The following is a 144,179-nucleotide window of genomic DNA, read 5'->3' as shown; positions in this document are numbered from 1 at the left end:
GTTTATTTTAGTCTTCACAGTCCGGACTTGTTTGTTTCCATCCTTCTTGAGAAGGCTTTCTGGATATTGGAAAGAACTTGGGTGTTGTGATATAAGCTATATCTGCTTTAGAGGAAACCCCAAGCCCAGTAACACTGATTCTTTCAGACTCTTGAGGTGCCACCTTGATGGTCTTGGACCAGATGCAGGTGAGTTCTATGGATTACCAAGCAGAGAGTCTTGTTTTCTTCCCTTACTTTCTCCCAAGCAAATGGAGTTTCTGTCTTTGTTCTGAGCCACCTGAAGCTGGGTGTGGAGTAATATAAGTAATATAACCACTTCCTAGCTATTGCCTATGTTTACTCAAGGCCCTGGGGCTCTATAATCATCAGATGGCAAAGCCAACCAGGCCTGTGTCCTTCCCTTCAGAGTGATGAGCTCCCCAGGCCCTGGGGCATGTCTAGAGGTACCATCCAGGAGCCAGAGATTAAGAGTACAATACTTTAGATGTTTACCTGGTGTTCTACTGTACTGCAGCTAAGCTGGCACTCAAGCCACAAGATGCAGTCCTTCACATTCTTTCCTCCCTTTTCTAAAGGCAGAGAAGCCTCATCTGTGGCCCCCACCACCACAGGTCCATGTGCAGTACTGCCAGCCTGCCAACAATATTCCTTTAAGGCCCAGGGGCTCCTCAGTCAGCTTGTGGTGAATGCTGTCTGGCCTGGGACTCACATGCTTGAGAGCACTGGGCTCCTCTCTGGCCCAGGGCAGATCCAGAAATGCCATCCAAGAACTAAGTCCTAGAATCAAGGACCCCAAGGGCCCACTTGGTGCTCTATTTGAGTGGACCCCAGCATTTTTGGCACTAGGGCGTTTCATGGAACACATTTGTTTCTTCACATACTCGTGGGGTTAGATTCTCATAATGAGTACATAACTCATTAGAGTCTCATAATGAGTACATAACCTGGATCCCGTTCACAACGGGTTCACACTCCTATGAAAACCTAATTCCACCATTAATATGACAGGAGGTGGAGCTCAGGCAGTAATGCTTACTCACCAGCTGCTCACCTCCTGTCGTATGGCCTGGTTCCAGTATGGGTCCTTGGCCCAAGAACTGGGGACCCCGGCTATATCCCACTGTGACTGAGCTGGTGTTATGGTGCAAAACAAAGTCCCCTTTATTTTTCCCTTTGTTTTTCTCAAGCAGTACGAGTTTTGCCCCATAGCAACCACAGCTGGAAATGTGCTGATCTCACCTGAAGTCAGTAAGCGCGAGTCTTGCTTGAGCCCTCAATGTAGTACCTTAGTATTGCTGCTGGTTATTCAGGGCCAAAGGGCTCTTTAGCTAGGAGATGATTAATGCTACTAGACTGGTTTCTTCTCTTCAAGGCAGCGGATCCCCTTCTGGCCAAGGATTGTGTCTAGGAACATCATCCAGTAGCTAGGGCCTGAAAGAGGAGCCCCATGGCTCTTACCGGTGCCCTATCTTACTGTGGCTGATCTGGTATCCAGAATGCAAGACAAAGTCCTCTTCACTCTTCCCTCTTCTGTCAAGAGGCAGGAAGGTGTCTCTTTTGGAGCTGTGAGCTGTATAGCCTGGGATTAGGGGAGGGGGTGATGCCAGCACTCCCTTAGCCACTCTGGCTGGTATCTCAGTAGATCATGTGCCTCCCCCAGTCCTGTGACTCTAGACCCAGGTTAGCACAAGAACTCGCCTAAGTGTTGCGGTCCTTGTGGCCTAGATTGCCTTTCAGGTTTATTTAGAGCCCCAGAGCACCTTTAGCCCATGGTGATGAGGCTTGTAGGAATTCAAGTTCCAGCTGCTGCGATTGGCAATTCCCCTATGGCTAGACCTAGTTTAAATGCTCCTTCCATGAGTATAAGTCAGCCAAGTTTGATCTGGCTTTCGTTTCCACTGTAACAGGACTGCACTGCTCGCAAATACTGCCATCTTCCTCCCCCAGCACACAGGAATGCTCCCCACACCACACCACAACTGCAGGGGGATGGGGGAGAGGTGGCATTGGCAATTCAAGACTGTTTTTTTCTACCTCTTCAGTGTCTCTTTCAGTGATATGAAGCTAATGCCATGCACTGTGAGTGCTCATCTGACTTTTGGTTCTTATAGAGGTGTTTTTTGTGTATAGATAGTTGTTAAATTGGTGTCCTTGCAGGGGGAATAATTGGTGGAGCCTTCTGTTCTGCCATCTTGCTCCACCCAGAAAAAGAGAGAGAATACTTAACTGATTCTATGAAGCCAAGATAGAAAAAGACATTACAAGAATACTATTAACCTATATTTCTCAGGAATATCAATTTTAAAATCCTCAACAAAATATTAGTTATTGAGTTCAACAATGTACAGAATGAATTATATAACACAATCAAGTGAGAATTATGCCAGATATGCAAAGGTGATTTGACATTTGAAAAACTAAGTAATGTAATTCATTACATCAACAGGTTAGAAAACAAACAAACAAAAACACAGGAATCTATCAACAGATGCAGAAAAGGTAGCAAAATCCAATACTCATTTGTGATTTTAAAAATTCTCAGTAAATGCTTAATACAGGGAAATGTATAACTCAACTTGACTTAAAAATACGTACAAAATACCTACAGCTAACATCATACTTAATAATGAGAAACTCACATCTTTCTCACTAAGATTAGGAACAAGGTCGTCTCACCATTGTCTTTCAACATCATACTGGAAGTCCTAGCTAATGCAGTAAGAGAAGAAAAAAGAGTAAAATGTATTCAGATTAGAAAGGAAGAAATAAAACTCTTTGTTCACAGCTGACATAATTATCTATATATAAAATTAAAGAGTCAACAAATTCTTCTGAAACTGGTAAGTGATTATAGCATGATCGCCAGATACAAGATTAGTATACAAAAGTCAATCACCTTCCCCTCTACCAGCAATAAACAAGTGGAATTTGAAATTAAAATCCAATATTACTTACATTAGCACTCAAATAAGATACTTAAGTACAAATCTAACAAAAAATGTACAAGATCTATATGATGAAAACTATAAAACTGATGAAATAAATCAAAGAACTAAATAAATGGTGAGATGTTTCGTTTTTATGAACAAAAGACTCAATATTGTCAAGATGTCAGTTCTTCCAAACTTGGTCCATAGATTCAATTTAATTCCAGTCAAAATTCCAGCAAGTTATTTTTGTAGATATCACCAGACTGACTCTAAAGTTCATACGGAGAAATAAATGACTCAGATAGCCAATACAATATGTAAGAACAAAGTTACTGCCTGACTTTAAGATTTACTATAAAGCTACAGTAATCAGAAAAATATAGATCAACAAAAGAGAACATAGATCCCAGAAATAGACCCATATAGTCAATTGATTTTTGACAAAGGAGCAAACTAATGCAATTGAAAGGAGAATATTTTCAATAAATGGCATTTGGAACAACTGGACACCCACGTGCAAAAAAAAAAAAAAAAAAAAAAGAAGGTAACACAGACCTTGCATTCTTCATAAAAAATAACTCAAAATGGATCAGAGACCTAAATGTAAAACAAAAAACTGTCAAACTTTTAAGAGATAACATAGATGTCCTTGGACTTATCAATGACTTTTTAGATACAACACCAAAAACACAATCCATGAAAGAAAGAATTGATAAATTGGACTTCATTAAAACTACAAGCTTTTGTTCTGCAAAAGACACTATGAAGAGAATCAAAAAGCCACAGACTTGGAGACAATATTTGGAAAAGACAATCTATTAAAGCACTGTTATCCAAAATACACAAAGAACTCTTAAAATTCAAAAATAAGATAACATCCAATTAAAAAGGGGGCCAAATATCTTAATAGGCACCACACGAAAGAAGATGTACACGTGTAAAATAAGCACCTGAAAAGATGCTCCACATATGTCTTCAGGGAAATGCAAATTAAACAATAAGATACCACTATACTCCTTTTAGGATGGTCAAAATCCAGAATGAAAACACCACTAACAGAAACAACAGGAACTCTGATTCAGTGCTGGTAAGAATGCAAAATAGTAAAGATACTTTGGAAGACAGTACACTGGTTTCTTTCAAAACTAAACATACTCTTAGCAGATGATTCACCTATTGTGCCACTCTCTCTCTATTTTTTTCTCCTTGAGACAGAGTCTCACTCTGTCACCCAGGCTGGAGTGCAAGGGTGCAATCTGGGCTCACTGCAACCTCCACCTCCCAGGTTCAAGAGATTCTCCCGCCTCAGCCTCCAAAGTAGCTGGGATTACAGGTGCACACCACCACATCTGACTAATTTTTTGTATTTTTAGTAGAGACGGGCATTCACCATGTTGGCCAGGCTGGTCTTGAACTCCTGACCTTGTGATCTCCCCACTTCGGCCTCCCAAAGTGCTGGGATTACAGGCACTATGTGCTCCTCTTTTAGCTAGTGAAGCTAAAAATTTATATTCATACAAAAAAATGCATACAGATGTTTATAGGAGCTTAATTCATAATTTCCAAAATTTCGAAGCAACTAAGATATCATTTAGTTGGCAAATGGGCAAACTGTGGTACACCCAGACAATGGAATATTATTCGGGACTAAAAACCAATGAGCTGAACTGTCAAGCCATGAAAAGTCACAGAGGACCATTAAATGCATATTACTAAGGGAAAGAGACCAATTTCAAAAGGCTACATACTGTATAATTCCAACTATATGACATTCTAGGAAAGGTAAAACTATAGAGACTGAAAAAGATCAGTGATTGCCAGGGATAGAGGGAAAGAGGAAAAAACAGGCAGAGTAGGGATGAGTTTGAGGGCCGTGAAAATACTCTGTATGATACTATAGTGGTGGGTACATGTCATTATGCCTTTGTCAAAATCCACAGGATGGTACAACACCAAAAATGTAGCCTGATGTAAACTATGGACTCTGGGTGATAATGATGTGTCATTGTGGGTTCATCAATTATAACATGTATCACTCTGGTGGGGATGTTGATAATGAGAAGGGCTGTGCATGTGTAGATGGAAGGGATATATGAGATATCTCTGTACTTCCCTCTCCATTTTGCTCTGAACCTAAAACTGCTCAAAAATAGTCTTTTAAAAATTTGATGTAGCTTATGTTTTTGGACTATAAAAACTTAGGCAAGCAACTTAAAATTTTATGGTAAAGCTTTTCCATTAGGGAAAAAAAAAAAAAAAAAAACCTAATGGTATTTATCATCCACTACCATAGTGTTCCTGTGTAAATTAATTAGAAAAAATATTTGGAGCTCCTTCAGAAGAAGGACTAGGCTTTAAAACATCTGAAACATAGAACAGATATAAATTACAAGGATCCTTTATACGGTGTTTTCAGGTATACTTCCTAAACGTCACTGTCTTCCTTTAAAGTAAAATAATAACATTTTTTAAAAGCATAAAATGGGGTTAAAATTAAATCTGTCATGAACCAAAAGGAATTTTGGGAGCTATAAGGAATGTCATAAACGTTCACTAATAAAATGTGCAATTTAAAAGAAATTTGTATTTAATTATTATCTCCATGAGCTCATATTCATCAACAAAAAAACCTATTTATGATTTACATATCTCATGGTGTCTTCTGTTCATGTCCTTTTGTTTATGGAAAGGAAATTATTTGCATTTGATTATTATATTCTAATAATTTATGAAGATAATAATGTGCCACTAAAAGGGTTCTAAAATCACTTTGGGAATAATCAAAATAGAAGAGAAAATGTCTTTGAAATGAATTATAGGAGAAATGAAAAGCAGTAGGGTGGTCGATAGCAGGAAAATGTTAGGTGCCAATGCGCCAACCTCTCAGCATTTACTTTTATTTTTCGAGCATCAAGATAAAACCCATCCATGGGAACCTCTAATGAGTTCTCCTTTTCTGACCAGAAAATAAAGAAATAAAGAAATGAAGCATTCTTGAGGTCAGACTGAGTTCTGATTTCTTCAGATTGCATTTTTTGATAAATCTCTAGATTCTCAATGAAGCCAACAATTCATAAAGTTTTGAAAGCCCAAACTAATCTTAAAAAGATATCTGTGTTCTTTGGTCACCACAAAATTTTGAAGACTTATGAACCTCAAGTGATGCCCTGAGATCACAAAATTTAGCTGCTAACTTTCCCAACCAATTAGGATCTACACTAGCCTGAACTGCTTAGTGTTTGTATTATTTTTATGACCTCTGGAGAAACAGATGCAACAATTATCCATTCCTTAAGGTACCTTACTGCCTGAAATAAAAATTATATGTGTAAAGATCATTAAAATAAATAACTCCAATATGTTGTTAAATATTTTTAAATGAATAAATTTTTTTTCTAGTAAGACAGGGAGATGTCTGGCTCGTATCAACATCATCATATGTTTAATAGTTTAATTTAGCATCTGGTGCCTTTGCTGCCGGCCCTACAGGGAGAGAGATTAAAGATGGCCCACATCTGCAGTTAGTAATAGCCAATCAAAGCAGTCAGATTCTAAGAAAACAAAGATCTTCAGGCCACATTATATGCTGCTGGGTTGCTAGTCACAATCTGTGACAGGTCTAGAACACTCCAGGTATTCCGGATTTACCTAAGAAATAATACTAAACTTGAAGTGCTAAAACAAACCCAAACGAATAAAATGTAATAGGTTCCAATGGTGCCTTGTCACTCCATTTTTGTGACTCTTCTAACTTTAGCTTCTTACTGGGGGATTCTATTTATAATACAAAATAGGAGAAAAAGTAAGGTTGAGAATTTTTAATCACATGAAATATTTCCCATTGAAGCCTATTGCTGTATCTTTTGCAGCAAAACATGAGCTAGCAATAGAATGGCTTGATTTGTCAATTGACTGAAGGAGAAACTTTATCTGAATAAACCCTACATTTATAGATAACGTACAAGCAAAAAGCCCATGAGAGGGCAACAAAATCATAAAACAGTTAAAAAGAAAAAAAGGCAATGCTTCTGGCCAGCAGGTGGCGCTGCAATCCATCATTGTTAGCCAATTGGAAATCTAAGAATACTTGTACTATCCCGTTGACTGTAGTTTCCTATTTAGACTTTTCCCGATCCTTTTAGCTTGATGTGTTATGGCATGCTGTGCCCAGTTGTTTTCATTCAGCAAGAACTCAAAGAAAATTGTTAGACCTGCAGGATTTGATAGATTAACTCTGCTAACAATATCAACAATCAAAATTTGTAATAAACATGTTATCAACCCTGTGAGTTATTAAATCAAGCCATTTAAATGGAAAATATTGATTTTACTGTTCATCAACAGAATCCTGTTTGGATGTGTGAAATAGCAGCAATTTGTAGTAAAGTTAAGCTAAAGGGGTTTCTAAAAGTCCTAGGAGCCTTGGACACAATAGACTTACCCATTAACTTCTTAGTCTATGGCTTAGTAACAATTTAACATATATAGAATGACATGATTAGCAGATATTTAAAGAACATAGTAAGTAATTTGTTCCAAGGATGGAAATGATCTGGTTAGCATGTGTCTTATGCACCCTTTTGTGCCCAAAGCGGAAATCACTACCCAATTACAGTACTGTTTTGTGCTGAGTCAATGAAAGGCTCTTAGCCTTTTCAATACAGCTCTCACTTCATATGAAACCCATTTTCTATCTCTGGGACTGATAAGAAAAGGCTCAGAGAAGTTAATTATTGTTCTATGAACCCACTAAACATTTGTAGAACCAGATACCATATATTTAATTATCTAATAGAACTACAATAAGTATAGAACTAGTTATTCTAGTTCAATAACTTCTAGTTGTAGTTATTGAACTTGAATAACAATTTTATAATTTAAAAATAATAATCTTTCTCCAATACTAAGAACTTATACAAACCCTTTACTTTATAAATTTAGTAGTACCTAGAATACAAAGAGGTTTAAAATACACTTGCCTAAGCACATAAAGTCAGTAAGTAACAGGAATGATTCAAGCCTGTGTCTTCTGACTCTGTTTTCTTAATATATTTTGGAATTTCCACTTCAGAACCAGGATTTTTTTTTCTGTTTGTTTCTCCACTTATTCATTCTCATTTTTATAAAATCTTTATAGTTTCCATATGCACTTAAAAAACCATGTCAGTTATTAAGTATCCTGGATGAACAAATATACATGATCCTTCCCATCAAAGAGCATGCAGTACAGCACTAAACAAGTAGACAGATTGTGTGCGACTTTCATTATGATAAGGGCTACGAAGAAAGAACTATGAGAAAAACGATAGAAGAACATATTTGGATTGGTCAGATAGCATGTCTGAAGTCACTGGAAGAAAATTGAAAAAATAAGAACCTACCAAAGGAAGGGCCAAGGTGTGTGTATGGGACAGGAGTCTGGAGATGAGGGCAGTACATCCAGGAAGAAGAAAATGTGTGACTGTCCTGAGCCACCATGTTTTCTCAGCACCATAAAGAAGATACTCATATCTGGCATGAATCATTTTTTAAATCATGTTATGTCCTGCTCAGTGCATCATATCAAGTGTTTCATGATATTGATATGTCTTATTATTGGGGATGTTTACCTTGGTCACTTCGGTTGCTGTGTATTTGATTACTCTACTGCAAATGTACTATTTTCTTCTCTGTAGTTGATAAGCATCGTAGGGGAGATACTTTGAAACTATACCTATCCTCTTTCTCTTCAAACTTTTGCCCACTGATTTTAGCACACATTGGTGGATATTTATCTTCAATATTTAATACTACGGTGTCTGCCTAATGGTGATCCTCTATTTCCCTTTTCCTTCTACATTAATTGAAATTCTACTGTGAGGAAGAGCTCCCATTTACTTATTAAATTATTTATTTATAGTAGTAAGGACTCATGGAAATTTGCTTGATTCTATGGGTAAAATTCAATACTATCAATATTTTCTGACTTGAATTGTTACATTAGTTGGCCATTAGTTCCTTCAAGTTTGTCTCTTGTGTTTCTCTGATAAACCTCTCTCTTTTGAACATTTCTTTGCTTTCTGGCACCATAAAGGGTTCCAAACCTCATACTATATTTTCTTGTCCCAGCACTGAAGTCAATCACTTCTCCTAGAAGCTCTGGTTCCTTTTATCAAGTAAGAAAAGTAATTCTTAACTCAGAGCACATATTAGGTTCACCCCCTGAGCTTTTGAAAACGCTCAGGGTCTATTGAATCTGAATTCCTAAAGAAGCCACTGAATATTTTGAAAGCCATAGAGGTAAGCATACACAGGTTCATGGTTGAGACATACTGTTCTAAAAGGCAGGGACAGTATATGTACTATTTTTATGACATGATGAAAATCAAGGTGGGAATGTCCATAGACTAACCCACCTACTACCACTAGTCCCTTGCAATAGCAAGCCCCATAGATTTTCTTTCCCAGACTCTGAGCCGTTCACCTGGAACCAAAGTCTGATCAGAGAAGAGTGGCCATAGTGGGACACAGACACTAAGAACTCAGAGGAAAAAAATAGTTACTAATTAAAAAATAAAGAGTGGAGAAGGAGGTGGAAAGTAAGGAAAAACTAAACCCTACAAGAGAGTAAGTTATTTGTGGGGAGGAAAAGAGACCACTTGAATACTGTGTAAAGAGAACTGGAAAGGAGTAAAGGAAGTAAAAAAAGCATATCTGTGGGCCCTGAATCTGATCTTTTTTGATATCCTATAGATCTGAGTTTTAAAAATGGAATTCATGCTTAATTATTTCAATTGTTTAACAATTTGTCAAACAAAATGGGACTCAGCACGTGATGCTACTACAATTTCCTAGGGAGAATTTTCCCTTTCTCCCTGTATAAAACAGCCATTTCACATCCTCTGTCACTTCAAATATTCTCTATCCTCCCATCCTCCATCACATGCCCTTTTTCTCATATTTCACTAGGGAAACAGAAGAAACCAGACAGGAAATTCCCTCTCTTCCTACGACATAACTTGCAATCTCCTCAAAACTCTATTTCTACTTCTCTTTTTAACCTATTATTATAAATGACGTTTCTTTATTCCTATCAAAATCCAACACATCCTCTCCCATTCCTAGCTGTTGCAAAGTCTCCTGACTCCTAATTGGTCAGCTCCCTACCTTCAAACTCTCCACCTCCTTAATCAATCCTGCCAAATTAATCTTTCAGTAAGATCATTCGTCATTCATTCTACAGGTGTTTACTGAGGAACTTTGGCACTATCAGGTACTGAGAATTCATATTCCAAAAAGGTTATTAGCTGTATTAAACAGGTCAGGCCTACTTTTGAAGACATATCTATAAATAAATAATTAAAATACTGTGCAAGAAGTATAATAATGATTGATCAAAGTGGCATAGAATAATGAGAACTTTGCCCTCAACTATTCTAATCCAAGTCATATCATGTATTTGAATTAAATGCAACAGTTTCATAACTGGTCTTTGTCTTACAGTTGCCCCTATGGTTCTTATGTGCAATAGGCAGAGTGATTTCTCAAAACTAAATTTAAATATTCAGTTACTGTCACGGCCTTTTACCAGTATTACCACGTCTAACAGCGGCCATAGTGGAGCTGGCACTTAATCTATCCAGCCTCTTGACACTCTTCCAACATATATTCCAGCCAAAGAGAATCCTTTTAATTCCTCACATACTTTTTTTTTTCACCTTAGTGTCTTTCAACATATAACATTCTCTTAGCAGGGAACACCTGGATCCTTTTTTCCACCTAACGTTTAACCCATGAGAGGTTATTTAGTGCAGGAAGCCTTCCCTAGTTCCCCTAAGCTGCACTGGGTGCCACCACTAAGTGGTCCCATAGGATCATATACTTAATCATCTAGCTATTAAATTTATCATAACTGCATGTCAATCGCCAAGCTGGCTTTCTCAGTAGAAGGTTTAAGAAGGCATAGGCTATCTTGCTCACTGATGCTGTCTTAGTTTATTTCTCGGGATTTGGTACATGGTTGTTGCTTGACAAATATTCGTCTCCTGAATAAATGATCAAGATTGTTCAGTGCTTGCTGATGGTGGGAGAATGGGTAAACATTTTCTAGGAATTTTGTAGATAAAGCCCTTTCAGAGCAAAGGGACTTGCAAGTGCAAAGCACAGAAGCTTGAAATAACAGCATGTGTTCAATGAGCGGCAAAGGGCTCTTTGCTGCAGGAGCAGAGGGAGCTACGGCAGGGAGGTGGGGGCATCGGGCTGGGAAAAAGAGGGATCAGATCAGGGATGGTTTCTATGACCTGTCAAGTGATTTACACTTTAGGATGTATCTTAAAGAAAGTCACTGAAGGGTTTAAACCCCTCTAATATTGCCAATGGAGAAAAGACAGTGAACCAATTCGAGTTACAATATCCCTCCCCCAACATCCAAACCTGGAGATGGACCAGAAAAACAGAAAGGTTAATGGATCTTAGGGTGATTCTCAGCATCTTCCCAACAAAAACACTTAAAAACCCTTAGGGCTCTTGGGTGGGAAGCAATAAAATCTTCTGGATTTCCTGGAGAAGGACAGAGGAAACAGGATGGGGAGGAATGGGTGGGCAGAGGGAGAGCATTCTGTCTGTATGCTCTTGCCACATTGTCCTGTCCCAATTACTGACCAGGATGATTGACCACTAAAGCAGCATTCTCAGCACAACACCTGTTAGACACTGCAGGATGCAAGCAAGTATCCAAAAGCATGGAGGAAGCAGCCAATAGCATAAAGAACAAGCATCTGAGTGTCCCTTATCCCCACCCCTTGAAAAATCCATAGGCAATTGCAACAGGAATGGTAGCACCTGGATAATGAAAAGGAATGGAGCAAGAAATCCTGGTAAGTTCCTCTGGAGCAGGGAATGATGGAGAGTGAGGAGGAGAAGAGAGGGAAGATGTGAACCCAGACTGTAACCCTAGAAATGCCCATCCGTAAAAGATCCTCATCTCACATCCCTCAACTTTCCTAGAGGAGCAGAAATCAGAGCCTAGGCTTTTACTCTTCCCTCAAGGTTACCATTCTTGGCAAAAAGTGACTGATATGTTTGGCAAGACACTACAAAAGCAGAACTTTAACAAATGGAACAAAAAGAGTAAGAATATAAAATGACTAAATGCTTTCAGAGAGATGGGAAAGATACAAGCAAAATGAAGCAGGAAGATGAAGTATGAAAACAATCAATTAGCAACAGTGGGCTTGAAAAATATAGGCACCGAAATAAATAACCCAGTCGATGTGTTTAAAAAAATTGATAGACCATATAAATCATGCTGCTATAAAGACACATGCACACGTATGTTTATTGCGGCACTATTCACAACAGCAAAGACTTGGAATCAACCCAAATGTTCATCAGTGACAGACTGGATTAAGAAAATGTGGCACATATACACCATGGAATACTATGCAGCCATAAAAAAGGATGAGTTTGTGTCCTTTGTAGGGACATGGATGCAGCTGGAAATCATCATTCTCAGCAAACTATCACAAGAACAGAAAACCAAACACCGCATGTTCTCACTCATAGGTGGGAACTGAACAATGAGATCACTTGGACTCGGGAAGTGGATCATCGTACACGGGGGCCTATCATGGGGAGGGGGGAGGGATTGTATTGGGAGTTATACCTGATGTAAATGACGAGCTGATGGGTGCTGACGAGTTGATGGGTGCAGCACGCCAACATGGCACAAGTATACATATATAACAAAGTATGCATATGTAACAAACAAACACGTTATGCATATGTACCCTAGAACTTAAAGTATAATAAAAAAAAAATTGATAGACCTAAAGAATGATTTCAGAAGCTGGAATGTTACGGCAAGATACTCTTCAAATAGGAATGGGCAAGAACTAAAGAGAGGAAAGAATGGAGATAAGATATATGAGGATAAAAATAAAAGTGTTAAGAAAGACTAAACAAGATAATTTGAATAATACAAATGAATTCCCCAGAATTAGAGAAAAAAAATAAAAACCTTAGATTGGAAATAATGTAATGTTTTTAATATCCCCTAGAAAATAGAGCTCTAGAGAAACCTTACAGGTTAAAGATCTTTTGGAAACTGCAATTCTAGGGTGGCAAGAATGAGAGGAAAAGGAAAGGAAAGAAAGGAAGAAGGGAAAGCAAGTACAGGTGGTGCGTTTCCAAGTTCACTACAGCTTCAAACACACAGAAAACTGCAGCTGGAGGCTTAGTTATATTTATCATATTTCAGACAGGCAAGTGTCTTCAGGGTTAGGAAATGAGAAGGGTTTGTCTGCCAACGTCTGCTTTCCTGTGCCTCCTTGGTCAGTTTGCCTCTAGTTCAGCTACATCCCACTCCCCACACCCATGAACTTCCCCTGAGCTTGAGTGGTGAGAAGAGCCCTAGGGATGGGGATGGAAACAAGTATGAAAGTAAAGGAATAATGGAATTACTGAAGTGTTTTGTTCTCTAGATGAAAGATGACCAACGGAAAATAAACACAACTAAAACTTAGCACCCAAACTAACTGAGGAAGAGGGTAGGTGGTAGTGACCTGAAGGAAGTAAAAATTTGCTCAGATTATTTTCTTATGCAGGAGATACACGTAGATATTGATAAGCATTAGTGATTAATAAGAAAAAGAAAACAGCACAAGTTTGAGTCTGATAATTTGATTTGTTCGGGGGAATGAATAAGGGAAACAAAACAAATAGGACTTGTGAAAAATCAACTTCTCTAAATAAGATAGCAAAGTTAAGTTTCCAAAGCAGCAGTTTCAATAAATATGAATCTATAAAAGCAATTAAATAAGATTCAGAAGCACTCAAATGGGAAAGAGGAAAGGACGATGAATAAGTTGTCTATGAGAAATATATTTCACCTAGATTCACAAGAGAGTCTGAAAACAAACAAATAAAAAAAAACCTGGAAGTTAATTTATCCAATTATTTACTTCTATCATATGTACTCAACAGGTATTTATTTTACTCTATGGGTTAAAATTCAGTATTATGCTGGGGTCAAGCATCCAACAGATCATCCCCTTATTTACAATTTCTTTTCTCAGAATATTTTAGAGTTTTTTAAAAATTAGCAAATAACATGTGTTGAAAACAATTAATATTACAGGGAGCTGATGCTACAGAAACCTAATATATATAATGTGGGGACCAAATGTTCAAATGAAATTGGAATAAACGCAACTGGGCAGAAAACAGTTTTACTCATTCTTTGCCAGGTATCTGTTTTTCTGTCCCCTAAAGGCATATTAAAAATGAGTAATAATAATAATAACAACAACCTTTTTTACTCCTCAAAAGCAAATTAAAAATGACTAATCATCATCATTATGGCTAACATTTATTAACTGCATACTCTTAATATGTGCCAGGTGTTATCCTAAGTGTTTTAACACGTATTAACTCGTTTACTCTGCACAGTAACCCTAGGAGACAGATACTGCTATTCTCCCAATTTTATATATAAAGAAGACAAGGCACTCAAGCATTAATGTCACAAAGCTAGTAAGTAAAGGAAGTGTGACTGGAATATAAACAGTTAGGCTTCAGAGCTCACACTCTTAACTACCATGACATATTGCTGCTGTCAATGAATTTACAAATACTGCTTTCACTCTCATCTAGTGTAAAAAGTCTGTAGCCCTCACGCAGGAAGGCTGTTTTTTCTTCCACGGATATTGTTCATGGTGCCTATAAGTGGTGTAGGTGCTTTTCATGCCTCTCATTTTTGCTTCCAAACAATTGACCCTCTCTTCTCTAAAACCCCAGTTTTGAAGTCTACACCACCTGCCACATTGCTTTGTGGCAGTCAACTACAGACGCTAGGGGCATCCTCCCTTTCATTGAAGATCTGGGTCTGAATAACTGTCTTTCTCTTCAGTGCTTCCCCTGCCATGGGTTTTAGTGGTTTCAATATCCTCATAGGTAAGCCTTCCAATTCTATGACCTCCCAGTTCAGTTATCCCGGACTCCTCCATTGACCCTGACCCTAACATATCTCAGCCCCTCTCCCTATGGTTATATTGTAGGTCATACATAGGCAGATTACCAGTAACTGTGCCTTCTCCATAATCTTCCTTTCAAGAAATTTCCTCTTTGCCTACAGCCTCTTATCTTTCCAGGACAGTGGACTCCAGACTCCAGTTCCTCTTCAACCCCATTGGGATATAATTTATTTTAGCTGACCACCTATCCCTACCTCTCATTTCCTTTGTGTTTCAATTTTCTCTTACCAATGTGGGATTACATGGTTTATCAATATAAATACTTCTTTATACTCACCCAGAAAACTCCTGCTTCTGTCTTGTTTATTGTACTCACTTGGTAAAACTACAACCCTGGTAAAAATCAATCATCTTGTTATCCACTTCATTTATTCTGAACTTGTACCCAACACAGTTGACTGTGGCTAGTGAAAAATACAGAATCATGCTAACTAGCATAAACTCAATTTCATGACCACTAACCTCCTGTGGTCAAGATCCAATAACTTTCCCTTTTTCCTAGAGTGGTTATGTGCTTCCCTCAGATCTCTAACACGTTCCCCTGCCTGGCTTTCTATTTCATTGAGATAAAAGAAATACAAAAATAATCTGAAAAGGAGTTCCACATCTCTTGAAACCCTACCGAATCTGTACCCTGATGCTTGGCTTTCTCACCTGTGACCCATCCACAGGTAGCAGGCACCTGCCTGGATCACACCTAATCTATAGGAACCTGCTTGGATCACCCCTAATCTACAGCCAACCTCTGCCCCTTTATTTTGCAGTGGACCCAAACTCTTCCACCACATTCCAGGACATCTAGAAATTTCTTCTTTCTCCTATCTCAACAATTTCTTCCTTTTTGCTGAGTCATTCCCAGGACCATACAAACGTGCTTTAATAACTCCTATCAAAGGGCATGAATAGATTTTTTAAGAATCCTCCTCCTCCAGCTCCACATCCTCTCCCACCTTCCACCCCTTTCTCTGCTCCCAAATAAAGCAAATCCTCTGGACAGAGTTATTCTTATCTCTGCTTCTCTCGCTCTGTCTTGTAACTGCTAGGTCAGTCTTTCATCCTTACCTCTCCAGTGAATCTGCTCTCGTCCAACAGTGTCTGCTCCATTGCGAGATACCACAGAGTGGCCCATTCTCTCCTTCTGCTTGTATTTGCTGGGTAACTCCTTCCTTCCAGAAACATTTTCTTCAGTTGAAACCTACACCACAGCTCTCCTGTCTGCTTCCTACCTCAGCAACCACACTGTCTCTGTTCTTTTGCTGATACATCCTAATCCCTCCTACTTTTAGACCACAGCTTCTCAATTCTGGCTGCACATAAGAATCACCTGGCAAGTTTTTAAACTACAGTAGTGCCTGGGCCTCAACACATTAAATCAGAATCTCTGACTAATTAAAGCAGAATCGCTGAGGGTGAGTTGAAAGGCTTGGTCAATTTTGTTAATGATTCCCAGGTGATTCTAATGTGCCGCCAGGATGATAATTCCTGGCAACATTGGTGTGTCTGTATAAAATAGCACCTTCTGAGCCTACACTCCCTGTTACCTGTGTTGGCTTTATATACATGTTTGTTTCCAGTCTTTTCAGATAGAATACAAACTTCTTAAGGGCAGGGTCTTTGTCTAAGCCTGGAATGGCATGTCCTAGACACTCAGTAATCACATATTGAGTAAATGAGTCCAGCTCAAGATTCTGGCCGGAGCTTATGTGGCATTATTGTAGTAATACAATGTCAAAGGACCAGGCAAGTCTTTTGGAAACAATATGTACCCCCAGAAACCTTTACCCTTGTCCTTTTTGTTAGGAACATCTCTCGGATTTGGGTGGGGAGATGAAATTGGGACAGACTAAAAATGATATTGCAATATTGTGGCTTAAAATAAATCATTGTGAGATTTGCATTCTTTGAGTCATGCTTAGGCTGGAACATTTTCTGCCTGCATTTAGATACTCTGTTTCTTTCTTAAATTTCCTTACAGTTCCTGTAAGACAAGTCTTGGTATTGCTACCAAAATATTTCTCAAATAAGTGCAATCAAACAATATAGTGCAGTGTAAAAATGAGATAAAAATATACTTAGTAGTAAAAGCAAGTGTCACTGAAAATAAATTTAGGCCCTGTATCTAAAAATTTTTGATTATGAGATTTTCCATCATCAATTAATGAAGCTAGGCTTCTTGAAAAGATTTATAATCCCCTGAGGCAAACATAAAAGGCCTTCTGCTAGAGTCAGGTCTGAGTCCCTTAGGGGCCAAAACTTTGCACGGTCTAGCCCTGGGGGAGGAAGAAACTAGTCGTAATTAGTGAATATTATTCTCTAGCCTGGCTCAACCAAGATCAGGCACATACACAGAGAGTTAAATTTTGATTGCTAGAATTTGATACCTCCTATCTACATAGAAGCAATTAAATGACCATTTACAATAACACTTTTAACAATGAGTTTCAGTTAATTTATTTACAAAATTTCTTTAAACATTTCGTCTAGGGTTTTCTACATGGTCTCTATGCTTTTAAATATTCTAATTGTTTATTAAACAGTTTCCAGTTCTTGATATAAGAACTTAAATATAAGCAAAGGAATCACTGTTGATGGCAGTAGTGGCCCCGTCTGGAGCAGCTGCTGCAGGGACTCCAGCTGAAACCTACACCACAGGCCGCTCTCCTGTCTGCTTCCTACCTCGGCAACCACACTGTCTCTGTCTCTTTTGCTGATACATCCTAATCCCTCCTACTTTTAGACCACAGCTTCTTAATTCTGGCTGCACATAAGAATCACCTGGCAAGTTTTTAAACTGCAGTAGTGCCCGGGCCTCAACACATTAAATCAGAATCTCTGACTAATTAAAGCAGAATCGCTGAGGGTGAGTTGAAAAGCTTGGTCAATTTTGGTGGGATTTCTGGTGGGAACCAGAAACAGGTGGAAGCCCAGCCCTGTTTTGAGTTGGCAAAGCGGGCGCCTGAGCTCCCTGACGCAGCTGCAGCTGCCCAGCCATGGCTGCTGACTGAGGCATCCCTGCATTCTCAGGGACCCGGGATGCTCCATGTTTCCCCACAGGCTCAGAAGTACCTGCTCCCGTTGCCTGGTCTCTCCCCACACCCAGCGCCCGCTTTTTCCTTCTTTCCTCCTCTGTCCTCTTCCTGGATGGGTAATCACGTCTCTGTAACCACATGACACTTCCCTTGGATGCATCCCCCAAACTGGGAAGGGTTTAATTTCCCCAAACCTTAAACTGCCTGCCAATCTCTTGAGGAGGGACGATTTATTTGTCTGTTTTCCCTTCACAGGACTCCAGGGTGATAGGGCTAACGGTTCAGAGGAAGGGAACCCAGAAACTTGACATACCGGCAAAAGGGTTAAAGTTCTTAGAAGATTTATTGAGGGGAAGATGGCAGATGGGCGTCAGGACTACCGTGCAGCTCCCACTTGGGAGACAGAGCAGCACGTGGAGACTCACATCATGAGCTTTTGCTCCAAGAACTACCACAGCAACATACCAGGAAAGCTGAGAGAATCCATAAACCCTTTGAAGGAACTGGATCACTGCTGCAGGCTCCCTGAGATGCCAAAAAACTGTGGGTCAACTTGCTTTCTCAGTGGGGAGGCTGGTAGTTGGGGAAGTTCTCAGCCCTGGTCACCAGCTGCCTGGAGTAGACTTAGCGTTGTTGGGGGAGCACAGTGGGGATGAGACTAGCCTTTAGGACTGTGGGCTGCATGGGAGTAGGGTGTGATCTGTGACTGCTGGCTTTCCGCGACTTCCCTGGTGACCTGTATGACTTAGCAGAGGCAACCATACCCCACCTGGGAACACAACCCCATTGGCCTAGGAACCACACCACCATCCCCCACAGCAGCTGCAGCAAGCCCCATCCAAGAATAGTCTGAACTCAGACATGGCTATCCCTGCTCCCACCTGGTGGTCTTTTTCTACCTGCCCTGGTTGCCAAAGACAAAGGACATAATCTCTTGGGAGCTTCATGGCCCTGCCCACTGCCTGAGAAACATGAATACATAACCAGGTGACCCTAGGGCATGTTTGCTTCCTCCCTGTAGGAGCTGATGTGCTCTTGAGAGAGCTACCTTCTGGCTGAAGGCCAACCAACAGAAAATCAGTACACTAAACAAAAACACAACCAAGGACCCTCACAGAGTCCATTTCACTCCCCTGCTACCTCCACTGGAGAAGGTGCTGGTGTCCATGGCTGAAAGACCTGAAGGTGGATCACATCACTGGACCCTTGCAGACACTCCCCAGTACCAGCCCAGAACCTAGTAGCTTCTTCTGGGTGGCCAGACCCAGAAGAGCAAAAACAATTACCACTGTTTGGCTCTCTGAAAACCCCATCCTTAAGGGAATGGGGAGAACATCACATCAAGGGAACATCTTGTGGGACAAAAGAATCTAAACAGCAGCCCTTCAGTCCCATATCTTCCCTCTGACATAGTCTACCCAAATGAGAAGGAACTAGAATAACAATTCTGGTAATATGATAAAATGAGGTTCTTTAACACCCCCAAAGATCAAACCAGCTCACCAGCAATTAATCTAAACCAAGATGAAATCTCTGAATTGCCAGAAAAAGAATTCAGAAGGTCAGTTATTAAGCTAATCAAGGAGGCACCAGAGAAAAGTGAACTTCAACTTAAAGAAATAAAAAACACGGGCTAGGCATGATGACTTAAGCCTGTAATCTCAACACTTTGGGAGGCCGGGGCAAGTGGATCCCGAGATCAAGAGATAGCGACCATCCTGGCCAATATGGTGAGATCCCATCTCTACTAAAAATACAAAAATTATCTGGGCATGTTGGCATGGGCCTGTGGTCCTAGCTACTCGGGAGGCTGAGGCAAGAGAATCGCTTTAACTCGGGAGTGAGTTCACCTGCAGTGAACTGAGATAGCACACTGCACTCCAGCCTGGTGACGGAGTGAGTCTCTGTCTCAAAAAAAGAAAGAGAGAAAGGAAGGAAGGAAGGAAGGAAGGAAGGAAGGAAGGAAGGAAGGAAGGAAGGAAGGAAGGAGATACAGGATATGAAAGAAAAATTCTTCAGTAAAATAACAAAAAAATCACAACTTCTGGAAACCAAGAACACACTTAGAGAAATGCAAAATGCACTGGAAAGTCTCAGCAATAGAATCTAACAAGGAGAAGAAAGAACTTTAGAGCTTGAATACAAGGCTTTTGAATTAGCCCAATCCATCAAAGACAAAGAAAAAAGAATTTTAAAAAATGAACCAAGCCTCCAAGAAGTTTGGGACTATGTTAAGGATCTAAACGTAAGAATGATTGGTATTTCCAAGGAAGAAGAGAAATCTAAAAGTCTGGAAAACATATTTGAGGGAATAATAGAGGAAAACTTCCCCAGCTTTGCTGGTGATCTACACATCCAAATACAAGCAGCTTGAAGAACACCTAGGAAATTCATCACAAAAAGTTCATTACCTAGGCACATAGTCATCAGGTTACATAAAGTCAAGACAAAGGAAAGAATCTTAAGAGCTGTGAGGCAAAAGGATCAGGTAACCTATAAAGGAAAACCTATAAGATTAGCAGCAGATTTCTCAGCAGAAACCCTACAAGCTAGAAGGGATTGGGGTCCTATCTTTAGCCTCCTTAAACCAAACAATTATCAGTCAAGAATTTTGTATCCAGCAAAACTAAGCTTCATAAATGAAGGAAAGGTAACATCTTTTCCAGACAAACAAATGCTGAGAGAATTTGCCATTACTAAGCCAGCACTACAAGAACTGCTAAAAGAGCTCTAAATATTGAAACAAATCCTTGAAACACAGGAAAATAGAACCTTCTTAAAGAATAAATCTCACAGGACGTATAAAACAATAACACAATGAATAAAAAGGTATTCAGGCAATAAATAGCACGACAAATAGAATAGTACCTCACATCTCAATATTAACATTGAATGTAAATGGCCTCAATGCTCCACTTAAAAGATACAGAATGGCAGACTGGTTAAGAATTCACCAACTAAGTTTCTACTGTCTTCAGGAGACTCAGTTAACACATAAAGACTCACATAAACTTAAGGTAAAGGGGTGGAAAAAGATACTCCATACAAATGGACACCAAAAGCAAGCAGGAGTAGCTATTCATATATCAGATGAAACACACTGTAAAGCAGTAGGAATAAGAAAAGACAAAGAGGGACATTATATAATGATAAAAGGTCCAGTCTACAGGAAAATACACAATCCTAAATATATACGCACCTAACACTGGAGCTCCAAAATTTATAAAACAATTACAAGACATGAGAAATGAGATTGATGCCAACACAATAATAGTGGAGGACTTCAATACTCCACTGACAGGTCATCAAGACTGAAAGTAAACTGTGAGACAATGGACTTAAACTATACCCTAGAACAAATGGACTTAACAGATATTTACGGAACTTTTTACCCAACAACTATAGAATATAAATTCTATTCATTAGCACGGAACATTCTCCAAGATAGACTACGATAAGGCACAAAACAAGTCTCAGTAAATTTAAGAAAGTCAAAATGATATCAAGTACTGTCTCAGAGCACAGTGGAATAAAATTGGAAATTAACTCCAAACAAAACCCTCAAAACCATGCAAATACATGGAAATTAAATAACCTGCTCCTGAATGATCACTGGGTCAACAATGAAATGAAGTTTAAAAAATTCTTTGCACTGAGCAATAATAGTGACACAAACCATCAAAACCTCAGCAATAGTGGTGCTAACAGGAAAATGCATATCATTAAATGCCTATATCAGAAAGTTTGAAAGAGCAAACTAGGGTCACACCTCACAGAACTAGAGAAACAAGCACAGTCCAAACACAAACCTAAGGGAAGAAAAATAATAACAAACATCAGAGCAGAGAACTAAATGAAACTGAAACAACAACAATACAAAAGATAAATGTAACAAAAAGCTGGTTCTTTGAAAAGATAAATAAAATGATAGACCGTTAGTGAGATTAAACAAGAAAAGAAGATCCAAATAAGCTCAATTAGAAATGAAATTGGATATACTGATACCACAGAAATACAAAATATTATTCAAGGCTACTATGAACATCTTTATGGACATAAACTAGAAAACCTAGATGAGCTGGATAGATTCCTGGAAATATACAACCCTCCAAATTATACCAGGAAGATATAGAACTCTGAACAGACCAATAACCAGCAGCCAGATTGAAATGGGAACTAAAAAATTGCCAATAAAAAAGTTCAGGAGCAGATGAATTTACTGCTGAATTCTATCAAACATTCAAGGAAGAATTGGTACCTATCCTACTGACACTATTCGACAGGAGAAAGAGGGAATCCTTCCTAAACCATTCTGTGAAGCCAGTATTACCCTAACACCAAAACCAGGGAAGGACATAACAAGAAAAGAAAACTGCAGACCCAAATCCCTGATGAACATAGATGCAAAAATCCTCAACAAAATACTAGCTAACCAATTCAAACAGTATATCAAAAAGAATCCATCATTATCAAGTGGGTTTCATACCAGGGATGCTGGGATGGTTCAATATCTGCAAGTCAATAAATATGAAACACCACACAAACATAATTAAAAACAAAAATCATATGATCATCTCAATAGACACAGAAATAACATTTGACAAAATCCAGCATCCGTTTATGATTAGAACCCTCAGCAAAATCGGCATAGAAGGGACATACATTAAGGTAATAAAACCCATCTATGACAAACCCACAGCCATCATTATACTGAATGGGGAAAAGTTGAAAGCATTGCCTTTGAGAACTGGAACAAGATGAAAATGCTCACTTTCACCTCTTCTATTCAACGTAGTACTGGAAGTCCTAGTCAAAACAATCAGATAAGAGAAAGAAATCAAGGGCACCCAAATCAGTAAAGAGAAAGTCAAACTGTCACTGTTTATTGATTATATGATTGTATACCTAGAAAGCCCTAAAGACTCATCCAAAAAGCTCCTAGAACTGGTAGATGAATTCAGCAAAGTTTCAGGATACAATATTAATGCAGAGAAATCAGTAACTCTGCTGTACACCAACAGCAACCAAGCTGAGAATCAAATCAAGAACTCAACCCCTTTTACAACAGCAAAAAATAAAATACTTAGGAATATACCTAACCAAGGAGGTGAAAGATTTCTAAGAGGAAAACCACAAAACACTGCTGAAAGAAATCATAAACAACACAAACAAACAAATGGAAACACATCCCATGCTTGTAGATGGGTAGAATCAATATTGCGAAAATGACCATAATGCCAAAAACAATCTACAAATTCAATGCAATTCCCATCAATATACCCCATTATTCCTCACGTAACTAGAAAAAAAAATTCCTAGAATTCATATGGAACCAAAAAAGCCTACATAGCCAAAGCAAGACCAAGCAAAAAGAACAAACTTAGAGACATCACATTACCCAAATTCAAACTATACTGTAATGCCATAGTCACCAAAAGAGCATGGTACTTGTATAAAAATAAGCACATAGGCTGGGTGCAGTGGCTCACACCTGTAATCCTAGCACTTTGGGAGGCCGAGGTGGGTGGATCATTTGAGGCCAGGAGTTTGATACCAGCCTGGCCAATGGGGTGAAACCTTGTCTCTACTAAAAATACAAAAATTAGCTGGGTATGGTGGTGCACACCTGTAATCCCAGTTACTCAGGAGGTGGAGGCACAAGAAAAGTTTGAACCCAGGAGACGGAGGTTGCAGTGAGCTGAAATTGTGCCACTGCACTCCGACCTTGGCAACAGAGCAAGACATTGTCTCAAAATAAATAAATTAATTAATGTTTAAAAAATAGGCACATAGACCAAATAGAACAGAATAGAAAACCCGGAAATGAAGCCAACTGATCCTTGACAAACCAAACAAAAACATAAAGTGGGGAAAGGACACCCTATTCAACAAATGGTGTTGGGATAATTGGCAAGCCACATGTAGGAGAATGAAACTGGATCCTCATCTCTCGCATTATACAAAAATCAACTCAAGATGGATCAAATATTTCAATATAAGAACTGAAACCACAAAGACTCTAGAAGATGACATAGAGAAAATTATTTTAGATGCTGGGTTAGGCAAAGACTTCATGACCAAGAACCCCAAAGCAAATGCAATGAAAACAAAGCAAATGCAACGAAAACAAAGATAAATAGATGAGACGTAATTAAACTACAAAGCCTCACAGCAAAAGAAATAATCAGCAGAGTTAACAGACAACTCACAGAGTGGAAGAAGATCTTCACAATCTACACATCTGACAAAGGATTAATATTTGGAATCTACAAAGAATTCAAACAAATCAGCAAGAAATTTTTAAAAAATCACACCAGTGGGCTAAGGACAATAATATACAATTCTCAAAAGAAGACATACAAATGGCCAATGAACGTGAAAAAATGTCCAACATCACTAATTATGATGGAAATGCAAATGAAAACCACAATGTGATACTACCTTACTCCTGCAAGAATAGCCATATCAAAAAATCAAAAGATAGTAGATGCTGGTGTGGATGCAGTGAAAAGAGAACACTTTTACATTGTTGGTGGGAATGTAACCTAGCACAACCACTATGGAAAATAGTGTGGAGATTCCCTAATGAACTAAAAGTAAATCTAACATTTGATCCAGCAATCCCACTACTAGGTATCTACCCAGAGAACAAGAAGTCATTATACAAAAAACAGACTTGCACACGCATGTTTATAGCAGCACAATTTGCAATTGCGAAAATTTGGAACCAGCTCAAAAGCCCATCAATCAATGAATGGATAAAGAAAATGTGGTATATATATCATGGAATATTACTCAGCCATAAAAAGGAACAAAACAATGGCATTTGCAGCTAGCTGCATGGAATTAGAGATTGTTATTCTAAGTGAAGTAACTCAGGAATGGAAAACCAAACATTGCATGTTCTCACTTGTAAGTGGGAGCTGAGTAATAAGGATGCAAAGGCATAAGAATGACACAATGAACTTTGGAGCTTGGGGGGAGGGGTGGGTGTTGGGTGAGGGATAAAAGACTACACATTGAGTACAGTGTACACTACTTGGGTGATGGGTACACTAAAATCTTAGAAATCACCACTAAAGAATTTATTCATGTAACCAAACACCACCTGTTCCCCACAAAACCTATTAATATAAAAAATAAATTTAAATAAATAAAATGCCTCACAAAAAAATAAGTAATTATTTTTTAAAATTTTCTTACTAGTCAGACTTCTGGTTTCTCTCTGTGTGTGCAAACTGCTTGTAGGAATGGTAAAAATTACTGTATTCTCTGCCCCTCCATGAGTTCAAAAACCAGAAGTATTGGCCATTTGGCATGGCTAAGTTTGGGTAATAAGAGAATTAAAAAGACTTCTTTAAAAAGGAGTACCATGGTTAAAAGCCAGCTTAATTAAAAGTGGATAGCCAAGCTATAGTTATATTTCAAAAGCCTTTATGTCTTTTCTCTTTGTGGATCTTGTTTTTCTGAAAAAAAAAGTTTTTTCTTCTCAGTCAGCTGAATTATTTTTCTCCATTTTATCTTGGCTCTCTTAATGCACACATGAGAAGCCCTAAGATGACTTCTGATGACCAGGGACTCCTTGGGAAAAACAAAGGAGGTGGCCAGGTGCGGTGGCTCATGCCTGCAATCCCAGCACTTTGGGATGTTCGAGACAGGTGGATCACCTGAGGTCAGGAGTTTGAGACCAGCCTGGCTAACATGGCGAAACCCTGTCTCTACCAAAAATACAAAACTTAGCTGGGCATGGTGGTTCGCGCCTGTAATTCTGGCTCCTGGGAGGGCTGAGGTGGGAGAACCACTTGAACCTGGGAGGTGGAGGTTGCAGTGAGCTGAGATCGCGCCACTGAACTCCAGCCTGGGCGACAGAGAGCGACTTCATCTCAAAAAACAAAAATAAAAGCACAAACAAAACAAAACAAAAAGCAAACAACAACAACAAAAAAAAAAAAGGAGGTAAAACTAAACTAAACTACTGCAAGAAAACAGACTGATTGAAAAGCTAAGCCTTCCCTCTTAATGAATAAAGGCTTTGCCTTGTTTGAAAGTTTTTGAGTCATCATTTTGGCTAAATAAATGACTTACGGTAATCTGGAATTCTATTTCATAATATCAAGTGTTTTAAACCTTTAACATATTTGATAGCCTTCCCAAAATGAAATTTCAAGTTCAATTTTGTTTTTTTTTTTTAATACTGGTAACTTTGGGATGCTACAGACGGCCCCTGAAACATCCAGAAGACAGGTAAACAGGATTACGTGATGTGCTTAGTTACGTGGGACTATCAAAATAACAATAAGGCTTAATCTTTTTCAGTTATATTTTTGTGAATAATATTAATATATGTTCCAAAATTCTATGGGATTACTCAAATTTTAATGTCTGAGTATATGTTATCAATCATGACTAGGGTTATTATGTTATTATAAACCACAGAAATAACCAAATTTGTTTGTCAATCAAGTTTTTGACTGTGACTACCCTAAGACATTTTGCCATTCACAGACAATTGTTGTCTTGTTTTGATTCTCTTCTAAAGATAGTTTATAATCAGCTATAGGACTTTGACAGGTGCTCATTAGTTGTTTTTAAGTTTTTGTCTGCATTTTAGATTAATCCTGCTTATTCCTGTGACCAACCAGTGATCTCTGACTGCAGCTCAGAAGAAACAAAAGGGATACACAATGTAATAATCTGGACCAATATTCTAATTCTGGGCAATTATCCTGCAAACCCTGCCAGGTGATGGGGTTAAATGTGGTCCCCATAACCCGCAGGTTTCTTTTTTGAAAAAGTAAGACCAAGGGAGCTAACTGAAGCCGATCTCCATGCACCCAAGTCTTAGCAAGCACAACTATAGCTACCAGTTATCTGGGTGTGTCGGCAGCCTCAGGACTTTTGAGCTGTCCTTACCCTCTTGTTTCATTTTGATCCATGTCTTCTAATAACCTGGTTTTTCTCTTCTTGTCTTCAGGTCATCGAACTCCAAATGGTCATGCCAATGGAGCCTCAGATGATGGCTCCCTTTTACTGGGAACCCTTAGATAGGCCTCTGAGAGATCTGACTGCTGTTTTCCCCAAAACATGCCCCCTGTCATTATGAAGCAGTTAAGATGAGTCATCATCCCTATCCTAATGGCAGTTAGATGTACCTCTTCACAGGAGGGATTGATGGCAGCAGCAGCCCATCTGGAGCAGTCACTTGTGGGGATGCCAGCTGCAGTAGCGGAGGCATGGCTGGAGCTGTGTCCTCCAGGGAGCTGGTAGAAACGGGGAGCACATGGGAGACCTGCCCCCTTCCAAGTTGGCAGTTGTGGCCGCCCTGCACTCCTGGGTTCAGCTGCAGTTGCCCAGCCGCGGCTGTGCACCCAGGCGTCCCTGCACTCTCAGGGGCCTGGGAAGCCCCCTATCCCCAGAGGCTCAGAAGTGCCTGCTCCCACTGCCTGGCCTCTCCCAGCTCCTGGTGCATGCTCTGATTGAAGCATGCTCTGATTTCAGAGCAAAGTTGAAGCCAAGCCTGGGCCCTGTCACTACCCAGCTGGATATGCATGTGCCCAAGGCAATGCTGATATGCCAGCCCCCTGTCCCCTCAGTCCCCTTTGGAATTTGGGTGCTGATGAGCACAGGAGGGAGGCTGAGGTGAAGCCTAGGGTGGCTTGTCACAGGTCTGCGGGCATTCCTTGGCATGAAAAGCCTGGGCATCATGGACAACATGATTGATGGTGACAGGAGGCAGACAGGCTCCTGGGTGGAAAGGGGCAGGTCCCCCGTGAAATCCCACCTTCAAGCCATGGATGGCCTGAAGCATAGAGATTGGGCTGTCAGTTCCAGGTAAAGTTAATAAACCAGAGTGAGAACTCATGGTACTTTTTCCAGACCCACCCATGTCCACACATAAACCAATCAGCACTTCCTCCCTTCTAAGCCCAAAAAAATCCCAGACTTAGCCAGACTTGAACAGACTTTGTGATGATCTGCCTGCAGAAAGCAGCCACCTGGTCTCCTGAGAGCTGTTCTGTCACTCAATGAAGCTCCTCTTCGCCTTGCTCATCCTCCAGTTGTCTGTGTACCTCATTCTTCCTGAAAGCACGACAAGAACTCAGGACCCACCAAATGGCAGGATTGAAAGAGCCGTAACATAAACTGGGGGCTGAAACACACCTCCCAACCCTGCTCACCACATTTCAGGCAATGAGAAGCAGAGAAGAGCTGCGGCCCTTTAGGAAGTCCAGACCTGGGGTCTCCCCAGGCCAGGGCTGTGACAACCTCTTTGGAACTCTGCAGTTCCTGGCATCTCCAAACTTCTGGACACCACTGCATTCCCTTTGTCCAGATGCGGGTGCCCGCAGAGGAAGTCACACATGGTACATCTGGTCCAGCCACAGCCTCACATGGAGGTGGCACCTGTACTGGCACCTGTAGCTGCCGGCCCCACCACAGCAGCCAGCGTGCCTGGCTGTGCAAAGTGGCTGGACCCCATGCTTACTCGCCTCCATACCCCTAGCTGCTCGGCACCTGGCTCGCCCTTGGGAAGTATGGGATCTGGGCCAGTAGCGTTAGCCAAGCACAGCCTGCCAGGCTTCGAGGGTGGAACAAGCTCATGGGCACAAGATATACTCAGCAGAAGGTGCCACCAGCCACAGAGGTTTCCAGCTGGCTAAGTGACACCCCAAGGATCCCATGACACTGTCTTTCCTTTACAATTTTAAGACAAAAGGTTTGAAAGATATGTTTTAAAAGGTTGTATCTTTTAAGAGTCAGGTGACCATGTGATTCCAAAATACTGTTTCCTACACACGCTAGATGTCACTGCATAACCTGAAGTATTGGCTGTAACTTGATCTATTTCTTTACTCTCCTTATAGGCAAGATCAGTAAGAGTACAAAATAATCCCCAGGCACATTTCCTGACAGTGGCAGGTTTACTTGTATCTGGCCATTGTAGTGATAAAAATGAATTCTTCTGAACTCTCACAGCAATTCTATACATTAACCTACAAAGGAACATTATCATTTTTCTTTTTATCGACTCTTTCTTTTCCAAATTCTGAATATGTTTGCATTGATGAGTAAACAGATAGTCCCTAATCTAAAAGATGCTGGAAGAAACATAGCCAGGTGCAGTGGCTTACGCCTGTAATCCCAGCACTTTGGGAGGCCAAGGCAGGCGGATCGGCTGAGGTCAGGTGTTCAAGACCAGCCTGACCAACATGATGAAACCCTGTCTCTACTTAGCTGGGCATGGTGGCAGGCGCCTGCAATCCCAGCTACTCGAGAGGCTGAGGCAGGAGAGTTGCTTGAACCCAGGAGGCAGAGGTTGCAGTGAGCCGAGATAGTGCCACTACACTCCAGCCTAGGAGACAGAGCGAAATTCTGTCTCAAAAAAAAAAAAAAGTGCCAGGAGAAACGTAAAGAAAATAAAAATTAGCTAATGAACTTAATGTGTTCCACATTGAATAGTTATGGAATGCTTTCTGTGTGTCAAGCACCAATAAGCAGCAGGAGACACAAAATATGAAGGACACAAAGAACTGTGGGAACATAGAGAAGAGGCTCATAAAGGAATTAGGCAACAGACACCAGCCCCAAAAGAAACAGCTAATCTTCATTTGAAAAACCTTATATAACCTGCACATTGTGCACATGTACCCTAGAACTTAAAGTATAATTTTAAAAAAAAGAAAAGAAAAAACTTATATACTTCAGGTGGCTTATGATTTGTGCTTCCTTAGATTCGAGCAACATTTATCAACTATATTTAGTGCTCTGTGAGATGTAAATAGGTGGCTGGTGGAAAAGAATTCCACAGCCAAATAAGTCTGAAAAAAAATTGGCTATTAAAAAGCCAACAGGCATGTTTTAATTGCAGAATTTCTCAGTGTCTCCTATTTGAATGTGGTTTTCATCTCAAAGAGGACTGCAGTACATATTATGTCTTAATGAGAGATACATTCTTTTTTTTTTTTTTTTTTTTTTTTTTTTTGAAACAGAGTCTTGCTCTGTCACCCAGGCTGGAGTACAGTGGCGCAATCTCGGTTCACTATAACCTCCGCCTCCGGGGTTCAAGCAAATCTTCTGCCTCATCCTCCTAAGTAGCTGGGACTACAGGCGCGCACCACTACACCCGGCTATTGTTTTTTTGTTTTTTTTTTTTTTTTTTTTTTTGTATTTTTAGTAGAGATGGGGTTTCACTATGTTGGCTAGGCCGGTCTCGAACCTCTGACCTCAGATGATGCACCCACCTTGGACTCCCAAAATTCTGGGATTATACGCATGAGCCACTGTGTCCAGCCAAGAGATACATTCTTAAAAAACAGTGGTTTCCCACCGAACAGGTTTAATGAAAAGCAGTAGAAGAAATGACAGTGGATACTTGGAATATGAAGATTTAATATTTATGGCCGTTAATATTTTATAGATTAGAAAAAAATCTGTGATCTTATTTTTACCCAATTACTGGAAATTGATCTGAAAAAAACTATTTTACAAAGTCAGGACATTTTTTAGTTTGATTTTTCCTTTTTGTAAGTAACTTCGATGTAACAGTAAACAAATGTTCTATGCAGTGCAATTCAAAACTCACATCAATTATTTAACTGAAACAAAGAAAAAGAAACTTTGAAGAAATATTATGTACACAGTAAATTTCAAGCTCCCAGATTTCCTAAGAGTTAAGTATTCATCTCCCTCTGACATTAGGGATTCCTTAAAAAGAAAAGGCCCAGAAAGCATTCTATTAGGATAAACCATGGTTTATGTGAACTTGTTGAGCTAAATAAAATGGAACAATGCGATGAAGAACACATTGCAATAACATTTATTAATGAGGCTTGGAGAAAGTCAAACCCTAAAATATAGTCTGAACACTGGCAAATGATCAATGCTGCATCTCTTCCTTCTTTGGTTCCACTCTGTCCTTCCTCACTCTTCATGCTGCTGCTAGAGATTGATTTGTCTGGACACCATCAACAGGGCTATAACCTTTGGTTTCATGTCAGTTCAGCCAGTAGGAACTCTGCCTCTCAAGACACTAACAAGCCCAAGAAGAGTGAAGTCTGGATATTTATGCTCCTGGCACCTTTCCTGTAAGGTTACCTCAGGTTAACTTTTCCCTCAATGGAAGGTCATTCATTACTCCTCTCAAGTGAGTTTTGACGAATGTGTATGACACAGAAAACAGCCATCACAAACAAGACCCAAAACAAAAGTGTCCTGGTCCCCTGTTTGCATTCCATGATTCCCTCCCCACTGTCCCAGAAACCATTGTTCTGTGTTTTGACATCATAGATTAGTAGTGTGCATCCTCTAGAATTTTATATCTACAAAACAAAATAGTATGTTCTCTTTTCTGTATGAATTTTTTCAATCAGCATTTTGAGATTCATCCAATATGTTGTTCGCATCAGTAGGTTCCTTTGGTTTTTGTTCATTTGTTTTTTTTTGTTTGTTTGTTTGTTTTTTTGAGTATTTTTTTTTTTTTTTGCATGCCTGAAACAAAATGTGTTTATTTATTCATGTCTTTATTGGAATTATGGTTGTTTCCAGATTTGGGCTCCTGTGATGTAAGTAACTACTATTGTACTGGTATTCTTGGATACATTTTTCTGTGGACAAATGTTTTTATCCTCTTGGGTAAATGCCAAGGAGTGAAATGAATTAATCTTTTTCTTTTTTTGTTGTTGTGTTTGTTTGTTTGTTTGTTTGTTTTGAGACAGAGTCTCTTTCTGTTGCCCAGGCTGGCGTGTGCTTATAGTAGGTGCATGTCTAACATTTTAAGAACTGCCAAACAGATTTCTAAAGGATTGTACCATTATATAGCCCTACCAGTGATGTATGAGAATTCTAGTTGTTCCACATCTTCACTAACACTTAGTATATTCTTTTTCATTTTACTCATTGTAATAAAAGGGAGAAGAAAAGAAAGGCAAAGTAATCAAGAAAAAGAAGTAAAATCATGTCTATTTTCAGAAGGCAAGATTAACTAGTCTATGTCGTATTATCTCATTCTGATTTTAAATGCATTTTCCCAACTGAGATACTGTGAATCTTCTCCATTGTACTTACTGGTCATTTGTACATCTTTCTTAAGAAGTATCTATTCAAATAGTTTGTTCATTTTTATTAGGTTTCTGGTCTTCTTATAGACTCATAAGAGCATTATATATATTCTTGATATGTATATTTTCTGTTATTATGTGGCTTACTTCTTTTGTTTTGCTAAAGTTTTCTTTCAAAGTGCAAAGTTGTTAAATTTTGATGAAATCTAAGTTACCATTTTTTCTTGAATGACTTATACTTTCCTTTCATAGAAACCTTTGCCTACATTAAGGTCACAAAGGTTTCTCTTCTGTTTCCTTGTTGAAATATTATAATTTTACTTTTTTCCATTTATATTAATAATCCATTTCTTGTTAGTTTCTTAGCACAGTATGAGGTAAGGGTAAATGTTCACTTTTCCTCATATATTTATTCAGTTATCCTAGCAACGTTTAAAAAAATGTTCCTTTCCCCATTGGATTGTTTTGGGGTACTTATTGAAAATCAATTGGTCATATATGTATAAGTTTATTTCTGAACCCTCTATTCTATTATATTGACCCTTATGTCTATCCTTTTGTTGCCAAACCACATTTAAAATAGTGCATGACACCAAATTAATTTTCTCTCTAAATTGCCCTTAGGATTCTAGGTCATTTTGATTTCTACATACATTTTTGAGTCATCTGATAAATTTATACTTTAAGTCTGTGGAAAATTTGGATTGGAATTGAGTTGGGAAAAATACATACACATGCAATTGGGAAAAATTATATTTTTAACAATACTAAGAAAGGAAATATGTAAATATGGTATATCTTTTTAGTTACATAGGCCTTTTAAATTTTTCTCAGTGATGTTCAATAGTTGCAAGTGAAGAGGTCTTATTCACTTTTTTGCTAAAATTATTCCTGAGTGTTATTTGTTGCTATTACACAAAAATGTATTTGTTGTTTTTATATGAACGCCCTATCCTCTGACTTTATAAAAAGCAGATGCTGGAGGCGTGCTTGTATAGCCCATAGAACTGTAAGCCAATTATACTTCATTTTTAAACAAATTACCTACTCTCAGGTATTCCTCTATAGTTATGCAAAAATGAACTAATAGAGCAGACTACTATGATTTTTTTTTCTTGATGTTAAATCTAAGCTTGCATTATTGGGATAAACCCTACTTGGTCTAATATATTTTCCTTTTCATACATTGTTGGCTTTGATGATCTAATATTTTATTAAGGATTTTAATATCTATATTCATAAGAATATTCATCTGTAATGATTTTATTTTTGTAGTATCTTTGTCAGGTTTTCTATTAGGATTGCGTGGTCTTATATAATGAATTGGAGAATGTTCCCTCATTATTATTATTCTATTTTTCTGAAAAATGCTGTGTAAGATTGGTCTTATTTCCTCTTTAAATTGTGACAGAATTAACCAGTGAAATCATGTGAAAATTTCTGAGTAAGAAGGTTTTTTGATTTAAAACAAAATTATTTTAAATAAATTTTTATTTTCATATTTTATGTTACATTTGTCAATAAATTTATCCATTTCATTAAAGTTGTAGAATTTTTTAAATAAAGGTTGTTGACAATATTGTATTATTTTCCATTAATATTTGTAAGACCTTTCGTTTCTAATATTAGCAATTTTTTCTTTCTCCCTCCTTTTCTCTCTCTCTGTGAAACAGTGATCACATTTACTTGGTGCTTATCAATTTTGTTGATATCTTCAAAGAACCAGGTATCTGCATTAATTTTTTCTATTGTTTGTCTGCTTTCTATTTTATTACTTTCTGCTCTCAGCTTTATTATTTCTGTCTTCTATTTACTTTGCTCTTTTTTTCTTAGCTTCTTCTGGTGGTACCTTAGCTCTTCATTTTAGGTCCTTCTTTTGTAACATTTAAAGCTTTAAGTGTCTTCCTAAACACCACTTTTGCTATGCCCCACACATTTTAATATATTGTTTTCACACTGTCATTCAGTTTGAGCATTTAATTTTCTTTATTTCCTTTTGACCCATGAATTATTTAGAAATTGTTAAATTTCTAAATATTGAGGTTTTCCTGGATATTTTATTGTAAATGAATACTAATTTAACTATGTCATGATCAGACAATATACTCTATTTCAATTTCAATACTTTTGGAATTAGTAAAACTAATTTTAGAACCCAACACATGTATTATATTGGTGAATGTAACACACATGCTGAAAATATATATTCTGCAATCGCTGAGGGTAGCATTCCATAAATATCAATTGGGTCAAGATTATTGCAGCTTATTTTTAGTTTTTCTAGCTCTGTTCCTATTTGCACTTTTATGTGAACATTATTTCATTTTTCCTCTGTTGTTTTTGTTATGCTAAAATTGTTTTCTATTCCCAGCAGTGTGGGACTTTGAAAGGAAATGTGGCTGGTTAATGCTGAGAGTTTATGTCTCACCTTCTTTGCTAGCTTCTTTAGTATTTTATGTAGACCACTTGCACTCACCTGTTATGAATTGTGCAAAGCAACACCCTTAAAGTTGTAGCTAATGTTCTTCAATTGCTTTGCTAAACTTTTGGATTAGTAACTTTTAGTTAATCAGGTGTTCTCATGTCTGTCAGATACACTGTTGCTGTCTTCTGCTTCCTCCTTTGCAGATGCTGATACCACACTGGTCTTGTAGCTGTTGGTGGTTTGTCCTTACTCATTCATACTTTAGGGTTAATGAGGATGTCTTGTCACCTCCATTTGTTGTAGATGCTGTCTTCAAGTTAGACTTTTATATCCTAATTTCCCTATGTGTTTGAATGGTGGGATTTGAGAAGACTCAAACGATTCTACCACCCACTACCATCATTCTGCCAGAATCCTCTGAACTCCTAGTATTTTGCTTGTTTCCTCCTTTATATGTAGTTTGCCCTTTTAGTCACTTTTACATTAATTTTTTAAATGGAATTGTAATTTTAGTATTTTATAAATAACCAGTTTCCTTGGCCCTCTGTATAACAAAATGCTTCCTTTGATTTAAAATGCTTCATATAGAAATACAGATAGTACAGCCAGGCATGGTAGCACACACCTGCAATCCCAGCTCTTTGGGAGGCCGAGGCAGGCAGATCACTTGAGGCAGGAGTTCAAGTCATTCAAGTCCAGCCTGGCCAATGGTGAAACCCCGTCTCTATTAAAAATACAAAAAGTAGCTGGGCATGGTGGCGGGCGCCTGTAATCCTGGCTACCAGGGAGGCTGAGGCAAGAGAATCACTTGAACCTGGGAGGTGGAGGTTGCAGTGAGCCAAGATCACGCCATTGCACTCTAGCCTGGGCAATAGAGCAAGACTCCATCTGAAGAAAATAAATAAATGAATAAAGATCATATGGTTTGGGTGTGTTTCTGAGTTTTCAAATATGATCTCCTGGCATGGCTTTTCCTTCATTAGTACCATACTGTTCTTGTTCTCACAGGGAAAGTCTGTCCTCAGTATCTCCCTTTCTAAATGATTTCAGTTATTTTCCTAAGTATCAAAGCCCTTCAGGATTTTTGACTGAAATCACGTTGTAGTTATAAATCTAATTACTGTCTTTACTATTAAGTATTTTATCCAGGAATGTGGTATATTATTAGCTCAAATCTTCTTTTACGTTTCTTAGTAAAGTTTCAAACTTTGCCTTTGTAAAGCTTCACATTTTTTCTTATATTTATTGTATATCTGTTAAATTTTTATTCGATTGTGAAGTGATTTATTTCTAACATACTATAATCTGTTACTGCTAAGTTAAATAATAATTATTGTTGTATTTGAATGATTTTGCTTTTTTCATTTAATATCCTAATTAGATAAATTATGTTCACATATTACATCAAATTAATATTCCATATTAATAGATTTATAGTATTAAATCATCCACTAATTCCTAAAATAAATCATAGTTGTGGTATAAAATTATATTGATACTATCGGGTTGAGTTAATACATATTCCTTTATAATTTTTTCTTTTTTTTTTTTTTTGAGACAGAGTCTGGCTCTGTCACCCAGACTGGAGTGCAGTGGCACAATCTTGGCTCATTGCAACCTCCAGGTCCTGAGTTCAAGTGATTCTCCTGCCTCTGCCTCCCAAGTAGCTGGGATTGCAGGCACCCACCACCACACCTGGCTAATTTTTGTATTTTCAGTAGAGATGGGGTTTCACCATATTGGCCAGGCTGGTCTTGAACTTCTGACCTTGTTTGATCTGACTGCCTGGGCCTTCCAAAGTGCTGGGATTACAGGTGTGAGCCACTGTGCTCAGCCAATTTTGTATTTACTCATAAATGAAGCTGATTTGTGGTTTATTTTGGTATTGTCCTTGAAGGTTGAGGTTGAAGTAACATTTGCAAAATGTATTGCATAGTGAAACCCCTTGTCTATTAAAAATACAAAAATTAGCCAGGAGTGGCAGTACATGCCTGTAATCCCCAGCCACTTAGGAGGCTGAGACATGAGAATCACTTAGCCTGGGAGGCAGAGGTTGCAGTGAGCTAAGATTGTGCCACTGCGCTGTAGCCTGGGAGACAGAGCAAGACTCTGTCATGAAATAAATTCATAAATAACAAATAAATAAAATATTTGTCTTTTATCCATGCAAATGACTAAACATTTCTTAAACAGGCAAAAATACCAATCATTTTTTTAAAAATATTGTCTATATTTATTTTATCTATGAATAATCCAAAACATTAAAGTTTTTAAAAAATTTACCAGTAAGTTAATGGAAAACATAGATACCTTTTAATACCATTAGAATATTATCCAAAGGAGCCATCTTAACAGAGATATTCCTGTCACAAGAACTGAACAAATGAATTCCACGTGCCAGGACACTTCGTCTTCTAGACAGAATAGGAAACACATTGGCAAGCTCACTTGCTTTGGATCAGCAACATTGAATGTTGCTTTGCGGAAGCTGCCCCTGTTTTGTATTTTGTGTGTGTGTGTGTGTGTGTGTGTGTGTGCTTTTAGCAGGGCCTTGCCTTGCCCAGGCTGGAGTGCAGGGGTGTGATTATATCTCACTGTAGCTTCAAACTCCTGCGCTCTAATAATCCTGCCACCTCAGTGAAGCTTCCTCTTTTGAGTGACATAACCTAACCATGCATGCTAAGAAATTTTACTTTGCAACAGTTTTGATATGGTATTACAAACACAATTTACTTACTCTTAAATATCTGGTTTGAGAACCAATGGGTCCTAGGAACCATTTGTATACATCTGATCTTACCTATCATACCCTTAAAGTCCTTCTCCAAAATGGTGGGTTGCCTTGATTTTGCCCTATCTTGTATTAATCAAAACATAGGTTGGGAATTAGTAATTCCACTCGTATTTAGTAATTACTGACTACAACAATGAAATATAACCTCGTATACACTGCAACAGTGAAATATAACCTTGCATTAGGAACAATGAACATGCCCCACCAACTTGTCTTCTTTTTCTTTAAATGTCTGAGTGCTATCCAAACAATCTTTGTACTACCAGGAGCATCAAGAGATGTTTAACATTTAAGAGTCAATTATTGAAAAGGTAGAACGAGGCTCTTAGTCTCTTTTGTGCTACTATAATGAAATACCACAGACTGGGTAATATATAAAGAACAAAAATTTATTTTTTAAAAGAGAAAGCATGCTTACATGTGCCTTTTATTTTATTTGTATTATTGTTTTTATAGATTTAGGAAGTATATGTGCAGTTTTATTACATGGATATGTTGTGTAGTTGTGAAGTCTGGGCTTTTAGTGTAGCCATCACCTAAATAGTGTGCATTTTATTTAATAGGTAATTTCTCACCCCTCAGCCCCTGCAACTCTCCCATCCTTCTGGTCTGCGATGTCTATTATTCCACTCCCTATGTCCATGTGTACACACTATTTACTTCCCACTTATAAGTGAGAACATGCAGTATTTGACTTTCTGTCTCTCAGTTGTTTCACTTAAAGTAATGAAATTTATTTATCACAGTTCTGAAGGCCAGGAAGTCCAAGATCAATACGCTTGCTCTGTCCTCACAGCAGAAGGCAGAATGGCAAGAGAGGACAAACTCCCTTCATCTGGTGCCTTTACAGAGGCACCTAATCCCACCAATAAGGGAGGAGCACTTATGGCCTAATCAAAGGCCTCGCCTCTTAATTTTATCACATTGGCAACACCTGAATTTTGGAGGCGATGCAGTCAAACCATAGCAGGCTCCATTATTTTTTTCTTAGCGTTTTCAATTGTCTGAGTCTTCTAATACTGGAAATAGCTCTGGGTGTATCACAGATGAATCTTACAGAATTTGGACTCAGCAGTGTCACCACACCAGCTCCATAGAGATTAAATTCAAGGCAGGCTCTCCAGCAATGATGTTGTGGAATGCAGTCAGACTAGCAGCTGGATTCAAGACCCACTAAAAACATCATTATTTGGGTAGGACATAGAGGTGGTTGGTGACTATTAAGGTTGAAGTGGGTCACTCAGCAGCCTGAAAAATAATTGTGTGTTAAGCATCACAAAACCTTCATGTGGAGCAGTATACTATAGCTCTAGGTGGCTGAGGAAAAAAAATAGTGTCTCAAAGAACACCCTAGCAAGGACTGAGTGTCACTGCTCAGTGTGTGTGAATGTGACATGCTGAATGCGGAGACAGACTACAAGAAGAGCCTTCTTCACAGAGAAAGAACTGAGGCTCACCAGGGGGAAGTGCCTTCTCTGGGCATTTCAATCAGGTGTGCCATGGTGACAATGTCCTCTCTGAAGGTGTCCAGCACAACTGAAGAAACTGAAACTAAAACAAGGATATTCATGTTCTGGATGCTGTTGTCAGTGAATTACAAAATGAGTTTCTAGAAATGAGAACCCACCTCCTTCCTTTGGCTACCAGGCACTTGTGGTATGATGTATTTAACATGTAATGTGTAAGACTTTATACTGTTCCCGGAAGTTTCCTTTACCTTAACATTTTTTGGACTTCCTGCAGAGGTTCTTTTTAAAATGCAAATCTGACTTTTTTAGTCTGCTGCTTAAAACCCTTCAATGTCTCCCCATGGCTTGCAAGTGGAAATCCAAATTCTTTAAGATGCCAGAAACAAAAAGCCCTCGTGATCTGGACCCGTCAAATTCCTTGATTGTTCTCAAACTTGTAATAGTCAATACTCCAAAAATACAGAACTACTTGCACACACAAAAGTAAAATGCATGTTCTCTCATGCCTTGGCGCATTTGGCATGCTTCGCCTGGTTAGCTGCTCTCCTATTTATCCTTCATGACTCAGCGCATGTATCATGTCCTCACTACCACTCTCCCAGTGCCCCAGTCTGGATTAGATGCTCTTCATATATTTCCCATAGAATTTATCACAGGCTACAATAATTGCTTTTTTGCTGGTCTGCTTCCCTAATTTCTGGCAGGCAGAGACTGTGTCCCTTAGATCTATACCCCTAGAGAATGTTATACACATAAGATGCTCTGTAAATGGTTCCTGGATAAATACACTAATTAATTGCCATAAAAATATTACAGGGAGAAGAGAAATGGTTGGCAGATAAGGAAATTGAGCAGAGTGATGTTGGTAGGCGACTTGCCCAACGACATCCATCACATTGACTTTTAATATTTGTCAACTGCAGAATCACAGGTGTGCATACAGTAAATGTTGGACTATTGTCGCCACTATGGTCAGTGTATACACACGGAAACGCTGCTACCTCTGCTTGTTATCTGAAAATAGGTGACCTTCATTGTTTCTCTCCTTTGTGTCTATACATTTGCAGAAGTTGTAAATCTTCAGGAGTGCAAATCTACAAGTCTAAATTGAACATGCTATTGAAGAGACTTCGTTTTCCTCCTTTGCTTCTGGGGTGATTTCTCCTTCACGTTTTTAAAATAAATATTGGCGTAAAATAACACAAACTTGCCCTGTGGAAATAGATAAAATCCCGCCTCTGATTAATTGAGCTGAATCAGATAAACTGGAGCAATTGCAACTTTTGTGCCTCCTTGCAGCCACCTGTTTTTCCCCATATTGAAGCTGGTGCAAGTCTTGTTTCTTAGGATGTGAAGGGATACGTCAGTGACATGGAAGATTATAAGCAGTTCAGTGACTTTTCCACTCTGAAGTCTAAATCATGCAGACTTTAAAGAGTACGCAGAAAATCAGAGTGAAATAATGACAAAAATTCTGTGGAGGCAAAAATTGTATGCTGCACATCTAAAAATAGGATGCTGTAGGTCTATGATGTATCATTCGGAAAACTCTGCATGCTTAGTGGTCAGAATTTTTAAATCAAGCTTAGGGTGAGTTACTACATGCTTTCCTTGGCCCATTATTTCAATGACATTAAAGAGGTATTAACAGATGAGAGAGCACTGTGGCTACTACTCACAACATTATTTCACGTGCCTAGCAGGTAAAGAAAGCCCTGACTCAGTGCGGTCAACTGGGTAACAAAAGGACAGTCTTCACTCTCCTCCCACAGAAAGAAGTCCACTGTCATCAGATGTCACAGGTAAGAGATAGAGGGAATGTATTTAAATAAAAGATAAAAAGGCACACGCTCGGTTTAATTTTTACTGCTGTTCCCACTACCTCAGTTATTTTTCCTCTGATCTACACTTATGACATAATAATTTTGAGTGCCATAAGAATATAAATACTAAAATCAAAAGATAAAATGGACAGACACAGTCTCTACATTTTAGAAGCTTAAAGTTTACAAATTTCATTTAAAGGAAGGTGAGGCTGGGCACGGTGACTGATGCCTGCAATCCAGCACTTTGGGAGGCTGAGGCAGGTGGATCACAAGGTCAGGAGTTTGAGACCAGCTTGGCCAACATGATGAAACCCCGTCTTTACTAAAAATACAAAAATTAGCTGGGCATGGTGGCACATGCCTGTAATCCCAGCTACTCGGGAGGCTGAGGCGGGAGAACTGCTGGAACCCAGGAAGTGGAGGTTGCAGTGAGCCGAGATTGTGACATTGCACTCCAGCTCGGGGCAACAGAACAATACTCTTGGCGGAAAAAAAAAAAAAAAAAAAAAAGAAAGTGATATATTTTCTTTTTTGTTTGTTTTTTAAGACAGGGTCTTGCTCTGTCGCACAGGCTGGAGTACAGTGGCACGATCACAGGTCACTGCAGCCTCAGCCTCCTGGGCTCAAGCAATCCTCATACCTCAGCCTCCCAAGTAGCTGGGACTACAGGCATGCACCACCATGCCCAGCTAAAGCTTTCTTATTTTTTTGTAGAGATGGAGTCTCGCTATGTTGCTGGTCTGGGACTCCTGAGCTCAAGCAATCCTCCTGCCTTTGCCTCCCAAAGTGCTGGGATTAGAGGAGTCAGTCACTGTGCCTGGCCCAGCAATATATTTCTATTGTAAAGAAAAAGATACCTGAAATCCTTCATTTAAGTTCTGAATTCAAAAATTGTGTCAGCATTATTATTTACCTGTTGATGGACTGTTTGGGTGGCGGCAAACCTATCTTACACATAAATACCTTTCAGATATTCCATTGTGTTAAATGTAAAGCAAATGCAAATACCAAAAAAATGTTTTTAATAAAAAGAAAATGTGTAAATAATAATTAAATTCTGGATGAGAGTGAACTTTCTAAGCTTAAAAGCAATGAAAGAAATCACGGATGAAAATTATCTACGTATGTAAGAAAATTCCTTATGTCCAAGAAGAATACAGCCTAATTCAAAAGGCAAATGAGCTGGAAATCAATTTACAAATATGTCATATAAAAGGGTTAATATATGTGATAAAAGAAGACATTATAAATCAATATGAAAGATAAAATATCAATTGAGAAAGACAAAGAACCTGAACATAAAGTTTACAAAGCAGGATATACAATCCTATGAGAAACTTATTGAAAATTTGTCCACTACAATAATAATACGCAACTTTAAACAAGGTAGCACCTTTTCCCTGTCAAACTTGCAACCATAATTTTAAAAATCATAATTCTTGGTGCTCAAGAACAGTCTTTCTGGGGTTATGCATAAAAACACAAATTTATAGGAATCCCCTCAAACCCACCAAAGCAAAATCTCAGTAGATGGACCCAGGAAGCAAGTGTGTGGAACTCGAATTCAATTGACTGGCAATAGGAGGCAGAAACCAGTTACCCCCATCCCCAACCTAGTTGATCTTAAGGCAAGCTTGGAAAACATTAAACAATGGTTTTCAATCAGGCGAGACTGTTGAAGCATTTGGAAAATTTTAAGAAATGCTGACATTTGGGCCCTACCTCCAGAAATTCTGATTTAATCATTGTGAGTTTGGTTTGGGTATTAAAAATTTTAAAGCATCTTTAGGTGATTTTAACATGTAGCCAAAGTTGAGAACTAATGCTCTAAAGATTATGATAAAATGGGTATTTGCATGCTTTACAAATAGGAGTAAAAATTGGTAACACCTTTTTTGGCAAACAATTTGGTTGCTTTTTGCTTATTGTAAAAACAATAGTTTTTACTAAAAATTTCAATTTTGTAAATTCATCCTAAAAGTGTAATTTAAATATAGGAAACATTATAAGTAAAAATGTTCTTTGTGCATAATTAATTCAATAACAATATTTGAGATCAATATAACTGCTCAGTTATGGTTTAATAAATAAATTATAGTATGTTCACATAATGGAATACTATACTCATTAAAATGTGCATATAAGTTTTTAATACCATGGGCAAATGTAGTATTAAGAAGGAAAAGCAAGGTATAAAATTGTATTTACTACATAGTCATGGCTATGTTCAAATAATTATAGTAAAAAGGGAAAAAGTAGTCTACATTACTAGGGTGAGTATCTTTGAGCTATGAGAGTAATAAATTTGGGGGGATTATTTTCTAAGTGTTCTGTATTTTTAAAAATATAAATATTTATGTCAAATCGAATTTAAAATATTTAGAATATTTTACTGTAGTAAAGTACATAAAACTTACTATTTTAACAATTTTTATATGTACAATTCAGCAGCATTAAGTAGATTCATATTTTTGGGCAACCATCACCCTGTCCATCTCCAGAAATTCTTCATCATTCCAAACTGAAACTCAGTACCCATAACTGCTATTACTACCCAACCTCTAGTAACTATCATGCTGCTTTCTGAATTTGGCTAGTCTAGGTACCTCATTTAAAAGTGAAATCATACCATATGATTCTTTTTTATCTGGCATATTTCATTTAGCATAATGTCTTCAAGATTCACACATGTTGTAACATCTATAAGAATTTCAAGGCTGGGCGTGGTGGCTCACGCCTATAATCCCAGCTCTTTGCGAGGCCAAGGCAGGTGGATCACCTGAGGTTGGGAGTTTGAGACCAGCCTGACCAATATGGAGAAACCCCGTCTCTACTAAAAATACAAAATTAGCTGGGCATGGTGGCTCATGCCTGTAATCCCAGCTACTCAGGAAGCAGAGGCAGGAGAATTGCTTGAACCCTGGAGGCGGAGGTTGCGGTGAGCCAAGATTGTACCATTGCACTCCAGCCTAGGCAACAAGAGTAAAACTCCGTATCAAAAAAAAAAAGAAAGAAAGAAAAAAGAATTTTATTCCTTTTTAAGGCTGAATAATATTCTATTTACGTAAATACCACATTTTGTTTATCACTTCATTTGTTGATGGACATTTGCATTGCCTCCACCTTTTGGCCATTGTGAACAATGCTGTTATGAACATTAGTATACATATACCTCTTTAAGTAGATGATTTCAGTGTTGAGAAGTATATATCTAGAAGTGGAATTTCTGGATTATGTGGTAATTTTGTTTAATTTTTTGAGGAACCACCATAATGTTTTTCATCATGGCGGTACCATTTTACATACCCACCAGCAATGCACAAGGGTTCCAGTTTCTCCCTATCCTTAGCATTTTTTAATCACCAAGGTCAACCATTTTATATGGAAATCTTTCCAAAATGTTTCACTCACTTTCCAGCCTTCTTAGAAGAAAACCATTGAATAAAATTTAATGTCTTTTTTCATTTAATGACTTATGCATATTGATGTCCACCTCAGGAACTATTGCAATATATCTTTATTTGAGATCTTGCTACGTGTTAGGTACTGTTTTCCAGTTGTTTCCATAGACTAGATCAATCCTTTCAAAATTCTGTAAAGTATTATCCCCATTTAACAGATAAGTAAATGAGGTACATAGAGGTTTAAAAAACAAAACAAAACAAAAAGCTGGGCGCGGTGGCTACGCCTGTAATCCTAGCACTTTGGGAGGCCAAGGCAGCCTGATCACCTGAAGTTAGGGTTTTGAGACAAGCCTGGCCAACATGATGAAACCCTTCTCTACTAAAAATACAAAAAATTCCTCAGGTGTGGTGGTGCCTGCCTGTAAGCCCGGCTCCTCAGGAGGCTGAGGAAGGAGAATCGCTTGAACCTGGGAGGCAGAGGTTGCAATGAGCCGTGATCACACCACTACGCACCAGCCTGGTCAACACAGCGAGACTCCATCTCAAAAAAACAAAAATGAAATAAAAAAACTTGCCCAAGATTACATGGTTGTAAGTAAAGACAACAGGATTGAAAGCCATGCCTTTATGTAGTCTACTTGCCATTTAGACTGCTTGTCTCTATATTAAATGTCTCCAAACTATTACTTAATGCTCTTAGAAAATCTGTGTATGCTGTTCAACATTCTGTTTTTTCCTTCTGTCGTTACTCTTTGTGGTTGTAAAAGCACCTACCCCTAGCCATTTCCTTCTTTTCAGCCCACATGTTGATACTGATACCCTGTTAAAACTGTTTAGCTTTTATGACATTTATTTTGGTCGTTCAATAACCTATTTTGCTTATTTCTGACTTTTTTCTTATGTTTTGGCTACAGAATCTACTATTATGAATGGCTTCTGAATATGAGTTACTCTTACTCCTACTTACATTGTGTAATATAATGTAATTTATTTTTTAAAAAGCTTACCCCAAAGCAATAAATAACCTTTCAATGTTTGATATTTCCTTTTTTAAAATATCTGCTTAATATTTTCACAATGTACAAAAAGAGAAAATAAAAAATCTTTTGGCATTGAGTGTCTGGTCCTACTTCAAGGCTATTCAAACTATAAATTACAGCAACCATCCATATCAGCCTGGAATACCCTTACAGAAAGCATTATAGGCCAAAGATATATTTTCCAGAAAGAGTAGGCAGTGTTTCTCTCCTTGTGTAACATGTATGTTATAAAATACTGAGTCTTTAACTCTCACAAAATCACACCTACCTATTTGCAATGAAGTAGAAGAGGACCCTAGTTAAATAAATACAGCAGTTAGTCTTTCTTACTATCAAAAACCTCTGCTTTAAAGTGAATTACCAGTATGCTCCCTGCATACCATATGTCCATCCATTTTTCCGGAAATTAAGTTTTTCAATGTCAACATTTCTTAAAGATTTCTTTTTTCACACTTGTAAGATTCTCCTAAGAAACAGGTGAATAAAAGGAGAAAAACGGAGAGGAAACTGTTCACTGAAAATACAAAAGGAAAAGATAAATAAAAGGGATTCTGTAAAAGATAAATAAAGGTTTCTCCAGCAACAGAGATTAAGTCAATTAATGAATGAATAATAAACATGATTTTTGTATGACTAAGTTTATAATTAATTTCCATCTAAATGTGCTAAGTAATTTTATTAAACCAAATCAGAGTGGAGGGAAAATAAGGGAAACAATCCCAAGATTGTCTTGAACAAAACCAGAGAGCTGAACTAGCTGATGGGGGAAATACCTATTACCTTGTCAACAATTTTGTGACTGATTAGTCCTTAAACCTGAGAGAAAAGAAACAAAGTCATAGCGTTACTTTATGTCTTTTAATAGTGTGCTTTCCCACGCAAAGATTTGATTAAATATAAAACCTCTCCTGGACTCCAAGGTTTGATTATTTTGACACTGACCTGACTAAAACAGCAATACCCTTAATAGCAATAAATACACTCAAATTCTGATAATGATTCAACTAACATTTTTAGCATCCTGCCATATTGGACCTTACAAATGTACTATAAACTAACTCTTGGTTTTTGTCACATAAAGAAGGGGCTACTCCCTCTCCTTTTGCTTACACCTAACTTCAATTGCACACACAATTCTGTACAACTTGATCCCTGGAGGTGGGCCTCTATTCTCTGACCTTTTACTTTTCTAAATTTCTATTACTTTTCTCTACCATTCATTTCAGGATTACGTTATATTGCCTTAAGTTTGTTGTAAGATTTTCCACGTATACATTATGTTTTATTATTCTTAAGAACTTCCCACATTAACTAAGATAGACTGATTGTATGATGAGATTTAAGTAAATTCTTACTGATCAATTATTAATAAATTTGTTCAAAGAAGAAATTGTTGAGAGTGAGGCATTCTTCAGTTCTAATTAAATTATGGGAAACTAGAACAATAAGCCAGTGAATTGTGGTAGAAGCCCAAGCCTGAGTTTTCAGCTGTTAAACACCCCCCTCAAAATAATAATAGCTATTCTAAAAAATCAAACTTATTGCAGCTGATATACAATAAACATCAAAAAATTGAAAACTCAACCAGAAGGCATTTCATTCTATTTTATTATAGTCATGAAGCAGTGCAAAACATTTAAGGAACACTCTGAAGATGGAATAAATAACGTTTTAAGAAACAGAAATAAGAGGATTTACCAAGCAAACAGAATGAAATTTAGAGTTGAAAATGGCAAGACAGCTGCTTTTCAGTTTTATTTTTAATTGACAAACAATTGTACATATTTATGAGGTACAAAGTGATATTTTGATACACATATACATTGTGGAATGGTCAAATCAGAGTAATTAGCGTACCCATTATCTCAAATTTTTATCAGTTCTTTGTGGTGAGAACATTTAATAGAAAATAAATGTATTCTATTGAAAGCTCAAGTTACTGGTTTCCAGCTGTTACAGCTGAAAGAAAGAGGGAGGAAGGCAGGGAGTAATGGGGAAAAGGAGGGAGGGAAAAGAAAATAGAAAAGGGGGCGCGGGATCATGCAGTATTCTTTCAGAGTTAAGAAACTGAATCTACAGGTTTATAAAATTTGGGGAACCTACAGCAAAATCACAATGGCTGAAGCGTCAATCAGGCCCATACAAACATCTGTGTTTAGTTTAAATGACTAAGGGTGAAATGCATCAGCTTATGGAAAATGGGGAGGGCTCCCAGCATTTGGCCAGCGTTTTAGGTGATGGATGTTGATGAGCAATTCCTTTAAACAACTGATTTACTGCCAATGGACAAAATGCTGGAAGCACATCCAAAAATTCATCTGCAATTAAAATTACAAGCAAGTGGTCACTCTGTTCACCTCCTTTACCAGAGAGGTGACCCTGCTCCCGGCAACCACCTCCACCCAAGGGCCACAGAAGAACTCCTCCTTCCTCTAACCCCCTTTCCTTGGCCTCAGACCTCATGATAAAATCTGCCTTGCTCTGTCTCCCAATCGCTTTTGTAAAGGAAGTTGAGTGTAGAGCTCTTTTTTCTCCCTCCCTTCCTTTTTTTTCTTTCCTTCCTTCCTTCCTTCTTCCATGCCTTTCTGTCTTTCTAAATTCATTACTTTGTAAGAAACATTCTCAGATCACCTCCACTCCACCAGAAATCCAACGCAGGCGAGACGGAGTCAAGCACAGGCGGTGGGCGGGTGGCCTCAGCTGGCACCATCTGGCACCTGGGATTCATCGCCACTTTCCATCAGCCCAGAGGTCAGGGGGGCAGCCGGCAGAGGACACGCAGAGCTGGTGTGTCCCAGTTCCTCTGAAACTTTCAGCTGACCGCACCCTCCCCCGCCAAACTCTTTTAATCATCCATCAAGCTAGAAGAGTACGATGACCTCTGCCTGGCCTTCGGAGTTTGCAAAAGAAGAAAGCAATAAAAAGCAAGATCAGGTTCGCCCCTTTGCTTCCTCCACCGCCCAAGAGTAGCGCGCAGCGCGGCGGTGCGGCCGGAAGGGGCCGCTGTTTACTCAGTGCAGCCGCCCCGCCGCTGCAGCCGCCGCTGCCCGCACCTCCCACGGCCGGGCTGGTCCAGCCCCGCCAAGTTCCAGCAGCCCACAGTCGAGCGAGCGCCGGGAACGAGCACCGCCCGGGCTGGAGCGGACGGCTTTAGAAGAGCCTAGCTGCTGCGCGCGTCGGAGAGGCTTCTGGGAAACTCCCACGGCCCAGGGACTTTCGAAAGCAGAGCTAGGAGCCCTCGCAAGCGCTAGTCTGCGAGTGAGCGCTCAGCTCGGCACCTGTTCCTCCAGCGCCGCCGCCTTCCCACCCCTCGGACCCGCGCCGCTCGCGGCGCCCGCCGGCTCCTGTGATGAATCCGGCCCTGGGCAACCAGACCGACGTGGCGGGCCTGTTCCTGGCTAACAGCAGCGAGGCGCTGGAGCGAGCCGTGCGCTGCTGCACCCAGGCGTCCGTGGTGACCGACGACGGCTTCGCGGAGGGAGGCCCGGACGAGCGCAGCCTGTACATAATGCGCGTGGTGCAGATCGCCGTTATGTGCGTGCTCTCACTCACCGTGGTCTTCGGCATCTTCTTCCTCGGCTGCAATCTGCTGATCAAGTCCGAGGGCATGATCAACTTCCTCGTGAAGGACCGGAGACCGTCTAAGGAGGTGGAGGCAGTGGTCGTGGGGCCCTACTGACCCGCCCTCCGCCCCCGCGGCAACCGCTCCCACGCCTGCCCACTTTGCTAGCCCGGCTGTGCCCCTCACTGTCAGAGACTGGGCGAAGCAAACCTGTCGGAGTCAATTATTTCTCTCGACTTCGGCCTTTCGGAAAGAAGTGACCGGTTTCTCCCTCGCCCTCTGAAAGTCCTCATGCCTGGCAGTCGGAGGAGAGCGCCCGGACTTCTGGACTCAGCAGAAAGTGGCAAGAAGAAGGCGATTAGGGCGCAGAACTTTGGAAGCTGCTACTTACTTGGAATGCGGGGAGAACGACGGGGCGAAGGCCCTTCTCCACCCGCAGGTGGGCCAAGCTCTGGGGGCAAGTGGAGAGGGAGGGCAGGGGAGAGACCCAGCGGCACTGATCGCCTTGTGACCGGAAAAGTGACCTGTTAAAAGCCACGCAGCAGACATCATGGGGTCTCACAAATCCGTGTCCGGGTGTGCTCCCACTCTTCTCCTGCTCCCCACCAGCCCTGGAGGGGAGAGGCGATAAATACCTTTGATTGTAACGTGCCGTTTTAAGAGGTTTTGTGTTTGTTTGCTTGAATACAAATATTTGATAAGTCTTTTTCTGCCCCAGTGGCCTGTTTGCCTGCCTGAGGGGTTAAAGTTTTGTCATTGTGGGAGAAGGGGTGGGGGGAGGGGAGCCTGCGACTTTGAGGGGGGTGAGTTGTTTCTTTTAGTGCATTTCCCACTGGGTCTTTTGGGAGGTGTCTAGCGTTCCTGCTGGCCCTGATACAAAGACCCAGAATAGAACTCGTAGCTCGTGACTGCACGGTTTACGCCACAAAAGTGCTCTTGACATCCGTGACACCGTTTTGACTTTTTGGTTTTTTTCTTATTTAACATTTCCTTAATAAATGCAACATTTAAGCGTTTTGTTCCTGGCCTCCTGGTGGTCATTCTGCGCTCCCCAGCAGGGGGGGAACGGGGCGGCGGTGCAGAGTCTGGCTCCCGGCCAGGGAAATTCACCCTAGAGAGCTGCGATTCAACTTGTGGATCCCATGGAGGGGCGAGGGTGGGGCCAGACGGAGAGGTCCTGGGATGACTGAGACAGAGCCTAGCCTCAGGCACAGTAGCCGTCCTGGAGGTAGCATCCTTTGTTTCCTCTTATCGTGAATATTTTATATTTCATTTAGTCTCAGCTCTCAGGTAGGCGAGACTACAGGAGGGCCCCCGCGGGAAGATTACACTTCCGTGCCAGGCTCCGGCGGGAACACAGGATTACACCGCTAATGAAAGGAGAAGAAGGCTTGGACAGCCTTTACGGAGAGCGTCTCTACCCTAACCAACGTCAGCGAGGCGGCTTTGGGATGCTGCCCACGGGCGGGGCCGGGGCATGGGGAAGGGGAATTATAAAATGCAAGGAAAAGTAGCTGCTAAGGTACACAGTGACGTTAATGCTTCCTGGGGTAAACCATTGTTACTAAAACATGAGATGCATTACTGTCATTGCTATATTACTTTTTCTGGCAAAAAAAGACCAGGTTAAAATAAAGGTTCAGCCTGTTCTTTGTAATTTAGCCTGCCCCAGACCAGGCAAAGGGTTGAGAGGAGTTAGCCGAGGTCCTGAATGTGGGAGATGAGTATTACAACCCCAACTGGGAAGGATATTTGGAGTAGAGCTACAGATGGTCGTTGACATATTTAAGGCTCAGAAATTCAACAGCGTTAGAAAGAAATGCCTAAAAACCGTGCCTCTGAAAATAACCCAAAGGATACAATAGCTTCGAGCATAAACTTGACAAAAGGTTTTGAGCAGTTTATTTTTATGCCTGGGACGGGATCCTAAATATTTTCAAGACTATAAAGAATCCACTAAGATGCTATAGAGCAATTAAAATTTCAAAAACTTCACAATGGCAGCTATAAGAGTAACTAAAATCAAATAACAATAAAGTGTTCCATTTACTCAGAAAGCACAACTGGTGTAAACAATGTTAATGACTCAAAGATTGGGATCAAAAGTTTTGAGTGCCTTTAATGTCATATCCACTATTAAGCGTCCTTTTCACTCTCAAGTAAACCTTGTCAGAAATTACAACCTAGGATGGTTTTTTGAATTCTAGTGGATATCAGGATTGAGAAAAGAGGATTTTGAAGTTTTGCTTGTTGTTCCTGTCTTTTAAACAGGTAAGGGTTTGTTTGCTTGTTTGTTGTTTTGGTATCTGGGTGGGGCCAGGGTCAAGAGATAGTCAATAGGTAGTCAGCAGGAGACTCGGAAGTCAATTTACTTTTGCTAACCGGCAGGACAAGAAATGGCAATGTTCTGTTTTGTAGACAGTTTCTGTGGCACTGAGTTAATCTGCTGCCTGCATGTTTCAAAGGGAGAGACAAAGCAGAGCAATGGATTCTCTGGGACAAACCAGACACTTAAAATTTAACTCAGGCTCTTCTCAGGTCCCTTCTTCTGGAAGATTTGTTAGCTCACCTATGAATTCAGTAGTCTGGTAGAACTCGATTTGGGATAAAAAAAACAAATCAGCTAGAGTGTAGGAATCTTGCATTGTACTCTGCTGTGTACGGGCGCATGCTTTGAGTTTCAAACACGCAGAGGCTGAAGGAGGGATCCAACCTACAGATCAATTTTAAATTGTATAGAACACAGGTTTTCATTTAAAACGAAAGTCCTGAAAGTTGAGAGAGGAGCCTTCCCAAGGCTGAACACCTTTATCTTCTCTATCTTGTTCCTCTTAATATTTCTTCACACCTCTTTCCTCTTCCCTGCATCTCAAAAGCAAAATCTGCAGTTTTTCTTTATCTCAACTATCCATATTTATTCTCTCACCCCCAGAAATTGTGATCATGAAACAAACTAAAACCTGCAAAGTGTAGTCCTTAGGTACAAAAGGCATGTGAACACAGCTTTGTAATCTGTGATCTATGCACTATAGAGAAATGCACAGTCTGCAATGCATATAGCCCTGGAGACTATTTCCTGCCAACAGCACTTCTCTCCAGCCCTTAGATCCATTTGTTACTTAGAGAGATGCCAAGTAGTTCTGGGTTTTATAGATGAGGCAATGTGTGCAAGAAGCTTTTTACACTCTCTATTCCCCGACGGCCACAGAGCAACCACTTTCTGGGGCCACACCACTCCCTCTTTCACTCTGCCTTTGCCTCTCTTTGTCCCTCATTCTAACAACTGCTTTAAATGAAACATTTCAATCCTGCTCAGAATTTATGGAGTGCCGGTCCTTTCCCAGAGACATTCTCTAAAAAAAAAAAAAGGTTTTGAAAGCCACTCTCTGTGTTTCACCTAAGAAAATAATGTCAGCCTTAAGAGACCAGAAGTTTAGATAAATAAATAATCAAACAGGCAGGTTCTACCATGCCACACTGAAGTTCACCATTTGGTCAGTAATTAGTGGGAGGCCCTGAGAGAGAGAGAGACAGATTCCTGTAAAAGCTTGCTTGATCTGGCATGACCCAGGGGGACTTATCTCATATTTCCTGAAGCCCTTCTGGAAATACAGCAAATGCAGGGAGAAGTTTTCATGAGACACAGCTGGTAGATTAGTGGGATCTCAGGCTGGGCAGACAGCTAGTGATACCTCTTAGCTTAATTGGGTGGCCTCTGTACAACTAGCTTAACCAATTGTTGATAAGTGTTCTTTTTCTTAAGATTGTTGATACGAATCTCCCACTCTCTCTGAAAATGTAGCAAGAGCTTGAGTGCTGGACAGCTTGAGGGAAGAGAAAGCAGAGGTCACACTACTCTGTCAAGTCTGACATCACACTCGTTCCTGGTCCATGATTTCTGATTTCTGAGTCATGCTGGCTTCTCACTGGATCCAAGTCAATCCTGCTACTGTGTCTTCCTATATTAACTCTGAATTAGGAAAGGAAAGACACACTGGGCTGAGATTTTAGAAATTTTGGTTCTGGTCACTAAAAGCAGCTGAATGGCCTGATCCCTAAAATAAGGCAGATGGGTTCTAAAGAAACTTCCAATTCTACGATACCATTGAATTAATTGGTTTAACAGTTTCTCTCACTTAAGATGTTTCATAGATCTCTTAATTATGTGTCTTAAAAATATGTTTTATCTTTCCAGTCTTGATCTTTTGTGTAGATGTTTTTCTCACAAAAGTCAAGTGCTCCTCTACTGGAGATAAGTTATTTACAATAATCAAAGCAAAATTTCAGACACCTAGCCAGGCCAGAGAAGATGATAGTATTTAACCTGATAGATTATGCATGATCTCATCAGTGCCTTAAATTTCTAGATCTCTGCGCTCTCAAAGGATGAAGCCATGAAAGTAAAGCCCATTGTACTGGGGAGTAAGCAATTCTTCTAAGTACACATTCAAACTAATATGCACTGTTGTTTATAGAAACTACTAGGGTGTTTGAAGAGTCATTAACATCTACTTTTTCTCCCTAAAGCATTTTTGCTTTTGAGTTTCTGTAACAGCACACAGCACCTGTTCCACATGCAGTTTAGAGCATTCCTTAACCCTAGCTTATTTTACTTGTCACTTTGGGGGGTTACAATGACAGGAAAGGATTCCAGGGTTCAGTTTGTTCTGTAAGACTGAAACCTAGTTTGAAAGCCTGTTGAAGCAGCAAGTCTGCAGTAATCCTCCAAACAGGAATCAATAAATGTTTTTTCTACCTGTCAAATCCCATGTAGACCTGTGCACAATAGCTCAAATGGGATATGTTTTAAAAGCAGCTGCCTCAGTAGTAATTGTTTCCTAATGTCTGAATTTAAATGCTCAATAGTAAGTTGTTTCCATGGCCAATCTCACTTTATTCTCTTTTCCTGATATTTTTGTATTCTTTCAAATGTTTAAAAGACTTGAAAGTCCAGGATTAACTTTCAGAAAAATTAATTATATATTATTATTATCAGTCATATATCACTTATGGTGATCATAGTAACATACTTTGAATTTATATGTATACATCTTATATTTTATTATTATTATATTTGAGAAGCTTAAAATATTCCAGACAGAGCTCCTATAAGGACTGTTGTAAGGATAACTACATGTATTTTTTCTTTTTAAAATTATTTTATACTTTAAGTTTTGGGGTACATGTGCAGAACATGCAGGTTTGTTACATAGGTATACACGTGCCGTGGTGGTTTGCTGCAACCATCAATCCGTCATCGACATTAGGTATTTCTCCTAATGCTATCCCTCCCCTAGCCCCCCACCCCCCGACAAGCCCCGGTATGTGATGTTCCCCTCCCTATGTCCATATGTTCTCATTGTTCAACTCCCACTTATGAGTGAGAACATGTGCTGTTTGATTTTCTGTTCCTGTGTTAGTTTGCTGAGAATGACAGTTTCCAGCTTCATCCATGTCCTTGCATGTATTTTTAAATATTCCTCAGTCACATTGCAAACAGTGGCTTGCATCTGACCTAGATAACAATATACACTAAATGAGAATAAACAAAGCTTATTTTCATTTATTTAACTATGTATATTTTGAAGGGATAGTGGATAGTTTTATTTTCTAAATATATTTAAGGGCATGCTTGCTGAAGTATTCTTGAGTAGGTAAATGCAGGTATAGAATGATCAATACTAAAAAGGTCAAGTGATCTGCAATAATGCTGGAACAAATGCTGCCCTGCCTAACCCCATTTTAAAACTGGTTTCCATTAGATAGTAATATTTTATAATCTCATAATTCAAAGAGTTACATAGTGTTTCTCAAGCACTCATGTATAGATGGTACATTACTACTTATTACTGAAAAGAATGAGATGATTCCTTTCTATTTGAACCATAAAACACTGGCACAGACAAACATATGTAAGGGAAGGTATATAATCTACCCACAAGAGTAAGATAAGAAATTGTTCCTATTATTTCTAGAATTCATAGTAATATAAATATACACATATAATTATGCCATAGCCTACATGTTGGCATATATTATTACAGGGAGAGAAGGTTATAGTTTTTCTTATTTTTTAAATATTTGCTTTCTACCCTCACCAATTCCTCTTTCATTATGCACTCCTTCCCACACCCACATCTAAAGATATACTGCCCTGAAAGAGTCATTGATTTTTATCAGACCAAGACTCCAGATGTCTGATTGCTTTGGCAAAAGAATCCCTCTGGGATCCAATGTGTCTCGTTTGCTTTATTTATTTTCCTATAAATTGAGCAGGATCATGTAGTTCATATACTAAGTAGTATTGATTAAGGCAGGTGCATGCACACATATTCTCATACTCAGTGTTTCCTTTACTGTATACCCATGAAACATGTTTATTCTACTACAGACTAGAAATGAGCATCGCACATTGCACATTCCCCAATTCTTTGTTTTACATTATTTATTTGCTTACAGTAAAACAATGCATAGGAAACATTGCAAGTAAATTGTCTCAAAATGTTCAGTAAAGAAGATTTATTTGAAGTGTGTGGAGTCTTACACTACATCTGTATCTCAAGATATATGCTTTAATCTTCATCTAAGAATTGTAAAGGAAAGAAGCTGAAACCCTAAGAGACAGAAAAGTCAAAGATTATATATTGCATAGGCTTGAAAATCTTTAAAAGCTAAGTTAAGAGAAATGAGTTGGGACCCTACATTTGAAGAAGGTCAATGAAAACAAAAAGAACCTATCAAGTAAAGTCTCTAGAAATTTACAGGCAGATTCTAAATTCTCAAAACGATGGTTAGAAACTTGTACATTTAGAGGGCTTAATAAAAGGATTGAAGACTGCTGAGAGGAAGGACTAAACATTGTGAGAATCTGGAAAGTTGTAAATTCCTTCTCTATTTCTCTTTTCTTCTCTGTGGAGTCTTGGAATATTGCAAACATCCTGTCCGCTGGCTCAATTTTCTTATATCCAAAGGAGAAAGAGGCCTTGCCAGGCCTTCTTATCTTTATCATCAATAAATATTTATTATTTAGTATCTATTATAGTCATGACTCTGCACTAGGTACTAACTTAGACCTTGGAAGTTTGGTGCAAAGGATAATGGAATTTAAAGGGGCCTTCTGTGCTAATATTCTATCTTCTGCTTAATCTGTTTGCACATGTCCTTCGGGATCTATCTGTGTGAGCCGCACACTCTCCTGGCTTCTCCCCTTGAAAATGAAGTACTCTCTACCCTTCTCTATAATTAGCATGGGGCCTGAAATACTCAAACAATTTAATTTGACTTTTCCCCGTGTCTTCAGGCAGCATACACAAAGCTGGCTCCACTTTACATATTCAAACCCAAGATGAACATGAATATGGAAGGCCTGAAGAAAGTGCTCCAAATGAATATCTCGAGGCTAACTTATAATTTTCTACAAATTCAGCTCAGGAACAAGGGTTTTATTCATTTTCCCCACTGTAAATTTTCAAGGACTGAATAATTAAGAAGATCAAGTGTAAAACTTCCTCCCCTACATTCCATAGATGAGCTTTCTAAGAAAAATGATACATTCTTCTTTTAAGTAATATTAATGTCTCCTAATATCATCAAAGTTCAAGCTAGAATGGACTTTATTAATTAAAAATCTTTGGGTTACAATCAACAAAAATCTAACTTAAGCTAATTTTAAATTAAGAACAATTTATTGATTCATGTGACTTGTAAGTTCCAGGATACAGGTGCATCACGCATGAAAGAAGCTGATGTCTGATGTCACTCAGACTCTTTCTGCATCTCTCAGAAAATCTCTCTCCACATGGTAAGAAAAGAAAAAACATGGATGACCCTGGGCCCACACTCGTATCTCATCAGCTTAATAACCCCAGCGGAAAGCTATTTTTTTCTTGGGAGAACTCTGGCCCAGTTGGCATCTTGTGTCAATTGCTGAACAAACCACTGTGACTGGGTGGCTGCAGGAAGAAGGGTGTACTCAGTCAATGGCCAGTGACACCCTTCTGGTGACTGGAGAGAGAACATGGAGGAGGTGTTGGTTCTATTCAAATCAATCTCCTGTAGCTCCTGTGAGGATACAAGACCATGCAACCTCACAGAAGAAGGAATTCTAGTATCAAAAGAAGCAAGAGGCCTGCTGGAGGACCTATAACAATGGTCACCTAGCTCAATGGATCCAAAGCCTAGAGAGGAAATGTCATTTCTCACGGTTCCACACAGCTAGTCAATGGCGGAGCTGGTAATGGGATCTATGTCTTCTGATTCTTAATATTTCTTTTAAAGCTATTTATTCTATCAACTGCATTTCAGCAAGGATGAAAAAAGAAAAAAAGACTTTTATAATTTCTTTCAAGGTTCTCTTTGTTGAGTTGATGTGGCTCCAAGTGCCCTGGACAATAGCTCTGAACTTCTGGGGCAGGTATTGCCACCACCTTGCACCTGGTCATTTGGATCAGTCATTTGACATCTCTCTTTGCTCATGAGAATAACATCATCTGCCCTCCCTGGATCTAGTTGAGTATAAAAATCGATTTTATATGAAATGGTAAATTTTATGTTAAAAAGTCAAGGTCTGTGACTCTCCATGAGATGGATAAAATACTAAGCGTTACCCAAACTGATTTAACAAACTTATTTTGATGGAGCCTCTCTCATGACCCATCTTGCTTGGAAATGCTGCCCTGTAAGCACATGAAATACTTTTATTACTTTTCTTGGAAACATACTTAATTCTGTTTCTAAATTGCTCCTCATATGAACTCATCCTAACCTAGAGAGTTGGCTTAGCTTTCTCATGCACATGGAAATTGAACCGTCATTGTTCATTTCTTTGGGTTTCCAGCTGCTTTGCTTGTTCCACACTTCTGATGAGGAAAATTACCTTCCTAACTGTGACTGTCTGCTTTGCAAGTATCATCTCCCCCTCTGAGACTTGCATTGGTGGGTTTCTTGATTCTTATTAACAGGTGAGGGGACGGGGTTGCTGATGGTGTGGTTGGAAGAGAAAATTTCTCAGCCATAAAGACTGGTGTTTAGAGGTTGTTTTTCATAAAGCTCATCACCACAGGTAAACTCATCTCCTCTACAAATTTCCAGCTGTGAGACCTGAATCTGAGGCTGGAAGCACAGTGTTCTCAGTAAAGCATCTCTGTGTTTGCAACATACTTAATGGCCTCTAAGGCACACTTGTACACATATAAAAGAGCACTCTCATTTTTAGACAATATATCCTCTTTTTCTTGGCATGATGGTCCTCCTATATTTGGATAATTTCTTTTTCAGGAATAACTTTACAAAAACAAATAACTCTCAATGGTTAATAACATAAGCCATTCTCCTCTAGACATGATTTACTTGGTGAGTAATTCTTGATTGCTTTATACCCAATAGCTAATTATCCAGTTATTACTCAGTGATAGTTTTTCTATACTACTAACTTCCTCAGTCAGTGTTTGGTAATCTCAAGATTGGACCACTGTGGCAAAATTCATTTCACAGTGATTTATAACATTGTGTTCTTACTATGACACAGTAAACCATGTGCTACACTAGTCTATTTGAGGAGAAGTCTCCAAGCCTGCTTGGATTTTCTTTTTAAAAATTAAGTATTTAAGATTTTTGATATTTTCTCAATGAATAATGATTTATTTCAAAATGTTCTTTAAAATTCTCTAATATTTAGAATGTTTATAAATAGAAAAATTTAGAGATGCCAAAGCAAAAACTCTGGTAAATATCAGATGCATCATTTAAACAATAACAATACATAAAGAACCAAATTATAATACTTAAAACTTGAAAATTGATCATTGAAAAGTATTCTCCATTTCAAAGGAGAATGTGATGAAAGATTTCCTTAGATTTTCTGTAAACATTTGCTTCCAAATTAAATTCATATTTGTATTTCATATGAGATTGTATACCTCAATAATGTTGTACAGAAACTAAATTTGACTGAATTCTTTGCATTTGGTCAATGTACTTTAATTCTCCAAATTCATACTTCCATTCTACAAAGCAAACAAAGACTTCACTGACTATTGAGATAAAAAGCCATTCAAAGAATGAACCTTGGCGATTTAATGTTACGTTCCATTTCATGCTTAATGTTCTGTGTAGAGAAAGAAAGAAAATGTTAACAGTGTTCCATGATTCAATGATTTTTGAGATAAGAATATTTTCAATTTATGATTCCATGGTTCAGAAAGAGTGCTTAGACACTGAAAGAGTGCAGTGAGACACATTTTATGACCACCAAGGGCATTGTCTTCTTAGAGTCTAGGTTACCTGGCATGTGGTGGTCATTTAATAAAGATTGAGTAAAGTTACACAGTTTTAATACTCCTGCGTTTCATTGAAATTATATGCTGGAATATTAGACTATTTTATAAACTCTTCTGACTTTCTTCTATCCTATGTTTTCAATTAATAAATGAAAAGTTTTTAAGATCTTACTTCCACACTGATTCCAAAGCACGTAATCACCATATGATGTGGTCTTATTTTCTGATTCTCCTTTCACTGTTTTTTTCTAATTGGATTGTACTGTTGACATGGATAATTTTCAAATTCTGTAGATGGAAACTTGGTCAGCATCAAATAAATTCTTGTTGATACGTATCATCATCCATTTAGATAAGCGATTGATTGCAGTTACTGCTAGTATAAATCATATTTGGTATTGTATGGATGTTAGTTCAAAGTTTTCAGAGTGACATAACTATAGAAGTTACATCATCCCACTCCCATGAAAGAGAAAATGGAGGGAATGAGGGGCTAGTAATTTTTCCAAGGTCATACAGGTAAAATGTTCTTATGCTAATCTAGATTAAAGATATAAATCTAGATCTGAGAATATTACAAACAAAAGCATTTTCCTCTATGCCATTCTGCTAATTCTTTTGGTGGAGGATGGACAGTAAAGACAGTTTCAACTTTCTCACACACATGGTGCTTTGTCATTAACAACTTGGATCCACCAGTACAGCTTTGGGTAATGATTTCACATAGAGGAGATGCAGAGAAATTAATCATTTTGATAGATCTAGAGTTTGCTAGTAGCAAATGGCTCTAGGAGGTGGGGATGTAGATTTTAGGAGGCAATTCAAAATGAGCCTCAACTTGTCCAGTGATATAACCCCTTACTTGGAAATGTATACAGGTTAAAACATATATATTTTCTTTTTGGACTCTAATTATAAAGGTTTCTAATGTTCACATATATCACGTTGCTTAAATCATTTTCATTAAACTCCACCAATAGTATAATTTTGACTAAAATATTTTATTCTAATATGTTGGAGCTTATTTCATGATATAAATGAATATGCCTCATAGTTAAAAGACTTTTTTTGTGGACTATCTGTGCTTGGAAAGTTATAATAATTTTTTATTGAGCACTTATTATATATTTACCCCATTCTGAGCACTTTCCATGTGCTGGATCACACATGTGGGAATGAGGTAGTCTCTATTCCCAATGCTGAGGAAATTGGAGTGCAGAGGGATAATATGTTTATTGACTAGTTTTGGATACAAATAGACTCTGGGAGACCTGAGTATTGGTCTGATTTTAATATGCTAAAACTTCACCCAGAAAAATACAAGGTCCTGTATTTGAGTCTAAAACAGCTGCCCAAGTACATAATGAGAAAAATGTGTCTTATCAACAGACTATAAATATAAAAGATGCAGAACTTTTGCTGAAGAAGAAGCTCTAGAAAAGTCAATGGAATTTTGAGGATGCCAAAAATAGTGAACCTAACACTGAGGGAGGCACTGAACCTCATTAGAGGAGAGCAAGAATCCAGCTCCCCTCTGTTTTTGGATTATTACAATCTTAGAATGGGTTCTGGGCCTAATTCTGCATTTTTAAAAACTTGTAAACAAACTCAGATATATTCAAAACAAAGCAACTAGAAAGCAAGGGTTTCAACACTATGTTAGATGAAAAATGATCAAAAGAGTTGGCAGTATTTACCACTGAGGAAAACAATAAATAAAGCCTCAGGGATAATAGGATAGCTGTCCACCAATATCTGAGGAACTGACACAATCAGGGGGGATTACGTTTATTTAGTACTACCCCAAGTAGTAAAACTGGCAAGAGTGAGTAGAAGCAGCTATAAACAGAGGATTCAAGTCTTAACAAGCAAGATCTTTCTAATGGTTGGAGCTTTACAAATATGACATGAACTGCTTTGAGAGATAATAAACTCTCTGATACTGGATGACCACGCAGAAGAGATATTGCAACAGAGATACAAAAATTAGATGGATGGTTAGACTGGATCTTTGAGTTTCAATCCTGTGATTTTTTTTTTTTTTTAAATTCTAGGCTCTTTCCTTTTGAACAAGAAAGAATAGGCACCTGGCAGGTGGCTATGCTGTCTGACCCAAACAAGCTCGGTCTTTGGAGAAAGCCCACCCTGAGTTAGGAGATTTTGGCTGTTATTGAAGTAGCAAGACCTGTAGACTTTCTCACTCACTTGTGACTTTTTCTTGCATCTTCCTCATTGTGCAAAAATCACCTTTTATTACACCTTCTCCATGTATATCATAAACTTCTGATCTCATTTTGAAATAGGCCATTCCTAATTGGTTTGTCCAGAAGTTACACTCAAAATGGCTTTGCGATTATTTAACTGAAGCAGGTGCAGACATAGCCTCTCAGCTTTCTATAAGCTCAAAGACGTGTCCTTACATTAAGCGCCCTACCTCTAAAGGAAAATTAAACTGGCTCAGAGGCACCTATTTATCCAAAACCAAAGGATCCCTGAGGTACAGACTCATGGATTTAACAGAATTTTGTTTCCTTACTATATGAGTAAAAGGTGTTAAAGGATAAATCATTCTTTCTCATCCGGCACAAGATGTAGTCTCAGCCACACTAAATAATCAAATGAAAGAAACATTTTATTGTTACTTAGGAAGAAAACTTAATACCTTTATGTCACAAGACTTGAGAACAAACACAAAATCCAAGTCTGTAATTTTAGCATTCTATTTCAGAATCTGCACAGAACTGCAAAGAACACAGACCATGCTCTGAAGGATATGAGGTTCTTGCTAGAGTGCTCTTGAAACTCCAAAATCTCTTTCAGCAACACTGTAGTTGCATACTATGTCATACCTCCAAAGAAAAATAGAAAAAAATTTCCACCAAGAGTAATGTTTCAGGCTAGACTCCTCTCCTGATGGTAGAGGCATTCTTCGTAGACACAGACATGTGGAGACATGAAGACCACCGTTTTGAATGCTGATTGATCCTGTTCATCAAATTGGAAACAGAGGAGGTAATAGCCTTCACCACTGTGGAGGAGACAACTTACTAATTTTGAATCAAAATCAGTACTGTTAGAATTCATACTACTGTGTTGCCTATGCCTAATCGCTGGCATAAGAACTGTAGATATGCATCTTCCAGTATGTAACTATCTACTTCTTGTATAGTTTATATTATTCTCCATACATCACCTGCTTTTTATTATCTTTTATTTCAATAAAGAAAATGTTACACTTGCATTGGTTAAATATTTTCTTAATGATATATTTTATATTTTGTAATAAAACAAGACCATGGAATCATAAGACCCGAGTTGTCTGTTTCTAGGTGATATCACCCTTAAACATAATTTATTATCAAAAATGTTCTGACCTAATTTTACAACATGGTGTGACCTTATAGTCCTGTATTCCAAAGTCACTGCAATCAGCATTGTCATCTTGATATCTTGCTTAAATACCACTCGCTATAATATAATTTTATGTCCTGTCCTCAGAGTGGCCTTTATTTTGAAATTCTGCCAAGAACAACATTGTGAGTGCTAGAGTTTGATTAAACATAGCCCGGAAGAATGTCTTTCAAAGGATATATCTCACCCAGTTTCCATTTATAAAACACAAAGTAGCATATGCTTTGCAATGACAATAAATCATCTTCAAACTTAGACTTAAAAATAACAGATGATGTGGTCTTAAACTCTGATCAGAGAGCGAAATGCTTCCTAGAAGGAATCTGGTAGTTTTTCCATGTCATACATCCCCTGGGCACCTGGAGGCACAGTGGTCGGGTGGGAGAAGATCTCAAACATGTGGCTAACATACAAAATGGGTGCTCAGGACTTTCTCAGCTCTGCTGAGATCTTCAGCCCTGAGACCTCAACCTAATGGCTCGTTTTTGTCCAGTTTCTGAGTCAATTTTGACTAAAGTAGAGCACATAACAGGAGGCTCCAGGTGACCAGTTAGTGGGATCTGATTGATCTTCAGGTACCTGGTGTGCTTAAGGTGATGCCTGGACAATCTTTTGTCCAGAGAACCACAGCTTTTCCACCTGAAGTCCACTTGTTTGTCTAGTCTACTCATATGTCCTGGCTTCTGCTGCATATTGGGCTAACACCGATACTGCTAAACTTTCCTCTTCCGGGGAACTGGAATTTCATTTGGATATACACCTAATTGTTGTTTGGGAGAGTCTAGAATTGTGATACCACCACCTCCCTTCATAAAGTACCGCTTTGGAACTACTACTGTTTTGTCTCAACTGTTACAGCGCATGCTCTCGGGTATTTAGAACAGCCAGAATCAAGTTCAAGTTAACCATACCTCTATGGATCCAAGGATAAGGATGGCCACTGACTCCCCTCATCTGTAGCCATGATAACAGTTGAGTTAACTTCTCAACACTGTTCATGTTCTCCATTCCTTTTCCATTCCTCTGATCTGCTAGAAGATCCTGGTATGTTTTTGAGCCTACGTTTCATATGCTACAACATGTTGAGTACTATGAAGGGAAAGCAAAAGATAGATGGAGTTGGAGGAGGGATTGAGGGGTTCTGCAAGCTTACTTAGTGACTTTGGTTATAGGTGTAAGGCTGAGAGATACATCTATTTAGTCAGCTATATATTTCTGCTTCTTCCTGTACTTACAAATCAAATTAGATCCTAGGCAACGAACAAAGTGTTCAGAGAGAGAGGCTACATGTTCAATTAGAGACTGAAGAGGTGACTTAAGATGCTATTTTTGTCCTGAATTTGAGAAAAACACTGAATATGGCCACTCCCTTAATACACACTTGGATTTAGGGTGGGTCAGCTAATAGAAGTCCTTAAAAACACTACTAAGATATCATTATATTTTTCTTCGCTATGCAATTCTCCCACAACACTGCAGGGCAAGGTTGAATTACTTTTTAAATTATTTATCATTCTGTACTCTCTGGTTCACTCATCTTTCCGTTTACCTGGATTAAATAAAGAGTTGATTTTATGTGGAAGAGATTCCTAGAAGTGAAGAGGGTGAGGCTATAAATTACATTTTTAGAGAAATGTCTTTCCTCGGGATAAGAGTAAAAAGATAATCGGCAGTGTACAAATGTTTCATTAAATCTTGTGTGAGACAGGGTGTAGTGAATCATAAGATCTCTGCAAAATCTTTCCAGAATCTATGAAAAGATACAGCTATGTTTATATGCCAGTGATTAGAAGTTATGGTTTCATGCAACAATATTCTGGCTTAGCCTATTTATGAGCCAGGACTATAGGAGAGTCTCCATCGCTTTCATATTTACAGACAAAGCTTCATATTTTCTTATTGCAAGACAAGTCTTTTGAACAGTGACAAAGTTTCAATTCCTTTGGGAGTGAAAGCTGAATAGTATGGCTCGGCAAGTCTAATTTAGATTTCATTTCCTTTGATTTTAAACAATAGGGAAGGTGAGTGTGAGATGACTTTGGTTCCTGACACCAGTTGCATAGATTTATTTCAGTGATTGATTAAAAGATCACATGGTTTTGCTAAGCATTGCAAAGCTGCATCAATCTTCAAGAGAGATGAAACTGCCATTGATTTTGCCTCGCTGTCCTAGAAAGAGAATTCTGAAAGACTCCATCCAGCTATTAACAGGCATAAGCAGAGCTAATAGTTGCTTCAATTGCTGAGAAACTGAGTATGAAAAGAAGAAGTCCAACAAAAGCATTTGACGGTATTCTCTTTTTATTTAAAAAATGCCTTCATCTATTTTATTTGATCAAATAATTTTAAATTTAAATGCAGAAAATATGAATGATTACTGTAGTTAATAACAAAAGAGATATATTAGAAATATGTAACCTTCAAGAAGTAATTTAATATTTTTAAACTACTATTTATATGTATGGAGGGAAATATCAATTTTTATTTTGTTATTTTTAATTATAGAAGTGCATGCTGCTGTTAAAAATAAAGTTCGCCTTAACATACAAGCTTCTAGGGAAAAAAAAAAGTGAAAATCTCTATCTATTCCATAAAAGCTCCCTATGGGATGTGCAACAGTAAAATTTGGGATTTTAAGAAAGTGAAAGGAGAAAAAGATCCAGGTAGCGGCAGATACAAATTTTACTCTACAAACTCAAATATACAAATACTGTAATTTTATTTTTCTATAATTTATAGAAGGAGCTCTCATAGTATCAGAACAGTTCTTCCCCTCCATCTCACCCACCTTCTTCCTCAGAGTTAAGTCTATAGTTGGGAGCTCACAAAATGCCAAGGCTTAGGGAGGAGCACACATGGCATCTTATTCTTGTTCTTATCTTTCCATTGTGGCATCTACTGAGGTGATTATTGTCTAATTGGTCTGGGTTGTGGATTTGTAGAGATCCCTTCCCTGTGGAGCCTTGGCAGGTCAGATGACTCCCAGTATTAAGTTCATGTCATTCTTGGACGGATGAGATGTATTGTGATCTTCCCTTGGGAGTACAGGAATCCTTACACTGATCCAGCATGATCCTGGATGTCCTGACTTTTGAAATTAACTCAGACTCATCTGCCTAGACATGACGTACAACCATTTCTTCTCCGGAGAGGGGCCCCAGTCCTCACATCTTTTAGATATTCAAACCCATCTTTAATCTGTCATTACCCTACCCTGGGCTTAACCTGGCATTGACCCAGGATGGCTGAAGGAAGGGATTCTAAGTATCTTTCTGGTTTACTCAGTTCTATCAAAATCTTACTGCTCACTCTTTAACTCTTCTCTTCTTTTCTCTCTGGTGGGGAAGTGGTCAGAGTAGCATCTTCTAACTTTCATGTGTTCTCCCAAATATATTTTCCATTTCTTGAGTTCTTTCCTTTTTTTTCCCCACATGTTAAACTTCTGAAATTCAAAACTCTAAAAACTGACTACATTTTTCCCCTCTTCTCTACTTTGCCAAATATTTGGTGAGACATGAAGGAAAAGAGACAAGCTGATTAAAGGAAGGATTAAGGCAAATAATAAAATACAGTGAAGGATATAATAAAATACAGTGAAGTGATATGATAAATCAAAAACATTAATGCAAATTATGAGTTAAATATTACTAAATATTGCAAAAAATTACAGAAAAGTGTATATACCACAACTCTGCCATGTAAACAGTGAATTTTTTGTTTCTTTCTATTTTTCACCAAAAAAAGTCATGTTAAATTTACAGATGGAAATCTGCAACTTACTTTACTTCCTTTGAATAGAATATTATGGACATTCTTCAAGTGTAATTCATACAAGTCAGTCCCAAATTTAAAAGCAGCTACCTAAAATGATGTATCTGTGTCTGAAATCAAACCACTAGACAGCAGTATTCTTGTGCCAATTGTGTACAATCCATGTTCACTCCGATTAATGCATTCTATTTAGTCAGCACCAGGGCTGCACTGTTGTTTATTTTTGTTATTGTTTACTATTTTTACTATCACCCCAGCATGTATCTTATTGACCATATGGATACTCAGGTGGTTTCTAATTTGTTGCTCGTGAACCCCGCACTGAACATCTTTGTATATATAACTCATAATAATATTACTTCTTAGGTATAAATCCAATTTTAGGTTTAGAGAAATTCTCAGGTAAATAAGATCGGAATAATGATGGTCTTCCTCGGTATTATCTGTATTCACAAACAACTGAAAACTATCTGAAGGTCTAATCGTAGGTAAATAGACTGAATAAACTGAATGAATTATATAGCAGATAAAATGAGTGAATGAGGTCGCCATACATTTATCAGTATGAGTTGATCCTGAAAACATAATGTGAAGGAAGAAAGCAAATTGAATTTTGTTATATAACATACAGGTTACTAAAAATAAAATTATACTATATGGTTTTTCATGCTATAAATAACTATTAAGAGTATTGAAATAAGTACTTCAAACACATTCAATTTGTGATACAGGGTGTTGGGCCTTAGAGGGAAGTGAGAAGAAATTCAACTTCAACTGAAATAATTTATCATAAAAAGATCCAAAGAAATATCACAAAATAGCAACATTAGTCCAAATACAGGCATATTTTATCTTATACGTATCTTACCTAAATGTATTTATTTTAATTTAAAAATCCTCATATACCATAAATTTTCTTTTGAGTGCCATTTGGTTTCATTTAGTATAATTTGCTGATACCTTTCATACAGCTGTTTTGTGATTTCATTTTTAACTTAAGATTCATTGGAAAAAATAATGTATACAGTTTTCCAGTGATTAGATAACCCTTCATTATGCTCCCCTTATTTTGCTTTGTTTCCACACAATGTGGCTTTAATGGTATCTAGTTTTAGCCAGTCAATGAAATTTTATTTGACCCAAACACATGCAAAACCTCCATAAATACCATGAGGGCATTAGTAAACAATGTGCGATCTCTATTTGTTGTCTTTAGTGTTGTGTATGTTCATATGTGTATTTAAGTGTGTTCCTATATGTTTCTGTGTGTTCATGACCATTTCTGAGAGTTTTAGATTAAAGCTTCATAGGATTTTGTTATTTTAGTTTCACTTTGTATTTCTGTCAGATTTTGCTTGGTCAATATTGATCCCATCTAATTCAGTGCATATAGGTTTATAATGGGAAAGGTACTGGGTATATCTTTCGTTTGTTTGTTTGGTTGGTTTTGGTTTTTTTATTGTTGTTTGAGAGGTGGTTTTGCTATGTTGTCCAAGGTTTGAACTCCTGGGCTCAGTGGATCCTCCCTCTCAGCTTCTTGAGTAGTTGGGACTATAGGCATACACTACTGTGCCTGGCATATTGTTTTGTAATCAATATAAATGATTCCTTTTATTTTCTAATACAGTTTTCTCTTAGGTTTCATGCCATATGACTCTCATGTTTCTATTCTTAATTTTTTTGGCATTTGTCTGTTATGTTACATTCCCTGTTTTTCTTTTCAACACATTTTATGTTTTGTCATACTATTTTTTTAAACATCAAGAGAAGTTATTCCTCTCACATTTTATCCATGAATTTCCTAATGAGTTTCATGAAACCTCACATCAATTAGTATTTTTTTAGTTCCAAATCTAAACTAGTAGCATTTTATTTGTGGCACTAAGAAACAAGCATTGGAGGGAGGGAGACAGTGGAGGAGGTAAATCAGCAGAAGTGCCCCGTTTGACCCTACATTTTAAGAGTCATATCTCCTAGAAACAGAGAAAGAACAAAATAAAGGTTAATAGTATGGAATTCATAATTTTTGTGATATTCAAAGAAGGAAGATATTACTCACTGAAATTGTTGGAGCAAACTTCACAGATATTTTTAAAATAGTTACTGAATGAAAGGAAGATCATTTTTGATTTGCACAGGGAGAATAACATAAACAAAAAAATCATTCTCTCATTCATTCATTTCAAGAAACATTAAGTAACTACTTTTTCCAAGAATTGAGATAGGTTTAGGGAATACAACAACGTAGAAAAATGACTCCAAAATATGAAGCTTAGAATCTGTCCTCAGATTATATCTCCCAAGTAGATGTAAAACTAAGTCCTGGGTCTAAGAAGTGAAGTGTTGCATCATCAATAGTGGGGAAAATCTGACTAGGAAGGCTGGGAAAGTGTTTCCCAAAGTATAAATATTAAACTGAGGGAAAAAGAAAGAGTGGGTAGTGACCATACAAGAGAAGTAGGAGGGAGTTTATTAGACACAAAAAATGATGTGTGCAAAGACCCATCAGCAGGGGGAACTTGGCTTGTTCTACCTTTGAAGCTCAAATGAAAAGAGAAATGGGTTTTGTGGTATGAGAAGTCATGAGAGGTACACGGATGTCAGTTGAGGTAGGCATTTTAGATCTGGTTTTGATCTCGGCATTTAAAATGACAAAAAAAAACCACTACTGATTTTTTTTTTTTTTTAAAGCAAGGATGTGAGAGTGGAATAGGGTGATTGGCTTTTTGGTTTGATCAATATTTGCACAGAAATGATCTTCCTGACTTTCCCTCCATGGAGAATAAAGTCAGCAGATCAAGAGAGGCCATAAAGGATAAGAACTACAGCAGAAGTGCAAGTTACAGCTTATGGTAGCTCTGTCTAGAATGGTAACCATTGAAACAAAAAGAGCCATTTGTAATTGAACAATGTTTAGGAGGTAAAATCAGTAGGGCTTTAAGATGGATTGTATGGGGGATGAGGTACACCAGGGTTTCTGGCCTCATCTACAGGATGGGGAGGGTATGGAACATGAGGTGATCATGAGGTTTGTTCTGAACATGACCAGAATCATTGACAATGGAGTATACATGCAGGAATGGCAAAGATGACAACTTAGAAACAGCTGAAAATGTCTAATGGAGAGTTATGCAATAAAGATGAAAATTAAAAGGGTTAGAACACAGAAAAAAACAAGAGAATTGAAATTCAGGCAGTGATGTTAGAATGACACACAACTAGGTTGAAATCCCCATGATTCTATTTACTCAGTGATTTTTTTTAAAGTACATAATTACCTTTCAGAGTCTTGGTTTTCTCATTTTAATGATGTGAAATTGTATCTACTCATAGGGTTTTTATGAGGGTTAGATGAAATAATATGGATGAAGTGTCTAGTTCAATAAGTGCTTAATAACATTTTTATTTTTAAAAGTCAGGGGGGAGAGAAGCAAAGTCCCATTTTCAATTTGAACTGCAACCTTATATATTGCTCATATAATAGTCTCCATTTCTGATCTTTGAGAAAATAGAGAAGAAGAATGGATGATATATCCCTAGTTAAATACTTTTATTAGCTATGTCTATTCTCTAAGTACTAGTCTGGCAGGTAGGCAGACATTTTCCTACATGCAACAGTAATGTATACATTTCGAGACAGATTTAAAAAGTATTTACCTACCTTATGAAAGTTGTCAAAATTACCTCCACATAAAACACAAGTGAGTTGCTTATTTATTCTGACAATCCAGTTACACCAAAATATATGGAGCTCAGAATGCATGAAATCTTCAGGCTGAGACAAATGGGTGCCAAGGAAACAGCCAGTCACCATACTACTCTGTGTCAAAGGATTCAAGAAAATCAGCACTTGCCCAAAGTAGGAGGGGAAGGCCTGAACATATAGAAACAGCCATTTTGAGTCTTGACTTCCAGAAAATCAGGTGCTGTGACAGCACCAGATCTGCTCTAAGCTCTCTGGTTCACATAGTTCCCTCCACTTCCTGTTTGATGCCTTACAACTGATCCTTTGCATTCACTTATATTATCCGCCTGGACCCTGCATTCATCCACATGTGTAATCCAGACATTGATTTCACTAACACTCGTAGTTAACAACCCAGGCTCTGAGACAAGATAGCCCAGAATCCTGGTTCTGATACTTACTATCTAACCATGACAAGTTACCTAACCTCTCTAAACTTAAGGTTTTTCATCTGCACAATAGGAATATTAGTAATACTTAATTTACACGTTATGAGGATTAAAAACATACATAAAGCCCATGGAACAGAACGTAGCAACAGATTAGTGCTCATGGCTGGGTACTAAGGAGTAAATAAGTACTAGGTGTTTTTCTGAAGGTTTCAATACTCACAAATGGATATCTTAGGGATCCAACTGTTCTCAGGAAGCCACTCCAAGTAAACATCACTCCCTCCCTTGAGCTTTCCTTAACCAGCCTTTATCAATGCTCAGCCACATACTAGCACATTCAGACTTCAGCATTTCCAATTCATGTTTTTTCTTTGGAGGATAGATCAAATCTAGGTTCTGTAAAAGCCTAGAAAGGGCCCATTTTGGAAGCCTCTAGAAAAGAGACCAGCATTTTAATGCAATTTCAGTATCTCTGAGATGGTAGTACTAATGGGAACAGGGGCAGATAAATTCTAGGCAGAAAAAGGCGGGTGCCTGGAGAAAATCCACCCTCAAGCCAAAAAGCCTGAAATTGTGGCCCAAGTGAGAACTTAAATCCCTGTTTTCCCGCTTAATGTTGCCTTTTCCTAAACCACCCATGACCTCGCCCTGCCCCCATCATGTGTCTATAAAAATTCCAGACTCAGCTGGTAGACGGAACTATGGCTGGGCGTCGCAGAGAAGTGGCTTGGCCTCAGAGGGACAGCGTGATGATGTAACTTCTGAGAAGTATTCGGCTGGAGACGCCGGACTTCAGGGGGCGAGTACCTTCCCTTTCAGTCCCCTTCTCAGCTTCCCTTCCTGCTGAGAGCCATTTTAATTGGCAATAAAATGCTCCGCATTAACCATCATTCAATTCACTTGCGCTACCTCATTTTTTTTTTTTTTGGCCACCAGGCAAGAGCTCGGGAGCCACAAATGCAGACACAAAAGGCTGCCACACTGGCCCTTTGCCCTCACTGCTGGAGGGCAGCTACCTCACGTGAAAAGGCAAAGAGTTCACTGAACTGTTAACACTTAAGCCGTCCGCGGACAGCAGAGCTAAACGAGCACCATAACACGCCCTCTGGGCCTTCAGGAGTCGTGCGTACCCCTGCCTAGATACTGCTGCGGGCCTGCGCGGAGTTCACTCCTGCCGGCACTAAAGCATCCGTCTGGTTCCTGTACCCGCTCGCCTATGTGCTCCCTCCCACGAGGGGTGGAAGGCAGTGGGTCCGAGGGAATGTAGTTTGACCCTGCCGGCACCCAAGCGCCCAGCCGGTTCCAGCACTCATTCACTCCAGTTTCCGCGCTCATTCGCTCCTGTGCGCGCTTCAGCGAGGAGTTGAGATCGGTGGGCTGAGTAAACGTGGCACCCCTGGGGCAAGTCCCACAAAGCGGTCAGGGAAATATCCTACTTCAGTACTTCCCAGCTACCTTCTTATCTTACTCATCCTATTAAAGGATTTTACTCCTATACTTGTGTTCCTTGAGTTTAAATTTTATCCCGTGTTTCTTAGGCCTGAGAAGTTATCATAATATAAAGAAGTTCACTGGAATTATAAAAATAGATTTTTAAAGAACTGAATAAGAAAAAATGCAAGCGTCACCTGAAACAAAGAAAAGAAACAGAAAATCCTTCTTCCTCACCCAACCCTTCCTTCCTATCCCCAATGTAAACACTTACTCACTTTCAGGTTATATTCGTCCCCCACTCAAAAAAAATCAGGTTTACTCAAATATACATGTATATACATTATAAGTTATAAATGGAACCATACTACACACCTCTTTCTGCAGAACTTTACATGTAAAAATATATACATATCAATATTTTAATGTCTGCAAGTATTATGTTGTATGGAATATTATCCATGAATGATTTATATAACTAATCCTCTATTGTTACACTATTACAAAGAATGTTGGTGTGTGTACACTAATGTGTGCCTGCACATACACACACATACATACATTCATAGGTCTTGACATACTTTTCATTCAAGACATGTTGAAAACCTGAACTAAGTAGCAGTGGAGAGGAGATATGGAAGGTATATAAAACCGAACATGTGGGGGACCAAGAATGTCTAGGACAATTCCCAGGTTTCTTTCTTTCTTGGACAAATGCAATGTGTAATGTAATGTAATGTAATGTGAATGTATTGTAGGATCACATTCACTGAACTAAGGAATGCTGGAGTAGAAACTGGTTTTCATAGGGGAAATAATGACTTCAGTTTTTTACAGGTTGTTTCAGTTGTCCAAGGAGCATCCAAAAAGAGCTTTCTAGTAAGTAATTAGATAAAACTGCCTGAAATTCAAAGAACAGGTCTCAGCTGCCAAGTTTATTCTGCAGCAGGCTGTGAAAATGGACAGTCTCAGCGTTTACTAGCAGGTCTAGAAATTACATGAAGTAGGATCTGGATGAGTTGGTAAAGAAGCTAAAGTTAAGATTATAAGACTATTAAGACTATAGTTCTTTATATATGTACATAATTTCAACTTTCATTTTAGATTCAAGTTACCTGGGTATATTTTGTGATGCTGAGATTTGGGGTACAATTGATCTTGTCACCCAAGTACTGAGAATAGTACCGAATAGTTAGGGTTTCAGGACTTGCCCTTCTCCATCCTTCCCTACTAGACTCCTCTAATAGTGTCTATTGTTGCCAGCTTTATGGTCATGAGTATCCATTGTTTAGCTCCCGCTTATAAGTGAGAACATGCGGTATTTTTTATTATTATTTCTGCATTAACTTGCTTAGGATAATGGTCTCCAGCTGCATTCATGTTGCTGCAAAGGATGTGATTTCATTATTTATGGATGCATAGTATTCCATGTTGTATATGTACTACATTTTCTTCATCCAATCCACTGTTGATGGGCACCTACTTTGATTCTATGTCTTTGTTATCATGAATAGTGCTGTGATGAACATATGAGTGCATGTGTCTTTTTGGTAGAATAATTTATTTTATTTTGGCTATATGCCCAGTAATGGGATTGCTAGGTTGAATAGCAGTCCTGTTGTAAGTTCTTTATGAAATCTCCAAACTGCTTTCCACAGTGGCTGAACTAATTTACGTTCCCTCCAACAGTGTAAAACTATTATTTTTTCTCTGCAGCCTTGCCAGCGTCTGCTGTTGTTTGACTTTTTAATAATAGCAATTTCTGACTGGTGTGAGATGGTAACTCACTGTGGTTTTGATCTGCATTACTCTGAAGATTAGCGATGTTGAGCATTTTTAAATGTTTGTTGGCTGTTCATATGTCTTCTTTTGATAAATGTCTGTTCATACTTTTGCCAGTTTCTAATGGGGTTATATATTTTTTATTGTTCAATTGTTTAAGTTCCTTATGGATTCCAGATATTTGGCTTCTATGGAATGCACAGTTTGCAAATATTTTCTCCCATTCTGTGGGTTGTCTGCTTACTCTGTTGATAGTTTCTTTTGGTGTGCAGAAGCTCTTTAGGTTAATTAGATTCCACTTGTCAATCTTTGTTTTTGTAGCAACTGCTTTGGAGGACTTACTCATAAGTTCCTTCCGAAGGCCAACATCCAGAATTGTGTTTCCTAGTTTTTTTGGGGGGGTGGGGGGCAGGATTCTTATAGCTTGATGTCTTACATTTAAATCTTTAATCCATCCTGAGTTAATTTTTGAATATGGTGAAAGGTAGTGGTCCAGTTTCATTGTTCTGCATATGGCTAGCCAGCTATTCCAGCACCATTTATTGAATAGGGTGTCATTTTCCCACTTATTAATTTTGATGGCTATAGATCAGATGGCTGTAGCTGTGCGACTTTGTATCAGGGTTCTCTATTCTGTGCCATTTATCTGTATGACTGTTTTTGTGCCAGTACCATACCATTTTGGTTATAGCCTTATAACATAGTTTGAAGTCAGGTATGTAATGCCTCCAGCTTTGTTCTTTTTGCTTAGGATTGCTTTGCTTATTCTGGGTCTTTTCTGGTTTCATATAAATTTTAGGATAGTTTTTTTCTGGTCCTATGAAAAATGATGTTGGTTGCTTAATAGGAATAGCTTGAATCTGTAGATTTCTTGGGGCAGTATGAACATCTTAACATTATTGATTCTTGCAATCCATGGGCATGGAATGTTTTTTCTATTTGTTTGTGTCATCTAGGATTTCTAAGACTATCATTCTATTATGATTTAAATGATAATACTAGATAGAAGGAAACTACTTTTGTATTGAAATGCTGTATAATAATTATTTCACTGCTGTATAATATTTTCACTTAACACTAAATTCATATCCTTTGATACTCATATTCTTTTTTTCTTTTTTTTTTTTTTTTTTTTGAGATGGAGTCTCACTCTGTCACCTAGGCTGGAGTGCAGTGGCACAATCTTGGCTCACTGCAACCCCCGCCTCACCGGTTCAAGTGATTCTTCCGCATCAGCCTCCTGAGTAGCTGGGACTTCAGGCGCCTGCCACCACGCCCGGCTAATTTTTGTATTTTTAGTAGAGATGGAGTTTCATACTCATATTCTTTTATTTTTAAATTAAGAAAAGATCATACTTTTAATCCTGCAATTTGTGATTTGGTCAGAAAATCACATATAAATTTCAGGAAAATGAGCATATTCTTATGCCATATGTTTTGCTGTTTGGGCCACAGCATCAGTTGGAAGGAAGCTCTCTAAGCAGGCAAAAAGAGCATCAAGTGCTGAAAGTGTAAACACTAAGTTATAAAATTCTCATGAAAACTTGTTAACCAAAACCAAACCAACGTCAGTTATAGAAGCTGTACAAGTGATGCTGGCTGTTTAGGAAGTTGTCCTGCAGATTCTAACCTAAATGAAAGAGAATCCACATTTTTGTTTAGTCAGGAAGCCAGGGTTTCCAAAACCAGCCTTGAAGGTAAATGAATCTTCCAGTGAGTCCCAGGAATCCCCCATCTAGCTGCTTCATGAGCCTGCCAATCAAAAGCAAGTCACCTGTGTCTGCACCTATCTGTCGCCTGGGGCTAGAACTCTAATTGCAGTGAGAAGGGAAAGCAGCAGTCATTCTGACACTGCCTGGGGACACTATTTCCCATTTCTTTCACAGTAAATTTACAGTATCGAAAATGAAATTTCCTCCCAAGTTCAGTTTTAGTTCAGAACAAAAACATACAGTACACTTGAATTACTGTAGAACGCTAGTTTTGGTGGAGCACATCAGAGCACATTATCTGGATGTGATATTTAACTCTCTTTCTATACTGCATACACTTGGGCAAATTTCTCTTGCTAAAATGGAGCAGAAAGAGTTTAATGCAATTTACTAGTCTCCAGCAGCCTCATGCACTTGGGGGAGAGCAGTATTATTTGATAATGATGGGGCGATGAAGGCACTCGTAATTTGGGAATTTCTTACCAAGTTTGAGAAGAGAAAAATTCTGTACATTTACAAATTATAATAGAGTTAAGCTAAGAAGGTCTTTGTGACAATAAATGGTGTTACATATGGGTTGGAAGAGGTTACTGGGAACAGGTTAAAGCTAATGCCTGTATTGGGTGAGAAAAGAATCTTATTTACTAGATTAAAATGTATAAAGGAACACACAATTTACTAACGAATGCTGATAATTTTAGGTCACAATATATTTTCTGAGGTTATAAATTAGATTATTTTTATAGTTTCAATTAAATTATTGGTATATTATACTTATTTAATTATAATACTTTTTGATGGAGGCTGAAAATATATAGCAATTGGGAGGAAAGCACATCATGGCTCCCTGGGGTGTTTGATAAATATCAAAGTATGACAATGAATCATTTACATAACATGCTTTATTTGTATTTACAGTTGAACTCTATAGAAAGTCTTCTCTGTGAGACATTAGATAGGTCCTAACTAAAATGTATCATGTTTACTTTCATCCCTCTTTTGAAACATGCTATGGAAAACTGAAGGTCCTATGGAAAGAAATCAAAATAAAGAACATATTTGCACAAGTTTCCAAGTGAAAGCCCATCAAAGTTTCTTTTGGTCAATTGCAACTGGCTACTATTACATAAGAGGAACATTTTAATGGCCTGATAAGTGTGCTACTGTATTACAAGGTCAGCTTCACTCCATTATAAAATGCTTTGGAAGACTGAACTGATATGTGTTCATTGGAATATAATAGACATCTGCAATCAAATTCTATCCAGAGAATTTTCTGGGCACAATTCAAAGTGTGAACCAAAAAAAAAAATCAAACCTAGGGGTATAGAACTCAATTATCTGTGGGAATCAGAACTCATCATCCAATACATCATCTAAAGAACCATTAAAGATTTTACTGAAGCAATCAGTGACAAAATCAGTATCTGAGTTCATGATTTCTCTGAGTCTCCTAGTGTTAAATTTGATCATGGATCATTTTGCTTCAATCATTTTTTTCATTCAAACTGAAAAATATTTATAACAAAACCTAAGCTGTTGAGTAAGATAGGGAGGAAAAAAGAAACATGAGTGAAAATAAAAAGTGAATGCAGCAACATACAATATGCTGGAAGAAACTTTTAATGTACAGTTTTTCTGTTTAAATGCATTATGAGTTATGAGAATAAAAGAGGAAGACTTTAGTAGAAAAGGATGGTAAAATAGGTTTCACATTACTAATTTGACAAGTCAGAGTGGTTACACGAACTCTCCAACAATTATTACCTGAAAAATTCATTCTAAACCCTGAAAGATTAAGCCTTGTTAAAATGCCTCCGTAGCAGTCAAGTCTATCCAAGAAAGCTGAAACCATACTCTGATTTTTTCAAACAGACAGATTTACTATAGAAAACTTTTTTCCAGGTTATATGGTTTGAATATGTCGCCTCCAAAATTCTGGCACTGAAACTCGGTCAATGTGATGTTATTAAGAGGTATGGCCTTTAAGAGGTGATTAGGTCATAAGGGCTTCTCCCTTCGTGAATGGAATTCTGACCCCTATAAAAAAGAGGATGCAAGTAACATTTATCCCACTTACCCTTCTACCTTCTGTCATGTGGGGACACAGTGTCTCTCCCCTCTGGAGGATGTAGCAACGAGGCACCATTTGAAACCATAGAGCAGCCCTTACAAGACAACTGAATCAGCTGCCACCTTGATCTTGGACTTCCAGCCTCCAGAACTGTGAGAAAATAAATTTATCTTCTTTATAAATTACCCAGTCTCAGGTATTTTTGTTATAACAACACAAAACAGACTAAGACAATAGATAATGCAATTGTTGAGAAACAAACAGAGGTGAGTAGTGCAAATACAGATTGCCAACAGCAAGAAGCCATTACCATCTCTAGGGCAGGAGGGACAATGGAAGGGAGCGCTTTCCACTGTATGGGAGCCAGAGCCATGGTGGAAACATCTTGGTCAGAAGTGGGATCTCAGGGTGCATGGCTTCTTTTAGGGACTGGAGTTATGAAACAGAAGCACTTGCAGAGACAACACAGGATGCAGAAGGAAATGGTGAGAAGTAAGCAGACCTCCCCCCTCCTCCTGTCCTCAAACTGTTGGCCACTGCCTTCCAGTATTTGGCTTGGGCTTCCATAACAAAATACGATAGACTGGGTAACTTAAAAAGCACAGAAATATTTTCTTACAGTTCTAGGGGTTAGAGTCCAAGATCAAGTTTCTGGCCAATTCAGTTTTTGGTGAGGGCTCTCTTCCTGGCTTGTAGACAGCCACCTTCTCCATATGTCCTCACATGGCCTTTCCTTGGTACATGCATGGGAGAGAGAGAGACAGAGAGATAGAAAGACACACAAAGAGATAAAGGGAGACAGGGAGAGAGAGACAGAGAGAGACAGAAAGACAGAAAGTGCACACACGCGCTCTCTGGTGTCTCTTACAAGGATATTAATCCTATTGGATCAGGGTCCCACCCTTATTACCTCATTTAACTGTTGGGGTCCGTGTGTTTCCTAAACAAAGGAATGAACACACAAGACAACACAAGACAAGACAAACATGGCGGCCGCCTCGAATGGCGCGCTCTGCTTTATTTTATACAGTCGTTTGTGGAATGTTGCCAAGTCACAAGACACATTGTTGTTTTTCTGACCTTTCCCTGACTTTCTGGATTTTCAAGATGTTTACACATAAACAAGCCCCCAATGCCCTGTTTTGTTTGCAAGAGCAGGACTTATCAGGAACGTCTCCTTTGCGAGCACCTAGTTCTCTACATTTAACCTTAATTACTTCCTAGGAGGTCCCATCTCCAAATACAGTTACATTTAGGGTCAGAGCTTCAACATATGAGTTTAAGGGGACACAGATACTCAGTCCATGGCACTGCCTTTGACTGAACCTACTGTGATGCCTTTGGCTGAGTCCCTGAGACAGCAAGGGGTCCTGAAAAGTATCCTGAGATGCAGAAAAGGGAGAGAGGTAGAATAGGTTAACTTGCACAATCTCTCATGGCATTCTTTTAATCTGATTTTCTTTTTTTTTTTTTTTTTTTTTGAGACGGAGTCTCGCGCTGTGTCACCCAGGCTGGAGTGCAGTGGCGCGATCTCGGCTCACTGCAAGCTCCACCTCCCAGGTTCACGCCATTCTCCTGCCTCAGCCTCCGAGTAGCTGGGACTACAGGCGCCCACCACCACGCCCGGCTAGTTTTTTGTATTTTTAGTAGAGACGGGGTTTCACCATGTTAGCCAGGATGGTCTCGATCTCCTGACCTCGTGATCCACCCGCCTCGGCCTCCCAAAGTGCTGGGATTACAGGCTTGAGCCACCGCGCCCGGCCTTAATCTGATTTTCAATGGAACCAGGAGAAAAAAAAAAAAAAGAATTGAGTGAACTTAATATAACTTGGTGAAATATGTGGTTCTTAATTCCCATCATGGCAAATCAATATATGCTGGCATATTTGATAGTTGTGATCAAATGCTAGGCTACAGAAAATGTCTAATTTATCACCAGAAATATCTCCTCCTATATCAGAAGATTTATCATAACTGGAGCATTATTTAAATTTTGTTCCTAGACAACAAAGATTTGTCTGTTTGAGGAGAAAAAATAAACTGTTAGAGGAATAGAATGAAAATAGGATTCTATTCTAATAAACTAGGAAACACATAAAAATAGGTTGCCTTCAAGGTTTCTTTATTAATCCTCCATTCAACCCACTCACATTGTGGGCAGTGTTGATAAATACAGAAAAGCAACATGCTTCACTACATACAACCAAAAAATAAAGACAGTATATTATTATCGTTTGAACAAAGGATAAGTCTTTTATCCACATCAGTACCCTAAATCTGAGACATCATATACAATCCAAACATAGATGCACGAACCTCATTTACAGTTAAAACTCTGGCTTTGCAAACATTCGTAAGGGAAATGGTAATTGCTCTGCAGGCCAATTGAGACTTTTTTAGATTAAACTCAATAGATACTTTCGGGTAACAAAAGAGGAAATGCATATGGGTAATTAAAATCACCAAAAATCAATCCATATGAAAAATACAATGGCCCTTTAAGCAGGGTGTCCTAGGACACAGTGCCTTGCCATTTAAAATTTGATCACAATGAGTGATCCAAGACCTCATAATATATATCAAGAGCCTTTAAAAGTCCATTTTTTATCAATTTAAAAATGAAAAAGTCAGGAAAAGTTTTACATAAAGCTGTTAAGTCATTATTTATAATGTTACAAATTGGAAACAATCTAACATGTTTGACAGTAAGAGAATGCTTGAATAAGCTGTGAAACAGAGCTACAATTAGCTATTATATAACCAATGAAACTATAATTATGAAGAGAATTTATTATATGGTAAGGCACACGCATGGGGTACTATCAGAGTAATACTACAGGAACGACAGGAGAAAGATGTAGCAAATGTTAACGGGCTGTAAATGTTATAAATAATCGTGGTTATCTTTCAGTTTTAGGATTATGGGTATATTTTTCCCCTTTCTTCTTTTCTTTGTAGTGCATATTTTCCACATTGAACATGAGGAAAAAAAACAAGCCATATAAAATAATCAGTGCTCCTATCTGACACCTTGCATCTTGTTGTTTGGTGTCTCTCAGTCCTGCCTTGGTCTAGCAGTTTTGGAGGCCAGAGCTATGAGAGCTTACCTACGGATTTGGCCAGCTGCCCACTGCTCCCCAGTGCTATCCTAGCCTCTTCACCTACATTTACAATTATTATAATATTTGTTGAGAACCTGTTATGTGCCAAGCATCAGGTTAGGTGCAATAATAAACTTAGAGATGTATGCCATTTTACCTTTACGCTTGCAATTAGGTTTATATTTATTAGGGAGACAAGACTTACTTGAAATAAAAATCAGGAAATAAAATAGCACTTAATCTGAAGCCAAGATATTCTATAGACCAGTGGCTTATAAACCTTTCAATGTAAAGAATATATTTTACATTGCAATCCATACATCATGGGGTGTGTGTGTGTGTATCTGTCTATGTATATCTGGAAATAATGTCTCGCAGAATATTTGTCATTATATTTAATAAACTCTGATATTTTCTATTTATCCCTATATTCCTATTCTGCATTATTACATTTAAAATACACTATTAGGATGACAATATTTTTTGCCAGCAACAGCTCACCTAATGAGTGTTGATGCTGTGGGTCTGAATGAAGAAAAGATAAAAGAAGAAAAAATATGCTAATCACAACCACTAGATTGATTCCATGACCCATTACTGGTTTGAATCCAGAGTTTGAAAAAATGCACTTATACACAAAAAATTCTGAAAAATGCTTTAAAAAATCAATGTAGTTCCTGTAAATTACTGGGAAAATCTGAGTTTGAAAGCAGCATTCAAAATAGTGATGGTGTCCATGTGGGAAAGATAAACCAACAGAATTAATCTGATAGATTCGCCTGAAATTCAGAGCTGCTGCTTGAGAAACATCCAAATAAGTAGAAGTATACTTCAGTAGTTAAGAGTGTAGTCTTTAGAGTTAGACTGACATGGGTTCAAGTCCAAGCCTTCCTAGATTACTTAATTTCTCTCTATATTTCCCCAGTATAAAATAAAGATGGCTATTCTACCTTTTAAGAAAATTTATAGAATTAAGTCAGCCAAAATAAGTTGTGCCTGATAGGTAGGAAGTACTTACTATACACTTCCTTTGTTCAAAGCTTGGTGGACTACGTTGACTCCTGAATCTTAATGATTTATTTCACCTGGTTCCAAATTCCACAACGTTATTGACCAAAACTAATGTCTGCCTCTCATCCTAAAATCTCCAACCTGGCTTATTTCTACTTTCACCTAACTCCTACCCCTAAATCTATAATCTTCTACTCTCAATAGTCCACAGTAACAGAATTTAGCAAGTTTGAGAAGTGAGTCAGACTCTAATTCTTTTTTAATATAGACCATGCTATGTAATGTAAACTTTATATATAGAGATGTCTGTTTGTAGTGATAGTGTTTTTATTTTTTAAAAGTAATAAATATAAACAACATATAAAGGAATAAAGCAAAAAAGAAAAAAAAAATCATTGTCTCTCCACCACCTAATCTTCTCAATCCCACTCCTTAACAGTAATTTCAAAACAATGTTGAAAGATAGTGATGAGAATGGGCATCCTGACATTTTTTCCTGACTTTAATGTATATGCTCATTATTCACTCTCAAGTATAATGCTGATTTGGGAGTAAGAAATACATAAGGAGAAATACCCCTGAATCTCAATGATTGATATATAAGAGAAAATAGAGATTATTTTTAAGTGAATTTGTACAGTAAAAAATCATTAAAGGCCAGGCATGGTGGCTCACACCTGTAGTCCCAGCACTTTGGGATGCCAAGGCAGGCAGATTGTTTGAGCCCAGGAGTTTGAGAACAGCCTGAGCAACATAGCAAAACCCTGTCTCTACTAAAAACACAAAAAGTTAGCCAGAAATTCTGGTGTGCACCTCTAGTCCCAGCTCCCTAGAGGCTACCCAGCCAGGGTAGCTGCAGTAGTTTTTTTTTTTTTCATACCCCAGTGGTGCCTGGAACTCCAGCGAGACAGAACCATTCACTCCCCTGGAAAGGGGGCTGAAGCCAGGGAGCCAAGTGGTCTAGCTCAGCGGATCCCATCCCCAAGGAGCCCAGCAAGCTAAGATCCACTGGCTTGAAATTCTTGCTGCAAGCACAGCAGTCTGAAGTCAACCAGGGACCCTCGAGCTTGGTAGGGGGAGGGCCGCCCACCATTACTGAGGCTTGAGTAGGTGGTTTTCCCCTCACAGTGTAAACAAAGCCACCTGGGAAGTTCGAACTGGGCTGAGCCCTCTGCAGCTCAGCAAAGCTGCTGCAGCCAGACTGCCTCTCTAGATTCCTCCTCTCTGGGCAGGGCATCTCTGAAAGAAAGGCAGCAGCCCCGGTCAGGGGCTTATAGATAAAACTCCCATCTCCTTGGGACAGAGCACCTGGGGGAAGGGCCAGCTGTAGGCCCAGCTTCAGCAGACTTGAATGTTTGAAATTGAGGCAGTAACTTACCAACCAAGAAAAGTCCAGGACCAGATGGATTCACAGCCAAATTCTACCAGAGGTACAAAGAGAAGCTGGTACCATTCCTTCTGAAACTATTCCAAACAATAGAAAAAGAGGGACTCCTCCCTAACTCATTTTATGAGGCCAGCATCACCCTAATCCTAAAACCTGGCAGAGACACAACAAAAAAATAAAATTTCAGGCCAATATCCCTGATGTACATCAATGCAAAAATTCTCAATAAAACACTGGCAAACCAAATCCGGTAGCACATCAAAAACCTTATCCAGCATGATCAAGTTGGCTTCATCCCTGGGATGCAAGGCTGGCTCAATATACACAAATCAATAAACGTAATCCATCACCTAAATAAAACCAATGACAAAAACCAAATGATTATCTCAAAAGATGCAGAAAAGGCCTTCAATAAAATTCAACTCCCCATCATGCTAAAAACTCTCAATAAACTAGGTATTAATGGAACGTATCTCACAATAATAAGAGCAATTTATGACAAACCCACAGCCAATATCATACTGAATGGGCAAAAGCTGGAAGCATTCCCTTTGAAAACTGGCACAAGACAAGATGCCTTCTCTCACCACTCCTATTCAACATAGTATTGGAAGTTCTGGCCAGGGCAATCAGGCAAGAGAAAGAAATAAAGGGTATTCAAATAGGAAGAGAGGAAGTCAAACTGTCTCTGTTTGCAGATGACATGACTGTATATTTAGGAAACCCCATCGTCTCAGCCCCAAATCTCCTTAAGCTGATAAGCAAATTCAGCAAAGTCTCAGGATACAAAATCAACTTGCAAAAATCACAAGCATTCCTATAAAGCAATAATAGACAAACAGAGAGCCAAGTCATGAGTGAAATCCCATTTACAATTGCTACAAAGATAATAAAATACCTAGGAATACAACTTACAAGGGATGTGAAGTACCTCTTCAAGGAGAACTACAAACCACTGCTCAAGGAAATAAGAGAGGACACAAACAAATGGAAAAATATTCCATGCTCATGAACAGGAAGAATCATTATGGTGAAAATGGCCATACTGCCCAAAGTAATTTATGGATTCAATGTTATCCCCATCAAGCTACCATTGACTTTCCTCACAGAATTAGAAAACACTATTTTAAATTTCATATGGAGCCAAATAATAGTGCATATAGCCAAGACAATCATAAGTAAAAAGAACAAAACTGGAGGCATCATGCTACCCGACTTCAAACTATACTACAAGGCAACAGTAACCAAAACAGCATGATACTGGTACCAAAACAGATATATAGACCAATGGAACAGAATAGAGGCCTCAGTATTAATGCCACACATTTACAACCATCTGTTCTTTGACAAACCTGACACAAACAAGCAATGCGGAGAGGATTCCCTATTTAATATATTGCATTGGAAAAACTGGCTAGCCATACACAGAAATCTGAAACTGGACCCCTTCCTTACACCTTATACAAAAATTAATTCAAGATAGATTAAAGACTTCAATGTAAGACCTAAAACCATAAAAACCCTAGAAGAAAACCTAAGCAATACCATTCCAGACATGGCCATGGGCAAAGACTTCATGACTAAAACACCAAAAGCAATGGCAACAGAAGCCAAAATTGACAAATGGGATCTAATTAAACTAAAGTGCTTCTGCACAGCAAAAGAAACTATCATCAGAGTGAACAGGCAACCCACAGAATGGGAAAATGTTTTGCATTCTATTCATCTGACAAAGGGCTAATATCTAGAATCTACAAAGAACTTAAACAAATTTACAAAAAAAAAACAACCCCTTCAAAAAGTGGGCAAAGGATATGAACAGTCACTTCTCAAAAGAAAACATTTATGTGGCCAACAAACAAGAATAAAAGCTCATTGTCACTGGTCATTAGAGAAATGCAAATCAAAACCACAATGAGATACCATCTCACTCCAGTTAGAATGGCAATCATTACACAGTCAGGAAACACAGATGCTGATGAGGCTGTGGAGAAATAGGAATGCTTTTACAGTGTTGGTGGGAGTGTAAATTAGTTCAACCACTATGGAAGTTAAACCAGTGCGGCGATTTCTCAAGGATCTGGAACCAGAAATATCATTTGACCCAGCAATCCCATTACTGGGTATATATCCAAAGGATTATAATTCCTTCTACTATAAAGACACATGCACACATATGTTTATTGCAGCACTGTTCACAATAGCAAAGACTTGGGACCAACCCAAATGCCCATCAATGATAGACTGGATAAAAAAAATGTGGCACATATACACAATGGAATACTATGCAGCAATAAAAAAAGAATGAGTTCATGTCCTTTGCAGGAACATGGATGAAGCTGAAAATCATCATTCTTAGCAAACTAACACAGGAACCGAAAACCAAACACTGCATGTTCTCACTCATAAGTGGGAGTTGAACAATGAGAACACATGGACACAGGGAGGGAAACATTACCCACCGTGGCCTGTTGGGGGTAGCGGACTAGGGGAGGGATAGCATTAGGAGAAATACCTATGTAGATGAGCATTAGGAGAAATACCTATGTAGATGATGGATTGACGGGTTCAGCAAACCACCATGGCATGTTTATACTATGTAACAAACCTGCACATTCTGCACATGTATCCCAGAACTTAAAGTATTTTTTAAAAAGTATAAGTAACTATCTGATAAGGCCATTATTTCTAATTTTTTCAAATATATGTTCGGATTTAACCATATTAAAATCTTCTCTTTTGAGGGTAGAAAGTTGTTGAAGTATACAGAGAGTTGATTCAATTTTTTAATTTAAAAAATGAAGAAAAGTCCTGCTCTGCTAAACTCTAACTTCTCTGGTATTTGCTAAGGATTTTTTTCAAAGAATATGTTGACCCTGTAATAAAAAAATTATTATTAAAATCTGAAACTTAGAAGTTACGTGGAATAGTTAATATTTATTTGAAAAAACAAGAATAGAGAAACAGAAAAGAAAACAAAGTTAACGTGTACATTATTCTACAAGAATAATGACACCAGACTAAGAGAAGGATTGCCAAAGCCTAATTTGGTGTAGAAAATTAATTATCAAAGGTATTGCATATAATTGTCTACTAAATTATACTTGACACTAAATCAAGGGGAAATAAAAACACCTTAAATCATCCCATTGCCACTTCATGTGAACTATGAAAGAATGTAGTAGATCAGAACCTTCTAAGACCACAATTTCTTATTTTTTAAACGAGGGTAGCAAGACTGAATCCTGTTTCAAGTTTTCCTTTGAAATCAATGATGATACTTTTTATTTTTGCAATTTTCTATCTTCTTAGAATAAACAGTGAGTCTTTTCCCTTACTCTCACACAAAATTGCTCTAATTATTTCAATATTCTCTTACAGTTAGGCTTGACCCCCAACCTTGTATTACTAAAGATAATATAGAGGAGAGTCTCCAAATGCTTGGCATGTCTGTGTGTGTGCCTGTGTTTGTATGCATGCACATGAGTGCTTATGTTATGTGTGTTTAGCTCCCAAGAAGAAAAAAAAAAGACATTGCAAAAAATTAGGTAGATCATTAAATCAAGTGGGATTTTATGAAACTATTTTATAAATCATTCTGTTTGATGGACATTTATTATCTTTAAGAGGATAAGTTTAATCTAGGTAGTTATTTTCTGTCTTATTTTTAAATCATAATGTTATGATTCAATCTTGAATAAAACAAGTAAAATGAATCATTGCACTGATTGCAATGCCCCCCAATTCCCCCACCCCCTCAAAAAAAACTCTGCAAAGGGTTTCTGTCAGAAAAATGGTCCAGAGAAAAAGGTGACAACTAGATGAGGTGGATGATAAGCAGCACTAGGGGTGGGGGATAGGGCAGAAGCTCCTGCCAAGCAATATGTGAAACTTGAAACCCAGGTGTGTATTAATCTGAATCACTTGTCAACTTGTAGGGTCACTGACCTCAAATAAATGAATTTATTTCCTGGTCAAGTACTTTCTGAATAGGTGCTCACACTTTAATCAATTTTCAGGCCCTCACTAAAGTCCAGATTAATTTGTGCAGCTCAAAAGTTAATTAAACCCCTTCTTCCAACAAAACAGATTCATTCCAAACCATTTGATTCCTGTTTATGACCATTTCTTAAAAATGATTTTCAAAAAAATCCACCGGTGGTAATAGCAACGGAGGATCCCGGGGAGCCCTGGAGTTGTTGTTCACCGTCTTTGGAACACTATCCTGTGGCATTTAGATAGGAGTGCTAACAATTTTCAATGACACACAAGTGTACTATTGACCTCTGTAAGAATCCACTCTAGAAAGCAAGGTTGTTGATTTTACGGAAATTGAAAAATCACAAATTCCTTCTCCTTTTTTTTTCCCATTCCCAGTTATCTTAATATTTCCCAAGCCAGAACACTAAAAAAGAAACAAAAGAAATAATTAATTATTTAAAGATGTTATACAAGAAGAAAAAGTAGTTTGAAGTCTAAGTGTTCCTGGAGGTTTAAAATGTTCTTGCGGCCGGGCGCGGTGGCTCAAGCCTGTAATCCCAGCACTTTGGGAGGCCGAGACGGGCGGATCACGAGGTCAGGAGATCGAGACCATCCTGGCTAACACGGTGAAACCCCGTCTCTACTAAAAATACAAGAAAATTAGCCGGGCGAGGTGGTGGGCGCCTGTAGTCCCAGCTACTTGGGAGGCTGAGGCAGGAGAATGGCGTGAACCCGGGGGGGCGGAGCTTGCAGTGAGCCGAGATCGCGCCACTGCACTCCAGCCTGGGGCACAGAGCAAGACTCCGTCTCAAAAAAAAAAAAAAAAAAAAAATGTTCTTGCATATTTTTAAAGCTTCCTAGGAGCTATTACAGCTGCAGTCCTTGAGGGAGAAATAAATGAAGTATGAATATGTGATTCAATATAATGTGATTGTCTTCTGGCTGTAAATCCAACTGTCTTCACTGATTGTTGAGAAAGCAATAGTGTTATACATGTAACTGGTTACTTTTTATAGCCTTCTGTTTGAAATATATTAGATGTTTAAAAGAAATAGGTGATCCCTTTCAGAAAGATCTGAAAAAGGCAAACCCTCTCCATCATTTGGCAGATGCAGAAAGCTGGAGAATGGCCTCCAATCCCGTGCTAATTGTCTGTCCAGTGGAGCTCTGCTGTAAGGCAAAATGAGGGGCTAGAAGCCTAGAAAGGGAGCAGGAGGATGGCCGGCACTTGCTGTGCCTTTTGTAATCAGTTGAACACGGTCTCAAGAACCAAGGGGCAAGACTACTGCTAACTTCTTTGCTGTTTTTGTGCAATTGTAATTTAAAGCAAGTCAAGTGTACACCTAGGTAAGGTTCTGTCCCTGCTCTCATCTGAAAAGCCACTATTGACAAGCTCAGTTTGAGGGTGGTCATTTATTAGCTGAAAGACATCTACACATGGCATGCCTCATGATCACCTCTATCCCATTGAGCTTCAAAGCCAAAATAATGGTGAGCTCAGCAGAAAAAATCTGGAAAGATGCTCAAGACCTAAGACAAAAAGAAAGGGCAAAATTAGGTTATTAACTTAAACTAGGCAACCATAAAACTTGTCCTAGTAAAATAGAGTATATCCAATTATGTCAACTTTTTTTTTTTTTGACAGAGTCTCACTCTGTTGCCCAGGCTGGAGTGCAGTGGCAAAATCTCAGCTCACTGAAACCTCTGCCTCCCAGGTTCAAGTGATTCTTCTGCCTCAGCCTCTAGAATAGCTGGGATTACAGGCATGTGCCACTATGCCTGGCTAATTTTTGTATTATTAGTAGAGAAGGGGTTTCACCATGTTGGCCCGGCTGATCTTGAACTCCTAACCTTGTGATCCGCCCACTTCAGCCTCCCAAAGTGCTGGGATTACAGGCATGAGCCACCACATCTGGCTATGTCAACTTTTAAATCTCATCCCTCCTTATAATCCTAAATAGTTTAAACCCTATACAGAAATATAAGAGCTGGTGAGGATTTCAATTTAAGTAGTTTATTTCGTTTATAAAATTTTAAATGAGTAGCTCAAGCAGGGGTCTTACATCAAAATAACATAACTATCCTCAGGTGAGTTCTCTATACCCAGGATCTAAGCAGTTTATTGACATATTCAAATATATGAAGTAACTGTCATAGGAGAGCATCTGAGATCAATGGATACTTAAAGACTCAAGAGATCTGAGATCCCCCTGAAATTATAAGCTAGACTTAGTCTCTCTGTCTCCCTCTCTCTCTTTCTCTCTCTCTCTCTCCCCCTGCCCCCACCTACCTATCTACCTACCTATCTATTAATACCTATCATTTGCATTTCAGGGGACAGGAAGCCATTAGTATTAATGAGAATCTCAAAAGAATACACTACATGTAAATACAATCACTTTATAAATCACATATGTAAAGGGTCACTTGTCACAAAACTAAAAGAAATATCTAATTATGCTACAACAGCAGATGGTATCATAAAAACTCACAACCTATAACATTTTAGCAAACTTTCACTAATTTATGTTTCCCCCACAGAAAAATACAAATTAAAATTGGCTATTTATTTTGAAAATTATGCCTCCAGTTGTTTCTTGGAAGTCATGTGCTCTAGGGTTCAAAGTATGTACAAATCTTCTCAAACCTCAATAGTCCATGTTGCTATCGCTGTATATAATTACACATTTAGTAAGTCCAATCTAAAACTCTCATCACTTACAGTTGAGGCAAGGAATCTCATACTGTGAAACATAATGATTCACATACTTCCCATGATTGTAGTTCCCACTTGCAGTCTAAATGCATACAAAGCAATCCCTGTAAAATGTATTATAAATACAACATATTCTTGTGTCTATTAGTGACTCACTCTCCTGGTGAGGATAAAATTTACATTTTTGATGACTTAAAAATAATATAAATATTAAGTGCTTGTTGTCCTTTTTATATTTAAAATCTTGGTCAAACATTTTGTCAAAAATAGATGATGGTGAGGGCAAAATTAAGGAGTATATGTAAAAACATTTGGATGAAGAAGGCGAATGGATAATATTTTATAAATGCTAGATGTCATTATTTTAGCAATATAAGGTAAATACATTTTATACTTCAAAATACCAGCAGAGGGTAAATTTGGAAAATTAATTATTTTTATTTTGAAGTCTGACATTAATTTTGCTCTGGAATTTTTAATTAATGCTGCTGATTTATCTCTGGAAGATGTTTGAGATTGTAGAATAACACTGCCAAGATGATGTAACTATCTCTACCAAGTTAAGGTAAAATTAACCATGCTCTATTAAAAGTTATTTTTCTGATTATTTAGCACAATTTCACACATGGCAGTCATTTTTTTGTCAAATGAACTCCCAACTCATAAACACAAAAATTCTTTAAAGTTAATTACACATATGTTTAATAATAGACAAAAATCATATTAAAAGCTATTCAATTCACTAAGTTCAGAGTAAATCACAGAAACTGTTTGTATGACATACCAACAAATAAGGTGGGAGCTTCAGGACATTTAAAGGAAGTAGATATGCTCTGATTTCCTAAAATGAACATTATGCCAATAAATATTTTGACTGAGTCGTCTTCAATATGTTTCCACAAGGAAACTATGTAGTAATGATTTAAACCTTTTGTCAGATTGAAATCTTTATAATAATAAAAAAAAATCCTTAAAGACTCAAGAGATCTGAGATCCCCCTGAAATTACAAGCTAGCCTTAGTCTCTCTCTCTCCCTCCCTCTCTCTCTCTCTCTCTCTCTCTCCCTCTCTCTCCCCTCCCTCTGCTACCTACCTACTTACCTATCTATTAATACCTGTGATTTGCAGGTATTTTTTACCCTTTTACCCTTTTAATTGGTGATACATGGATGCCAGGAGGTATTGCATGAAAGAGAGAGAGAGAGAAAAAAAGAAAGACATAATATATATGGACACTTAATGGAGTAAGAAAGGGCTTACTAGAATTTAAAAAGAAATGCACATAAACCAAGGTAGGAAGAAGAGGGTATTTGGTGACTGGACAAAATGTTGCCTACTTCAATAGGGCCTAGTTTCTTAAAACCCAGGCAGTGTTCTTTCAGAGTAAAGGAGATGCATACTATTTCTCTACTTATGAAGAAGATTCAACCCAGAAACTCCGTTTGATCACCATCCCCTCTATATTAAACTTCGTATTTCCCCTTTACAAACGTAATTTCCCACTTCCCCAGACCCTCTAAGGTTTTTTTCCTTACTAGGATCAATTGTCAACTGATGGCTACTATCTTCATTAGCCTCATGGCTATGCTGGAAAACCTCACCTGGACCCTGCTTGTTTCTTACACGAATCAGTTCCTTTCTCTACTAATTATCTCCAATTCAATTTTTTGTCCACCACTGGAATTTTATAAGGAGCACTTTATAATATAGTATTTTAAAAACAGCATATGATAGAGTTTGGATGTTGGTTCCCTCCAAATCTCACGTTAAAATGTGATCCCCAGTGTTGAAGGTGGGGCCTGATGGGAAGAAAGCATTTGTGACATGGTAGCAGACAGATCCCTTGTGAATGGCTTGGTGCCCTCCCTGCAGTAATGAATAGAATGATTTCTCAAGATACCTGGTTGTTGAAAGCATGTGGCACTCCCCCCGCCAACTCCTTGCTTTCTCTCTCTTGCCATGTGACACACTTGCTCCCCCTTTGACTTCTGTGATGAGTAAAAACTTCCTAGGCCTCACCAGAAGCCAAGCAGATGCTAGTGCCATGCTAGTACAGCCTGCAGAACTCTGAGCCAAATAAACCTCAGCTATTCCTCTATAGAAAGAAATGCAAATGGACTAACATAGCATTCATCCTAGAAATACAGCGATCTTGCCCACTGCACATTCATGCTACCTGGTTTCAGTTGGGCCCTCTTTGGAAGCAGCATTGCTTTTGATCATCCTTGACTCTGTATTGAATGTATATCTTACTTTTTGATAATTCCAAAAATCATCTTTAATTAGAAAGCAAGGAAAAATAATGAAGAGCAAAAACAAAAAGTATAAACAAGCTTATTTATTCACTTAACAATATTAAACACCATTCCTACATGTTCTAGTTGCAATGGCTTTTCAATAACAATAACATCAGAAAAATTCCTGTCTTCCTAAAATAATTTTCTAGCTGGGAAAGGAAATAAAAAACTATTTGATATGTGAGGCTATGATAAAAACCTCACATATTAGAGAAAAAGAAAGCAAGATATGAAGGCTAGAAGTAGGAAGTGCTGATTGAGTATGTTAAACCATATGAATGTGCTGGTGTATAAATTAAAAAATAGTCTAATACCTTTAACTTCATATGATGCAAACAATATGTCAAATAGAGTCTTTTAAAAAATTTTTAAGTTCCAAACGTCTCGAACTTTTACCTGTCTTTTCCTTTGTATATTTATCAGTGAATACATGCCTATCATTTTTCCCAAGGCTAATGTCTAACTCAACCTCCCCCATCTTTCTTTGATCTTGTCTTCTTAGCTAAATCTTTATTAATTTTTCCCCTTCCTTCTATTGTCAGTTTCCCTAGCCTATTTAATGTGCTTTTCTAAAAGTTTCATCTTAAAATTTTTCTTACATCCTAAACTTCTACAGCTCAAACTCCAATAGATTTTCTCAACACTCCAACCCATTGTGTGGCCTCTTATCTTCTGGAATTAATATTCTTAGTGAAGGGTAATCTTCATTACTCTTGCTGTCATTTAGCCTTATTTTTCAACTTTTCCTATATATGTTCCTGGTCATCCTGATTACACTGTAGCTTCCATGATAGCAACACAAGAGTCATTTATTATTTAATAAATGGGACCTAATTAGTCATTCATTGGATAGGTACTCAAAAAAAAGACAAATACATTTCCAAATGAATTCAAATTTACAATGTTTTCCTGGTGTTCTAGGAAAATACATTTTAATTTTTATTTATCCTAGTAGTCTGCTGCTTGAGACACCTTTAAATTCTGCAAAAACAAGCAATACTCCAATGTTTGGTTATCAACAGAAAAGTCAAAAACGTGTATGAAAACAAGAATTTCCAATAAAATTTATTTTTACTGATGTATTCAAAGCATTTGTTATCTTGAAACATAAAAATACTTTCACAATATCTTCACAACGTAGCCTACTATAAACATTTCAAAGGCACGCACTGAGACAATAAGAGCACTAACTGCTCTGAATTGTCCAATTCTATACTTATGATCAAAAAGAGTTTTGTTTCAATCTCATAAGATGAAACAGGCTTACCTCAAGTTGTGCATGCCAACAAAACAGATAAAACATCTAAGAAGGAAACAAAATGTACACCAGATTTGGGTTTTCTGGAAAAAGTTTAGCAATAAACATAATTTTGAAGATTGTAGCACAGAGTATATGCACATGAACGTGATGCAAATAAAATGACTACCACTGCAGTTTCTTTTGATGATAGCTCTCTTCTTGAGACTGTAAAGAAGAAGAAAGACTTACAAGACTAGTTTAATCTGTAGTACTGGATTTCCTACACATCAAGCTTCTGGACCCAGGATAGCTTTTCCTGAAAGCTCTCCACATTACCTTAGTACAAAGCCTGAATCTGCACTTGGTAGTAATCATTTAGCAAAATAAAGATACGTGCAAATTAGTGCCCTCTGCTTGATGGAAATCTTGTGCCCTATGGTCTTGTTCTTTAGCTATCTCAGCTTTATGTGTTTTCAAGACACGTAAAGGAGGCTATGAAATTGAGCAAGTACCAATTTTAAAAACAATGATCTAAAACTCTCAATCTCCAATGCTGATTAATGGCAACAAAGACTAGATGGAGCTAATAAGAGGTGGCTGTGTTTATAGAGCTTTCCATTTTAATAGAGTAATGTAATGGCCAAATTATTTTCACTCTCACTATCAATATTAAATCATAAATTCAGCTAATATAGAATTAGATCTTGTATGACCTAATAAACAAAATTGGTGAAATCCAAGAAAATTTAGGGCATCAAGATGAGCTTAGAGGTTTTTTTTAATGTTTTTTGGATTTTTTGCTGTAACACCATGACAAATTGGAATAATTACTGCTGAAGGAAAATGAGATAGTAAAGCAGAATGACTCCAGAAGAAAAAGTTAATCTCATATTACTAAACTCAAATGGAATGTAATATGAGAAATATTGATTATAATTGTTCATTATGCCTTTGTAACATTTTAAATAATGAAAAATTTTAGACCATGGCATAGGGCAGTATTTATCAGGCATAATAGACTTTATTTTCAAGAATAACTATTTACTTTTTACACGTGGAGCATTACTAAAAACTTACACAGAGATGGTATCTGTGCTTCATATCATTTTCTCATAGACGTAATATATGATTTCAGATACATGTTTCTCTATCTGAGTAGGAGGGAAGGAAATGGGAGAACAAGATTTTGTAAGTAAAAATTTTAATATTTATTTCTATAAAAATCATACATTTATCAGTTTCCTGTGTATTGCATTTATTTCTTCCTAAATGCAGTATATCAGTGACACCAAATCCAAATGCATTTCACACATTCACTGAAACCAAATAATTTGGTTTTCATACGTAGTTTTCAGTGATCCTATAGAACCTGAATGTTAAAGCAGTCACAATACTTCATGTATTCTTGTTATAATTTTTAATAACAAAATATTGCAAGGAATAACTGAAAACTATAGGTCCTATTGATGCCTAGGAGATACTAATATTTTTCTACATTTGGCTCAATTTCCTCTATTTTTAAAAAAAATCTACAACTAAGACAAAAGCCCTTCCTGCTCCCACCTCTTCTTTCCCACTCACACCTCATAAATACAATTCTTTAGTTTGTGTTTCCATTCACCTATGTTGTTTTTGTACTTTTATTATATGTAAATATATCTACTGCAATATACAATATTATTTTCATGTATAAAATTTTACATAAATGGTATCAAATGTTAAGTATTTTAGTGTCATTTTGCTTTAGTCAGCATTGTATTTTTTTGAGAATTATACCTGTTGACGTAGGTAGATATAATTCATTCATTTTTATATTTTTCACTTTTGTCTGATATCTTTTCCAGTGAATAAACAATGGTTTGTTATCCATCCCCTTACTTAGGTTGTTTCAACTATTAGGCTATTTCCGTGTGTTTGCTTTTACAAACAGTGCTGAAATTAGCACACTTTTCTATGTTTTCTTGTGCACATATGCAGGAGTTTACGAAAGACTTCTGGAAATGCAGCTACAAGTTTTAATATGTATGACAAATTCTTCCAAACTACTCTACCAAATTTCTATTCAAATATCTCTACCAATATATGCTACCACAGACAATAGGAGACCTGGTTTCCCCACACTTGGATTTATCAGACATTATTTTTGCCAGTCTGATGGATATAAAATGTTATTTTATTGCAGTTTTAGTTTGTATATCCTTAATGGAATATAACATTCTTTCAATGTTAATTTGCAGTTTATGGTCTCTTCTATCAATTATCTTTTGCTAAACATTTTCAATAACTAGCTTCTCTTTTTCTTGATTGGAAGAAATTATTTGCATATTCCATACACTAATGAATTTTGGTTTTCTGAACTGAAAATATCTTCTCTATATCCAGATTGATTTTTCATCCTTTTCAGGGTAATCTGCTTAAGAAATATAGGAACAGCAAAATTTTTAAAATACTTTTTTTCTCCTAAACATCTTCTAGTTTTGCTTTTCATACCTCTAATGCAATTAGAAAAATGTGTGTTTTATATAAAGTAGGGATAGATTTGATCTTAGTTATTTCTGTATGTATAACCAATTACCCCAGAACCATATACTGAACAGATCGAGCCATGTATATGTGGTCCTACCCATGTGTGTGTGTGTAGAACCCTTGATCTGTTCAGTAAATGGATTTTTCTATTACTTTTTCAGTTAAACTTTTATTTACTATAGTTTCATAACATATTTTGAGTGAGTAGACCATTATCATTTTTGTTTCTTGAAAAGTCTCAACGATTTTAGGCACTTAATAGTCTAATATAAATTTTAAGATGAGTTTATCATGCTGCATAAAAATGATAAAATATTGGGGTTTTTTGAAATTATAGATAAATAGGAGGAAGAACTCATATATTTGTTATAGTAAGTCTTATTTATAAGTAATATATCTCTACATTTAATTAGGTCTTTTTTAACTTTCAACAAAGGTTTATGACTTTCTCATTAAAGTCTTGCCTCTGTGAAGTTACATCTATTTCTAGTACTCTCGTTGCTTCTGTGATTGTGTGTTTTGAAATTATATTTTTAATTATTTGCTGTTTGTATATATGAATCGCTTTAATTTTTAAATAACCATTCTCTGTAACTTCTCTTGGACTTTCATATATGTAATCATAATCTTTACAAATGATGACAGTTTTATATTTTTCTAACCCTTGCAAATTTATTTTGCATACCTTTTTCATTTAGCAGGCACTCCAATACAATGATGAATAGAAGAAGGCATTGGGGCCTTGTTCTCGATTTAAAGGCATGTTTTTAATATTTTATTATAAGGTATCTTGGTTAATATGGGTAATATTTAGTAGCTAACTTTTTATCATATTAAATAGGATCTCTTACTCCTATTTGTTAAGAGTTTATATTATAAAGGAGTCCTGAGTTTATTGAATGATTTTACTGCATGTATTGAAATAATCATGTGTTTTAAAAGCTGTTAATTTGTTATTGTGATAAATTACACTAATACATGTTTTAACATTGTTATGCTTGCATTCTTAAGAAAAAATTCATCATTCTTTGTCATGATTTCAATGTGCATGTTTTTCTTTGTTATATTTGGTAATGTTTAAGCTATTATTTTTATATCCATTTTTATAAAGACAATGGTCTGAAATTTTCTTTCATTAACATCCCTGACAGATTTTATCAAAGTATAGTTTACCAAAATGTAAAATTGTTGAGGAGCTGTCTTACTTTTTCTTTTTCTTTAGAACAGTGTGAATAAAATAGATACTATCAAACCCTTGTTTACTGAAATTGTCTTGTAAATATATTTAGATTACATGTTTTTGCCTGTTTCAGTCATTGTTGGTTTGGCTTTGTTATTGTCGTTTTTGTTGTTGTGTTTTCCACCAATGCTTAAATTGTTGACTACTGATTTAATTGCATTTATTTTAATAGGATTACTGAGACTTTTATTTATTCTTGTATCTATTCTATAAAGTGTATTATTTTCTAAAAAATATATTTTCAAAATAATTGGCAAAGTGTTATTTTGTGATTGTGTGGTCCAGTTTTCATTAAAGTTTTTCTCTCTTATTAATCTGCTAGTGATTTGTCTATTGTATTAGTTTATTGCAAAGAATTAACTTTGAGCACTTTTTACTCTATTGTTTCTATATTTTTTTATTGTGATAAGAACACTTAGCCTAAGATTTACTCTCATGACAAATTTTTAAGTGTACAATGCAGTATTGTTAAGTACAACTGTACAGCAGCCCTCTAGAAGTTATTCATCTTTTGTAGATAAACCATGTACCCCTTGAACAGAATGTCTCCATTTCCGCTTCCCTCCAGCCCCTGATGGGGTTAGCTATTGGTTATTTTCCATTTAAATATCTTCTATTCTCATCTTTATTTTTTTCCTTCTTTCTACTTTCTTTGGATGACTTCATTACTCTTTTTCTACCTGTGTAAACGGGAAGTTGTGCTGATTTTTGGTTTTTCTTCTTTCCTAATAGACACAATTAAGGCTTTTGCCCTATAATTGTGGTTTTAGCCAAATCCTACACATTTTGGTTTATAGTATTTGCATTATCATTCAGATAGAACTATTTTCTAATTTCCTTTATCATTTCTTCTTAAAGTGTTTCATGAGTTATTTATGCTCTTTTTTAAAACAATTTCCAAATACAATGTGTTGCCTACTTGACTCTTAACATGTCAGGGATGGTAACAGAGACCCGGTGTCTTCTGACTTTTGCTTTTCTAACCTGTAGCCACTAAGTGTGAGTGCATCTTCATCCACCTTGGTGAGGCTGGTGTCCAGACTGGCAATGCCTGCTGGGAGCTCTACTACCTGGAACACAGCATCCAGCTCAATAGCCCAATGCCAAGTGACAAGACCACTGGGTAAGGAGATGATTGATTCTACACCTCTTCAGTGGGCAGGGAAGTTTGTGTCCAGGGCAGTGTTTATAAACCTGGAACCCATAGTCATCAATGAAGTTTGCACTGGCACCTACCACCAGCTCTTCCACCCTGAGCAGCTCATCACAGACAAGGGAGATGCTGCCAATAACCGTGCCTGTGGAGATCACGACATTGGCAAGATCATTGGTCTTGTCTTGGACCAAAGTCGCAAGCTGGTTCACCAGTGCACACGTCTTCAGGGCTTCTTGGTTTTCCACAGCTTTGGTGGAGAAACCGGTTCTGGGTTCACTTCTCTCTGTTGATTATGCCACAAAGTCTAAACTGAAGTTCTCCATTTGCCCAGCCCTGCAGGTTTCCACAGCTGCGGTTGAGCTCTACAACTCCATTCCACCACCAGCACCAACCTGCAGCACTTTGATTGTGCCTTCATGGTAGACAATGAGGCCATCTATGGCATCTGTTGTAGAAACCCCAATATTGAGCACCCAAACTACCCTAATCTTAACTGCTTTCTTAGCCAGATTGTGTCCTCCATCACTGCTTCTCTCAGATTTCATGGAGTCTGACAGAATTCCAGACTGACCTGGTACCCTCTTCCTGCATCCTCTTCTCTTTGGTCACATATGTCCTGTCATCTCTGCTGGGTAAGACTACCATGCATAGCAGAGGTCACCAGTGCTTATTTTGAGCCAGGAAACCAGATTGTGAAATGAGCCAGGCAACCAGATTGTGAATCACTACGGTAAATACATGGCTTATTGCCTATTACACTGTGGTAATGTGGTTCCCACATATGTCAATACTTACTGCTGTTCCACTAACAAGACCAAATGCAACACCCAGTTTGAGGATTGGTGTTTCACTGTCCTCAAAGTTGGCATTAAATTGCCAGCTTCCCACTGTGGTACCTGCTGGAAACCTGGCCAACATAAAGAGAGCTGCGTGTATCCTGAGCAACACCATAGCCATTGCTGAGGCCTGGGTTTGCCTAGGCCACAAGTTTGACTTGAGTTATGCCAACTGTTCCTTTGTTCACTGGGAAGTGGGTGAGGGGATGGGAAAAGAAGCATTTTCTGAGGGCTGTGAGGACATCGCTGCCATTGAAAAGGATTGTGAGGAGGTTGGTGTGGATTCTGTTGAAGAAAAAGAAGAGGAACACTAATTTTCCATTCCTTTCAGTCTTGCAGCATGTCATACTTTCAGAATTTCAGCTTTGACATTAGCTGACAGGCATTAAAACTTTCCAGTTAGATTGTTTTCACTCAGCAGTAATCATGCCTTTCCCTGTGTGCCTACAAGATTTTTCCATCATGTCTCAAATTAAAGGCTTGAAGTAAAAAAAAATAAAAATTCCATATATATGGAGATAATATTTGCTATGTTTTTTCAATTTAAACTACCAGCAGAAGCATGATCTGTATGACTCATTTTATGCCAAACTACGTTATTTCTTAATAGTTCCATACTAGTTTAAAAAATGAAAATTCTTTAATTCTTGAGTACAGATTTCTAACGTATATTCTAACATTCATAATGTTAAGAAATATATTTTAGTTTTAATTAATTTTATTTTTAATTTTAAAGCCAAAGCATTAGTAGGAAAAAAGAAGGTTACAGAAAAATAATAAAAGAAGCCATTCACCAGTCCACATAAACATTTAGTACATATAAGGACTGTAAAGAGCAGGTACACAGGACATTATGAATGTTTTTAATATCACTGGACCTTATGCTTAAAAATGGTTAAGATGGTAATTTTATGTTATATGTATTTTTACCACAATGAAAAGAGCAATTATAAGGTTGATACGTTAGAAATCTGTACAAGATCCCTCCTGGTATATATTCATCCTGGACTTTTCTACTGAGCTCCAACTGCATGTGTGACAATCTTACTTCATATATCCAATGGACATCTCAAATTCAATATACTCCAAGTGGAACTTCTCATTTGTCTTGTATCCAAAAGCTTATTCTCTAAAAGAATTTCTCATTTCAATAAAGTTTCATATTTACTTAGAAGAAAACCCATAGACTCTCCTTTTTTACAACCTATATCCATTTTACCAGAAACTCCTAATGGTTCCATCTTCAAGACATATTCAAAAACAAATTATATTTTCTCACATCCCCCAGGCAGACTCATTCAAGCCACCGTGATCTCTTGCCTGGATTACGGCAATAGCCTCCTTATCCATCTCCGTATTTGCATTCTTTCTCCCTACAATTTATTCTTAAGCTATCAATCCAAGTGAAAGCATAAGTTAAATCATTTCACCTCTAGTGACTTCCTCTCACTCTCGGAGAGAGAAAAGCAAGAAAATTGACTGGGCCTGCAAGGCCCTACACCATCTGCTCCCTGTCTCCCATAATTTCATTTGGTACCTCTATGACTCATCTTCTATTATTTTTCTCTGGCTTTGTTTGTTTCAGCCCTACCCACCTCCTTTCCTTTCCTGGAACATTACAGGCATTCTCTCCCTGTGGAGATTTAGCACTGTCTCTTTTCTTCTTCTACCATGTTCTTTCCCAGATATCCTCTTTGTGTCCTTCTGTCCCTCCTCTGGGTCTTTGTTCAAATTTGACAGTCTTAGTGTGGCTTCTCTGAAAAATGTGTGATCCCTACTTCTGACCTAGCACTTCCTATCTTTCTCCTCCACTTTATTTGTCTCCATAGCACTCATTTCCATGTGATATGCTCAGAAGCCCTTCACTTCCATGGTCCCTTTCCAAGGTCCTGTATTCTTTTTCTTAAAGACAGCCCCTAACTGACTCAGGATTCAGGTGCTACAAAAGTTGGATGTACTTTAATTGTTAATTGTCTGTCTCCTTCTGTAAGAGTGCAAGCTCCATGAGGGCAAGAGTACTTGGTGTTTTGGATCACTGTTGTATCATATCACATAGAGGAGTATCTGGCACATAGTATGTAGTAAATATTTGTTGAATCAACTAATACAGTCAGTAGAATTCACAAAGAAAAATACCAATAGATATAACCCTCTAAAAAACTAGCTTCTGTATTTTACAAAAATACCATAAACAGAATGGTAATCAGCAGTCTAGGAAAATATTTTCCACAACTTTGATAGACAAAAGTTGAACATCTTTCAAGAACAAACCAAAACAACACAAACGACGCAAATGAACAAGACAAAATTTAAGTATTCAGTAGGAAAATATGTAAACAGTTATTCATCAACTTTAGTGAAATGATGCCTTTGTGTCATTGGGATAAAGATTCATGTAGTTTAGATGGAAGAAGTCAACAAATGATAACTAAATTATTTGGCTCAGCACTTGCTCTTTGTTAATATTCTTACATTGGCGTTATTCCAGTGTGTCTGGAAGAGACCTATGAGACACTATGGGTTTCTCTCATAAAACAGAAGCAGTCACATGGCTTTGGACATTGCCTTTTTCAAAGATAACACAAGTACATTTTCTTTTTCTTAAGACAATAGTAATTTTCAGGGTATTTCTTAATATTGAATAAAAAAATGATTATGAATCATAAACCACAAAACCAGAAGGCTGCTTTTGTGCCACTGTAATTACTAACAACATTCATATACTTACTCTAATACAGGGCCTAATTTCAGTAGATTTAGCGGTAGGCTTGTTTATTTATAGGAAATGTTCTTTAAACAATTACCTAGAATGATAAAACACTTTTAAATGGGTTGTGTCTGCTGCTATGGGGCAGAACTTTTTTCTTTTCACTTCATCTTGTAAACAACATTTACTTAATTCTTTTCTGATTATAGAAATAATTTCTGTTCATTTTAAAAATAGATTACAATGACAATAGACACAGAAATATAAGAAAAATAGAGAAAGTTTTCCCTATTCTCACCGCAGAAACAGCAGCACAGAAAGGTTTCTATTTTTGTGGATTTAGTTTACAGTAAATTTTAAAGTACATTTGAGCAAAACAGATCTTACACTCTATATTATTTCACTTCTTGCTTTTGTAATTCAATTTCATATGGTGAACATTGTTTCATATCATTGCGTGTTTTTCAAATATTTGAAATTTCAGTTTTAATTTTATAAATGCATTATATTTGATTTATGTGATAAAACTGACCATGTACTCATACTTTTATAGAGACTTAAATGGTATCAAGTAAGGTTTAACACAATAGTTTGTGAGTAACCCTCAGAATCAAAGGTTTCATTCCAATGAACGCAAACCATTTTCATAATTGCTTTCTTTGCTGCAACACAAGGAGTTGGGCCACCTAAAATGCATTTACCCCTGGCTCTCCTAGGTGATCCTGGTTCGGACTTGGATGACAGTTTATCAGAGGTTGTGAACTAGTCAGCCTCCCAAATCCAGCTACCATGGCTCCACCAATTGGCATCCTTTAAATGGTGGAGTCATACACTTCTGCCCTGGCCTTGCAGGGCCCATGTCAATATACAAGACTATGTGTGGCTTTTGTAGCACCTGGAAGATATTAAAAAGCCAGCAGTCTTTCTGATGTCTTCTGGATCTTACAGTCTTTTTTATTGTTTAATATGTAGCTACACTTATGGGAAGGCCAAACTGACATATTAAGAAATCAAGACTAAGTAATAAGTAATACCATGTCAGTGATTTTTATAAAATTCTGTAATTCCTACTACCTGGGAGAGCAAAGCAATTATAGTAGCTGATGTCCTTAAAACTTCCTCCTTGTTCCCAAGTAGAACACTCTTCTTACCAGAGTTCTGCTCCCTGATTGGTCTGAAACATTTTTAAAATATACTTTTATTTGTAAATATAAACAGTTGGTCTGAGGAAAATACCACATTGTAACTTTTCAATGGTACAAACAGAGTCAAAGCTTGAGAATAGGAGTATATTTTCAGAGTTAAGAAGGACTTCTAGGGTGAAGTGGAAAAACTGACAAGAGTATTTTTTTTAAGCGGTAAAATCTAGTGATTAGATTGTAAGATTTTAATCTCTTACTTGTTAAAGTCTCATTGTAGTACCTTTGCATATATGGTTCCATTCCTTTGTATACAAACCAGGTCCTAGGACCATTAGCTAATGATAGTTTTCATTGTGAATGACTTGCATGCATTTCATTTAGTGGTTCTTGTCATAACTTCACCTTTCAATTTTGTGGCAGCTGTATAAATCAATTGCCAAAAAAAAAAAAAAAAAAAAAATCTTTTTATCCTGTGTTTCTAACACAGACGCTCACCATTTCATCAAATCTAATTTAAAAGGACACTGTAACTTTTTTATTTTTCTTTTTGTGACAGAGTCTCGTTCTGTCACCCAGGCTGCAGTGCAATGGCATGATCTTGGCTCACCGCAACCTCCACCTCCCAGCTTCAATCAATTCTCCTGCCTCAGCCTCCTGAATAGCTGGGATTACAAAAGCACGCCACCACTTCCAGCTAGTTTTTTTAATTTTTTAGTAGAGATGGGGTTTCACCATGTTGATCAGGCTGGTCTTGAACTCCTGACCTCGTGATCTGCCTGCCTCAGTCTCCCAAAATACTGGGATTACAGGTGTGAGCCACTGTGCCCGGCTATCATTTTTAAATAAAACAAAGAAATAGGGTTGTTTAAAATTTCTTGTAAAGCTTATTCCAAAAGATAAAACACTTTAAAATTTTCTGGCATTTTGTCTTCCATTCTCTCTTACAAATTCATTACTTTTAGAATAGTCATAGAATGTACAGATATTTTCCCCACATATAATAAAGTTTATACTTTTATACATTCTGAATCAATTGTAGGTAATGCTTAGATGCTAAATTATAAGAGATTGGAATTCTAAAAAATGTCTGTACTGAAACCCTGAATAAAATACTAAGCACTTACATAAGTTATGTTAGCCAAATATAATAAAATTGCCCAGGAAAATGACCTGTTTCTACAAATGTTTGTCTTAATGTACTTGTCTTTAAAGACAAATTCTGCCTACCCAATTTTTCAACACGTCTGTCTATTGATATTTTGAACAGTAGGGATCTGAAAGAATTAGGATCTATTTTACATGGACTCTATAAAACCGTGGCAGTTATATAACTGAAACTTACATCACTCATTCCTAAAAACAACAACAAAAAAGGAATTTATTGTCTAGAAATCAATGGATGAAATTAGTCAATGTTAAATAGGAAATATGGATACGGATATGGATGTAGCTGTATGCCGCTTAAGGACAGACATACAGCTTCTCCATGGTGGAGAGCTGTATGGTGGAGAGCTGTATGGGTGCACTGGGGTGCAAGTCAAGGGTGTTTGGCTCAGGGAGCTGCGGGACAGATCCAGTAGTAAGTGTCCACTTACCTTTGCTTGTACCCCAGTGCACTCTCCACCATCTCCACTCTGCAGTATGCCCAAGGAAGCTGACCTGTATAGACAGTATCGATACAATCCTGTGCCTTTGGTGAGTTTTGGCCAATGGAGAGGTCAGATAGGATATGGGAGGGAAAGTATGGGGTCAGGATGTTTATTTCCCAGTTCCCTCCCTTGGGCTGCCTGTGTCCTTAAACAGAAGGTCACTACTCCTCTCAAGATAGCCTGATCTTTCCAACTCTCTCCCCTTTTGGGCTCTGGTAAATTCTCCCTCGCCTCATCATTAACAGTCTATAGTTGCTGCTAGCCCTAGGTCGGTGTAGTTCTTCATGGTTTTCCTGTAATTTACCTACATTTTAATAATTAGTCATTTTTTATAGAAGCATTCTTAGATTATCCTAATTTGTGTGGGCCGTGTGATTTCTGCTTAGGCCCTGACTGTTACGTCTCCTTTTGAGAAAGTATTGCTCTCCTGAGAAATATCTCCAACCCATCTGAGTGCAAACACTCACCCACTGCCACAGTTAATTGGGTGCAGAACAAATACCAGAGGGCGAAGGAGAGTCTCTCCCTAGAAATTCAGAAACGAAACCAAGAAATTACAACTCAGTCTGGGTGTTCTTTGAACAAAAGAAATGACAGCCCCAGGCTTTTGGATGGCCAAAAAACAAACACTCAGCCCTTAGGGAATGAGAAGAAAGCCAATGTGTAGAGGAGTGAAACAGGATCTTGACAGTTTTCAAATTCCTGATTCAGTTGTTCCTGAGCCCAAGCTTCAGTCTTGCCACTGGCTTCTGAGAGACATGCCAGCGCACTCTTACAATTCCTTCTCTTTGACTCCATCTGTTTTGAGATGAGCTGCTGCTTCTTGAAACAAAACAGTCCACATACAATCAGCATATTAAACTCTCACTTGTAATGCCACAAAGGCCCTGAAGAGAAGATAAAAGTATTTTCATGTTTTTCTTTTAACAAGACAGAAACTGAGCCTCAAAGAGGATAAGTGACATATTCGAACCACACAGCTAGTAAGTGATGGAGGTGAGATTTGAACCCCAAATTACAAAATCCAAGCTTTTTTTTTTTGCGAAACCCAAGCTACATTATTGTATTAAACAGGGTTCCCTAGAGGGAAAGAACTAATAGGATAAATATAGCTAGATATAGGTCTCATAATAGGTTGTCTGCAAGCTTGAGGAGCAAGAAGAGCCAGTCCGAGTCTCAAAATTGAAGAACTTGGAGACCAATGGATGTTCCAGGACAGAAACCATCCAGCACGGGAGACAAGATGCAGGCTGGGAGGCTAGGCCAGCCTCACCTTTCCACATTTTATATTTGCTGGCAGCTGATTAGATTGTGCGCACCAGATTAAGGGTGGGTCTGCCTTCCCTAGCCCACTGACTCAAATGTGAATCTCCTTTGGCAACACCCTCACAGACACACCAAGAATCAATACTTTGCATCTTTCAATCCAATCAAGTTGATACTCAGTATTAACAATCACAATTGGATACATTCTTGGTTTTGGAGAGGCAAAAGTATTTCTACCATGCTTATGCAGAACCTGAGTTAGTTTTCTAATATGCAAACCTATCACACCGCCCTTCCTTCCTTCATAAGCAGCTTTCAAGGGCTATTACCATTGCTCCAACATCAGTCAGACGGCCCAGCATGATCCAGTGCCTGTTTGTCCCTCCAGCTTCATCTCGTGCTACTACACCAGTGAACGTTATACTCCAACCCACCTGAAGTGTTTTAGTTCTTTCAAAGCACGTGGTCTCTCTCAGTGTCATGCATACATTCTCATGCATACATCTTCCCCCACCACCTACCCCCGATTTTATCTGAGCCATTTCCTAAAGAAATTAGTTGCCTCTCCTACCTCTCATCAAGCCTGGGTCAGGCACCATTCCTGTGTGGTCCCACAGTACCCTGAACTTCCCATGTCAGATTCCTAATTCACTCAAATGTATTCTAAACTCCTTGTGGGTAGGGCCACATCTCCCTATTGGATCCCCAATACTGAATCCAGTGCCTGGCATGGAACAGGTATTCAATAAGTACTTGATGAATTAATGAATGAATTTACTATATTACTGTTTGAATGTATTACTCTTCAGTTTAGAGAAAAAAAAAAAAAAACATATATATAGGCGATGCGCAGTGGCTCACACTTGTAATTCCAGCACTTCGGGAGGCTGAAGTGGGCAAATGGCTTGAGCTCAGGAGTCTGAGACCAGCCTGGGCAACATAGCGAAACTTCATCTCTACAAAAATTAGTCAGGCCTGGTGGTGAGTGCCTGCAGTCCCAACTACTCAGGGAGGTGAGAGGACAGTTTGAGACCAGTAGACAGAGTTTGCAGTGATCATGCCATTACACTCCAGCCTGGACAACTCTCCTCTCTCTCTCCTCTCTCTCTCTCTCTCTCTCTCTCTATATATATATATATATACACACACACACACACGTGTGTATAAATATTTTTCAAACTCTAGAATTCAAAGTATGTCTAGTGCTAACACTATATAATCAATACATGATATATAGCTTATTTTTATCTCTATTTCCCTGCTCCACTCTTCTTATTCAAGCTGTCTAGAATTTTAATTGAGATTATTATTACATTTTTTACATTATATCTCTACATCTTTAGAAAAACTTTTTTAATAAGAGAATTACCTTTACACCAAAAATGCGTTAATCTAGTTACTGAACTACAGGCTTTACAGATTTTGTTTCCTATGTTTTTCTCTTTCCTCCCTTCTCTGATGAGTGTCTGTTGATTGTTTATAAATGATTAACTGAGTGATTTGGGCTTGGAAAACAAAATTTTACAAAGCTCATTGCTTGTTGAAAGCTCTCTCTTGTACTCTTACTTTGAATATTACATGGTATAGAATTCTAGGTTCAAAAGCATTTCCAGCTGGGTGCGGTGGCTCATGCCTGTAATGCCAGCATTTTGGGAAGCAGAGGCAGGAGGATCGCTTAAGCCCAGGAGTTCTAGATAAGTCTGGGCAACATAGTGAGACTCCTACCTCTCCCCCTACAACACCTCCCCGAAAAAATAGCTGAGCGTGGTGTTGTACCTGTAGTCCCAGCCACCAGGTGGGGGCTGAGGTGGGAGGATCACTTGAGCCCAGGAGGTAGAGACTGCAGTGAGCCTGATAGTGCCATTGCACTCCAGCCTAGGTGACAGAGTGACACCCTGTCTCAACAACAACAAAGCATTTTCATTTAGGACTTTGAAGACTTTGTCCTATTTTGTTTCCTAGTATTCTAATCTGTATATAAGGCTGACACTGGTCTGATTCTCAATGTTGTAAATAATCTATCACTCTCTCCTAGAAACTTTTAAGATATTTTTTCTTTCTCCTTCAAGTTCACAACTTTTACCAAGATATATCCAGGTCTGGAACATTTTTCTTGGCACATTGTATGACCTTCACATCTGAATGTGTGTGTGTGTGTGTGTGTGTGTGTGTGTGTTTGTGTTCAGTTCAAGAAAATGTTTTTATATTATTTGTTTTTTCCATTTTTATTCTTAATTATACTTTTGTGTTTTTGTTCTTTTTACATCAATATCCTGGGAAATTTCCTTTTTTTTCTGATCATTAATACTCTTCAGTTCTATTTATTTCACAGTTTAGCTTTTCTCACATTTTATTTCAGTAATTATGTATGTAGCTTTCTGTATTCTTCTTGCCCTCTGATTACCTAATTTTCATGGCATTGATTCTTGGGACTATGAACACAGTGTCTTATCAAATTTCTCTGAAGTTGCTAATTTTTAAAAATTATCTTTTAGTTTTCGTGGCTTTATTACAGTCTTTCTCTTTCAGGCTGTTAGTTTTTTTCCAGATATTTTATGATATGGGGTACCAAAATCTGTATTAGTCAGGGTTCTCTAGAGGGACAGAACTACTAGAATATATGTATGTAGGAAAGGGAGTTTATTAAGGAAAATTGACTCACATGATCACAAGGTGACGTCCCATGATAGGCTGTCTGAAAGCTGAGAAGCGAGGAAGCCAGCAGTGGTTCAGTCCGAGCCCCAACACCTCAAAAGTAGGCAAGCAGGCAGTGGACAAAGCAGCCTTCAGTCTGTGGCCGAAAGCCCAAGGGCCCCTGGTAAACCACTAGTGTAAGCCCAACAGCCCAAAAGCCGAAGAACTTGGAGTCTGATGTTTGAAGGCAGGAAACACCCAGCACGGGAGAAAGATGGAGGCCAGAAGACTCAGCAAATCTGCTCACTCCACCTTCTTCTGCCTGCTGTTTCTAGCTGCACTGGCAGCCAAGGGGATGGTGCCCACCCAGATTAAGGGTGCATCTGCCTCCGATTCATTGAGTCCGTTGACTCAAATGTTAAGCTCCTTTGGCAACACCCTCACAGACACACCCAGGAACAGTACTTGGCATCCTTCAACCCAATTAAGTTAATACTCAGTATTAACCATCACAGTAGGCTAATTAGTTTAGCTAATCCGCATGAGTTTCCCAAGCATTTGTCTTCACCTTTTTTGCAAAAGGCCCATCCTTAGTTAAAAAACAAAACAAACAGACAAAAAAACACCAATTGTGGGCTCTGGGCTCTATAAGTAAATCAGCTGGGCAAGGCACAATCGTGTAGAATGATCTCAGTGTTAGTGGTGGGAGCAAGCCAGTGAGCCAGGGTGCCTTTTGATTGCCAAAGTAAGAAAGTCTTTATTGAAGGTTATAGGACTATTTTTGCTGTTTATTTTCTCTTTCATTCCTTCTTCCTTCCCTTACTCTCTTTCTTCCTTTTATACTTCTTCGTGGGTTTTGCTTATTTTTTCTTGTTTTATTTCCCACAACTTGGTGGTGGTGTAGCTTGAGCATACGCTGGTCATTTTCTCCAGATGTATCTCATCTTGTCAGCAATTCTGCACAGGTGTTACTCAGTATGAAAGCAACCCCTCCACTCTTCCTCTATTGGCAACCAGAAATCAGCTCCCTGGCCTAGAACCCTGAGATGAGCCATAGTCTCTTTCTAATCCCACAGCTCATGGTCTACCCCTCTGCTTCTGTAACATTGTCACCTTCTTCTGGTAACCTATATTCTATAGTTGCTCTCTCAGCTAATTCCAACACCCACTGGGGGCTCATTAAGAGCGAAGGGAAATTTGAAGTCTCCTATCCACTCCCGCTCAGATGTAGAGCTGCTTTGTTGCACTACTCTGGGGGTTACCGTTCTTATTATTTTTTTACTGTAAATCATGTGTTTGAATGCTATGACACCAACTCTACTGCTAGTGACCCTTCCGTTCTTGTGGTATGAGTAACCACAGCAAGACCCCACTTTAAATTTTAGATAAAAGTGGCACACAAGCCTACACTACCCCCCATAATGTTGAATCTTCCTGCTGTTAGCATGATTTTTATGCTGAGTCCAGAAAGACACAACTTTAGAGATTGACAGAATCAAAGTGGATATTATATAAAAATTAAAGTTGACAGCACTTATGAACCTCTAAAAATTGTAGCTCTGCCAGGGAAGAAAGTACATAAAAAGAATCAGACTAGGATCAGGCAAGAAACAAGTTATCTAAATCTAATCAAGTAGTGATGCTGCTCAGGTGAGAGCTGCAGACTTAGAGTTGGTTAATAAATTACATATGATTTGAGTCTAGCAGATGTAAGCTATGCAATAACTATGTTTGGGAATCATAGACTATTTTACATGAGGTCCCTAAGTATTATCACAAGAAAGATCACCTGAGATGTCTAATGCCCCAAATTTCCTGCCTGGCCAAAAATCTCATATTAATATGCAACTTCAGTCAGTTGAGCATTTAACCCCAAAGCTATTTGAGAAGGCAACCTCAAATGTGTAGGATCATTTATTTTTATGTCACTAATGCCTTACCCTTGAAGTGCTTTAGAATTAAACATGTAATAGTTATTAGACCTAAGCATCATCAGAATCATCTGTAGGTCTTATTAAAACACAAATTGCTGGGCCCCATCCTGAGTTTCTGTTTCTGGAGGCCTGAGGTAAGGCCAGAGAATTTGCATTTCTAACTATTTCCCAGGTGATGTTGATACTGCAAGTTATGAGACCACATTTTGAGAAATTAAAAACTAGAAATAGAAATGAAAATAACACTGATAATAGAGATATTTTATGTTAGCTTTTGGAATAATCTTTAAGCATTATTGTTTTAATTGCTCTTAATATTTAAGATAATTTAGAATATTAGAACATCGAATAGATCAGCCTTATGTTTCAATTTAAATATCTGAATTATTGATTTAGACTTACAGTTTTAAGTTGAAAAGGATAAGAATGTTCAACCACATGTGAAAACTGTTTAGAATGTTTAAGAGATTTAAACATTATTATAATTAATTACTAAGTTCAATTCATTAGATTTACCAGATGTATTTTGGTACTTTGAGAAAATTTACTTGTTGGACAAATTACTTAAAGGGGAAATTAAATATGCTAAATTTGTAAATGCTGTTTACAATGCTTAAGAGAATTTATGGCCCAGTGTGGTGGCTCATTCCTGTAATCGCAGGGCTTTGGGAGGCCAACACAGGCAGATCACTTGAGGCCAGGAGTTCAAGACCAGTCTGGCCAACATGGCAAAACCCCCTTTCTATCAAAAGCACAAAAATTAGCCTGGTGTGCTGGTGCACACCTATAATCCCAGCTACTCAGGCGGCTGAGCTACAAGAATCACTTGAACCCAGGAGGCCAAGGTTGTTGTGAGCCGAGATCGCACCACTGAACTCCAGCTTGGGCAACAGAGTGAGACGCAGCCTCAAAAAAATTTAAACAAGTTGTAAAATCTCTCTTAAGAGTGATGTTAGAATTTGAGATATTAATAAACATATAAATAAATAAGATTTTTAATTTGAACTTCAAAGTTTAAGGAAGAACTAGGACTTAATTTGAAATATCAATGAAATAAGTAATAATTTTAAAATATAAAGAAGCCTCCAAGTTATATTTGCTGTGCGCAAAAGCCACCCTCAAAAACGTCAAAGTTGCATTGAAATTCCCCAAATTACAGGGGAAATATTTTGTGTTCCTCTCTATTCCAATACTATTTGTGGTGTTAGGGAAGATGTCATGCAAGGACGCCTGGTTCACATGCTTCTTGTACCAGTTTGTTTTTAACAACTTTCTCTTTTCTCTAGTTCAGGGATCAGGGAGGGAAGTACTACTTCTGCTTGTTTAGCTCACCTGCCAATCCTATTTTCCTCACACCTGAAACCCTACGAAGCACTCTCTAACTCTGGTAAGTGAATCTTTGCTTGCCAGTCTGTATCTAACATTCTATTAGCTCCTGGGGTAAGTTTTAAGGACTGAGTTGGGGGAAAGTTCTCGGCAGGGCAGTTAATATATGCCACCTTGTCCTGTAAGCATAATTAGCATGTCCTGGGTTTTATCAGCTTATAATAACAATATGATATTTACATTAGTCCTTTGAAATCTTATGTTTCTGTCATCCTGTTTGACTAGCAGAAATTCTAATATGTTCTTACAGTTTCAATTTGTAACTGTTTCTGAGACTCCAAACCTATAAATCATTTCTGGTCACCCTTAGTACTCATTGGCAGAGTAGAAATTTAGTTAAACTCCCTGAGGCTGGGCTCTAAAACAATTGCCTCAATGATAATTGCATGGAGAATAGTTCAGCTCTAGCTGACAACTGAGGATACCTGTAGAGCCTTTCCTCTGCTAAGCTCAAAGAGTATTCTTCACTAAGCTGCACAGGCCCCAAAGCGTTATAGGTTACCTATGGATGCAAAAGCATGAAGACACACATGCACACACACTTGCGCATGCTTGTGCACACATTGCCCCTAAGGTGTATTCTTACAGTCAGACTGACTAAATTTAGTCCTGGTGCCAGTTTTACATGGAATAGGGAACCACAGTTCCTTTCCAAACCTTAGGGTTTGCCTCCAAATCTTCACATAGGTTCAGACTCCTTATTTAGAAACTCTATTGTCTTTCTTGCAATATGTAAACAGTCAGCTGCCACTCTCATCCAGCAAATGTATATTTATATATAAAACTTATGGGGAGGGAGGTTGAGTTTCCAGTCCCTTTTTACTTCTGGAGAAACTTACCAGTCTTATGTGTAACCTACTGGATACAAAACAGCATTTAAAAGGAAGGACACAACAAGCTCTGCCTAGCAGTAGTATATAAGCACCCAAATTCAACTGGATATCTGCAGGAAATGTGACACCCATCCCACCCAGAGCCAACAGAGGCTTTGCCCTGAAGCCATGCCACAGCTAAAATGAGCATCATACATATGTGGGAATATTTTAATACAATATTTCATTTCATTTTTCCATGGGAAAATTCATTCTCATCTTTACAACTATAGACTAGAAATGTTGAATCCCTTAGCGTTTAGCCAGTTTTGTTTACTGAATTTACTTTCAAATATGCATACTTCTATATATTTATTAACCCATAATTTATTTTTTCATAGTCATTAATACCAAAGACATAAGAGTTGAAGATACTGATCCTGAAGTGGTATCCATCACATAATTGCAAAAAATTGACTGTTCTTTCCTGGATTCCAATGTATTATCAGAGAGAAATGAGGTAGACTAATAGCTTAGCATAATTTTACTTTATAATAGCAGAAAATTGGAAAATACTTTTCCTAGGTTTTTTTTCTAAATTAAAAAAAAATTCTTTGGAAAAAAAAATCACACTTAGGTGAAATTAGAAAGCTTCTAACAGCAAACAAGAGGAAATACTTGCTTAATAAATAAGAAAACCACTTGTCACATAATAAAAGTCCAGGGGCAGTGCAGGATTTGGAGTTAGTTGATTGATGGCTCATTCTGTTATTAAGATTTCTGGTTCATTTTCTTTTTCTGCTCTCACAAACACACACTTTCTTCATCCTAAACCTAATTCTCCTCACTTTCATAACATGGCTGACACCAATAACTGGGGCTGTACGTGTCTTCTTTCAGGAAAAACAGTAGGAAGAAAATCCTCTCTCAAAAACCCTGAACTATAAGACTTTGCCATCCGTCAGCTTGGACAAATTTAAGTTACTAGCCCACTCCTGGACTGATACAAGCTGCTATGGTTTGCCACGCATCAATGAGCCTACATCAATATTTGTTACAACTTCCCTAATGAAAGGAGAGATTTGCAGTATTTGGTAGAAACACAGATTTCTGAGACCCAAACTTGGACCTAGTTTGTGGATTAGAATTTCAGAATAAAAATCTGTTCACCTATGTATTCAGCAAGCTTCTCAGGTAAGTCTTATAATCAGTGGAAATTTCAAAAACCTATAGATGAATCAGAATCCAAAACTAAAATTCTCTGAGTCATATAGAGGAAGTGTGGAAACGTCAGTAAATTGGAGTTCTGCTAGGATGGAAGACCGAATAGACACTGGATACCGACCAGCAGTTAACAACTAGAGCAGCAGATGTTGTCTGCTTTTCTTAGTTCTCCACTTTGAGCCCTCCCCCTTGGTGATACTTTTTCTGTTTGGCCTTCATAGACATTCCTTCCCTCCCAACAACAAAGCATGAAGCTCTCATACCTAATTCCAAATATGGATGCAAGACTGGTAATATCTAGTTAAAATATTGGAGCCTAAAAATCAGTGAGTGAGAGAAATCTTTCTCTAGACTTTCCCCACACTCTGAAAATATCAGCTCATACGTTGTGGTCTCATTGGTTTTCACGAAAAGTCAGTGCATCAGTGAATACAATCCTGCCGTGGAGACTCTTACTGAGTTATAGTGGTTGTTCCCATGGTCTGCATTAAGGCATAGAACATAGCACATTATCATTAGTAAAATAATAATATGTGAACTCTCCTTAGGTTGAACATCTATCGTATGTAAAAGGCATAGATTTGAGCATACACCCTGGAGACACAGGAAGAATAAAGTTCCCACAACCAGAAATGAACATCCTTTTACTCTCTGACACTAACAATTTTAAAGGCATTTGTCATTAGAGCAGATGCTGGTTACAGTGCCATTGGTTAGATGTTGTAAATATAACTAACTATATACTTACAGAAGAAACAATCATTAAGCCTGTGATTGCTTTCTAAATGTAGTTTAGGAGATGAAAATGGTGGCAAAACCAACTCCCAATTCACTGTTCCATCATAGCTTGCCATCATTTCACATCATCATTTTTTGTCATACTCAGACCCCACACATGCCCTTGTTGGAAACAAACTTCCTTTGCATCACTTGCTGGGAGAAGCCTCTCCTGGCTGGCTGAATGTGCAGCCAGACAAACACAAACGGCTGGCAAAGGTCAACGAGAAAGAGGGAATCAAATGTTCCTAATAAACTGAAATTCTCCTCATATTTTCCATAAAAGGACAAAAAAATCATCCAGCTTTTCTGTGAAAATTGCAACTTGACCCAGACGAACAGTTTCATGTTTAATATCTATGATAGGAGCATCGTTTTATTATCCTTTGATATGTAACTCTTGTACAAGTCACTGTATGGTCACATTATTCATCCTGTACAAAATTAAGTCTCTGGCTGGGGCTCCAGACTACTCACATAGAAATATTATGTGTGCTTATATATGCTCATTATTTTATACACGTTACATTGCGCAGAAAACACATTGTAACATGTTTATAGACCAAAAAAAAAATGAGTCAATGTGTAATTCAGGATGTGCTCTCTAATTAATCTCATATTTTATTCACAATCCTTGACAAGCACTTGCCCACAAAGAATTTTTGTGAAAATATATATTTTCTATTCACCTTCCCATGCCAAAGTATTTGTCTTCTTTTCCCATTCAATAGGTAAATTTTGTGTTTTAAATTTTCCTAGAATGAAAACTCCGTTTGGGCAAAAATTGTTGTCTCTTTTACTCACCACATATCCCCTGTGTCTAGCAGAGCACCTGGTACAATGTAAGTCAAAACATGTGTAATTAAGCCAACCAATTTTATCTCCTATCCAACCCCACTATCATTGCTTTAGTACAGTAATGGTCTATCATAGGGGTTGCCTAACTACAAACAGCGGTCCAAATTTAGCCTGCTGCCTGATTTTGTAAACAAAGTTATATTGAAACAGAGCCACACCCATTTATTTACATACCATCTATGGCAACTTTCACAATATAATATTGGAATTGAATAGTTGTGACAAAGACCATCTGGACCACAAAGCCTAAAATATTTACCATCGATTCTTTATAGAAAATGTTTGCTGACCCCTGGTCAATTGCAATAGTTTGTGAGTAATCTCCCTTAACCCAGTAACACTATCTGCCTTCTTACACACACTCCCACCCTAGTCCGTTCTTCACTGGGCCCAGAGAAATTCTCAATGCAAATATGATCTTGTTAATTCCTTGACTTCTTCCCTGAAATATTCATCAGCTGATCCTTTTCTGAAATGCATATATGAGGTTTTCCAAATGTTCAAATAAGACAAAAATTTCACAATGAAGATTCAAGCCTACTTGTCTCATATGCCCAGGAACATTCATCTACAACCACATTATAATTACACGTTTTTTCTATATAGAAACTCTTAAGCTGGTACTGCTAAGAAGAGAAAAGGATTAAAAGAATAAAAAGGAAAGTGAGTTTCTGGAAATGAGATGCAAGAAACAGAGTGGGAAGGGTGTCCAAATGGAATATCCCTGGAGGTCCAGGTATCAAGGTCTTAAGCATTCATTTGAAAGGATCACAACAGCTAGATTAGAAACATCACGTGATCTGTTACCTCAACTTCCTCTATCTATTCTGTACAACCATGACTCCATGTGGTAGCCAGAATTCTAAGCTGACCCTCAAAATACTCATTCTCTGGTATCCACTCCTGGTACAATTCTTTGCCTTTGATTGCCGATGGAACCTGTGGATATGATGGAATAGTCACTCTCTTGACTAACTTACGTTGTGTGGAAAATGGCGAAGGGATAATCACTTCGTGATTACCTTCAATTGTGTAAGATTCCTTCATAGTGGACTAGAAAGAAATGAGAAGTATGAGAGCTCCAAAGGAGTCTCCACGGCAAGGACCTGAGAGTGTCTAGGATCTAAGAGTGGTCTCTAGCTGACAGCCAGCAAACAACAGGGACCTCAGTAATGCAACTGCAAGGAAGTTAATTGTGCCAACAAAGTGAGAAAGCTTGGGATTGGATCTTTCCCTACTTCAGCCTCTGCAGGAGGACACAGATGGCCAACATATTCACTTCTCAGCCTTGTGAGATCCTGAGCAGACTACACAACGAAAACGTGCCAGAATCCTGATCCATAGAACCTGTGATGTAATCGATTTGTTTTGTGTAAGCTTCCAAATATGTGGTAGTATTTACACAGCAACAAAACATTAATATACTCTATTATTTGGAACAAAGGAATTCTTTAAACTTTTCCTTATGGTTGGAAAGACATTGTGTATTTGACATGGCAGTACCTATCTTTATCACTGTGATTGAAACAGCTTCTGAACAGTCCCCAGGCTGTCAAGTATCAGATCCTTTACGATGAGAATATTCCAAGAAAGGGAGTTCATGCTAAGTTTCATAAGTGTAGAGCCATCAACTGTTTTTTGAGTTTGGGAAGTGAGAATGAATTAGCATTTGTGTAGCCTAGATTATTGATTCTGCCTACATTCCTGTGTTCAAGTTTTCTTCAGAGACAACTGGACAATTAAGCAAGTGGTTTAGATGTTTGCGTGGGCCCAATTTAAATTCTTAGAATGCCAAGGTTTAAAATGGTATTAAGTACAATTGTAAAACGTAGGAGGAAAAGAAAATTCTGACCTTAAAAAGTACATTTAGAAGTAGCTGTATCAGGAAAATATAGGTTATATTGTAGCAACAATCTTCACATTATAGAGGTTTACAAAAATGAAGGTTTAATTCTCACCAAACTCTATGTCCATCATAGTTTTGCTGGGGTTCTGCTCTACAGGCTACATTTTTCTGCCTTTACATTTTCTGAGGCAGGAAAAGTGAATGTGGCAAGTCATACACTGGCTTTTGAAGTTTCTACCCGGAACCAACACACATCACTTCTGTTCACATTTCATTGGCTAACACAAGTCATGTGGCCTACATTAGTCAAAGTTCCCCAGAGAAACAAAACCAATAGGGGGTGTGTGTGTGTGTGTGTGTGTGTGTGTAGACAGAGAGAGAGAGAGAAAGAAATTGATTATTTGAGGAAACTGGCTCATGATTATAGAGGGTGGTAAATTCAAAATCTACAAGCTTGGCTAGCAGGCTGGAGACCCAGGGAAGAGCCTATGCTGCAGCTTGAGTACAAAGGCAGTCTGCCAACAGAATTCCCTCTTCCTCTGGGGAGATCAATCTTTTGCCTCCTAAGGCCATCAACTGATTAGATAAGGCCCACCCACATTATGGAGGGTTACCTATCTTACTCAAAATCTAGTGACTTAAATGTTAATTCATCTGGAAAATACATTCACAGAAACACCTAAAATGATGTTCGACCAACTGTCCAGGTACCATGACCTAGCCAAGTATGACATAAAATTAACCTTTGATGTAATAAATTTGTTTCGTCTAAGCTTCCAAATGTGTGGTAGTATGTATACAGCAACAGAACATTAATATACCTTATTACTTGGAACAAAAAGAATTCTTTAAACTTTTCCTTATGGTTGGAAATGGGCATAACCTAAGTTCTTAGTAAGCAAGTAAAATGATGTTACCACAGATTTGGTAGGCGGAGAACCAGAAATATTTGGTGAATAGCACAAAAGCAAAATGAAACAAGACAAAGAAACTAGAGAGATCTGTTTTGCCATGGCATCTATTTCCCTGAGCAAGACAAAAACCAACGGAGACTTCTGAGTCTGTTATTGGCACTACAAAATAAATTAAGATTAGTTGATTAGTCTAATGAGAAGCTGGGGAGGTTTTTGGCATACTATGTATATATCCAGCCACAAGGACAGATGCAGCTGTGAACTTTATGATTACCCAGATGTCTTAGTTCATTTGGGCTGTTATAACAATATCCCTTAGACTGGGTAGTTTATAAACAGAAATTTATTTCTTATACTTCTGGAAGTGAGGAAGTCCAAGATCAAGGTGCCAGCAGATTCAGGGTCTTCTGAGGGCTTACTCTCTTTTTTACAGATGGTGCCTTCTTGTGTCTTCATATGGTGGAAGTTGCTAACAATCTCCCTTGGACCTCTTTTATAAAGGCACTAATCCCATTTAGGGGGGCTGTACCTTCATGACCCAATTACCTCCTGAAGCCCTACCTCTTAATACGATTGCATTGGAGATTAAGTTTTAACATGTAAACTTTGAGGGGACATCAATACTCAGCACAAGATTTGTCTGAAGATGTCAAGCAGGTGACTGAACTGGGGAGAAAATGGGCAAACTAACTAGGATTCAGAAGAGTATACAGTACTTTCACTCAGAGATTTCAGGAGAAAAAAGACTGATTTCCCCAGAGGAAGAGGGAATTGTGTCAGCAGACTGCCCTTGGACTCAAGCTGCAGCACAGACTCTTCTCCGGGTCTCCAGCCTGCTAGCTTGCCTTCACAGATCTATCCTAACAGACAAAACCCTGTCAACAAGCTCAGTAAATGCTAACATCTTTCCCTAAGAAATTATAAAGATCCTCAGCTAAGGAGATTACTCTGTTTTGAGATGGAAACAAACACCTTCTTGAACTTTTACTTTATAGAAGGAAAATAATGACCTGGGTCTTAAAGCATCTGTGACTTGTCTTTTTGTGGGTTTTTTTTTTTAGTATTTCATTTTTTTTCTTAGTGTAATGTTTGAAGATGGTGAATTTAAGCTCTTCAAAAATCTCAAGACTTTTAAAAAACTTATTTAAGGAAGAAATGTATATAACACAAATTTAATTAGGTTATTTGTGAAATTTACAGAAAGTACTGTAATTGTGTTTGTCCATGTTATTTTATAGTAAAATGTAAAATGTAGTGTATATTTAGTTTATATATTATAAACATACATAAGTTATGTATTTAATGTGATGAATCACATTTTATATAAATATATAAATCACATATATTACATAAATCATATATTATATAAACATATAATTAATGTGATTAATTTAATGTAATTATGTTTAATGTTTTATGAAATATATTATAAAACATAAATAATATATTTCAAATAGGTAAAGGAAGCTTCACAATTATAGCTTTTTCCATTTAGTTGGAGGACATGTGGCTTTAAAATTATGATTTTCCTTTGCAAAGTAGTTTTAAAATAATTATTTTTTATACTAATATGAGTGTACTGAAAGCAACATAATCATTCTTCTAAACCAAATCTGTGAGTAAAGGGCACAGAAGCAAGACTCAACACTAAAAAAACACCTCCCGAATTTCTTGCTGGTGGGAGTCACATAGCATTAACTTCATATTCTATCATAAATTTTGAAAATTCATTTTATTCTTAAAGGAGATCACGGGGTTTAGAAAAAGGACTTGGTTTTAAAATCCCTATCACAGAGCTTTTTTATTTTCATCTTTCAAATCTGAAATGATAAATTAGAGAAACATTCTTCCATTTTCTAACAAAAGGCCTATTCACAATATTGCCGGTAGAAATATCTTACAATCTTGGTACATACCTTTAAATGTCTTTACAAGTGTTTAATCACAGCTATACTCAAGCCCTAAATAGAAGACACAATCATTACTAGCATGTCATCTGAGTAGCCGCATCGCTCGACTCTGACTGTACCCCCATCTACAGTGTGGAATGAACCACCATCCTCTTGCTCCTAGATTTCTGCAGTTGCTCCTTAACTCCTATTTCTGCTCCCTTGTCTCCCCAAGGCCAATACTCAGGAGAGCAGTCAGAGTGGTACTATTAAACATAAGAGAGATCATGTCACTCCTGTGCTCAAAACCTTCCAACAACCACCCATGTCCCTCAGAGTAAAAGCCCATGTTCTTAAAACCACCTACAAGTCTTTATATGACCCCACGTTCTTTAACCTCTCTAGTCCTTCTGCCTGGAGTGCTTTTCCCCCAATAAAAGAATGGCAAATTCCCTCACTGTCTTAAGTTGTTTGCTCACACTCTCAATAAAACCAAATCTCGCCACCCTGTTTAAAATTGCCCCCAATCCTGGCCCTCCCAATTCACCTTACCCTGTTCTACTTTTTCTTTTCTCTGTAACAGCTTTCGCCATTGAATATGTTATACAATTTTCTTATTTACTGTATTTATCATCTTCCCTCCATCTTCAACCCCTTGCTAGGATGTAGGACCAATGAGGGCAAAAGTCTCTGCCTGTTCACCTTTTACGTTATCACAACTGCCTGGAACCATACATAAGTGGTCCATAGCAAGCATTCAAATGTGTGGATTGGATGAAAAATGACTACAGTAACTACCGAATGGGCAGAGATTCAGGGAGTCATTGGGAGAAATAAATCTCAATAAAACTATAACACAATTAATATTAGTAAATGATATGTAATTTTGATTGTGGCTTTCTGATTGTAACTGTAACCACTGACTAGCTATAGAATGTAAAAGGTCTTCTATAACTGTTTTTATTATGATGTAAAGATGATATTTGGATGGATCTTTATCATTTCCAATGTGTTTTTATAAACACTATTATTCTTTATTTTTTTAACTTTAAATTCTGGGATACATGTGCAGAATGTGCAGTTTTGTTACATAGTTATACACGTGCCCTGGTGGTCCGCTGCACCCATCAACCCGTCACCTGCATTAGGTATTTCTCCGAATGTTATCCCTCCCCTAGCCCCCTACCCCCGATAGGCCCCAGTGTGTGATGTTCCCCTCCCCGTGTCCATGTGTTCTCATTGTTCAATTCCCACTTACGAGTGAGAACATGCGGTGTTTGGTTTTCTGATCTTGCGATAGTTTGCTGAGAATGATGGTTTCCAGCTTCATCCATGTCCCTGCAAAAGACATGAACTCATTATTTTTTATGGCTGCATAGTAGTTCATGGTGTATATGTGCCACATTTTCTTAAACCAGTCTATCATTGATGGATATTTGGGTTGGTTCCAAGTCTTTGCTATTGTGAATAGTGTCGCAATAAGCATACGTGTGCATGTGTCTTTATAGCAGCGTGATTTATAATCCTTTGGGTATATACCCAGTAATGGGATTGCTGCGTTATAAACACTATTATTCTTAACTTGTGCAATAACTTTATAATAACTTGTGCAATAACCTTATAAATAAAAGAATAATGAAAATTATCATTTAATTTTGTGGAGTCAGATACTGAGTCTCAGAGAACTTAAGAAACTCGTCTAGGATCAGACAAGCCCAGGTATTTGCCTCTAGCCCAGTGCTCTCTCCAATGTACCCTCCACCAGGTGCCACTGTAGAAAACATTCTGTTTATACAAGCCAGTTCGTAAACCTTCTACCATCACCAAGGCAAGGTGCATGGGACTTTTTGTTGCACATCCATATTTCACAAACTTCAAATGGACCTCTGGGCATTCTTTCATTTTTTAAGATTTCCCAATGTTAATTTTTTTAGTTTATCCTGATGGCTTCAAAGTATCAAGTGTGTGTAATGGGGTACCATGTGATTGGTGCACCATGAGATTGAGTCTAGACCTTGAGCTTGTTTGAAATTAACCCCCAGTGTGGAGTCAGTGATGTGAGGCAGAGGGCCTGTCCATGAAGCCTTTACCTTGTACAAGCTTTCCATTCCCCAGCTCCACCTCCCTACTGGTACCCCTGCTACTTGTATGTAAATTTCCACTTGGGCAGAGCAAGAGAAACATGAACAAACCAACACTGATGAGCATATTCAAATTCAAAATGTATACCTCCCAGTATATAATTCAAATATCAGCAGGGGACTGTAGCTCTCAAATTGGCTGTGCTGAAAATAAATGCTGTACAAATTAGTAACAGGGAAGACACAGTGTGAGTCAGTTTTATATGGAGACTCTTATGCAAGTATTAGCAAATTAAAAACTCTATGCATGTAGGCAGTGATTAGAGCCAGTGTCCCTTAGAGCATATGATGAACTGTATTGACAGGAGCTATGTTTCCTAGGACAGAATTCTGTGGCAGATCTAACTCACTTTCTTATAGCCAAGATTTCTCATTGTTTCCATGAGGAAATGGCCGTGAGCCCTGTATGAGGAGCTACTTCTATTCTCTCCAAGTAGACCCCAGGCTCCATCTCAATTTTCTTTTCATCAATCAACCCCAGTGTATAACAGGGGTGGAGAAAAGTGTCAGTATATCGAAACAGAGAAATCTGCAGTCAGTCCTCCTGGGTTTCTGGGCTTCAATTGTATCATGGAAAACAGCCTGGCCTAGAAGTTAGGAGGCTGGATTGTACTCCTGGCTTTGCAATTAGCCCACCCAATGGCCTTAGCAAGTCACCTAAATTGATGTTCCTCCTGTTCTTTCCTTTGTAAAATGAGAGGATGGACTGGAAGATTGCAAAAGTCCCTTCAAACTCTAAAATCCAATTAATCTGTGCTCTGGCTAATGAATTCATGGTTAATCCTTTTTAGTAGGTTGCTAGAAGTTCTCATAAAAGCTTTTCCAGGCATAAGAATGTTCCATAGGCGTAAAATCCTGACAATGAGCTAAATGCCTGGCACCAAACTAAATGCTTTAGCCAGTCCTCATCACTAATCATGTGAGGCCAGCATGACTCTCTCCCTTAGAGCTGAGGGAAGTCATCTCATGAGATGCTGCCTGAGGAATGTCTAACTCTAAGGCAGGTTCACTGTATTTCTTCTACACCACATAGCCTCTCATAATTAACCAGTTTTTATAACCACTAGATCTTTGAGGAGCCAAATGAGAAAACACTGCTACCATTTGTTTGGATTAATGAGTTAATTGGAGAATGTGAAGCTAAGGTAAAGTTAGAGGTCATATTTCAAGCTCCAACTTTACAGATGTGGAAAATGACAACAGGGAAGGTTGACTAAGAAGTGACAAAGCAAAGACTAGGGTCTATATTTTCCCTTTCTCTTCCCCTCGCCTCCCCTTTCGCTCCCCTCTCTTCCTTCTCCCCCTCCTTCCTTCCACTCATTCCACAAATCCCAAAGTTACTATATGATATGACGTGACTATTAGAAGGAATTTTTATATGCTATAAATATTCATTTCCTCCCATGGGCTACCTGACGATTCTTTTTAACACTGCTCTAGCATGCCTTCTTTCTTCGTTCCTTAGACACTACTATCAACACATGCTATGCAAACTAAAAAGATGGAGCGTTTTATGAGGTGCTCTTAATTATACCATCTCACTTCCAACAAATCGTCTCTTGGTACACATGGATAAAGGGAATACTTGAAATTTAAAGCCTTTAACACATACAAATTACAGTTTGGGCTACAGTTTAAGAGTTGTATTGAGTGACTTTTTATTCCTATAAGTAAAAATAAACATTTGTCTGCATCTTAAACAGCTCTGAATGTCTCCAGGGCAGCAAATTCAGTGGTTGCTAATAATGTATAAATTTAATAATAATATTTGATACCTACGCTTCTAAAGAAAAGAAAAATACCTTGAGGCCTTAAGCAGTGAAAATGAAACTCCTTTACAACAATGTTAGTCAAAACAAAATCAAAACAAAGCAACTGACACAAATGCAATCACTAGAAGCCCAGCTGCCAGGACCCTGAGTCGGGGAGTGGAGGAACATTCTAAATAAAAGAACCCATTGGTGGATATTTTAAAAAATGTATAATCTAGTTGTGTGTGTTTGTGTGTGGGTATTACACCTGCTGCAAACTCCTACTCTGTCTTATTGTTTAAGTTGATCATGCTGGAATAAGCATAACGTTGTATATTATTTAAATCTGCTCAGAGACCAAATATTATAACTAGATCTTCATAGAGTCTCACATCACTTTGCTTTCTCATTGTCTTAGAAAAAAAATGTGGCTGCCTTTCAGGAATTATCTTTCATTTCTTCTCTTTCCAATATGTGTTTTTACTTTTTAGCTTCTAGAATAAAATACCAGAGCTAAATGCTATGAGGTAATGCTCCATAAAATCATTTTCCTTTTCTAAATCATAATTTCTGTGACTAGATTGTCAACAATGAAATGTTTGGGGAGAGAAGGACGGTTTATTTTTACAAGTTTAGTAGCACTGCAAAGCTGAGCTAGTTACTTGACATTATTATTATGTTTTAACTAAAGCTTTCAAGGCTTGGGTAGAAAGGAAGGGCATTGCCTCACATATTCGTGGTTCTAGGCAAAGTCAGCAGTTGTTCAGAGGACTGGTTCTAAATTTATGTCTCCTAGAGACCTGGCCAGTGATCCTTTTGGGGATAAAGTACTATATCCAACTGGAAGTGAAATTGTACTATGTAGGCATGGAGGGAGATGCATACCTTACTGACCTGGCCCCCATGCCTTGTCAGCAGTGATTGATTTAACAGTTTCCAAGCGGAGAGTAAAGTTGGAGCAAATGGGATAGAACATACCCCTTCTTCCTTCTCCCTGGGTGACTTTTACCACGTGGAATGTTGCTCTGTGGCCCAGCTCAGATCCCTCATCCACCACAAAGCCACAATTGCCAGGTCATTTCCAAAGCTCACAAAGTCAGCAGAAGTTAGCACTTTGCCAACTTGTTTGTGTCTGGTTTTTTTCTCTGTTGCGTTGTCTTTTTGTTTTTTGAAAGCTCATTTTACCCATCTGTATGTAATGACTCTCAAGATGATGCTTTTACTAGACCCTGTATAATAGTATCAATTATTTAATTCCCTCAAAATTGCTCATTCCTTTTAATGTAGTTCCCCACTTAACTGCAAAGAGAAAGCCTTACAAATGAACCATCCAATTAAAATGGCTCTTAATTCAAGTCAACTAGTTTAAGATTGATTTTCTTCTGCTTATTTAAGATAAAAGTTCAGTGATTTCCTGTCACATCAATTCAGCAGTAGTTATTCAAATCTCCTAAAAATCTTGCATATGTGGAACATGAAATACTGAATTTAGAGCTTTCTACCAAAAAAAAAAAAAAAAAAAATCCAACTCTCTTAAGGGAAAATAGGACAGTTATTTTGACATTGATCCGTAAGAAAATAAAATTCCCAGAGGCAAGAAATTTTATCATGGTACAGAAACTCAAAAAGTCCAGAAAAGTGGATTTTCAAGTGGATTTTCTGGACTTTATTTCCATATGATAGGATATACTTTACCTACTCTATCTTTATTTTCCCACATCCAGAGGAAATGTTATTTTATTTTAATTTTTATTTTTAGTGGGTACATAGTAGCATATATACTTATGGGTTAAAGGAGATGGTTTGATACAGGCATGCAATTTGTAATAATCACATCATGGAGAATGGGGTGTCCATCTCCTCAAGCATTTATCCTTTGTATTACAAAAAATCCAATAATGTTCCTTTAGTTATTTTTAAATGCACAATTAAATTGTTGTTGTCTATAATCACTCTGTTTTGCTATCAAGTAGGTCTTATTAATTCTTATTCATTCTTTCTAGTTTATTTTGTACCCATTAACCATCTCCAGCTCCCCCCCCCCCCAACTTTCACTACCCTTCCCAGCCCCTGGTAGCCATCCTTCTACTCTCTATCTCCATGAGTTCAATTATTTTGATTTTTAGATTCCACAAATAAGTGAGAACATGTGATGTTTGTCTTTCTGTGCCTGGTTTATTTCAGCTAACGTAATGATCTCCATTTCCATCCATGTTGTTGCAAATGATGGGATCTCATTCTTCTTAGGGCTGAATAGTACTCCATTGAATATATGTACCACATTTTCTTTATCCATTCATCTGTTGATGGACACTTAGGTTGTTTCCACATTTAGTTATTGTTAACAGTGCTGCAACAAGCATGGGAGTGCAGATATCTGTTTGATATACTTACTTCCTCTCTTTTGGGTATATACCCAGCAGTGGGATTGCTGGATCATATGGTAGCTCACTTTTTAATTTTTTTGAGGAACCTCCAAACTATTCTCCATAGTGGTTGCACTAATTTACATTCCTACCAACAGTGTATGAGGGTTCCCTTTTCTCTACATCCTCACCAAAGTCAATTTTAAATAGGTTATTTTTTCACTGAAGCTAAAAAAAATCTGTAGTGAAATGAACAACATGAACACTGGCGATCCATTTCATGATTTTAGTTTGATATGTATGGGCTTCTTTCTCCCCTACAGTTCTTCAAAATCTGTAGTCATCTTTATTTAGTTTTTCGTGTACCTGACAGTACCTAGGACATTGCTGTGCCTAAATTGTATATTTAATAACTAGCTTTTGAATTAATTTGAAAAAAAGAGATTTTTGTTTCTCCTCAATATATGTAAAAATCCAAAGCAAAAATGTCATTATGCACATAGTTTTGTGTTGAGTGGGACATTGTTTTTTAAATTTTTGAAAGACTTGCTTCTGAAAATCAAGATTTTCACATAAATTTCAGATTTCCTTCTTGCCTTTAAAAATTGGAAGATCTGGCAAGACTGGACCTTAATTTCCAAATGACAACAATCAGTCGGAATGAGTGGCAGGCATGTCCTTTGAATAGGGACAACTTTTCCAACTTTATGCAGTCCACAGCCTCCTGCTGTCCCATTAAAGCACCCAGCTAGCTTTACTCATTGATATGATTTAATCGAAGAGTCACTGCTTCTAAGGGTAGTCCCTTTCTTCATCACTTGAAAAACATAGAGTTTTAAAAATGATATTTGTTTTCAATATTTGTCAGATAGAGCCTTTAAGAATGAAGATTTACAGAGAAATAGTAAGTCTTCAGATTTCATTTGCTCATGATAACTAGGTCACGGTAATTAATCACCCACCTGTTTGATGACACAATCAGTTCCACAATAACCAACTAAGATCTTGTAAACAGAGAATTATCACAGGGAATAAACACTGTTTCGCAGGGAGGAGTGGAGAGAGAACTCATTGAATTTGACACTTTCCCCTTCTCACAAAAATGTGGTTGGTAATTTAAAAATGGAAGAATAGAAAATGAGTGTTTGCTATATAAAGTCTTTCATAATCAACTTCTTTTCAAAGTTCTCCTGACGTGAATTCAAAACTTCTGCCCCAAGGTCAATATCTTATCTTATTTTTCATGTTAGCTCACTTCTACTCTTTTAATCCACCATGCTTCAAATAGACCATCAAAATACATCCTGTAGCTCTTTCCCCATGAGTCTTAACATCCTTCTGTCTTATGCAGGTTGGTAGTCAGTTTGATTTTTCTGCCACTCATCCTGGGCTCATAATAGGTTTGGATAAAGTATCTTGATAATGCCCATTTCCCACTGATACTGTGGTGTCTCTTGTAAACTGGAGAATCTACTGAACAAACAATCAATGAACAAATTTAGTTTTAGGGTATATGTGTTATCATGACAATTTAGATGAATTAATTAAAAACAAGCTAATTAAGTACCTTTAAGAAGGCAAAGTAGAAAGCCAATGATAAACCTGAAAATATACCTGTTTTTCTTTCTTCAACCCCAATATAAGCTGCTTCCCTACCAAAATACTGTTTAGGTTGCTTTCAGGTACCAACTTAACTCTCATGGCATAAAGCAACTTTCAGTCTGATTCACACTTATACCTTTACATAATTAACTTTGGCTAATTTTCAAAACATTCTCAAAACCAATGAAATATGAATTTTCATTTAGGGAATGAGGCTGTGTGTGATCCATTACATGTGTTCATAAGTTCAACAGATAGGCCCTCTGAATTGTTAACTCCATGCTATGTGGATGCTGAGAAACTGGTTTCTTTAGCAATGGTTACTAAGCACTTGGGAGATGTTGAAATTTTCTTCTATCTTTTTGTAATATGTGCTGTATTTTTCACCCAGAAATCTGCCTGATTATTTTTACAAGGTAAAATTATTTAATTCAAATTTGCTTTAAAGCAAGGCACAGTGTCCAGTTTGCGAATTCACTACTAAAAGAAACTGAACATTTGAACACATTCCTTAATTATATGAAAGTATGAATGGATAAAGAAATGAATTTTTAAAAAAGAATTATTTAAATATTCCTGTAATTGCAATATTTATATAATGATATTGTTTAGTGCTTTCAAAAAGAAAATACGTTTTATAAGATTAAATAGAAAATTCAGCTAAATTCACTTGGAATTGTAACAATTCCTCTTTATTAATAATCTATTATACTTCAGATTTTTAACTGACCATTGATTGATTTTTCAATTTGTCACATAACTATATTATGCAGAATTTTGTCATACAGTGAGAAAAAGTTAAATTTAGATTTATATAACAGTTTAAATACCTTTATGTCTATCATTTCAGATTTACCCCTAATTTATGTATTTCATATTCAGACCTCAATATAATACTTCAGTTACATAACCAGCAAAAAATAAAAAACTTGAAGCAAATAACAAGTAAAAAATTACTCTATTGCTAAGCAAAAATGATTTGCTCCTCATGGAATCAATCTAGGTGCCCATTAATAGTGGACTGAATAAAGAAAATGTAGTACATATACACCATGGAATACTACACAGCCATAAAAACGGATGAAATCATGTCTTTTGCAGCAACATGGATGGAGCTGGAGGACATAATCCTAGGCAAATTAATACAGCAACAGAAAACCCAATGCCACATGTTACTTATAAGTGGGAGCTAAACATTGGGTACTCATGAACATAAAGATGGCAACGATAAACCCTGAGGACAACTAGAGGGCTGAGGGAAGGAGGGGACCACTGGTTGAAAAATGACCTATTGGGTACTATGCTCACTACTTGGGTTCAATATACCCATGTAGCAAACCTGCACATGTACCCCCTGCATCTAAAATAAAAGTTAAAGAATTTTAAAAACAGGTCCTGAAGCAGATAGATATCATAAAGAAGGTCTGGATTAGGGAGGAAATTGATTATCACAACAGACCATCCTTAGCAGATCTAATTCTTCATTAATCATGCTGAGAATCCTCTCAAGGTGTTCAGAAGCTGTTCAGTCTTGGTTATCAGCATTGCTTGTTTCTGGATTACCTGCTGTATCACATTGAGTTTTTAATTTTTTGCCATTAGCTATATGGCATTATTTTCCTGCACACTACAATCTCACTGGAATGAAATGATTCCAGTGCAAATGATTAGAAAGCCCTTTGTGTAACAGTGCTTTGTTTCTGCCAGGAAGACAACCTCACCGATGACTGTATAAATGCAAGTGATTGTCTGGTTCAATATTTAATACTGGCTTCAAGTGGGTGCATACAAAGTTTAGATAACTCTTTAATCAAACGTCAATTTCTAAAATTCAGATCTTCTTAGACATTTTTAAGGTTAACTGGGCTTCTGTGTGTACCAGATCATCTTTTTTTTCTTTTCTGTCCAAGATTTGGACACATATTTTGTCTGCAATCTGACCTCACTGATCTCATCATTGCCTGTTCATTCAGATTCCATGTGAATATAGACGAAAATCAGCCTTACCTCTAATGTCACTCAGTTTCAGACCCTTATTTCTAGCTATATTATATATATAGGTACCTGAAATCTACAGGCAATGTATCCATTATCAAATTTACTTCTTCCTTCTTTCTTGTTCCCTCTATCTGGTTAATGACATCGTTTAAAAGAATTCTGTGGTAAATATTCATGATGTTCGCCAATATTTCTGGTTCTCTTCTCCATTTGGGCACACAAGAGGATGCCACTTCTACCAACCCTTAAAATTAGGCACAGCCATGTGACATAATGAGAAAAAAAGGCTTTGTTCCTTTCAACTATTGAAATTTGGGGGTTGTCTGTTATTAAAACATAACCGAGGCTGAGAGCAGTGGCTAATGCCTGTAATCTCAGCACTTCGGGAGGACAAGGAGGACAGATGGCTTGAGCTCAGGAGTTTGACACCAGCCTGGGAAACACGGTGACACCTTGTCTCTACAAAAAATACAAATATTAGCTGGGCCTGGTGGTGCACCTGCAGTCCCAGCTACTGGGGAGGTATAACAGTGATATATAATGGGAGAATCACTTGAGCCCATGATGTTGAGGCTGCAGTGAGCTGAGATGGCACCACTGCACTCCAGCCTGGGTGACAGTGAGACCCTCTCTCAAAAACAAGAAAACAAAACAAAACAGGAAACACACACACAAAAAAATCCCAAATTGACTAAATGCTACATAATTTCTCAGCTATGAAACCTGATGTCACTGAATTAGTCAGGATTAAGCCTGACATATACAATTTAAAACTTAAAATACAATATATAACATAAAAATTTAAAATACAAATGACAAAAATACGTTTTTATCTTGATTTCTATGTCATGTGAAAGGTGTCCAGAGGCAAGCATTCCTGGGTGGCAGCATGGCCCCGAAATCATCAGTGACTCACGCTCCTACTTCCCTGCTTCTGATGCACAACAGCCTCCTCTGCAGCATTTGGCATCCACTTCCTCATACCCAGTGGTCAGTAGTGCTCTAGTGCATCCCATCTGCATCTTACCAACTGGAAGGAAGAAACGGAAGAACGAAACACTTTTTTTTGGAATGATAATTTCATATTCATATGGCCACATATAGTCATGGCAGCTATAAAATACAGTCTTTTAGCTGGGTGGCAATGTGCCCAGCAAATAAAATTCTGGACAATATTATTTTCATATTATTATTATTTTTTTGAGACAGTCTTGCTCTGTCATCCAGGCTGGAGTGCAGTTTTGCCATCTTGGCTCACCGCAACCTCCATCTCCCAGGTTTAAGCAATTATCCTGCCTCAGCCTCCCAAGTAACTGGGATTACAGGCACGTGCCACCTCGCCTGGCTAATTTTAATATTTTTAGTAGAGTCGCGGTTTCACCATGTTGGTCAGGCTGGTCTCAAACTCCTGACTTCAAGTGATCCACCCACCTCGGCCTCCCAAATTGCTGGAATTACAGGCATGAGCCACCACGCCCAGCCAATTCTGGACAATATTATTAAGTAAAATGGGAAGAATAAATATTGAAAGGTAACTGGCAGTGTCAGCCACAAACATTTGACTTGAATGTTTATCTCATCCTCCACATCATCCAATTTTATTAACCACACTTTCAAAATGTGTCATAATTCTGATTCTTTCACCTTGTCCCAATAATAGAGCACAAATAGTCTTCACTGGGACTATCGCAATCACTTGATAAGTGCTTTTCCTTTATCCTTTTCCTTGAGAAGTAGAACTTCTCAAAGTTCAATGCTTACTGTAGCCATAAGAGTTGCCAGTCTATATAATGACTATTCTCTATAATATTTTACTGTCTTGTTGCACATTCTTCAGTGATTCCCCATTAACCATAAAATGGAGTTTAAATTCCTTAACATGAAATTCAAGACCTTCGGTTGTAAATTTGGTCATAATATACTTTTACACCATTTTCCACTATACTCCGTACATTCACATACAGTTGTTCCTTGCTATCCCTAGACTATTGTTTCCAGGACCCCCTACCCCCATACCAAAACCCACAGTATCAAGTCCCTTATATAATAAAATGCTGTAGCATTTGCATATAACCTAGCACATCCTCCCATATACTTTATTATTATTATTATTTAAAGAGAGGGTCTTGCTGTGTTGCCCAGGATGGAGTACAGTTGTGCATTCATAGCTCACTGTAGTCTCAAATTCTTGTGCTTAAGCAATCTTCTGCCTCAACCTCCTGAACAGTAGGACTACAGGCATGCACTACTATGCCCAACCTTCTCATATATTTTAAATAATCTCTAGATTACTTATAGTGCCTAACACAATGTAAATGCTATGTAAATTGTTCTTAGAGTGTACTGTTTATGGAATCTTGACAGGAAAAATAGTCTGTACATGTTCAGTACAGGTGCAACCATCCATTTCCCCCCCTAAATATTTTCAATCAATGATTGTTGAATCTACATACGTGGAGGCCATGGATATGGAAGGTCAACTGTATGCTCCTTTGTGGCATCACTGTTTCTACATGGGAGAGAGAGTCCTGCTCTACCTCCACTTATCGCTGTTCTCATCTCTCAAGTACCAATTGAAATATTGCTTCCTCTAGAAAGACTTTCCAATCTTCCAGGACAATTGTTCTTTTTTTCTTTTTTTACCAGAATATTATTTATATTTCTTTTTCAGTACTTAGATTTATATTCTTCATGGATATCTCTATCCCATTGGATCATAAGATATTTGAAAATAAAAACTATATCTTTCTTAATTTTTTACATTTAAAAGTTTCATATGCATAATGGCTATTCAGGAAATGATTATTGAATGAGTATATATAAAAGATTCTGTGCCCCAGAAATAATACTGTATCCATGCAATAAATATTAAAGTATGACTATAAACAATATCTCATTCAGTTCTTTTGTGGTATTAAACACAGTTAAATAATACAAAGTTGGCTCTAAATCAGATTCCCAACTTCTTCCTAGACCTGTCATCATTTATCCTAAATATCCTTGATGTCCTAATAGAGAATCCTAATCAGAGTAAATGAAACGTTGTTGTCACATTAACTGCATTATTTTGAAGACAAAGAAGTCTGATTGCTGCCTAATCAGTTAGATCAGAACCTAATAAAATTAATTTCTCTAAAGGAGCCTTGTAAGTATTGATTTTTAATTGCCTAATTTCTACATTAAATCAACTGGCAGGTTTTTAGAAAACATAGGGTCACTTATATGGTCTCCAACTCTTTTTAAAATAAGCACAGTAGTACTGGTGTTAAGAATTAAAAAACCTTCTCTGTCGTCGACTTGCTTGGTTATTATGAGCCAGATGGAATACACATTGCTAGGTTTTTGTTATTTTAAAAGCAACATTATTTGGCTAATATTAGAATCAACTTCATGAACAAGCAAAATATTTCAAAATGAGCTTTGCTCATTTTATTTAAAATTAAAAAAGAAAGTCTTAGTGCGTAATCACATCTAAAGATAGAAGAGCCTTACAGTATCTCCTCCCCTTGGGCTACTACTAGGAACATTCCCCATTCCAGGATCTAAGGTTGGGTCCTATCTGATCACAATTCTCTCAGGGAGATGAGGACCTGCTGTAGCACTTTTGAGCCCTTGGGGGAATATGGTCAACAAGCTTAAGAGAAACACCAAAAAGATCTCTGAAAGATGAAATAGAAACCCAATTAATTAGTGCCTGTAGTCTGCCAACACTCTGGACATTTCAGCATGTGCACTAGCAAATTCTTTTTATTATTTAAGCCAGTACAAGTTGGCTTCCAAACTGACGCATTACACAAACCAAAGGCCTGGGGTCAGAAAAGACTGTCCCATGTCTGCAACTGAGCCATTATTATATTTTTCAAGAGCTTAAAGGGGAAATCCAGATGCTACTAAAACATAGTCTAACTGATGATTCTTAAAAAGTAAATTCACCAGTAGGAAAATACATTTCTTAACTCTTGGCCTCCGGAAACACTTTAAAATGGACACTGTTGTCCAATTTGCATACACTCTAGAAGAAAGGAAGTGGTTGGGAAAAAATACCTTGAATTTAAGTGACTTACAGAGGCCAGCCCCTTGACTTCTTGACCATGATTGATCCAGTATTATCAGTTCAAAAGATCTAGTCAAATCATAGCTGCAAAAAAATTATTTTCTCTTCAGAGCTATGTTTTCATATTGATATCACAAACTGTGTGTTCCAAACACATTTAAGTACAAGTTTATTTCCTAGTAATAATTTATTAAAGGCTGAAGAACTAGCATTTACTAAAAATATAAATATAAATATATATATATGTGTGTGTGTGTATATATATATATATAAAATGTTCTAAACTCTTGTTATTTGCCCTTCCAGGAACATTGGCTCTGTATAATACATTAAGAGTAAAGCTGCAAAAAAATGGCTTATAAATGAAAGGTCAACTTGCTTAAGCATATCACTTATTTACTCCATGTCACAGAATAAGAAATATTTTATTTTCCATACTTTATCCCTGAATTTGAATTATTTTGAGACTCTAAAGAATAATACAAATTTCATCTGTCACCAAAGAAAATGGCAAAGATAATAAAGTGATTCAAACTTGCAAAAGTTACAGTAATAAATTATACCCTTTGCTGAAAGAATACAGTCCAATCTATTATTGAACTTACGTATTTAATTACTTTCTGAAAAATGTTTAAGAAAAGTAATTTGCATGCATCTTTCTTGGCTGGTTCTTGATCTCTATTGTTAATCTGTTTGCTCTGTATGGATGTAAATGCACATTTTAATTATTAGGCACTGTTTTCGTTTGCTAGGGCTGTGTCTTAGTCCATTTTTGGTTGCGATGAAGGAATACCTGAGGCTGAGTAATTTATAAAGAAAATAGCTTTATTTGACTCATGGTTCTGCAAGCTGTACAAGAAGCATGATATCAGCATCTGGTTATCTTCTGGTGAGGGTCTCAGGCTGCTTCTGCTAGTGGCAGACGTCAAAGGCAAGCCGAGGTGTGCAGGGATCACATGGCAAGAGAGCACAGCGGAGAGCTACCAGGCTTTAACAATTCCCTTGCTCAGAAACTAACAACTCCCTTGCTCTCTGCTAGTGAGAAACTAGCAGAGTGAGACTCAACCCCTAACAAGGGTCTCAATCTATTCCTAAGAGATCCAACCCCATGACAAAATCCCTCTCACTAGGCCCCACCCCCCAGCACCACCACCCTAGGAATTAAATTTCAAGATGAGATTTGGTGGGGACAAACAAACCATACCCAAATCACAGCAGCCTGCCATAATAAAATACCACAGACTGGCTTCAATAACAGAAATTTATTTCTCACAGTCCTAGAGGGGAAGTCCAAGATCAAGGTGCCAGGAAGATTGATTTCTCTAAGGCCTTTATCCTTGTCTTACAGATAACCATCCTCTTGCTGCCTCTCCCCATAGTCTTTCTTCTGTGCATGCACATCCCTAGTGTCTCTTCCTTTTCTTATAAGGACATCAGTTACACTGAATTAGGGCCCCATCCTGATGGCTTCAGTTAGCTTAATCACTCTTTAAAGACTTTATATCCAAATACACTGAGGTACTATGGATTGGAAATTTAATATATGAATTTGAAGGGAATACAATTCATCCTATAATGGTCACCTTGCTTTTTGTAGATGCAAAATGTATCAAGTACTTATATACATTCACCATCCTGTGTCAATTGCCACAACAGGGCAGGAAGCATATCCTAATGTATGTCCATCAAGAATTTATCTGAGATGGAGAAAATATTTAATCAGTATTTGTTGAATAAATAAATGAATGCATAGACCTAATACATAGATATATTAAGTAAATTAATATGCATGTATTTCATAGGCTTCTCAAATGCAAACTCACTGTAATTGAACTCATCTCCTTCCTCTCACAAATCCCTTCCCTCACCCACTGTTCAGCAAGAATTTTTAACCTCTCACTCTCCTTTCTTTTTTCTGGCAGCCAGTCACCAAATTTTGCAGATTTTACCCTGTTTGTATGTGTTCAACCCATGCATTCCTCTTTATTCATATAACAAAGTTTATCTCCCATATTATTACAACACGCTTATATCAGACACCTTAACCACAAGGATACATTCTCTGTGTCAGCAAGTTGCTCTTCTAAAATCCTGCAGTTTCTTCCATTGTTTTTAGCGTAAATCCTCATCTCTTTCTTTGAAAGGCACTAAGTGAACTCAGCCTTTCTTATCCTTCATGTCTCACAGCTCCCCATTTCATAGCCCATTGCCATGTGATACTGAACGATGTTTATGTTCTCACATCAACCACAGGCTTTATTCCTTCTAACCAATATCATATCTTCCTTCCTTAAGCTAGAGCATTCTTCTCATATTCCTCTCAGTTTTACCTAAAATTATCAAGATCCAAATTTGTTATAGTTTGGATATTTGAGCCTCCAAAGCTCTTGTTGAAATTTAATCCCCAGTGGTTGGAGGTGGGACCTAGTTGGGGGTGTTTGGGTCATAGGGACAGATCCTTCACAAATAGATTAATGCTCTCCTTGTGAGTGGGCAGGGATGAGTGAATTCCGTTAGTTCCCCTGAGAGCTGGTTGTAAAAAGAGTCTGGAACCTCCCCCAAGCCAGCCCCAGTATCAGCTCTCCTTCATCTTCCACCATGCGTGGAAGCAAGCTGAAGCCCTCACCAGAAGCAGACACTGGCACCACGCTTCTCGTACAGCTTGCAGAACCATGAGTCAAATAAACCTCCTTACAAATTACTCAGCCTTAGGTATACCCTTTAGAAATACCTACGGACAAAAATGGACTAAGACAGACTGGGGGCTCAGCTAAGGGATCAACTCCTACTTGAAGCTTTTACTGACCACCGAGTCTGAATGCTTCTTCTATGTTCTGTTATCAGAGGTTAGCTAAAAGGAAAATCAGAAAAGCTTAAACTGCTAGAAACAAAAAGATAATTCAGGAAAGTGGCGGGGTCCAAAATTAAAATAACAATATCAAGAATCACCAGGCTTTGTATATGCAAATAAAAACCTTTTACAAGTTATAATGAAAGAAAACAACATTTACAATAACAACTTTGATAAAGTACCTGAGGTAACAGGAACTGTAAAAGATCTCTGCAAAGAGTAATCAGCAAAGCTAGTGAGAAAAACAAATAAATAACTGAATGAAAAAGAATATTGCCTTCATGACGAAGTAGTCTTCTAAAGATGCCATTTATCTGTAAGTGAATTTATAAATTATATATTTGTCAAAAAAAGTATTTTTTAAATTTGATAAGCAGATTCCAAAAGTCAAACACAAATTAAATAAACAAAAATGGCCATAAAAAAGTGTAGGAAAAATGTAAGTAATACTTCACTTCTAATATCACAAGAAAATCCAGATGGATCATAGATTTAAATGTAAAGATTGAAGCCATAAAAGTAGTAAAAGGAAACATGGGATATTTTATTTATAAAATATTTGCATCACAATAGTCTTTTAAAGTAGGCCAAACTCCAGAAGCTAGTAAATAATGATAAACTAAAATTTTCTACATATCAAATCCACTATAGTCACTGTCCCAGGTAGAAAAATACCGTATGTGTGATTTGAGGAGTGTTGAATGAAAGGATTATTTACAAAGCTAAGTGTAGTATATAAGGAAAACACTGGCATTATTGCAGTATCTGAGAACTGGTAATAGCAGCAGCACATTATCCCCGTTAATGCTGAAGAGGTGAGGGAAAAAGCAATTACTGGACACAGAGAAAGAAATGTGTGTTAGAGAGTGCCTGGCAGAACTTGGTCCTGCAAAAATATGAATGCACTCCAGGGATGGAGGGAGGACATTAGGGTAATAAATAGCCTGCCCTCAGTCTCCTTCCCTCCTTTAATCTCCTGTCAGTATTTCTGATTGGTAGAATTTACCAGTATCTATCAGTCAGTCTAGGGTTCATTCTCTTATAGCATAAAAGCTGAAAAATATAGTAATCAAAATTAAATGTTTAATAGATAGATTCATTAGATTGAATACAGCAAAGAGAATTGTGAACTACAATATAAGTCAGTGTAAAATATCAGATTGAATATTTTCAAGGCACAAATCTGATAACAAGTTCAATATCCAAAATACATAAAGAATTCCTAAAATTCAACAACAAAACTTGGTTTAAAAAATAAAAAAAGACTTGAATAGGTATTTCTCCAAAGAATATATATCAATGGCTAATAAGTACATGAAAAGATGCTCAACATTACTAATCATTAGGAAAATGAAAATTAAAACCAAACCACAATGAGATATAACTTCATACTTGTTTGGATGGCTAACAGGTAACAAGTGTTGGCAAGAATGTGAAGAAATAGGAATTACTGTGTACTACTGGTGGCAATTAAAAATGATACAGCTGCAATGCAAAATGGTATGGCAATTCTTCAAAAAATTAAAAATACAATTACCAGATGAGTCAGCAATTCTACTTCCAAAAGAGTTGAAAGCACAGTCTTGAACAAATATTTGCACACCAATGTTTTAAACAGTGTTATTCACAACTGCCAAAAGGAAGAAGCAAGCCAAGTATACATCGATGGATATTTGAATAAACAAAATGTGATATATACATACAATAAAATATTATTGTATCTTTAAAAAGAAATTTTGGCACATGCAGCAACGTCCATGAAACTTGAAGACATAACGTTAAGTAAAATAAGCCAATCACAGAAAGACAAATGGACAAATGCTATATTATTTCATTTATTGGAGGTCCCTAGATTAATCAAATTCATAAAGACAGAAAGTAGAAAGTAGAGAAAAAGACAGAAAGTAGAATCATGGTTGCCATCATTAAGGGGAAGAGGGAAATGGAGAGTTATTCTTTAATGGGTATGCAGTTTCATTTTGAGAAGATGAAGAATATTCTGAAGATGAATGGTGGTTAATGATCACCCAACACTGGGAATATACTTAGTGCCACTAAACCGTACACTTAAAAGTGGGTGAAGTGGTAAATGTTTTTAGTTTGAAAAATACAGCTTTGCAAATGTATGCATTTTCTAAAAACTGGTTTATAGATTCAATACAACCCCAATCAAAATTGTATACAGGGATCCTCAGGTCAGAAGCAACACAAACAACTGAGGCCAGGTTGGGTAGATGGGCAGGCACAGGAATTATATTTGATACTGTGATAAAAATAAAAGCTCAGCTTTCCAAGTTTTCACATCTTAGCATTGTGTATAATATAGGGTGGGAATTTCATACATATTTTTTAATAATTAAAATATTTTAGTAAATACACTTTGTTTTTCTTAGTCAAAAGTGAAGTCATGCTTCTGTGACTTACAGTCCAACTTTCTTTTCTGTTCCAATTACTTTTATTTCCCAGGAAGTAATGATTGCCTACAAACAGTAAAGTGGATGTGTGCATGAACACACACACACACACACACACACACACAAAGCAACAGAATGGACAAAGGCTATAAACTGAGATTTCACAAAAGAAAAAGAGAATGACGAATAATCATGTAAAAATCATATCAACCTCAGACATTAAATGGCTTGAGTTAAAATAATCATTTATCTCTACTATCTTATGCAACTCTACAAAAATGGCAGTAAATGGATGTCAATAGAAAACAAGTCAATAGTCAATGAATGATGTCCATAAATATTTTTAAGATAGAGAACAAAGGCATGGTTATTGACATAAAAGAGAAAAGATAGTTCAAGCATCAATACCAGCATGATGGTGCCAACACAAGGCACACTAACGTGTTAAGCAAAACCCATATGATGCTCAGGATAGAGGCAACGTTTACTTCCAAAGGAGATGAAGGATGAAATAGAAAGTGTGGTGGTCAATTTAAAGTGAGCATCAGAGAGAGTGTTAAAATCAGGTCTCTTTCTTTCTCTTTCTCTTTCTTTCTTTTCTCTTTTCTTTTCTTTTCTTTCTTTCTCTTTCTTTCCTTCTTTCTTTCTTCTTATTTCGTTTCTCTTTCTTTTCTTTTGTTTCCTTTCCTTTCCTTTTGTTTTCTATTCTTTCTTCCTTTCTTTTCATTCATTCGTTCTTTTTTTTTGAGACAGAGTCTCGCTCTCTCACCAGGTTGGAGTGCAGTGGCACGATCTCGGCTCACTGCAACCTCTGCCTCCCGGGTTCAAGCGATTCTCCTGCCTCAGCCTTCCGAGCAGCTGGGACTACAGGTGTGCACCACCATGCCCAGCTAATATTTGTATTTTTAGTAGAGACGGGATTTCACCATGTTCACCAGGATGGTCTCAATCTCTTGACCTCGTGATCCACCTGCCTTGGCTTCCCAAAGTGCTGGGATTATAGGCGTGAGCCACCACGCCTGGCCTCTTCTGCTTTCTTGACAGCTATATGTTTATTCCTTTCTGTGGGAAGACTAGAAGCTTTTTTCCTAGAAAAATGGAATCATAGAACTTCTGGACTCAGAGAAACCAGTCAATAGAAACTGCGGATGATAAACTGCAATAAATATAAGAAGTTAAGTAAAATTTTACCCATTAAATACTAAACCACACGCCGCCCCCACCCCCCACCCCAATTCTTTTCCCCAGCTCACCTGAATAGAATATCGACAGCTGGACATATTTCAACACACACTAAGTCAGAAACAGAGAATATTGACAACAGGGCATGTTTCAACACTCACTAAATCAGAAACATCATGGTTCCTCACAGGAGAAAGTAAGCAACCCCAGAGAAAAGCCAGGTAAATACTGGGCCTTCCAAAAAAACGCAGAGGCACTGCTCTATCATTCCAAGTGAAGCCCACTAATGAACAAGCCTCATCAAAACACACAAAGCTTTCAGTGGGCTTTTTAGAACCTAAGTCTTGAGTTTTAAAAAGTGTCCAAAGATCACCGGGTATTTGAGGAAAGATAAATTTTAGAATTGGCTTTTTAATATCTACAAAAACCCCGCTAGAATTTTGATCGGGATTTCTTAGAATTAATTTTTCAATCAAATTAAGGATAACTGACACTTTAACTCTATTGAGCCTTCCAATCCAGGAACACGGTGTATCTCTCAATTTAAGTTATTGTTATTTCTCCTATCAGTCTTTTGCAGTTTTCATACAGATACAACATAGTTTTTCTTTAGATTTACATCAACATGTTTAATTTGTTATGGTATCATAAATGGCACTGTTTTTATAATTGCATGTTTCAAATTTATTATATAAAGGATTTTTGAGTTTTGACATTGTACCTTACAATCTGTATAAACTCTTTTCTTAGTGCTATAAACTTTTTTGTACATTTTTTGAGACTTTCTACGCAGACAACCATGTCATATGCAAATAGTTTGATTTTCTTTTTTCTGATCTGCATCCTTTTTATTACCTTTCTTAACTTATTATATCAGATTTTGTAGGACAATATTAAATATGAGTAGTGGAAAATGACACTCACGACTTGTTCTAGAACTTAGAGGGAAAACGTCTAGTGTTTTACTACTACATATGATGTTTTATGTAGGCTTTTGGAGATGACCCATATTAGGATAAGTCCCTTTCCATTCTTAGTTTTCTAGAAGTTTATATCATAAATGGATGTTAAATTTTGTTAAATGCTTTTTTTTTTGTCTTGGTGAAAAATGTATATTTAGATTCAACCAACTGAACTCAGTTTTAATAATTCCAATTGTGTTGGCTATATCCAAGGCCTCATAGTCAGGAGCAAGTCAAATGAATGTCTTCTTCTCTCCATCAGGCCTGATCAAGGTGTTGGCACTGGTCATGTCAATGTCATAGAACTTTTTCACAGCCTGTTTGATCTGGTACTTGTTGGCCTTGACATCCAAAATAAACACAAGTGTGTTGTTGTTGTCCTTCTTCTTCATGGCCAACTCAGTGGTCAAGGAAAATTGCTGATGGCATAGTGGTCAAGCTTCTTTCTCCTGGGGACAAACTTCCAAAAATATGTGGGCTGCCTCCAAATCCAAAGTATTTTGGGTGACTGGAAGATGGGTGACATGTGGACCTTCTCTTTTTGTGTGTCTATAGACACCTTTCAGTACTGCCTTCTTGGCTTTCAAAGCCTTTGGTTTGGCTCTGTCCACTGGGATCTCTGACCTTGAGGGACACCAATCTGATGCCAGTAGGAGTGCTCCTGTATAGGGTATCTGACAACCCCTGTTGGAGGGTCTTACCCAGTTGGGTGGCAAAGGGAACAGAACCCATTTAACAGCACACTTTGGCTGTCCCTTGGTGGAGGAGGTGTGCTATGCTGGGGGGAATCCCATTCGTCTGGGCTGCCCAGATTCCTCAGAACTAGCAGGAGGAAAGACTAAGTCTGCTGGTCCACGGAGATTATGGCCACCCCTTCCCCTAGGGGCTCAGGGAGATCAGAGTTCTGTCCCTGAGCCCCTGGCTGGAGTTGTTGGAGTTCCTGCAGGGAGGCCCCACCTGGTGAGGAGAGATGGGTAAGGGTCAGGCCTGAAGAGGCACTCTGGCTGAAGTCTGCCACAGCTGGTGTGTTGGGCTGTGGGGAATACCACTTGAGACCAAACTGTCCAGCCTCCCTGGCTCCAGCAGAGGAAAAGTGCAGCCTAGAGCTATAGAGATGGCTGCTGCCCTTCCCCTGCTCTTGGATCTTAGTGTGTTAGGAAGCTAACAGTCCCAGTGTTGGCTGCCACCCCTCCCCCAAGGACTTCAGAGAGCTTAGACATCAGCTTAAGCAGATTCTAGCTGAGTGGCTATTGAGAATCTGCGTGGCTCTGTGGTTTGGACCCCAGGCCTCAGTGGTGTGGGCTCATGAGTGGAATCTTCCAATCCGTGGGTTGCACAGTTCCATGGAAACAGCACGGTTTCCCGGGCTGGGTAGCATACTCACTCACCACCTCCCTTGGCTGGGGGATGGGGGCTCCCCTGCCCCATGTGGCTCTCAGGTGGGCTGTCATACCACACTGCTCTTCCTTCTCCATGGGTCATGCCAGCCGCCTAGTTGGTCCTGATAACAGAAACCTGGACACTTCGGTTGCCAGTGCAGGATTCGCCCACTGTTTGGGTTCTTTTGGATGGGAGCCTCCTATCACTGCTGCTTCTAGCCGACCATCTTGGCCCACCGCTGTTGTCCTTGCTTCAAATTCACTGATGCTTCTTCCCTCCAGGCTGAACCTATAATGAGGCTTTTGAAGGAATTATTCATTTCTGTCTCATATTTTTCATTACTAGTGTTTCTTTTTCTGGGGGGGGCGGAACGGAGTCTGGCTCTGTCACCCAGGCTGGAGTGCAGTGGCGCTATCTCGGCTCGCTGCAAGCTCCGCCTCCCAGGTTCACGCCATTCTCCTGCCTCTCCTCCCGTGTAGCTAGGATTACAGGCGCCTGCCACCACGCCCGGTTAACCTTTTTTTTTTTTTTTTGTATTTTTAGTAGAGACGGGGTTTCACCGTGTTAGCCAGGATGGTCTTGATCTCCTGACCTCGTGATCCGCCCGTCTGGGCTCCCAAAGTGCTGGGATTACAAGTGTGAGCCACCGCGCCCGGCTAGTGTTTCAATTTGACTCATTTTTATAGCTTCTACCTCTTTGCTGATATTACCCATACAATCTTGCATGTTGTCCACATTTTTCCATTAGCATCTTTACTATATGAATCACAGTTAAATTCCCTGTCAAATACTTTCAACATCTGTGTCATATCTGAGTTTTATTCTAATTAATCCTTGCTCATCTTATTGTGTTACTTCCTGCCTTCTCATATGTCACATGGTTTTTTTGCTGAAAGCTGGATTTTGGTGTCCCATTTGTGTCCAACTCAAGTGAGTGCTCACATCTTCACTCTCTCTGTAGGCACTGTCTCTCTTTATATTTTCAGCCAATTGCTTGTCCTGCATCCAGTGGATTTTAAAAGAAAGTTGCAAACTTGAAGTCTGACTGCTTTTCCTTGTTTTACTCAAGTGTGTATAGATATTTTACTTTATTAAAATTTAAATAAAAAGATTCTTATTACTAATTTCCATGAAATATACATCACTTTGACAAAAATTAAAAAGTGTTGCTTAGTCTATGAATTAACAAGATTCTTATTCACTGTAAATGGGAGTATGATTTGGTAAAATAACTCTGGAGAGCAATTGGCTATATTCATTAAAGTTGCAAAAGCATATACCCTTTGATCTGGCAATTCCAGTTCTATATAAACTTCACTACTTCTTACATGTGCAAAAGAATGCATTTATCATTTTGTAAAAGCCATTGAATGCATTTATCATTTTGTAAAAGTCATTGATAATGACTATCAACAAAGAAATCAAGTTTTTTTAATATAATGGAATACTATACATAAATTACAATGAATGAACTAATTTACATGCATTAAAATAGATAAATCGTAAAAACAATGTTCAGTGAAATTAGCAGGTTGTGAAAGGATTTGTATAATATACCATATTTATAAAATAGGAAAGCATCCAAAATAATTTTTTGTATTATTATTATCTCATGCCTATGTTTTAAAAAGTATAGAGACATGCCTGATGATGTGTCCTACCAGCTACAGGACAGTGATAACCTCTGGTGAGAAACAAAGGGAGGGAGGGGAAAATTAGGAGGAGTGATTTATTTATATCTGAATGTTTTACTTTTTAAAAATTCCATATAAAGAAACATCAGGTAAATATGGATTATTGGCACAT

The 144,179-nt window shown here is 37.9% G+C and overlaps 1 protein-coding gene, 1 non-coding gene and 1 pseudogene across 2 annotated transcripts; all 3 read left to right on the top strand.

The window, feature by feature from the left end:
* Positions 1-48,099: 48,099 nt before the first annotated feature.
* RPRM (reprimo, TP53 dependent G2 arrest mediator homolog) lies at positions 48,100-49,566 on the top strand. The gene has a single exon (XM_025404903.1). It carries the CDS (start codon positions 48,337-48,339, stop codon positions 48,664-48,666), a length of 330 nt encoding a protein of 109 aa, XP_025260688.1. The 5' UTR covers positions 48,100-48,336; the 3' UTR covers positions 48,667-49,566.
* On the top strand, positions 48,841-99,144 carry LOC112635833 (annotated as a pseudogene).
* On the top strand, positions 80,708-80,778 carry LOC112636805. Its single transcript, XR_003122279.1, has one exon. It is a non-coding gene; the product is annotated as a small nucleolar RNA SNORD56 (small nucleolar RNA).
* Positions 99,145-144,179: the final 45,035 nt, after the last annotated feature.

The sequence above is a fragment of the Theropithecus gelada genome, chromosome 12, assembly GCF_003255815.1.
Source record: "Theropithecus gelada isolate Dixy chromosome 12, Tgel_1.0, whole genome shotgun sequence".
Classification (NCBI taxonomy): Eukaryota; Metazoa; Chordata; class Mammalia; order Primates; family Cercopithecidae; genus Theropithecus; species Theropithecus gelada.
This window is presented reverse-complemented; position numbering and strand designations above follow the sequence as displayed.

Coding starts and splice junctions, on each gene's coding strand:
- RPRM (XM_025404903.1), top strand. CDS start 48,337: ATGAATCCGGCCCTGGGCAACCAGACCGACGTGGCGGGCCTGTTCCTG.